The 117,391-nt window shown below is 54.8% G+C and overlaps 4 protein-coding genes across 27 annotated transcripts; 3 read left to right on the top strand and 1 right to left on the bottom strand.

Annotated features, from left to right (window-relative positions):
* Nucleotides 1-5,944: 5,944 nt before the first annotated feature.
* Nucleotides 5,945-13,160, top strand: LOC122366783 (E3 ubiquitin-protein ligase RNF113A-like). 3 transcript variants are annotated; one of them, XM_043339376.1, is made up of 9 exons: nucleotides 5,953-5,975; nucleotides 6,136-6,333; nucleotides 6,458-6,565; nucleotides 7,285-7,355; nucleotides 7,634-7,722; nucleotides 8,339-8,462; nucleotides 9,130-9,346; nucleotides 9,726-9,909; nucleotides 11,162-13,160. In XM_043339376.1, exons 3-9 carry the CDS (start codon nucleotides 6,472-6,474, stop codon nucleotides 11,343-11,345), a joined length of 963 nt encoding a protein of 320 aa, XP_043195311.1. In that variant the 5' UTR covers nucleotides 5,953-5,975; nucleotides 6,136-6,333; nucleotides 6,458-6,471; the 3' UTR covers nucleotides 11,346-13,160. The 3 variants fall into 3 exon arrangements, with proteins under 3 accessions (XP_043195309.1, XP_043195311.1, XP_043195310.1); XM_043339374.1 differs by lacking the exon at nucleotides 6,136-6,333 and having other exon boundaries at nucleotides 5,945-5,969; XM_043339375.1 differs by lacking the exon at nucleotides 5,953-5,975 and having other exon boundaries at nucleotides 6,040-6,333.
* Nucleotides 13,161-22,532: 9,372 nt separating this feature from the next.
* On the top strand, nucleotides 22,533-76,255 carry LOC122366778 (bromodomain adjacent to zinc finger domain protein 2B-like). Of its 12 annotated transcripts, none has more exons than XM_043339344.1 (31): nucleotides 22,533-22,670; nucleotides 36,651-36,760; nucleotides 41,118-41,285; nucleotides 48,171-48,296; nucleotides 51,396-51,456; nucleotides 56,997-57,210; nucleotides 57,606-57,731; nucleotides 58,943-59,138; nucleotides 59,416-59,549; nucleotides 59,787-59,948; nucleotides 61,608-61,798; nucleotides 62,535-62,674; nucleotides 62,986-63,167; nucleotides 63,376-63,459; nucleotides 63,725-63,849; nucleotides 64,133-64,246; nucleotides 64,545-64,605; nucleotides 64,951-65,016; nucleotides 65,280-65,321; nucleotides 66,487-66,685; nucleotides 66,942-67,519; nucleotides 69,133-69,426; nucleotides 69,592-70,759; nucleotides 71,160-71,305; nucleotides 72,090-72,476; nucleotides 72,724-73,062; nucleotides 73,512-73,636; nucleotides 73,876-74,014; nucleotides 74,459-74,620; nucleotides 75,220-75,389; nucleotides 75,538-76,255. In XM_043339344.1, the coding sequence occupies exons 2-31, from the start codon at nucleotides 36,670-36,672 to the stop codon at nucleotides 75,686-75,688; spliced, it is 6,141 nt and encodes a 2,046-aa protein (XP_043195279.1). In that variant the 5' UTR covers nucleotides 22,533-22,670; nucleotides 36,651-36,669; the 3' UTR covers nucleotides 75,689-76,255. The 12 variants fall into 12 exon arrangements, with proteins under 12 accessions (XP_043195279.1, XP_043195283.1, XP_043195284.1 ...); XM_043339348.1 differs by having other exon boundaries at nucleotides 73,515-73,636; XM_043339349.1 differs by having other exon boundaries at nucleotides 62,550-62,674.
* A 169-nt stretch (nucleotides 76,256-76,424) lies between these two features.
* On the bottom strand, nucleotides 76,425-83,437 carry LOC122366779 (PRELI domain-containing protein 1, mitochondrial-like). Of its 3 annotated transcripts, none has more exons than XM_043339359.1 (5): nucleotides 83,218-83,437; nucleotides 79,665-79,759; nucleotides 78,868-79,198; nucleotides 78,232-78,374; nucleotides 76,425-77,900 (listed from the first exon to the last, which is right to left on the bottom strand). In XM_043339359.1, exons 1-5 carry the CDS (start codon nucleotides 83,308-83,310, stop codon nucleotides 77,804-77,806), a joined length of 759 nt encoding a protein of 252 aa, XP_043195294.1. In that variant the 5' UTR covers nucleotides 83,311-83,437; the 3' UTR covers nucleotides 76,425-77,803. The 3 variants fall into 3 exon arrangements, with proteins under 3 accessions (XP_043195294.1, XP_043195295.1, XP_043195293.1); XM_043339360.1 differs by lacking the exon at nucleotides 83,218-83,437 and adding an exon at nucleotides 82,551-82,571; XM_043339358.1 differs by lacking the exon at nucleotides 83,218-83,437 and adding an exon at nucleotides 80,521-80,531.
* LOC122366780 (39S ribosomal protein L41, mitochondrial-like) lies at nucleotides 83,322-85,629 on the top strand. Of its 9 annotated transcripts, none has more exons than XM_043339370.1 (4): nucleotides 83,322-83,340; nucleotides 84,214-84,474; nucleotides 84,816-84,922; nucleotides 85,295-85,629. In XM_043339370.1, the coding sequence occupies exons 2-4, from the start codon at nucleotides 84,282-84,284 to the stop codon at nucleotides 85,517-85,519; spliced, it is 525 nt and encodes a 174-aa protein (XP_043195305.1). In that variant the 5' UTR covers nucleotides 83,322-83,340; nucleotides 84,214-84,281; the 3' UTR covers nucleotides 85,520-85,629. The 9 variants fall into 9 exon arrangements, with proteins under 9 accessions (XP_043195305.1, XP_043195302.1, XP_043195304.1 ...); XM_043339367.1 differs by lacking the exon at nucleotides 83,322-83,340 and adding an exon at nucleotides 83,393-83,452; XM_043339369.1 differs by lacking the exon at nucleotides 83,322-83,340 and adding an exon at nucleotides 83,538-83,565.
* Nucleotides 85,630-117,391: the final 31,762 nt, after the last annotated feature.

Below are 117,391 nucleotides of genomic sequence, written 5' to 3' on the forward strand. Positions count from 1 at the left end.
TAGGCGTCTTGCCAGCTATCCATAGTAGGTGTCAACCGCTTCGTTACATGTAACTAGGCACCAAAACTACTTCGTAAATATTCAAATGGGTGCTAAATTTGAAATTAGCTCCAGCTGCCCTGGAGACATCTAAAGCTATAAAAGCCAGCCAAGGTCATCTAAGGTCAATGACCATGACCTGACCTTCACGTGACCTTGACAATCACCATAATGCATGGGACAAATAACATTTCATATGTGGAACGTTGGAACGCTTACAACCACAAGAAGTCTAGAAACGCGCGGAAAATGTGCGATGACATAAGACGAATCGCGATTCAGGTTTGACATGGTCTCGTGAAACAGATCACAACTCAAAGATCATTTGGGTCAGGGTCGCTAAATTTTCAGGGTACCTAGGTGTAAAATTAATCAACTCGAAGGTACTGAAAGTTTCCTCGCGATCAGCTGCTTGAAGCGTTAAGTTATTCGCAAAATACCGAGGCAGGTTCCGTCCCCCCCCCCCTCGGGTGTAAGTTGCGAGGGCTAACGAGGGTTAACCCTCGACTAATGGAGCCCCTCCCCTCCCCGGTTTTTCACGAACAACTCGTGCGAAAAGCAGCCGATCGCAACGAAGCTTTCAGTACTCTCGAGTTGATCAATTTTGCACCTACCCTGAAAATTGCATGACCCTAACCCACATGACCTTTGACCTGTGACCTATTTCTCGAGACCATATTTGGCCGGAATCGCGATTCGGCGTATGTCGCCTAATTATTCGCGCATTTTCCCGTCTTTTATTGTTGTAAACGAACATGTGAAATGATATTGGTCCAATGCATTATGTTGTGTGTCAAAATCACGTGAAGGTCAGGTCAAGGTCATTAACCTTTGATGATCTCGGGTAGTTTAGGAGCTGATTTCGAACTTAACCCGCGCCCGGCTGGGGGTCCTGGATTTCCACGCCCTGCTGGGGGGTGTTTGAACACCCCCCCCCCCCTTGTAACTCGGCTCCTGGGCCACGTAGCGATACGCGGAAGGCGGCGTTCGAAAGAGCGTCAAAAATAATGACGAAATCACTTCGGTCAATTTTTTGGTCAGGTCAAAGGTCAGGTCACCAGAGGTCATTGAAGGCAAAATTTCGCCGATTTCCAGGTCGAATGGCGAAAATTTCCAAGAAGCCAACGCATAACTCGGGAACCAATAGAGCTACAGCGCCGCGGAAAAGCGCATTCGATAGCCCTATTAACGCCCTTTCTGAGTAATTCTCTCAGATTTGACCTAACGTCAACGGTTTTGCCTGCAGGGGGCAAAAACTGCAAAAATAGCCGATTTTTTTTTAAACAGTTTTTCTGCAATAACTTTTGACCCAAGCCCTGTACGAGCTTACTTTTACCGGCATCGTGTTCCTCTCGTCAAGACGCATCGAATGAACTGTAACTTGACCTTGAAAGGTCAACTTGAAAATTTGACCGCAGGTCAAGGTCATGACCTGACCGGAAAGGGTCATGTTGCATATCAGTCGATCCGTATCGTCGAGCTGAACACATCTAAGGCGTTTTCATCGCTCTAGCATGCCTCTATCAAAAGTTATTTGCGAAAAACTGTTAGATACCATTCGTGACCTAAGATGACCTCAGGGCATAAACAAGGGTCACGGACACCATATTCATGTTCAGTGTGTCTAAACCACTTGTAATTCGGTGTTTGGTAGTGTTTATAATGTCTTTCATCCAAAAGAGGCGCATTTCAATTTTCTCCCATTGACTTATAATGGGGAGGTCGCAAAATTGACCTGACCTTACGTCATCGATATCAAAATTCTGAGATAAACATTTTGTACATGCTATTGCTCTTAGCAATCGCTGAAAGTTTCAAAGCGATCGGTCACTCGGTGTAGCTATGACAGACATTGAAACTTTTTATGAGGTGAGGTCACTTCAAGTGACCTGGTGACCTGACCTTGAATGACCTTGGTCTGAAATTTTCACAACATGTGTAGAATTGATGTATGATAAAATGTACCAAAAACGGCGGCGCTCCGCGCCGCCGTTTTTGAGATATTCGCGAAAAACCACAAGGGGGGGGTGTTCAAACACCCCCCCCCCCCCCAGCAGGGCGCGGGTTAAAGGTAGTGTGCCACCTTTGAAAGATTTCCCATTTTATTTTTCCTAGGATAAGAAGCTTCTGTTTTTACCTAATATCGCAAAAAAAAATCAAAAATGGGCCTGGAATAGTGCCTTTTTCGCCTAAAAGTTTTTCGGTTTTTAGATATGTATAACAACTGTAGTGGGCTCACCTGCAAACAGGCGTCGGGCAACAATCGCGAAAGCGGCGCACTTGTGACAATAAGCAAAGGTCATTATAGTGTTACGACCATACAACGTACGGGAATGAGTTATCAGCTGTCTAATCGTAGACAACACAATGTCGAGCCTTAAACTGTAAGCCCGTATTGGTATTGTTTCTTTTATTTGGCTGTCGAACATTATTTATGGTTTGAAATATGATTTTATGTAAAATAATTGATATGAAAAAACCGTCTTATAAGTTATGACCCCATTTCACCACACGCAAGTGGCAGAAATGACAATGATCAGCTGACGCATTTTTCTTGGCCGAAGTCAGAGCGCGCGGCCCGACGCACCACGCGTATTTGGAAATTCCGACCTCGACGAGCATCAGAAGCCACCTAACAGGCGTGTTCGAAACCGCAGGAGATGATGATGAACGGGTTTATCGAAACTTGATTGGATGAGCATATCGGTAATAGCGATTTCAGTGTGTGCATTTATTGTTCATAGTGGTGTGAAATGTGGTTGGGGTACGACCGACAACCCGTCGGGGCGAATTTCGCACTGGGGTACTCAAAATTTGAAGAATTTAAGACGTTTCCATGAGTTTTGAAGGTATGGATAAGTTCTAAAAATCCGGTTCTCCTTATCTGGGCCATTAACTCCATACGGTCCAAGAAAGCTGGCACACTACCTTTAAGGCCGCCCCACACTGGACCTCGCATGCGGGTTGCGGGTTTTTGGGTTTTCGGGTTTCTTCAAAATTAAATAATGCAATCTATGCTGAGTGACCCACACTACCATCCAACAAGCGAATCTGCATGTTTTTAGCTTGCGAGCCACCTTGCATCGCATTCCAAAAGTTGACTTTGAGTCAACTTTCGATTTTCCTCGCTGCGAGATCTGCGAGTTCTGCGAGGGTTGCGGGTTTCTCATTGGAGTCGAATTTTGGTTCGTTGCGCTGGTATTGCGACCATATTTAATTTTCTGAAGGTGTACCGGCTTCACCGCATTCATGAAGTTACCATAAGGGGACGGTCTAATCACTCTATGAATTAGTACTATGCCTGCAAACTCGAAACCCGCAACCCGCATGCGAGTTTCAGTGTGGGGCGGCCTTTAGCCTCCATTTGAACATTTACGAAGAAGCTTCGGTGCCTTCGTAACATGCCACGAAGCTGTCAACTCATTGGTGGTTGGCATCCACTACGGAAAGCCAGCATGACACCTACTGCAGGTTGACCTGACCTGACCTGATCCGACCTGTCCCAAATGCATAAAGACATCATCTTTGATCAAAACTGACATGAAATTCGTGATCAGCATCCCGGAAAAAAACTTCACAGCCTCCTTTCACGAAGTTCCAACAGGTCCCGATTTTCCCGACTTTTGGGTCATTGGCCTGACCTGGAAGGTAAACCAAATACCTTCCAGGTCATTGGCCTGACCTAGAAGGTAAACCAATGACCTAGGGCTTAACAATTAGGTATCATCGGCTTCCTCTCGTCACGGGCAGCACGCTCGTTTTTTCCGCGAAGCTCTAGCTCGATCAGGGGCCGAACGGCAAAACTCCTCCTCCGTCTCCCCCCCCCCCCCCCTCTATTCTTTCGCGGCTGGCAAAACTCCAATACGGACGAGGGTTACAGGCAAGCGATAAAGTTGCAATAAATAAACATTTTCGTCAAAAACTGTTTTGTGTGACATCTGAAATGGTAATTCAAACCTTTCCTGCAGTATCAAACGTGGAGAGCCATAGAATGGTACAAAGGTTCTCATTACGATCTGACCAAACCAAAGACTGTATAGTGTAACAACTACTCCTTAAATGACCCTCCAGCTCACCCATGTCGGAGGTGGGCGGCTCGGGGATGGTGACGCTGATGGCTCCCAGCGGGCGGCCGGTGGGCGCCGGCGGCAGGATGGGCGGCGGCGGCGGCGGCGCTGCCGACCGGGCCGCGCCACCTGCCGCGCCGGCGGCGGCTGCAGCTGCCGAGTGCTGCTCCTCAGACATCCTGCAGGAGAAGACAGCTGTTAGATTGATATGCTGCAAAGGGCATCTTTGAAAATATTATTTAAGTCGACATCAACAGGTCATTTTTGTAATAGTTAAAGTAGACTTATCTTCCCTGGCTTATCAGGGTTAACTAATAGATATGCCACTTCTATATCTTCAACTAGCAAGCCTCCCTCATGATGGATAGTACACACAGCCAATGAACCATGCAAAATGAGCCATGTACTGTCCATTGCACCTTGCACCATGCAGACATGCAGGCATCTACTTCATCAAAATGGAGAGCACATCCTTACTTGAACTATTGTTCATGTTTTCCAAAGTTAGGCTCCTAGTATATTTCTCTACTTATCGCACTCTTTAGCCAGCAAGTTAGCTTTAGCCAGAGAAAAGTTAAAATAGCCTAGCTTCATTATATGAATAATTCCTTATTAACTGCATTTATAAATTTTGGAACTATATCTTAAAACAGCAATGATATATCAGATAGGTACTACCTGATGTTGTAGAACTTGCATGGCAATGTAATGGTATGCATAATTAGTTTACCATGGACAGATCTGCTTACTTGATTCTGACCTCAGTGACACAAAAGCAAAGTCTACCTTAAATTCATTGACTGTCGCAAAGACATCAGGTGCCAGCTGCCTGTTGCAGCCATTCAAGCCAGTGACATCATCATAGTATGCTCACTTTTGGGATGACTGTGAAAACAGGGCGCCTGGGGCGATTTGATCAAGGCTCTTGAAATTCACTTGCACAAACCACGTGACAACCACAGTGTAGAAGGCGTAGAGAGGGGGAGAACTTCTTAATAGCCATGTGACCAAATATGCCCTCCACCACCTCCACCACCTCCAATAGTCCCACTATTGCTTTAACTATTTCCATTTGCTTTATAAGAAAAAAATGGCTGAAATTTTTTGAAAAGATGTAAATGATGCCAAAACCCACGCTAGCTTCCACAATGGAGTTCAAGTTGAGACATGCTGAACAAGATTCAAGCACAGAAATGTGCATTAGCATTTAGCACACTTCCTCATATATTCATTTCATGCCATAGTTCAAGTTGAAGAAGTTTGAGTTGAGCTCAGCCTTCTCATACCAATACAGGATCAGGATCCTTGAAATTCAAGATTACATTACTTGCTAGATTTATACAGGCGATGTCATTATCTTCATTTCCGTTTCTGCACTATGAAGTTGCCATGATTCGCTTGAAATTACGAAAATCCGTCCAACACTGGCATAATTACCACCATAAAATATAAAATAATAAGAACTTCCTACACAATGAATTTTGTCGACAACTACGACGCAGCGTCGTTCACCATTTGTCGATCAATCGATCACTAAACTACTGCTGTAAATGTTTAAGGATACAAATGACGTATTTGAAAACTATGTCATGAAATAATTTGAAATCGAAATCAATTCAAAAGTAAACAGGTAAAAAAATTGCCCTTTTAAGTATTGTCAAATTCCATCACTATACCTATATGTGATAAATTTACCACAAAAAGCATGGTCTTTTTACACTTACCATTATAAATAGTCTGTGTTTTAAGTTTCACTTAATTATGACAATAATTACGCAGTACAGGCAAAAGCTGCGCAAAGGAATTTTGCGAGATGTAAATAAATATCTAATAATTTGCGCATGCTATTATTGATATTCATGGGTTTGGGTTTGTGCATAATGTTGAAATAGTTTAAAAATTGTTTGGATTAGACTTAAATTGATGCCGTTCCATATATCATCATTGTCATTAGATTTATCACGTGTTTTCAATTGGATGTCATTTTTGCCATAAGAGTGCTGACAGATCATATTTTGAACCTCTACAGCATGCCCGCAGTCAAAGGCATATGGCCTTGTCAAAGGCGGCGGAACGGGGAGAGCACCGGGGCACTGTGCCCCCCTTTGATTTTGGCATTTTAACATTAGTCCTATTGGTGTTGCATGGAAAAAATGGGACCAAAAGTCAGCAGTGCCCCTCTTAACTGAAGGTGTTCCGCCGCTACTGCCCGCAGTAACAGATCAAGGTCAGTGGTAGGCATGAGATTAGTTCCTATGCACTGTCTTTTGAAATATACCTTCCTAACTTTTTCTGTAGTGTTCCATCTTATTCAACTTATTTTTAATCATTTTTTACTGTGTTTTTTTCAGAAGACAACATCACGATGGCAGATCCTGTGCCCAAGCCATGCACTTTTTCATTCAAGAAGGGAAAGCAGAAGTTCAAAGCCAGAAAACGGCAAGCATCTGGTAGTGAAAGTGAGTATCTGTATAACATTATCAATGTGAATTGACATGATGTAGTCTTTTATAGTAGCCTAAGGCTTATGATAAAGCTGTGAGAGGTTCATTTAGAAAGCTGCCCTGTGAATCAATATCAAATGTGGTGGTGCTGTGCTTGATTGTGTCACAAGTGCTGCAGAGTTAATGACTCCAATTCTGACTCTGGCCTTCAAAAACCAACTTTGACTCCAGGCAAAACTGATGACTCTGTCTGACTGACTGACAGGCCTGGCAGGGCTGCAGAATCAACAAATTTCCAGTGGTTCTGACTCTGGCTCCAGTTTCCAAAACTGAATCTGACTGAGACTTTGGCTCTGCAGCCCTGGTCACAAGAGTGGCATGTGTATTGTAGTCTGTAGATAGTCATGTTATGTTAGAAAACATTGATCTTTAGTTCAGATCATATTTTGTCTCTGATGTTATCCTATAGGTACTGTTCTGTAGCCCATCACTTTTTTGTTTTTCTTGGTTTGTTGTCAAATGCCAGATTTAATGAATTCATTGATTCAGCATTCAGTTCCATGCCCATTACACAATGCAGATATCTGTACCTATTTCATGTCTTTGTGTCTGTAACATTATTGTACTGGGGCTTGGACTATGATGGTAATGTGGATACTTATATTGACTTTTCTAGTGATGAAATAGGTATGCAATGTAACCTTTTTTGTAACATGCTCTTCATGGATTTTCAGGCAGTGATGATGATACCAGGGTTATCAAGGTTGAGAAGAAAGCTGATGCCAAAAATCCTATGATTCAGACGGTATGTATGATGGAAATCAAAGTAAAATTTAAATATTTTGTGTGAAATCCAGCTTATTGTTAGCTGCCTTTAATTCCCCTTTGGTCTGATACTGCATCTGTCTCTGCCTCTGCTTCACTTTATCGGTGTATGTTAGGTACTAGATGGAACTGTAATCTATAAATCACATGATCAACAGGACTAGCTCCTTGCTCAGTTAAGGCCATTTTGCAGTACCTACTGAATGATTCCAGGTTTGTTTCTCAAAATGCTGAATTACAATTGTTTGTTTTTTTCAGTCCAAGACAGTCAAGTCGGCCAAGGTATCGAAGCGTACGAGTGACAACGAGAGTTCAGACGATGACAGTCATATCGGTGTATCGTATCGGTAAGTGAGCTATCGGTAGGTAGTCTCGGTGTGTGTGCTAGTCAGCTAGTGTCGGATTAGTTTCATTCACTGCAAAAGTTTACATGAAGAAAATGCTACACGATTTTAATCTATGAATGACGACGTTAACTTCTCCATACCTATTTAACGCGCAAATATGTCACTTATCTCTATGAGCTGAGACCGTAAATTAAGGCTAATGGCTCAAGTATATCTTGGAATGACTAATATGTTTTAAGTGACTTAAGTTCATCGCCAGCAAAATATCACAAGAGCTGCTATACGTTCATCCATTCTATGTCGTGTGTTTTGTCGGGCGTTCGTCCGGTCCCAATGCCTCGAACCCCTCCCCTCCTCCTCCCGTTCTCCCTCACCGCCGTTGGACGGCTAGATCGGCAGCACACGGCTGTCCTCGCTGATCACCGTGCTGTCCAGTCCAGCCGCGGCACCATTACCCATGAGAATTTCTCTAAGCAACACCCACGATGCCATTAATTGTGCTCATTGATTGTGTCGTAAGCCGTAACTGTTACGCAGCGCCGTGACTCCCGTCGCTGTGCGTTCTGTATCGCTTTTCGTCCCCCTCGTTCACCCGTCTCTGCCCTTGTCTGCGCAGGTCCAAGCGCACGGCGGCCCGCGAAGGACCCAACGACATGGGCGCCACGGCCACTGTGGAGATCGACACGGAGCGAGACCGGGACGACCAGGCCATCTTCGAGCGCGCCATGGCCGTCAACAAGGTGGGTGTGGTGGCGGCGCTGCCGGGATGAGTCGGGTCGGGGTGGCAGAAGGGGACGGGTGAAGGGGCGGCGCCGCCGGGCTGAGCCGGGCCGGGGTGGCAGAAGGGGACTGGGGGAGGGTCTGGTGTGGCGGCGCTGCCGGGCTGAGCCGGACCGGGGCGGGGCGGCCGCATACAGAGAGGGGCTGACCGGAGGACTGGTGTGGTGGCGGCGCCGCTGCCGAGCTGACTGCGCCGGACTGGGGCGGCCGTGCGCTGAGGGACTGGGGGAGGTTCAGTGTTGTGAGGGAGCCACTGTGCCCTGAGGGACAGGTACCGGTGCGACTGCCGGAGCGAAGGAGTGCTTGCTTCCTGGCAGGGAACGGGCATAGTGGAGGCCTTGGCAGCTAAATATGATTGACTCCGAAATTTCTACGTGAAGCTAGTAGCTTATTGCTGCCGACCTTGAATGTGTCGTTGTGCGATATACTTTGATGTGCTTGTTGAATATCTGATAAATCTATGATAAGTTTGATATGACTATGAAGCAAGAATAGGCCATCCACGTGCTCGTCAAATATATATTCCGTTACATGACAAAATCCGAAGACGCCGGTCGTTGGTAGAGGTGGAATTTATTAGTTGACTGTCCCCCTGCCCCCCTCCCCTCCCCCTCCCGCCCTCTGAAGGAGCTGGAGGGCAAGGCGGACGACAAGGTGTACCGGGGCCAGGCCAACTACGCCCAGTACATCTCCAAGCGGGACACGCCCCAGGGTAACGCGAGTAGCGGCGGCGTGCGTCACGGCCCGATCCGCGCCCCGTCCAACATCCGCTCCACGGTACGCTGGGACTACGCGCCAGACATCTGCAAGGACTTCAAGGAGACCGGCTTCTGCGGCTTCGGAGGTGAGAGCTGAGCGGGCCGGTGTTTGAGTCTGGTAAGGGAGCGCTGGCTACCTAAGCACCTTGACCTACCTTCCTATTCTTTAACATTTTCATTAAAGGGACGATTATCCGTCAGTTTTCCTCTTCTTTTCTTTGCGTAATTGTATAAATCGTTTGCTAAAATTAAACTCCCGACTTCATTTCCGATGAAAATTATATTTGCCGCTATAGATGAAATCATCTGGCCCTGAGAATCCCAAATTCATTTGTCCCAGTGTCCAGGCCATCCACCCACCCAATCCACCGGTGTCTTCCCCCACCCCAACCCTGTCCGCCTGTCTAAAGCCACCCCCGGGCCCACCTGTCTGACCTTTCCACCCATCCTCCTCCCCTCCGTCAGACTCGTGTATCTTCATGCACGACCGGACCGACTACAAGTTCGGCTGGCAGCTGGAGCGAGAGATGGACAACCAGACGTACGGCGCGTGCGACAACGAAAACTACGAGATCAGTGACGACGAGGACCACCTGCCCTTCCGCTGCTTCATCTGCCGAGAGAGCTTCAAGGACCCCATCGTCACCAAGTGAGTGGCAGGTTCCGAGGGAGGGGAGGGGGGATACCTTTGGGGGTGGGTGGGGGTGCAGCCTGAGTGTCGGTAACGCCGCCGCTGCGCGATATGGGGTGCTGTTTCTATCAGATAGGCTGCTAGACCGCCGGCGGTCACTCGTTCCATAGACACTGGTGCCGTTATCATCTATGTTCATCGCGTCTATTGATGATGAGAGCATGGCTTGGCTTCTTTTAGTTCGGTAAATTTAGTGCGGAACCGGCAACGGTAACAGTAATTCATTTTAAGCTCCGCCGGTAATTTTTGTTTTATTTAAATCATGCGCAACTTCCGCCCTCAGCCGAATATGGAAGGATGCCTACCTCACTCTCCAGCGAATCGAGTCAATACGGGTCGTAATTCCACCTTTACTGCCTGTCGTGTCACCGTTATGGGCTTACGTTCGATTGGCTGATATTGATGTTGGGAATTAGTGGACTGACGGGAACAGCGCCGGCACTGTGGAACGGAATTACGATGGCCGCCATAATGTCAACGGATGATGGGATGGATGGCTGCAATATCGTTAGTTGACAGGTTGTTGTGCACCTGATATCGACCGCGTTGCCGCGGGTCAGTTCGGTAGTTAGGGCCATGGCGTGTCCAAATTAACGGGTCCAAAAAAATCGGGAGTTATTCTCTGCCACGATCTGAATGCAATAAGGTCTGGTGACCAGAACCTGTTTCCATGGTTATTGTCCCGAGCCGAGTCGGTCATTTGACCCTGAGTGATGTGCTGGTTTATTGGAAACTAGCGGCGAGCAGTGGTTGCCACTCTACCCTCCCCATCCACCCACCACCTCCTCCCTCTCGGCTGTCTCCAGTCGCGCGAGTCATCTGACCCGGGGTAACTTGATACCCCGGTCCTCCTCTGCGCCCCAGGGAGCGGGCGGCGGGGCTCTGATTTCTTGGAGAAACACGATCCTTTAACTAGTCGTTTAACTAGTTTAACTAGGTAGTTCGCGCTCCCTAAAGCTCCAATAAACAAACAAACAATATCGTTTAATTAGGTTTGCGATAACATAATTCCTGTGATAAAATTTAAATGATATATTTGTTATCAAACTGTTTCTTTTGAAATGCATGGTCAATGGAAATGTTGACTTAATTTGATACTATCTTATCGTTGTTTGCGTGACAAAACCATCGGGCTCTGTTTTCTTTCGTCAATTGATAGGTAATTTATTCCCCTGTCGTCACTCGCTTTGCCTCGTCCTGTCGTTCACAGGTGCAAGCACTATTTCTGCGAGGGGTGCGCGCTGAAGGAGTACAAAAAGTCCAAGCGCTGTTTCGTGTGCGGTGTGCAGACGCACGGCGTGTTCAACGTGGCCAAGGAGCTGCTGGACAAGCTGAAGGGAGCCGGCGGAGGAGGCGTCAAGGACAGCGACGATGACGACGATGATGACACGTGACCTGACCCGGCTTCAACGTTTGTGTGTTGTAACGTTTACTGTGACTGAATATGTTGTTTCACCAAAACGATGACAGTGTCGTGCTATTTCTACGTGTATGGTACATGAACGTTACTGCTGCAGTGTTTTTACGCGCAGAAACTGAGCTCGTGTCATTCTCGCCTGAACCTGCGCCCTGCGATGTGTCGGAAGGATCAATTCCTTCGAATGACTGTGATTTATCGTCACACTGTCTCGTTGAGGCTTGGGGTCATGAGTCGCGAGCCTACATTAGTTCACAGTCACGGAGTTGTGAGCAGCAGACGGCGTAAACGCTCGTGGCGCTTTATGTCATCTTCGCGCACTCGTCGCACCTGTGTTGTCACAGATGTCACAGGTCCGGCGGGAGACTCATTGCGTGGTACCTAGGGGAGAGTGGGGTAATTTGGCCGGTGGTGTAAATTGGCCGCCCCCACCTGTACGAAAGCTCATAAAAGTGAATGAAATAACTTTAGTCTCTATTCATTTGTCATCGGCAGAACTAACTCGAGAACAAATGTCAAAACTTTCCCCCTCTTAGTTTTATTCAAAATTAATAAAAGGTGAATTACGTTAGAAAATGGTAACTTTTACTTTTGTTTAAAAATTTGTATAACATGTAGTAATTGGGCTGTAAACGAATTCGAACATTATAGCGCCATTTTTGAGGGTGTTCAGCGGTTCCAAGAGCAATTTCATCTAGTTCTGTACAGCCATGACGACTTTATAGACAAAAATTTTCAGAATGGCAATGTGGGGTTATTTGGCCGGGACTAGCGGGGCAACTTGCCCGGTGCGCTCAGAGTCACTATGCTGGGTCGGCCGAGTTGTCATGGTCAATTATACCATAAAGGACATAATTCATGACCAGCTTTGACTACCTTGATGCCATATGTCCTATTGGACAGCTGTAAGGGCATGTGACGTCATCAAAGGTTACCTAACGCTTTTTTGCTAATAAATACTTACAGAAAAAAGATACAGCCGCGCAAATGGTCTCATTGTGTTCAGCTCGTCAAGGCGCATCGAATGATATACATGATGACCTTGAACTCACGTAACCTTGAGGTCAAGCGACCTGAGGTAACGTGACCTGAAGCCAACCATGACCTTGACCTTGACCTCTCGAGGTCAACACACACATGTTTCGATGCGGAATGACGAGAGAATTACAATGGTACTTTTAGTTTTGGCCTAACTTGATTGCTTCAAAAGTTATTCGTAAAAAAACTGTCATCGCATCTAGAGCCGCTATTTTGACTATTTTCGACCCCTGTGACGGCTGAGTCAACCTCCAAAATGCTTCAAATGCGTCGTAGGACACGCGTCATTGCTGAATGTGAAGCTGACTCGCCTATAACAAAAATCATGGCCTCAAACTAACACCGGCCAAATTGCCCCACACCCCCGGCCAAATAACCCTGCTAGTGGGGTAATTTGGCCGCTTTGCAGACCTTTGTAATACGCCTCAATTTCAATATAAGTAGTTACTCAATCATTTCAAGTTTACAGTCCAAGAAAGTAAAATGTATGCCACACCTGTCAGCGTTGAGAAAATGCAGAAATGCGTTGTCGATTTTTAGTTACATCGTTTTCTAAAAAAAAGCGGCCAAATTACCCCACTCTCCCCTACTCAATTAATGGTCGTCTCAAACTTGTGAGGACGGGGAGTAAATGCGCACATCGACTTGTAAGGACAGGGTTGTATGACGTTGCTTTTGACAGGTTTTCCCCTCGCTGAATGTTGTGTATGAAACAAGTGCTAAAAGGAAAAGAAATAAAGCTGACATGTTTTTACTTTGGTCGCTTTGGCTAATTGTTTTCTTTCCGGATGTGGTTCAGATTGTCGGAAATATGATGTAATACGTTGAATGGGGCGTAGAGGCGAGTGTAATGAATAGTGTGTCGCAACGCCCGGCGCAAGGATATTGATCGTTTTTAACAGTAACCTGACTGTAGTTTGAACTACACTGACACAGCTACATGAGAACTTTGGGAAGGATAACCGTCGCTACCCGCAGCGCGCCCTCCGCTGAAGGAGTTGCAGCTGGAGGTGTTGGACTCCCTGCTGTTATATGGTACTCCAAGCGACAATGTTATGGAATATCGACGTCATTTGTGAGCTTAGACCGAGATTGACGGCGTTTAGGACGTGCGTCATGTCGCCATGTGGACTGTGGAGCTTATTGAGACATGCCCAAGCGCTGGGCTTTGGTACCTGTTAAGTCGACACGTCTTTGATACTAGAATCAGTGCGCTAACTGGAATTACGATCGTCTCAGTTAAATAAACCTAAATAATGATTACATTTATATCGTGCAAAATGGACATAAATGGAGGTCCAGGGATGCATGGACCTGTCGTATTGCAGAGTGATGGCTTGTTTAATCGATACACTCCCTGCGTTACGGACTGACGATGGGTCTGTCCGTGCCACAAACGCGGCACTTTGTTTCCGAGAGACCCGGCCGTTACGAGCCGTTCGACTTCGGTAGTTCATTATGGCGACATTCTGAGTTCGAGTACGGACCAGTGGTGCAGGGCTGTGATGGTCGCATACCGTCCAGCTCAATGTGTGCCCTCACTATAGGAATACGGCAGTGTGTAAACCAGAGCGTTCACGTCCTACATGACACTTTTCCTTTTGAGGCTCACTTGTCGGCTCGGCTCACGGATCGATCACGATCACGATCGATCGCGAATCGGCTCACGGATCCACAATCGTCCTAAAGTTGTGCGTTTTGTTCGGTGTTCATATGGTTGCAGATATTTGTCGAATGATGCAGCATTCAGCCTCAGAGAATGTAGTGATAGTTTATGTATAACCTTTCCGTAAGATTTGTGTCCTAGTTTTAGTTGCAGCCCTCTGTCCACTTCCGTCGGCTGCTAAGCATCAATCACTACTCTTTTAGTCGGCTGCAGGCTCAGAAAACCGGACTGACGGCGCTGGCCGCGGCAGTTCCGGCTCTCTGTCGCTGCCGTTCCGGCTCTCTGTATGTGCGGCCTAAGCTCCCTGCCCGTCTGTGTGGGTGTCGGACGGACGATCGGGACTGCCAGTTCCGCTGTATACAGCCTCAGCTCCCAGCCAGTCTGTGTGGGTGTCGGACGGACGATCGGGGCTGCCAGTTCCGCCTGTGCACAGCCTCAGCTCCCTGCTCGTTGGTGGTAGTGTCGGACGGTGTCGGGATGCGGCCCGAGCACCGGTTCGCTCCGGCGCGGTCTCGGCAGCCGCGAGGTAACCATGACGACTAAACGTCCGTAGGATATCGACCGAACCTGGCTCGGAGCGGCGCCGGCCCGTCCGTCCGTCCCGGCGCTGGGGGCGGCGGACGGACCTCAGCGGCGGCCGGTTTATCTGTCCAGTGCTCTATCCGGTCCACTATCCAGATCTCGGCCTGGTCCCTGTCCGGTCCCTGCCCGATCTCTGTCCAGACTCTACCTGGTCTGCTCCTACGGTCTACTGCCCGGTCTGTCGGGCCTCTACTTGTTCTGCTGCTCACCTGGCCGGTCCGTGGTCCCCGGTCACGGCTTACCGGAGACCGTACCGTGCAAAAACTAGAGGCAGGCGGCAGCAGATGCATACCGTGAAATAGAATCATTCCAAATAAAGAAATGGGCTAGGCGATACAACACAGCATTCACCTCATTGCGTTAGCACTGTGTTATCGGCAGCCTCATCCGTTGTAGGTAGACACTTATGACTTAGGTATTGTTATTTTGACAAACCGAGAATCACTCGAAAATTGTATACTTAAAGGAAAAGTGCCACCTTCGTGAAATATGAAGATATCGTTGCTTTTCATTTTAACATTATTATTTTTCATGTTCTTTTTAAATCTGGTGCCTGAACTGCATAATTCGCAAAAAAGTATGTCAAACTATTTAACATATTGGTACTATGTTGGTACTCTCTACCGCACCTTCTGTATGATGTCATAGCGATGACATCACACTTAAAGGGACCCTCCCACCTTCAAAAAAGTTAATGAATTGGCATGAAAGTGATGTCGCTCGGTTCAGAAAGAGCAAAAACGAATATCTACCAAATTTCATCGAAAAATATTCACCGGTTTTCAAGATATTAGACTTTTACTTTTGTTTACTTTTTGGGATCTCCGCTGTTCCTAGCGACTTTATGTGACAGTGCGGCATTTGTTGCGCGCAAAGCAGCATATACCACCGCGTGCTACAAAACGTTTTAGTCAAACATTTAACGGACGTTCGAAAGCCTGATGACGTCATCAGATTCCCGTAATGGTTAAGAGATAGGGACCACGCTGGTCCCACCCTGCAAGTTAAGGGAAGAAATTTCTTGAACACCATAAAGCTGCGGGGGTTGCGACCAGGATAAATGGTGGTTTCTGAGCCTGGCCGCAAACTTGGCTATCTCAACTCAAAACTAATGTTAAGGTGGGAGGGTCCCTTTAAGCCAATCAGCCTTCAGAAGACAGTCTCGTCGGCTTGTGTCAGATTAGCTGATTGGTTAAAGCTGAGCTGATTGGAGCTGATTGGTTAAAAAACCAAAGCCTCGCCGCGGGTGGCTGTATTACAGGATAAGAACGCATTCCTGGGATAAGGACGCATTCCTGGCATATTTTCTTTTAAAATTGCCGATACCTACAAATGGAGGCCGAAATCGGCCGTAAGGTGGGACACTCTCGGGGTTTTCGGACACGGGCTACAAGATGGCCATCTCAGTTTCAAACCCCATGTTAAAGGTGACCCTTTTCCTTTAATGGTGTATTATTACAAGCGAGCGCAAGCGAGTCTGCTGAACATAACGGAAATATCAGTAGGTATGACACAAGATTACTTTACTACTCGTATGACCAGTTCGGGCTGGCCAGTTAAGAAAAATTTATGTGTCTGTACCTTAAAGAAACCATTTTACAAATCACCTCTCTCTCTCTCTCTCTCTCTCTCTCTCTCTCTCTCTCTCTCTCTCTCTCTCTCTCTCTCTCTCTCTCTCTCTCTCTCTCTCTCTCTCTCTCTCTTTCTCTTGGATGCCTTCTACCTCAGTTCTCGATATTGGCTTCTACTTTTGATGCATCTATAGTAGTTGACCTTCTCGGCAGGTGCAGTTGTTAAGACTTGTCGTGATTTGCATCATTCCAGTTTAAATTTCTATCGAATCGTGGTACTGGTCTGGAGCATGGCGAGGGGGCTATGTGTTACGCTGTGGTGATAAATTTCGTCCTTTAAAAACCTTCACATATGGAAGCTCAAAATGTGTAAACAAAAGATGGCACAATTTGTAAACGGGCGCGCAAGAAAACGTGCGGAGGCTGCCGTCCGGTTGTCCATTTTTACGATTTATTTGATTTATTTATTAATTTGCTGTGGCTTCCACGTGTTGATGAGGTCATAAACATAAAATTACTTTATTAACGATGATAATAAGCAAAATATCGCTATGCAGAGCTTATTTTAGGCATAGGCGGCGGAACGGGGGGGGCACCGGGGCACCGTGCCCCCCCTTGAATTCTGCAAGGGGGGCACCAATAGCAAGGTGCCCCCCCTTAAATTTGATGTATTAGTACCAGGGGCGGATTCGGGAAAACTCCAAAAGGAAGGTCATGAATCGAAGTGGTGCCCCTACCTATACCCAAAATTAAAACCTCAACGGATTTCGGCCACTCAATTTTGGTGGTGCCCTATTTTCAGTTTTTATATTTTCTTTATTTTTGGTTAGTCATGTGATGACTGGTGCCCCTGCTAGGCCGCTGGTGCCCCTGGAAATACTGTGGAACCTAACTACTCTGCCCCCTGACAAGCCTACGGTGGGCCCTGACATGACTTAGGTGCCCATGGGCCCTGACAGGCCCGTGGTGCCCCTGACAGGCCTGTGGTGTCCTTGCTAGGCCTGTGGTGTCCCTGGGCCGTGGCAGGTCTGTGGTGCCCCTGGCGAGCCTGTGGTGCCCCTGTTAGAACGCAGGTGCCCTTGACAGGTTTGTGGTGCCCCTGGCAATCCTAAAGTGCCAACGACAGGCTTGTGGTGCCCTTGACAGGCCCATGGTGCCCTTGCGAGGCCGGTGGTTCCCCTGCGAAGCCGATAGTGCCCCTGGCAGGCCTCTGGTGTCCCTGGCAGGTCTGTGGTGCCCCTGGAAGACCTGTAGTGCTTTTGCTAGGCCGATGGTGCTCCTGACAGGCCTGTGATGCCACTGACAGGCCCGTGGTGCCCCTGCTAGGCCTGTGGTACCCCTGGCGGGCCTGTGGTGCCCCTGTCGGCTGTCAGGCCTGTGGTGCTCCTGGCAGGCATGTGGTGACCCCAGGCCCTAAGTCATGACCCATGTGACCTCCCCCCTGGGATTCGCCAATGATTAGTACCTACTGCGATGGCTTCTTGGGAATTTGATACATGTAGGATAAATGGAATTTATCAAACGACAATAAGGAAGAGACAAACACATAGGTACTTGAGGATCAGCTAAAAGTTAACCACACATACGGGGGTGAACTGCCATTTTCGTTTAGTAAAAAAAAAATAAAAAAAATCATCGTGTCAGGGCTGTGACGAAAAATAAGTGGCCTTAATTCGATGAGAAAACAGGATTTGGGGGTACCCTAGGTTAGGCTCCTCGAGCTGGTGCCCCCCCTTGTCTCAAATCGTTCCGCCGCCTATGATTTTAGGTACCCTAGCGTCCCTAGCGCAGCCAACTGCAAACGCTTCCTGTTGAGGACTGCGAGACGTGCGAGACTCAACTTGAGCTTGAACTGTAACTGAGTTCAAGGTAGGTTTCTTATAGGCACAGTGTATATAAATACGTCTTATAGGTATCTTGGGTGAGAATGCATGGGACTGGGATTGCGCGGATTGCGCATAACTGAGGTGAGGTAGGTACAGTCCACAGCAGAAGTAATGTGTGGTTTCAGTCCTGGGTACGTTCTGCTTCTGAAGCCTAGGAACGATTAGCAAGACTGCAACGAGACTTTAAATGTAGCTTACATGTATATTGTATCTTCACCCTTGCAGCTACAACTTTAATCTATTGACGTCTTCTTTTCAATCAGTCCGCATTTAAAAATCGTCGGTCAAAGCCATCCGTTGAGATTGGTAAAACCAAAAAACCACACATTACTTTAGCGGTGGGCTGTACCTGATATCAATATGACCCTGGTTACTGGTTTCAGGATTGGACCAAAGGAACTCGAAACACTACCTAGCATAGCATTCATCAGCTGAACCAATGTTACTTTACTACTAAGCTCATAAGCTGGACGCTCATCTGTTTTTTTCTTCTCCTTTTTCAATGTTTGTTTTTGTTCGTTCTTGTTCTGACCGGGATTTAAAGTTAGAACATTCGGTTACAACTGGTTACAGCCAATGAGCCATGTTATCATCTTGTTTCTTATCGTAGGTATTTTGATTTGAATGCATAGGCGGATCCAGAAAGGCGATCTCGAACACTGACACTTGGGAGTCATACTCAATAGGTACTCCCAAAACAGTTTCCACTTTCCACATATTAACCCTCGTACGACCAGGCCTTTTCTCATAACACGAACGACCAGGGGGGGGGGGGGGTTGTTACGACCCCCCCTGGCGTTTCGAAACGGAAGGTCGTAGAGCTTAGCGGAAAAAACCAACGGATTGCTCTCAACGAGATCTCGCGATTGGTGGTATATTTTTTGGTCCTAGGTCAACATTTGACCTACTTATGACCGGTCAAAGGTCAAATTTTCCGAAAAAAATCAAACTTTTTCAACTTTCCGCGGCGATTGCGGCAAAACGGTGGGAGATATCGACTTGAAACCTTCACTATCGTGTTCCTTGATCAATTCTCTATCGTTTGGTATGTATTTCGTTTCCCTAGCTCTAAAAATGGCGCGTTGGGAGCGCCGGAAGTCGGCAAGGTCACAGTCGGCGGCAGAAATTCGAAAAATAAAAATTTAAATTTTTGAAATCTGATTGTATTTTTGGATTTGGGAGGTCCATTTGCTCCCTATAGAAGCTAATATTGCTGCATATTCCCATTGAGGTGACAAGAATTAGCAAAATAGTGGTTCGGGCGCTTTTCAAAAATAGTACCGGACGCTGTTCCTCTTGTGACGTCATAGCTCCGTGACCTGACCTGACCCGGTCAATTTTCTTGCACCACACGATAGCCAATGCTTGCCCCAACATGCATGGGAAGTTTCATCATGATCCATCAAACAATGTGGGTATCACCGGCAGAAAACCTAGGGATTCGGCGCACACGTTTGGTAACTGTCGGCCGGAGGCTGTACCTCTTATGACGTCATAACTCCGTGACCTGACATGACCCGACCAATTTTTTTTCGGCAAAAGATGCGCAAAGGTTACCCCAGAGGGTATTGAAAATTTCAGCCCGCTACGACAAGCCGTTTAGCGTGCACTTCGAAAAAACCTCAGGGGGGGGGGGGTTGATACAACCCCCCCCCCTAGGCGTTCTAGGGTTAAAAAAACTCTGATTTCGATTATTCACTCACTGCCGTTCAGTTTAAATCAAGATTTTCCTACCAAAAGCTGCTCAGTTGTCTATCTATTCCATAAAAACGAAAGGTTTCATCAATTCCGAGTGTTGCGATTATACCCTGGCTGCGATTTGGGCGTTTGCCCAGGCTAAGGTTTTTCATCATTCCTGTATTTGCAATGACCCTCACCTCACCAAAAACGCTTTTGAATATCTGAACGACCCAAGTCATCCTACACTGAGACTTCAAGAAATTCCGATGACTTGATGAGGCTTATTTCAGTTCCCTTAGTCCCTTCGCTTCAATTTCGAGAGAGCTAAGCTAAGCAAACTCCAATTTGTCATTGTGTCATCTCTCCCTGTATATTTGACATGTCTTGCGTGGACTATATGTAGATATCTAAGCATAATGAATATGAATTTCTTGCTATGAGCTACTGCGCTCTGCAACCAATTGTCATCACCAAGGAGCGTTGTCGACGGACGGTTTCGAGTTGTTTTCAATGGCTGGGGAACATAAAAGCATCGAATGTCTTTTGAAGCAGTTTTCAACCTTAAATATACCTACCAATATGTAGAGCTAGATTGGGCCCGGGGGATTCAGATGTGGACCCTGAAAAAGTCCATCGTAAGTCTCTTATTTTATATTACCCCTCTGGCATGCGCTAATGCTGGTTGTAGTTCACGCATGGAATCGGATTCTAATTGCGTTATCGCTCTGTCTCTCGATTAAATAAACGTCCAATCAGAAATATCTACGTATGATTCACTACAGTTCTAGGTAGTAGGTACCTACTGATTATGCTGTATTTCGTCTCCTATTTATACTAACGGCGAAGATGTCGAAATATTGGCGCTGCTGGTAGGTAAATAAAATCCAAGCGCTGCGCGCTGTTGCAAATGCATAGCCTGACATAATGGTAACAGAGACATCCGGTTGATTGGAAACGATAGCTACTTTGAATACGCCTGTTCCTATGAGCGGAACTGATGCAGTTTTATGATGGCATGGATATACGATGGCATACGATGGCATGTTGTAGAGCCCACAATCGTTCGGGCTTGACCACGGTGATTCAGCGCTTACAATTGGCTTTTTACATGACACGTTTTAGTTTTTACAGAACACCTTGGGATAGGTATTGCTTGGTGTTAAACTTAACTGTTACGAATGTGATTGTGCACATAAATCACATGTCAAAGTTAAATCCTCCTAGTAAGTATTTACTTCACTGGCATCATCATGTGCTAATCCTTTTATTCAAACAGTGTTTCTTTGCTTGTGAAATTCCCGGCATTCTTTTCCGAGCGCTCTTTTACAGCGTGCACGGAACTCGAGTAGCCGAACGGTTACAAAGACCGCTATTTTCCCGAGTCACACAATTTCTTGTATGTCCTGATTCTGCTGACTAGGGTTGTGCTTTGATGTTGTGTACGTAATTGTACGTGCATGCTGCTGCAAAAGTATACCGTTAAGGTTTTAATTCTGTGTTGAATGAACCTTGGCAGTGTCAGTGGTAGTATTCGTGTTATTAATTATTTATCTTTTTTTCGCGCGAGGCGTTGTCGTATCCGATTTCCGTTGGCTTACATTATCAGCTGTCATCATGCCAGCGAATCATGTGGTGAACTAGTCTCCCTAATCGGGCCGTTCTCTGCGATTTCCCTGCATCGCCCGGCCATACGTTCCGCGAACCCGTTTCGTCCGTTCTCGGAAGTCGCGTATTTTCGTATAACTGCCTCGGATTGGGCCGTTCCCTGGAACTCGGGGTGCTGAGTGGCTCATCCTGGCCCAGCTGCGGTTGTAGTGACGGTCTCAGCAGACCGGCCGCCGGGTCAGCGTGTGCTCCGTGCCCCCTTGTGCTGCGCGTTCAGCTCTGTGTCCCGTGTGCTGTGACCTGTGCGCCTTGTGCTTTGCCCTGTGTTTCTGTGTGATGTGCCGTATGCTATGCCCTCTCTCTCTCTCTCTCTCTATGTGCTGCGTCGCTGAACTTTGTGTGTTGTTACGCTGTGCGCTGTGTCGTTACACCGATGTGCCCTGTGTCCCCCTGTGCTGTGCCGCCGTCCAATGTGTGATGTGCCGTGTAGCTCTCCGGTTTGTTCCTCTGAATTTTCTGCCTCTGAGCGCTATGCCCTGTGTCTCTGTGCAGGGACACCGCGTCATCGGCGGGGTGTTGTCTCGCCGTCCGGCGCCGAGTCAGTCGATACAGCCGCGCCGCTGTTTGGAGGTGGCCGCCTGCGGCCGGCCGGCCGGCGTTTCCACGCCGCACCTGAGCACCGTATTGATTGACCCCGTGCCGTGCCGGCGGTGTCGGTCCGACCGGCACCCTGTGACCGGCCGCTCCGCCCAGCCGTGCTGCCTCCGCCGGCCGGCCGCACACACCATCGATTTTGTGCGTACGTTTGTGCCGGTGGCGGCGACAAGCGTCGCCCGGCGCTGGATCCGTGTCCCCCGGCCGCCGCCCCCGCCCGTCCCCGGCCGCTGCAACGATCGCCGGGGCGCCGCGCCCGTTCGGAGCGGCCCGGTGGCCAAGTGGTGGTCGGCACCGTCCCCGGTCCGCCACCATCGGTCGGCGCTCACCGAGACCAGTCTAACCATACCAAACACCGCCGGGACCCGGCCGGCGCGCCCGCTCCCCGGCAAATTATCCCCGGCCGGCCGGCCGGCGGCCGATTCCAGTTGTGGCGCGCTGACGTCACCGGCCGCGCGCTGTCGGCGAGCGACTTGTGCTGGATCCATTTCGTTTCCCCCGTTATCGGCGCGCTGGGGCCGCGGCCGGCGGGCGGACGGCGTCACACGGCAGAGCCAGCGCGGCCCGCGGCGCGCAGCAGTCGCCTGCCAGACGCGCCCCGCTCCGGCTGCACGACACCGGTGAGTACCGACGCCGCTCCGCACCGGCCTCACGGTCGACGGCGACGCCTTCTGTGCGCTCTCGGTGGGTCATTGCTTCGTCCGCGACCGGCCTTTGTCTGACTCGTCCGCCGCGGCCACAGAAGGTAGAGATTTTCGCTCGTGACGCGCGTAAATCGTGCCGAAATTGCCTGAAAGTTGTTTCATGACACGCGAGGCACTGTGCCGAGTGTTATGATACCATTATTATGCGTGTTGCAATGCCCGGGGGCGTTGTTTTCGCAGTTTGCGTGGCGTGGTCCGGGGCGGTGGGGCCGGCGCCGCCGCTCACGGCAGACATCTTGTGTCGGCGGCGGCGCCGGGCCGCCGGCCAGGGTCGCGCACACCAGCCGCCGCGGCCCGCCACACCCGCACACGACTAAGTTCGTGAATACAATTAAGTGCACGTGGGCGGGTGACCTTGACATTGTGCCGTGATATGCCTGTTTTAGACTGTTTTTATTTGGCCGTTGAGTTCATAGGGGACGGACTTAACTCCTTCTAGATCATCCATTTTTCGTCCGATCGTTGTGATTTATACCTCATTGGAAAGCTCAGCTCACGACGGATCGACTGGTGTGCCCACCTTTGTGGATATGCTGCGCGGTTGCGGATATTTTGGCCCGGGGGAGGTGAGCCGTCCCCCTGGCGGCGGCGGCGGTGAGCGGCGGACGCCGCCGGAGCCGGCCGGGCGGCGTGAATCAGCCGGGGAGTGGGACCGGGGCCGGGATGGGATCGATGGCAGCGCGGAGACACGGCGCCCGACCGGCGCCCGCTTCACGGCGCGCCCGGCCCGCCGCCGCCGCTGCTCTCTCTCCCTCCCTCTGCGCGGCCCGGCGGCCCGCGCCAGCCGCTACGGACGCCAGGGCGGCCGCTTTTTCGGGTGCGGGGCGGGGGGCAGGTCAGCGGTGGCGGCGGGCCGGTCGGCGGCGGCGGCCGTCACGGCGCAGGCAGCTGGCAGGTGTCGCCGCCCGGCCCCGTACCCGGCGCCGTCCGTCTTTGTTCGCCGCGCGGCTCTCGGCGGGCGCTGGGCTCGTTCCGCGGACGGGGCCGGCCGCGCTGCCGGGGCAGAGCAGCCGCACCGATCAGCGCTGGGCAGCGCCGAGCACCGCTGGCCTGGGCTGCGCCCAGAGACGGCTGGCGGGCTGAGCTGGGAGGCCACTGCCGGGCTGGAATGAGAGGCAAATGCTGGGCTTGGCTGAGACGCGTAGTGTGCTGGGCTGAGCGAAGAATAATGAACTCTCTTACCGTATGCCGAGGACACAGGCAGCTGCTGGACTGTCGGACTGGGCTGAGCTGCAGGGTCCTGCGTTTGACTGGTGAGACAGTCATTCCGTACTGGTTATCAGCTGCAGTTGATCGCCGGCCCTCGCTGGGGCCGTGGCCGGGCAGTGCCGGGCTCTGGGTCGCTATCGGCGCGGTGACTCGGACTGTGGCCGGCCCCGGCCCCGGGGTGCCGGTGTGACTCGGTCCGGTGTGACCGCCGCGCGGAGCCCGTCCTTATCCGGCCCAGATACCCGGCTGGCCGGTGCGTGTTTATGTATCTGTGGACCGGCCGGCCGTGCGGCCATCGCGCGTCCCGTGCCGCTCCCATTGGGTGCCTGCCGGTGTCTCAGACAGCTCATCAGAGCCCGTACGACCAGCCAGTCAGCTCGTGCTCTGGGCCGCGCTGCTGGCTCACCCAGCACCCAACCAGTACTGGGCAGCAGTCCAATGGTACTCTACAAGTACCGTACCGTCGCTCGGCTCTTCCCAGTGCCATACTGTCAGTTTATGCCCATTCAGTCTATGCGTTATCTTCTGTTCGGTACTCCTTCAGGGCTTTGGTCCGCTCTGGATAATCAAGCACCCTAACCTTTCAGCAGTTTATTGGAGCCGTGGTCTGAACTGGTTCTCTCAGATCAATCCAATACTGAATACAGTGACAATACTCTGCCGATTCCCTGGTCCAACTTGTCCGTTCGATACCCTCCCATTTCGGGGACGCTTCCAGGTTGCTCCGATCTCGAATTCAGAGTAAACGGACGTTAGTCCGCGCTGTCCCGCTCCAAACAATGCAATGGTTGACCTTGTGCCGTTCCTTCGTTGAGGTAGGACGCGGAATGTGATCCACACGAGAGTGGATCAAAGCCTTTTTGCCAGATTAATCGGCATGCATGCCACATAATGCTTCCATGGTTCAGACTTCGTGGAGACAGCACGGAAAATTGGTGCTCAAGATATGGCCCGCAAACTTTTACGATGTTTTCTAGATGAATGATACATGGATGCATGGAGGCTTGATGGATGATTTGTGAAAACGCCATGTTTATGGGATCAAAATATCATGTGGTTTTTTCTTTCAGATCCAGTTTTACATTTTAAATGCCACGCTGTACAACATATCCATGCTGCTGCGATTGAAGACTTCTTTTGCGAAATCCATTTATACCCCTATTTGCGGGATCTTGCTTACTTCTCATGCAATGTTGAAAGCAGGGTTCTTGCGAATTCATAAATGTTGCATTACATCAGCTGAGTATGAGCACGCATTCGTACAACAATCCGGGGCGTGCTCCTTCTAAGAACAAGTGTTGTTTTATCTCACTGATGACATGAATAGCGAATGTTTTGCCTCCGAATTGTGTTGTATTCCTCCAGCCGTGTCGCTGGAGACTCATCTCGGTGTTTCAGTCGCCTGGAATCCTCCCGACAAGTGTGATGAAGTCGATTGGTTCATCCAACACACCGAGTGTCATGAAGTGAACTGGTTTCCCCAGCTCGATGGTCCGAACTTTGGATCTCTCGGCGACAACTGCTAGAAGGCCGTGTTCGCTCCTGGTCCACATTGGTGACGTGCTACTCGGAGCTGGTATCCGCGCTGGGTTCAATTGCATTATTTCCCTGCCGTCCGCGCTGGGTGGGATCGGCTCGGGGCAGGCGTGCTCTGACAACGTCCGCTCCGGGCGACCGTTCGCCGGTACGAGCCGGTTATGAAGCCGTTTTACAGTCGTCATCGAGCCGAACCCGACTGACGGAGCGGCGCAGGTGACGGAAATAGAAAATGGTGCCCTGCATACTTGTTGAGTGTTCCTAATCTTTTGCAACGTTGATGCAACTAATTAAACGTTAACAGCTTTATTTTGATGAAGGAAGTCTTATGCATGTCATTAAGCGTTTCACGTCGGGATGGTTGGCGTGTTGGATATGTAGGATGAATGGAAATATCAGTTTCGCTTCCAGTTCTTATGTAGCCGAGCTGCGTGCTCCTATGCAGGTGCGTGCTTTTAGATCTGACTGAGTAGTGAGGCATTTTTTTTTTCGTGAAAGCACTTCCTACCTATACCGAGGCTCACAAATCGAGTTTTGCTTTCCCGGTCAGTGCATCGTTCTTCGTCTTGTTCAACATGTTATTTATTTTCAATAGACTTTAAACGGCTCGTTTACCATACGCATTTCCCCAACAGCAAATCAGTTTAGTTTAGTTCATTTAATTATAGTGTCCTAGTGAAGACTTACTTGCTTCATATGACGGCACTATAAGATTGCCAAAATGGTAGGGACGTTTTAGAATTACAAGGAGGTGGGTGCTCAAAGATCAAGGTATGCGTCATCGACGATTCTCGACAAGGGAAATGTGATTCTGGTTAAATAATGTCACGCATGTATATATTCAATGTTCTTCAAAAGGGATAACTGCAAGGCAAACATGTAAGGGTATTTTAACAAAGTCATTTATTAGAATTCTTCCACGGGGTGGGTATTAAGAATCCGGTCAGGAATGTGACATGCTGACATAGGAGCTAAATGAGACCCAATTAAAAATATATGATACTGATACAATGACAAAAGCTACGTTAAAACACATCGACGATTACATTAAAACACTCGCGAACGCGAGTGTTTTAACGTTTGTCGTTTTTAACGTAACGTTTTTAACTTAACGTTTGTCGTATGCGGGTCAAACTTTTGACCTCAGTGCAAACCTGATGGCAATCTATGATGAAGGGGTTCTAAGACAGCCGCCAGCCATCGAATGTTAACCCGCGCCCGGTTGGGGTCTGCCGAGCAACGCTGGGGGGGGGGGGGCATTTTGGCCCCCTAAGACCTCGAGAACCACGCAACATAGCGACAAGCAGCAAACGGTGTTGGATAGCCCCAACGGGGAACTACGTTGTGACCCAATTTAATTGACCTCGGTCAAACCGATGACGTCACAGGTCAGGTCAAATGTCGAATTTTCACCGTTTACCTACAGGTGTTTCAAGAAATGTGTTGTAAAATCGAGTAAAATGCATGTCATTGAAAACCATCGATGGGGAATTGTTCGTCAAACACATATATTGCTATTTGAGGTCACTGATACCAGGTCAGGTCACAGAGGTCAGGTCACTGAGGGTCACAATATGAAAATATCATGTGATGCATGTTTTATGGTCCATTTTACATGACAAATGCGATTTTTTAGGTCAGGTAGCCTGTGGGGCCAGTTAAGGTTATGTTCTGGTGAAGGTCAGGTCAAATTAGGTCAAATTTCAAAGTTGATATTTTTGCATAAAATGGGTATCGATTCGATGCAGTTCGTCACGGGGAGTCAAATGGCGGCCTTTGTTTTGCGCTACGGGGTCTAGAATTGATAAAGAAGAGTTAACATATTTGACGTCACCAGATTTGAACAGTTTTTTTTTTTCGCTACCTGTAACTTGGCCAAAAAAGGAGGTATCGATCTAAAATTTGATATGTAGGTACACGCAGATAGAAGGGCACAGGGACTGTCATATATGTATATTCCGTTTTTTTTTTCGAAAGTCGAAAAACTTTTGGGATTTTTTTGCGTTTTTCTAAAAAGAATTATTTTGGGGGGTCAAATTCACAAAATTGTGAAAATCCGAGATAACAGTTTTGTAGCGCCGTCTTTTTTATACACGACCACCTAAAGACCTTTGAAATTGCTTGTTAACTGAGGCTTTTGTGAGTGTTTCAAGATTTCATGTTTTTTTTTTTGCTCATTTTTGCTCGAACATGACCTCAGCTTGGCCTCAATAACTCCTGACCTAAGGTGACCTAAGACTTGAAAGTTTGTGTGAAGGTGTCTAATTGATGCCCGGGAAGGCACTGAAAATTTGGCGGCGCACACGCCGCTGTTTTCTTGCTATTCAAAAAAAAAAAAATCACAGGGGGCCATATTGGCCCCCCCCCCCCCCCCCCCCCAACGGGGCGAGGGTTAAATGCAGTGTTCTAAAATTGGATATTGGTTGGGTGTGCCGATGAAGAAAAAAATCCTAGGATGAGAAAAAAAGAAAGTAAATAACTGCAGTATTTTTGCAAAATGGTGTAATGCCAATTTTTATGCTAACTGATAAACCAGGATTTCATGTCAGGATCTTGACAGGGTGTGGAACAAAAGGATGTGGGTGCATCAACTGTCAAGTGACAAGTGAACTGGCTGTTGGGAATACATGAAACTGTTTTCAGAGATGAAGTAAAGTCGGTCATTCATATTTTAGGGATGAAACTATTTTCCCCATTAGGTGTGATTTGCCACCAAAAAGGCTGAAAAATGAAACATTGGTTAAATGAGTTCATGCGGCGTGAACCAAGCAGACCATCAACCTATCACTGGTACCTTGTAGTCTTCTGGTTTCATCCATTTTGTTTCCGTCTGATCAATATTTTTACTGCATCTTTCAACTTTTGAGCTCACATTGAAATCGTGCTCGCTGATGCTGCTTCTAACAATGCGTTGGCTTTCTCCCAAGTTGTGACGGAAAGTGAAACGTCAAGTCGAACGACCGCAGACAGTGTTTACGTCCTTCTCCGACATCAGAGATGGATGGACGCGCTCCGACCCGACCCGTGGCTCTGCCGGAGAGCTGCGGGCTGTGTGGGTACAGCATTCGTCACAGGTTTTCGGGGAGGGGGGAATCCTCAGGCGACAGGGTGGTCGCTTTGCTGGCAGTCCTCTTCTGTTTAATGTTATGATTAGTCCGTAGTCGCCTTGCACAGAATCTGATTAAAACAGCCGCCTGCTTGTAAAACATGCAGCCAAACTTTGCTTGTTTCGCTATTTATCCAGCATTCCTGTCATAGGCACCTATCATAGTTTCGGGGCCCCGATCATATCGATTTTCAATAAGGACTGTAGCTACACGCTGTGGGTAAGGTCCATTCGCAAAACAAACAGCGATTCGGCTGCACCGCAACGATTGACAATGCAGCCGGCCACGGCCGTCTCTGCTATCGCTCACTTTTGATTGTATATTTTAAACAAGAGCAGTTTTTAGGTACTTTTCCTCAACAGTTTTCTCATGCTTTATCAAAAATTCAAATGGCTTCTTTATCGAGTCTTAGCGAACTCGTGTTGTTTCATCACGTATTTGCCTGCTGTTGCCGGGTATTTAAACACAGTAGGTAGAAATATAAGCTTTGCAACGGCAATAAAATATTACCTAACGTCGAATTAGTTAATGTAGTAGTTACATGTTTATGGTGTGGTTATGGTGTAATACAGTATCTTGAATTCTTTGTTGCACTGCATTTTTAGCTGGGACATCTCCTTATTACATCGGGCTACATTACATCAGGCTCCTAGTCCTTATCCTGCGGGCTAAGCTTGCTTCAGCACCTACCTACTTCTCTACCCCAATTGGTGGTAGCTCTGGACGAGCGGCGTTTCGATCCCACTGTAGCCCGCCTTCCCCACTACCTGCGCTCACGTCGATTTATGAGGTTCGAGATCCGGCTGATATAATAAAATCTACTACTTTTTTGTTCACGTCGCTAAGCTGATGTAGGCTTCGTTTTATGCTCGTAGGCTTTGGCAACCATACGTTTGCTAATTGCTACGGTGGTGTTTTGTTCTATGGTTTGTTGACTTTTCTGCTTCTTTGAAGGGCAAATGGAGTTGGACAGGACAATGGTTTATCTGGCGCACTGGCACTTATCGATGGTGATCTTCGTGAGTCGATTGAATAATACGACTTTTTCGCCGTCGTGTTTATGGGCAGATATCATGTAGGTATGTTTGTGTACTAACCCAGTATGAACACGTGACCACTTGCATGCCGACCTACTCTCCCGTTGAGGATCATGAGGTCCGTACCTGCCACTGACCGAACCACAGGGCCCCGGCCCAGGGACCTGTTCGAGCTGACTGGCGGCCCGACGTTAGTCCGTCCACCAGACTCCTCTGGTTGCTGGCGCGGTCGTCACGAAATTCTGACCGTCCTGACCGAGTTTGTCGTACACTGGAACCGGCGGGTTATAAACTTTGGGCTTTGCTCCTGATCGCCGTGGTCTAGGAACGGTTTGGGCACCGGAGTCCGGGATCGGTCCCGTATGCTCGGTTCTGGTCCTCACTCCGTCCTCAGGCCGTGTGTGGTGGTCCAGGCTTGGCTCGGGAGCCGACTAGTGTTCTGTGAACCGTTCTGTGAACGGTCTTGGTCATGAATCTGTCTGTAGGTCCATGTGCCGTGGTTCAGATGCTGCGTGCAGGCTCTTTTACCGTGGCCTCAACTCTGTCGTGATGTCCTTCGTGGCCCCGGCTCGCTGCCGGAGCCGTCTGTTGCCCTCTGTGCTCTGTTTTGGTTCTGCGTCCCCTGTGCCCTGTCCCGGCTCTGACTGTGTCCCGGCTCTGGCTGCCGCTCCGGTCACCGGCGCAGCAGTGGGACCGGCCGGGCCCTGGGCCGGGCCGCTCTGCTGGCTCGGCGAGATGGCGCCGCTCGCCGGCCCCGCCGCGCCGGACGCGTCTCCATTTTGTCAGCTCGCTGGCTGGCCGGCCGGCCGGGCCGCTGCCGTTTGGCACCGGCCGCCGCCGCCGCGTGAGCGCCCGGCCGGTAACGATTTTCCGTGTGCAGGCGGGCGGGCAGCCTCCGGGCGGGCGGCGCGGCCGGCCCGCCGCCGCCGCCGCCGCCACTCGCCCTCTCCCCGCCGTTCCACCAGCCAGGTCGACACGCGAGCGGGCCGCTGCTGAGCTCCATCCGATGGCTGACGCTGTTTGCTATTGACACGGCTCTGCACAAAGCATGCCGCCGCTGCATGCCAGCCACCTGCCAGTTTTTACGCACGGCGCCACGGTCCAAAGTTACGCTGTCAGCCCTGCCGCGCCCGTCCCAGTCGGCCGTGCGCGGCCCCTCCGGCTGTCGTCTCTCCGCCGCCTCGCTCGTGTCCGCGGGTGTCTGTCCGCGCTGTCCTGACGCGCGTGTCCCCTGCTCCGATTGCCCCCCTCGCGCGACGCGCCCGGGCTCCGCCTGGTGGCCGGTCGGCCCAACTCGCCGCGGCCGCGTCCCCTCGCGGTCGGCGGCGCGGCGCCGGGCCCGCTCGCTCCCCGCAGTCGGCGTGAGACGGCGGCGAGGGTGGAGTGTGTGTCGTCCGTGGCGTCGCCCGGTGACTGGCGACTGTATTCGTGCGTGTGAGTGGCTCCCTGACGGTGACGCCGACTCGGCAGGACGGTGAGCGGCGTAATCCCGCCCGTTCCGACCCGTTCGCGGCCTCGGCGCACATCGACCATCAGCCGAGCGGTTCCAGCAAAAACCGTCCGGCTGGCCGGCCGCCCGGCCGCCGCGCGCTCTCTCGGCCGCTCTCTCTCCCACACACATACAGTTGGCGCGCGGGCCGCGGCCCGCTTCGCCCGTGATCAATATGGTCGGCGCTGGAGGGTCGCCCGCCGCCGCCGACCAGTGAGTCGCTCGGCCGGCCCCCGCAGAGTGCAGGCCAGCGTCGGCCGATAGCCGGCGCCGGTATCTGTCGCTCGCTGTCCTTCGCCGGCGCAGCGCAGACCGCAGGCGGACGAACCCGTGCACGGACGCAGTAGACTGCTCGCCAGGGCAGCTCAGAGACGTGTGATCGCGGACACGCAGTTCGGAGGACGTGTGAGGGACGTGCGTGACGCGTTGGTGATCTGCAGCGGTACCCGTGACGTCCAGAGGAGCGGCCGTCTCCGGCAGACGCCAGGTTCGTACAGCGGGGAGCTTCGTTAGGGTGGTGGGGTCTGATGGCGCCGCGGACCCGTCCTGTCCTGTCCCGTCCCGTCCTGTCGGTCGGTCCGAGTGGCACGCAGCGCGGCCGGCGGCGTGACGTCAGCGTGTCGTCAGCGCTCGCTGCCGCGGACGGGTCGCCGCCGTGTCGGGACGGGACGCCTCGCCACGGAGCGGCGGCGTCGGACCGAAATAGCGCCGCCGTCACGCTGCTCTATCGCCCCGGCCGGCCTCGGCCCGGCCCTGGGCGCCGCAGCGGCCGCTCCTCCGCCGCCCCGGCCCGCTGACACTGCTCCCCGACCCTGTTCGGTGCCCTCTGTTACTCGTGTTCGCTTGTTTACCTGGTGTTGTTGTGTCGTGTGATTTGTGTATCTCCGTGGCGCTCTCTGCGCCGCCGCGGTTTACCTGCCGCCGATCTCCTCTGCGCGTGTCTGCGCTCGTGACCGCCGTGAAAGCGGCGCTCTGTCCTCGTTCCCGTTTCGCCGGGCGCCGCCGCCTTGTATGCGGGTCCGCTCCGTCCGGAGCGGGAGCCCCCGTCCGTAGCGCCGCGGATATCCCCGCCGTTCACCCAAGAGGCCCCGCTACTTGGCTACCAGCCCCAGCCAGCGCCGCCATGGACCTGTATCACGGTCTGACTAGTCGCGAAAGCTTGCGATCGAGCCCGGACAACTGTCGGCCGATCCCGGACCTGTCTGTGAGCTCCGTGTGCGTCGCCGTTCTCCAGCCGCGGCCGCCCGCCCGCGCTGCGCCGCTGGTCTCGGCCCGCGCCAGCTGCGTCGCTCCTCCCCCGTCACCGCGGCCGCTTTCTAGTGCGCTGGCCGCGCTCGGTCGGCGGACGGTGGGAGCTTTCCCCCTGACGCGGCGCGGCGTGGGGCGTCCCTCCCAGCTGCAGCGGCCCCGGACGGCAGGCGGGCGGCGCGCAGCTGTGGCCGGCCGGCTGTCGGCGCCGCGCCCGGCCCGGCCCGGGCCTGGCGCTGGCCGCTGTCACGTCCGCCGGCCGGCGGCGCGGTGTGCCGCGCGGCTCCGTCCCTCCCCGCTGGGCTGGTGTTGCGCCACGTCCCGGCCCGCCGGCCGCCGGCGCCTGCTCCCGTTCCCAGAACGCCGACCGGCACCCCGGCCGGCCCCGTTGTCGTCGCCGCCGCCGCTCCTGACCCGTCCGAGCAGGCCCAGAGAGCCCTGGCGCGGCGGACGGGCAGAGTGGCCAGTCGGCGGCTCACAGAGCCCAGCCCGCGCGCTTCCGGTGGGCCCAGGACTTCCATCAGCCTGCATAGCCCCATAAAGTCCGCTTCTATGCTCGTTAGTTCTCGTTATGCTCCAAACGGCCGTCGGCAATGCGCCTCTCTCCTCTTTTGGCCAATTCTAGTACATTTTCGGACGTTCGCCGTCGTCTGTGGAGCTCGCAGCGACACCGCCGTCGCCGTTTGTGGCTCTCAAACTGCGCACCTCCCGTCCTCGGTGCCCTCCGAGCCGCGGCCGACGCCGGCTGCGTTAGCGGCGCTCTGTCCATACGGCTGCCGCTCCCAGATCCGGCGGCGAAGTTGCGCCGCCGCCGTCCCGGAGCTGGGCCGTCTATTCTGGGGCGGGCGGTGGCAGAACTGTGCCGGCCGTGTCCGCTGAGGTACCGCTGCGCAGCCGACAGCGCGGACAGACGGACGGCCGAGCCGAGCCGGGGCGCCCGCCTCTCTGTCCTCGGTAAAACGTGCCCACTCCGCGACTCTGCCCGGTTTTGTGGCGCTTTCGCTGCGCCATTGGACGGGGCCTGTCATTCTGACGGTGCGCGGCGGCGCCGGGCGGCCCTGACGCCAGCCAGCGCGCCGCGTCGGCTCTCTGGCCGCTCCCGGCCAGTCTGGCCTGGCTGTCAGGGCACACTCTGCCCCGAGACCTTGCAGTCCCCCTGTGCCTCTGAGCTGTCGACGGACCAGCAGGATGATATCCCCTGCCCTCTGCCCGGGTGGCGGACGGACTCTGTGCCCGGCTGGTCGGGTTTCATCACTCGCTGGTCGCGGTCACCTTCCCACCTGGTCGGCGCTGCGTCACGGCGGAGCCTGGGACCGTCTGCACGGCGGTCGCCCCCGCCCGCTGCCTCCGCTCACCGATAGGCTGTCGGCCGGCCGGGCCGGGAAACATGGCGACGCTCCCCGGCGGCGGAGCACGTGACGCACCCGTGTCGTGTGCAGCGGACGGCCGGCCGACCGGCCAGGGTCCGGCCGACGGGCGATGGAGGCCGGCGCGGCGGGGGCGACCCGGCCGACCGGCGGCTTTGTGCGCCACCTCGGCCGCCGCCGCGCGGCTCCGCCGGCTGCGTGACAGCGGTCGGTGCCGCCGGCCGGCCGGCCGACGCTGACCCGCCGCGCCGCGCCGGCCGGGGCCAGGTGGTCCGGCCGTTCTGCATGCCTGGCTGCCCGTCGGCCCGGGTGAACGACTCGCCTGGGTGCGCGTCCGGCCGAGGAGCTGGCGGCTCGGCGCTCTGCACGGCGTCAGGCGGGCCGCGCCGGCCCGGTATGCCGCGCTGCACCTCGGCCGGACCGGCTCGACCCCCGCCCGCCCGCCGCTGCACGGCCGCGCTACCGACCGGCGCTCCTCCCTCGCCGCGCCTGGCCGCTTTCGCCGATCCGCCGCGGGCGCCGGTGAGCCGCGCGCGTCCCGGCGTCCCTTCCCTCCCTCCCCTCCCCTCCCCGACCGGCGCACCCCGTCCTCGGTCCGCCGCGCCGGCCGCGGCACCCGACTGCACTATCGTGCCCTATCTCCCGGCGAGGAGCGCGGTCACCCTCCGTCTGAGCCGGCCCGCAGCTCTATAGGGCGGCGGCAGCGCCAGCGCCCCGCCGTGTCAGCCCGCCGTCCTGTCCGGCCCGCCGTGCCCCGTACTTCCCGCGGCACTGCAGGCTGCACGTTTCCAGCTGATGTCACCCCGCCCGACAGCCTTGTGGGGTCCGAGTTGTTTGTCGTGCTCCGAAGCCCGGTTTTTGGCGGTCTGCCAGGTGTACGGATGTCAGACAGAATCGTACCCGACTCAGCGTCCGCACAAATAGGAGTGGCCTCTGTGGATCGTGTTGTGTGTTCTCGAAAGCTCGGCCCACTCCCAGCTGGTGCTGTATTTTGTCTGTCATTCCACCGCTTTGCGACTGGTGCTGCGTGTTCCTGACCCTCTGTAACTGCAGTGGGCAGTGACCCCTCCCCCCGCCCTGTCATGCACGCGTCATCCTCCCTGTGATAGCCCTTGTGTCCTGTCGCCGCGTCCGCCACCTGGCGTCCGCGTGGGCCGCACGCCGCTGCGAGTGGCCGCTGTGGTCGATTTCACCGCGCCCGTGGCACGGCCCGGTCCGGTCCTCCCACTGCACTGGCCGCCGCTCCTGTCCGGGCGCCGCCACTGCCACTGGCCCTGGCGTCTCTCCCCAGCCGGGAGGCGGTCTGGAATCAGCCGACTTTGTCTCACTTCATTCGGCCCATCGTGGCTCAATCGTCTCGGTAACTCCCGCATTGAGAGCTGCCCGAGGGCCTGTCGGCAGTGACGGCGGTGAATGGTGACGCAGTCAGTGATGCCGTGACGGCAGTGACGCGGTGTCACGCGGCTGACGGAGCGGCGCCCCAACCTCCCAGGCCCAGCTGACCGGCCAGCGTCACCGTCAATACAGCCGTGTCAGTGTGCAGGTCCGGGACGCGCTATCGGCCGGCCAGCTCCGAGTCGATAGCCGCTGCGCTGCACTGTCGCTCGGGTGGAGGATCTATTCCGACAGGCCGGCGCGCAGTACCGGCCGGCTCGGAGGCCGCCCCGACCCCGGGTTCCGGGTAGTGTGGTGCCGAGGACGGCGGCCTGTGACTGTGCTGTGCTGTGCCGTGTGCTGTTCTGTGCCGTGTCGCTCCACTGAGGTGTGAGAGTAACACGGCCTGCTCACCGCTCACCGTGTCATGTGTGCTATCAGCTCGAACCGGTGTGTGCCCGGCGTGTGTTTGCATTCCGTCAACCGGAAGCAGATTCATATGGACACACGTGTCACCCAGCGGCGCACCCCCTCCCCGCCCCGCTCGCCGTTTGTATCAGCTGTTCCACACTCAGAGTTCCACCATTCGCCGCCTAATCTGACTGCTAACCAATGTTGAATAGCTGGACTCTCGCGATTCGGTGGCGTTTGCCCGTCCGGCTGTGGCTGCCCGCTCCTCGGCGAGTGTGTCCTGTTCTGTCCGGCGGCCGACTGTCCTGTCCTGTGGCGGCCAGCACCGATCGAACCAGCGCCGCTCGACGGTTATGTGCAGCTGGTGCGTCACCCGGGCTCCACTCGATAGGAGCTGGCTGACTCAGTAGCTCACCCCCACTGCGCCGCTACCAGTCCGCCCCGTATGTATGGCCCACTCTGTCCATCGGAGCTGCCGCTCTGCTTTATTAGTCGGACGTGACGTCACTGGGTCACATGACGTCATCATTGCACGTGGATAGGATGTGGTGCGTCACGGACTGGCCGTGAGAGATGACGACAGCGCTCCCGTGAGCTCGAGATCGTTCCCTCCCGAGCGCCGGACCCTTCCCCAGCTGTCCCGATCTCAGACCGCTTTCTGTGCCCGGCGGGACGGTGTTGTTGTTGCACGGTAACGACCGCGTCCGGCCGGCCCGTGGCCGCGTGATCGGCCGAATTTACGGCGCCCACGGCCGACAGAGGTGTAATTGGTGTGTTGACGTGACCTTGCTCCAGTCTCGGCCGACCGGGCCAGCCTCTCACGCCGTTCCGGCCCGTCCGAGAGGGTCCCTGTGGCGCTGCTGCCGACCTCGTTCGGTGAGCGCCGCGCCACCTCAGACCCCGGGTCCACCCCTGGCATTCCCCAATCAACTACAGTCGGAGCCGTGTCCAATCATGTCAGATGGTCAGAGTCCGCATCTAGCGGGCGAGCGTCGCAACAAAATAAATAAACCACCGTCGTTATCACCGTAATCGGTCCATGCATGTCCGCAGTGTGTTGTGAATGCCATTACATCGTGTCCGGCAACCGATAATGACCGTCAGTTCTCTTGTTTCAGGAGAAGAGATTAGCTAATCATGGAGAAAGATTCCAAGGGCGGTTCTGACAAGAAGCGCTCGTCCAAGGACCATGGGTCGAATCCGACCCCGCTGGACCCGAGCCTGTTCGGTAAGTGGGCGCCATCCCCGGCTGCCAGTCCCCACACAATACACACTCCGGTCTCCCAGTGAGCTCCCCGCGGCCCGACCGGACGCGTAGCTCTCTGGCCGTCGCTTGGCGTAGCAGCGCTGTGCTGCAGTAGCTGTCTGCAGTGGCGCCGTCCGTCCTGTGGCGTAGCTGTGCTGCGGTGGCTGCCTGCAATGGCGCCGTCCCGGCCGAGTGTGGGAGGTGCGCCGGGCGCGCCCGCCGCCCTCCCCCGCCGGGTTTTCCAGTCGTACCGCGCCGGCAGCGGTCAGCCGGGCCGTGCCAGCCCATAGAGGAGGCGGCCGGAGAGCTGCTGCCGCTCGCAGCTCGGCAGCAGGGAGGGGCAGACGGGCAGCAGAGGGGTCGAGTGGGAACTCGGGACGCCCTGAGCTCACAACTCCCCGCGGCCCCTCGGTCCCCGAGGTGCTGCAGGTGCTGTAGGTGCTCATATAACTATTTTATATATGTAGTTAAACCCGTCTGTGTCATTTGATGCTGTCGCTTCTCAGATATTCTTGCCATTGTACGACACTTTCTGTGGGATGTAAGTTACGTATTCCGCTGGCACTGGTGGATCCAGAAAGGTGGTCTTGGATTAAATGAAGGTAATTAGCATGCTGAATCGAGAAGCCGTCTCTAAATGTCTGCGTGCCCAGTGCACACACGTTTTGTCTTCCCGCAATGAACGACGCCTAATGATGAGCGATTTTCTCTGAAACCTGCAACAAACCGGCACTGCAGTTCCAAAAATGAAATGCCGGTCGGTACGTGGAATTACTCATTGTTTGTTTGACATTTTTATCTTTCAAACGACGACGCTGCTCACCACAACACACGAGCTCTGTGATGATGCAAGTCACGGCCAGGGACACCGCTAAACATTGGAACAAGCGATGTAAATTGTGTCGACACATCCCAGCTAGCAGCTGAGTGATCCGTTCCGCGAAATATTTCCGTTTTACGACGAAGGAGCTCTTCGGGGAGTACGGGGGGAGAGGTATAGCCATCACTTATCGAACTAAAAATAATCAGCGGGCCTGCTGACCCGGCATTCCCTCGCGCCGACCCGGCGTAAAAAAAGGCCGTGTTCAGAATTGACTCGCATAAGAGACGCCCGTCAACCTCTCACCGATACTACATGCCACCTGACTGCATTTGGTAGGCAGTTGCATATGCAAGTTACACCACATTATCCGGAGATTATCCATTCGGTGCGTCATCATAGAATGGTAACGATCTGCTCGGTGAGCTTGAATAATGTGCATACATTACTGTCCCATATCACTATTGGGTCATGATCTGAGTTGTAAGGGCTGCATTAGGGACTGTCTTACCGTGTTATGACTCTGGAATGCATGTTCAAATAGAACCTCAAATAGAGATAGTCATTCGCAACAATCGACCTGAACAGGCGTATTATGAATAACTCAGAATTTATCGGTTCTCAAGCAATATTTTCCGATGAGAATTGAGTGCTGTGGTCCTGCGTTTTCATTGAACATTTGGTGATGTTCCGTACGACTGTTTTCAAGGAAGGACACTGTCTTTGAAGCCAGCCTTTCCCTGATTAGCGCCGCTCCTGTCATGCCATCTGCACGCCCGCCTGTGTCTGTGCGCCTGTGTGCCGTGTGAGCGGGTCTGTGGCGCGCGGCGCCGCTCGCCGGGCCCGGCTGTCTGGGAGCCGTGCGGCGCAGGTGTCGGTCGGCCGGCCGGCCGCCCCCGGTCCCTCCGACCGCGCCGAGCCCGCTTTGTTCGCCGGTCGACCGCCGCCGGTCATGGCGGCCGGCGCGCACCGTGTCCGCTCGACCGCCGCCGTCAGCTCCCCTCAGAGTGGATCGGCCGGAGAGAGCCGCGCCGCCTCTCCGGCCGGCCACAGGTCGTGACGGACGGCTCTGTCGGACGAGCCCGGCGGCCGCGCTGTCCCCAAACTGCCCCGGTCCATCAGCGCAGCGCCGACAGCACCGCGGTGGGACTCGGCGGCGTCCCTACCCCCTCCGCCCGCGGTCCTCCGAGCGTTCGGGATGCGCCCGGGATCCGTCCCGCTCGTGCCGGAGTGCGGCGATCGGCGCGACCCCTGGAGCGTCGCCGGCGCCCCCTCTCCGCTCGGATCTCCGTCCGACCGAGCTCGCCACAGCCGGCTGTCGCGACGGTGAGCTTCTCCGGCCGTTTGATGGAGAGCTGCACGCAGAATCACGCAGCGTACGAAGACGCTATTAGTCACGCTACAGCTTTTCACTGGACTGTACCGGAGGTCTAAAACTAACCGGTCCAGCGCGGCAGACGCGTCTCTCGGGCGCAATCAGTGCCTTGCTCTCGATCCCCGCAGCCAGCGGCTAGTATCAATCTCAATCTCTGCTGCTGGTGCACTGCTCTCAATATCCGCCCCGTGCCTGGCTTTCAATCCCTGGTCTCTGCAGCCGGCGCTGCCGCACCGGTCGCAGATCCTGTTTCGCGCGCCGCTCGTCCGTTGGCGCTGCGCTCAAGTGCTGGGCGTTTTTACCGCGGCGGTCGTTTACCTCGGCCGCCATGAAAAACGTCGCGTTGGAGCGGTGCCGATGGTGCTGCAGCGACCTGGCGGCTCCCTGGCCGCTGCTGCTCGGCCTATGTTCTGACGCCGAGCCGCCGCCGTGGCCGCGGCACGTCCGGTCGACCCGGCCGGGCCCGGCGGCCGCCGGTCACCCGTCCGGTGCTCCCACCGCGGCACACACCCCGTGTCCGCCGTCAGCCCTCCGGGGTCGACGGCGTCGGCTGTGTGCGTGACACACCCGTCCGTGTGCGTATCGCCGCTCCCCGCCGCCCGGTCCGTGAAGCCTCACTACTCCCTGGGGCCGCGGCGTCCTGGCCCTTTCCCTTCCCGCGCCGCTGCCTGGCTGGGGAGCGGGAGGCGCGCCTGTCCCGTCGCCGGCGCTGCTGCATGACTTTCTCGGGCGGCTGTGGCTCGGGCCGTCCCGTCCCGGCGCGGCGGCGCGGCGGCGGCTCGCACAAGGTGACCCTGCGCGCCGGGCGCGTCCCGCTCGGCCGTCCCGGTATGGCGGCCGGCCGCCGCTCCGTCGAGTGTCGGCGGCTGGGCAGCTGGCCGGCGGCCGACCCCTCCCTCCCTGCTCGCCGACCGGCCTGGCCTTGGTCGGCGGCCGCCTGCTCGGCCCTGCCGCGCCCGGGCCTGCTCTGGCCGTGTGGGCGCCGCGGCGTCACAGCCCGTGCCGTGACGCTGTGCACCGACACGTCACCGTGACGCCCTGGGCGTGATAGCGCGGCAGACGGTGGAGTGGTGCCGCACCCTGCAGCCGCCGCGGCCGAGCGCTCCGTATCCCCAACCCACCACCAGTCGTCACGAGACTGGGCTGTCGCGATTCCTTTTTAGCCCGTCCTCTCCTGTCACCCCTTGCCTCCTCAGTCGCACTGAACACGATCACGGAGGCTCTGTTCCGTCGGTGATCGATCTGCGTCGTATGCTCTTCCGTCCGATGTTTTATTAGGTCACCGCCGGCGCCGGCAGAGGTTCGCAGCGATCACTGAACACGTTCGTGGGCGGTAATTTGTCCCATAATTACCGATGCACGGAAATGGGAGGAGGAGGAGGAGGGGGGGGGGTCGTTAATTGATGCTGCTCCTGGACGATGACTGGGTGGATAGCAATCGATGCTCAAATGAGGAGTGTGGGTGGACAGCGACAGATTAGATAAAATATCGCCGTCTGAGACGCATCGTGGTGTGTTGAGATACTAGCCTGCAAATTGTTCATGCATCAACTCTGTCCTGATTTCTAACGGTGTCAGATTGGTGCATTTGAATTTATCTACTTCACGTCTTCCCCGAAAGATGGTTGCAATGAGTCAAATCAACGTAGCGTGCAGCGCCGTTTGTTACCCCGATACCGGGCTCAGTGTCACCATAGCGGGCTCGCGGACGGCCGACCGTCCGCTCTCCCATATATGGCCCGCGTCGCCACCGGAACGGAAGTGCATACCGTATCGACCATAGCCATGCAAGGGATGATAGGCGCATCAGCTGTGCCCTCCGAGGATGCCCGTCGACTGTGTGACAGAACAAGTGGACCGGTGCTGTTTTGGCTCCCCGCTGTTGGCTTCATGATGACCGTAAAACGAGCATGCGAAGCGCCATAAAACCAAATGACTCACATTGTGACGTGACACATTATTCTGCTGGGTTATAACAATCACACGTCTGCGACAAATGATTATCATCACTCTATGAAAATCACACCCTGCCTATTTGTCAGTGCGTTAGCTAGCTCTGACGACCAGCGTTTGTATTTCATGATGTCCCGTCAGCCTGATCCCGGCCCGTGCCCAGCGCCTCTGACCTTGTCTGTCTGTTTCAGCGCACTCGCTGTTTGGCGGCGCGGCGGCCGGCTTCAACCCGATGATGATGCCCGGCTTCCCGATGATGCCGCCCGTCTCGTCTTCGGCGGCCACATCGGCGGCGACGTCTGCGGCGGCGGCGCACGCTGCGCTGGCGTCTATGGCCAGCAACCCGGCACTCGGCGCCAGTGAGTACCCACCCGGCGCGGCGCACGCTGCGCTGGCGTCCATGGCCAGCAACCCGGCACTCGGCGCCAGTGAGTACCTACCTACCCGGCGGCCAGCCGCGGCGCCCCGACTGTTCGGGCCTCCTCTATGTAGATGTACTGTCCAGTGTACTCTGACGTCTGCGGCGGCGGCGCACGCTGCGCTGGCGTCCATGGCCAGCAACCCGGCACTCGGCGCCAGTGAGTACCTACCCGGCGGCCAGCCGCGCCCCGACAGTTCGGACCTCCTCTAGATGTACTGTCTAGTGTACTCTGTCATCGATAACGGCGCCGTCTGCGATAGAACCCTCTCCTCTCAGCCAGTGTTTCCGCTCTGTGTGTCCATCCGTTTTCTCAATCTAATCGTGTGTTCTCTGCAGCGAACCATTTTTCAGCCGGACGTGTTAAATCGAGTTCTCGATACATTCCGTCGGAGCCCGTTTGTCCTTTGATCTTCCGCGAGTGATGAGCTGCTCGGGATGTTTCTGTTCTCTATATTGGCGCCGCTGAGTGCATTTCCAATCACCCGTTTACGGAAGGATCAGCTCGTCTCTCTCTGGTGTGTATTTCTCGCTCCGGAGCCGCCGGGAGATTTGTTTACCGTCGCCCAGCTCCTCCGCGCGCCCCCGATCGGGTCGATTCTGTTCAGCAGCCGTGTCACGTCTTCTGACGAGAGATCCCTTAATGAATTGCACGTTCCACTTGTCGTCGACAACGGTTCACTCTCGATATGCAAACTAAGCCGAGAACGTCCGATGAAGATTCGATTCGGAGCCGCCTTTTCTATACACTCAGAAGTCGTTTTAGGTAAATTTTACGTCGTGTCCCACAGCGGCGCTGGCGGCTGTAAAATTACAACTTTTACTGCTACTCGGCGTGGTCCGGCGCGGCATTGTTACTACCCTGGCGATCATTCAGTCGCCATCATTCATCACCGTCGTAAGATCAACAGGTGCTGACATCTCCAAAGTGGCGCGGTATTCATCAATTCGGGTCTCAGCCACTGTCTGTGTTCCCCGGGCCGGGTGGCCGCTCCCGGGACGACACGGGGCCGCCCGAGGCGCCGGCTGACTGCCGCGTTTCACCTGTCCCCGGCAGACAGACACACAGACGGCGGACAGACATAAAGACGGCCGACAGACACACAAACGACTGGCAGACACACAGGCGGCAGACAGACACACACACGGCCGGCCGATTAGGGCAGACAGACACACAGACAGACACACAGACGGCCGATCGGAGCCGGCAGACAGACACGCGGCCGACCAGAGGAGGAGAGCCCACAGACAGACGGCGGACCGACCGGCCAGCGCCCACAGACAGACACACAGACACTCGGACGGCTGGCAGCGCCGAGCCCACGCCCTGTCAAGGACACGGCGCCACGGCCGGCCACGTCGGCAGCTGCTCGGCCGGGCCCGAGCTGCGCCACGGTCGGACGGCTCACCAACCCATCTGTGCAGCGGCACAGCTGCCCAGCATCACGCACTCTCATAGATGACCACTGCACTGGTCAGACGACCCGAAATCTGGTGGGCGATGTAGGCTATCTGGTGGTTGATGTATGATATCTGGTGATCGATGTATGATATCGCTGCCCACTGCCCGGCGTCCTTTCCACCTACCCGTTGTCCGTCCGTCGTCCGCTGGCGCGTGTCCGCTGCCCGTGTCCGCATGTCCGGACGGCCGGCGACACTCGGTCACCACGGACGGTATCTCGGTGATAGACACAGGTGTCCATTTGTGTTTGGCCTGATACCGATCGTGACTCTTCCCAGTGTGTCAAACGGCGCTATCCGAGCGGCCGGTCGCGTCACCGGGCGCCCGTAGAACGGCGCTGCATGGCCCGTAATGTTGCACATGAAGTGCTGCATGAGGAGACGAGACTGCCGACGTGTTGCTATGTTCCTCGGGCGGGACGCGCGGGGTCCGAGACGGCGAATGAATGAGAGATAAACGATTGAATTATGTAACGATGAATAAGCCGTTCTCGGCACACAAACACGCCACATCACACCGTTTAGATGTTATGGTGCGATGTTGACGTGTCCAGGTGACTGTTCCAAGGCTGTGACAAGGCTAATCGTCTACCAGTGAGCGAATGGTAACAGCGATCCGTGCCAACACGTCACAGAGACGGGGTTGCATTGTTCCGCGGCACCCCGCCGGGTTTTTGTTTATTTTCGTCCTGCTTCTACAGAGGTAGACGCGTGTTGCGGCCTCGTTAGTCGGCTATCACCCCTCCCCCTCCCCGTATCGCCCTGGGAAGACGGCATAGGTCTGACATCGGACGGATCTCGGTGACTCGACATCGGGCGGATCTCGGCGGCTCTGTGCACCGTTCCGGCAGCGGCGGTCGGTACCGGTAGGGGTGGTTGGATCAGCAGCACAGCACCGTTATTCTCTGACGGTGTCAGCGCGACCTTCAGAGCTCGACTGCGCTGGATCCTTCGCGGCGGGTTCGGCTCGCAATGCTCGTGGGTGGTGCGGCGGCCGGTGTTCTCTCGGAGCCAGAGTGTCACCTTGGAGGGGCTGCTGTGCGCACTGGCCCGTGAACAGTGGTTGCGTGCTGAGGGGAGGGGTGCAAGGAAGGACGCACTACCTCACCGGCTGCCCTTGTCTAGTCGCTTTTCTCCTTGGCCACATTGACATTTTACAACCCAAGCGTAACAAATTTGTTTCAATTTGCGGTTGGCCGCAGTTGTTGCATTTTGTTCCTTGGCTCATCTCATAAGTTTTTTATTTGCTAATACTCACTCAAACGTTGAATTCGTTGAAACATATTCCAGGGTAGTTACCTTGCTGAATTAAATAATTAATTATTTGTTGGAAGAATAACAGCGGGTCATTAACTCTTCCAAGTGATGATTCTATGCTACATTAAGTTTTATGTTTCGATTGTCACAGGAACAGTATCTCAAGTAGCTCCAGTGCATTTCAGGTAGCTGCCGACGATTAGGTGCCATCGTCGCGCCCATTCTTTCGGAACGAATTGCCCTCACTTCCTTATGTTTGCAACTTGAATGGTTCAATTGAGCACGGGCATGCGGCTGGCGGCAGTATGACGTTTATTTACTGATAAATGTGAATCCTCTGCCTCTGTTCTTCCGAGTAACCCTAACGCGGAAGGTCACAACTTCCTGAAGCGGCTTTCTGAAGAACACACCAACTTTTCTTGTTCTTAAGTTTCGTTACTTGTCAGCATTGTTGCCATTGTATTTGTGTCATATCCATGTCTCGGATTATAGGTTTATTAGCCCTGATCCGCCTACGTCGACTGGCGCCGTCGTCGTCGGCTGCGGCGGACTCCGTCGTCACCTGGGCCGTCGGTGACGGTGGACCGTCTCCCGCGCCTGCTGTGACGCAGGTGGTGATGACGGAAGCCGCTGGCGTTCTCCGTCTCTCATCGCATCCTCAACAGACTGATCGGACCCGTTCAGTTTTCAGCTGGGTTAGACCGGAAGCTGGCTGTGCAGCGTACAGTTTCCAACCCGTCCGGACCGTGAGGTTTCAACCGGAACTGCTGAGCTCAGACTCCGAGACAACATTGCCAGCTGGTTACGCCCTGATGACGTGGCAATGTCGGATGTCGTCATATCCTGGCTACCCGTTCGCCCGGCAGCGGTCTAGAACAGACGTGCGGGCGGACGTGGACCCGTGATCTCTGTGCCTGAGTGCGGAGTCTGTCCGGCTATGCAGCTCCCGTCTGGACTGTCCGTCGGTCGGCCCATCTGTCGCCGTCTGCTCGGCCCCGGTCCGCAGCTCTGGCCGCCTGCTCGGTGTCGCTGGGTTCGGACCAGCGCGGCGCCACCGGCCGCCAGGGGCGGATCCAAGGGGGGGGGTCACATGGGTCATGGCCCCCCCCCCTTGAGGCCCGGGGGCCCAAAGACCTGCCAGGGGCACCACCGGCCTATCAGGGGTATCACAGTCCTGACAGGGGCACCACAGGACCGCCAGGGGCACCACCGGCCTAGAAGGGACACCACGGGCCTGGTGCCCCTGGGCCCTGACAGGACTGTAACGCCCCTGACAAGCCTGAAGTGTCCCCGGCAGGCACGTGGTGCCCCTGACAGGCCTGAGGCGCCCCTGGAAGGCCGGTGGTGCCCCTGGCAGGCCTGTGGTGTCCATGGCAGGCCTGTGGTGCCCTTGCTAGGCCTCTGGTGCCCCTGACAGGCTTGTAATGCCCCTGGAAGGACTGTGGTGCCCCTGGGCCCTGACAAGCCTGAGGTGCCCCTGACAGGCCCGTGGTGCCCTTGTTAGGCCTGTGGTGCCCCTGGCAGGCCTCTGGTGCCCTTGCTAGGCCGCTGGTGCCCCTGGCAGGCCTCTGGTGCCCTTGCTAGGCCGCTGGTACCCCAGCGCCCGGAAAGGACTGGTGCCCCTGAAAAGTCTGAAGTGCCCCTCGGCAGGCCCGTGGTGTCCCTGACAGGCCCAAGGTGCCTCTGCGAGGCCGGTGGTGTCCCTGGCAGACCTCTGGTGCCCCTGGCAGGTCTGTGGTGCCCCTGGCAGGTCTGTGGCGCCCCTGGCAGACCTGTGTTGACTGGTGCCCCTGCTAGGTCGCTGGTGCCCCTCACAGACCTGTGGTGCCCCTGGGCCTTGACAAGCCTGAGATGCCTGGCTATGACAGGCTCGTGGTGCCCCTGATAGACCAGTGGTGCCCTTGCTAGGCCTGCAGTGCCCCTGGCAGGCCTCTGGTGCCCCTGCTACCCCTGCGCCCGGAGAGGACTATGGTGCCCCTGAAAACCCTGAAGTGCCTCTCGACAGGCCCGTGGTGCCCCTGGACCCTGACAGGCCCAAGTTACCCCTTCGAGGTCGGTGGTGCTCCTGGCAGGCCTCTGGTGCCCCTGGCAGGTCTGTGGTGCTCCTGGCAGGCCTGTGTTGACTGGTGCCCCTGCTAGGCCGCTGGTGCCCCTCACAGGCCTGCGGTACCCCTGGAAGGACTGTGGTGCCCCTGCCCCTAGGGGTGCTCATGGGGTCAACAGGCCCGTTGTGCCCCTGACAAGCCTGTCGTGTATACATGCTAGACCTGTGGTGCCCCTGCTTCCTGGCAGGCCTGTGGTGCCCCTGGCGGGCCTGTGGCGCCCCTACAAGGCCGTAGGTGCCCCTGACAGGTTTGTGGTGTCCCTGGAAGGACTTTGGTGCCCCTGACAAGCCTGAAGTGTCAAGGACAGACCCTTTAGACGCCAGGGTCAAGTTCGTCGGACTGACGATTTGCTTACCTGATAACGTTCCTGGTAAGTACTCACTACTCAGCGTCCACAACATATATACACATAGCACATTCATATATACAGGGCGTTGCAGGTAAATCCGACACTTGGAAAAAAACGTGTTTATTCGAGTGCTATGCTCACGATGAAAAGTTTGGGCAGTATGCTACATCTCTATGATCAATTGCCTTCCCCAAAACACAAACACAGGATCGCCAACGGACGCCCCTACGTCTTCCAGCAAGACTCCGCCCCGGCGCACAAGGCCAGGACGACGCAGGCGTGGATGCTCAACAACGTCCCTCACCACTGCACTGGTCGCCGGACTTGTGGCCGCCCTCCTCACCTGACTGCAACCCCCTCGATTATTTCTTCTGGGGCGTGATCGAGGCCAAGACCAGCAAGCACGCACACAATACCGTCAACTCTCTCAAGGCCGCCATCGTGGCAGAGTTCGCCGCCGTAGACAAGGACACGGTCGCCAAGGCGTGCGAATCATTTCGCCCTCGGCTTGAGATGGTCGTCGCCGCCGACGGCGGTTACATCGAGTAGAAGTGCAGCATATGACTCGAACTGGTGCTGAATAAAATGCCAGGCCTGTGTGTGCAATATTGATGCTTTCATTGCCGATTTCGTATTTTGCCTCTAAAGTGTCGGATTTATCTGCAACACCCTGTACTTGCTTACAATTGGTAAATGTGGTTGTGGCTTAGAGTTAAGATACTGACTAAAAATAAAAAATAAAAAGAAAAAAACTGAAAATGGGGGCACCACCAAAATAAAGTGGACGAAATCCGTTGAGTTTTTAATTTTGGGTATAGGTAGGGGCACCACTTCGATTCATGACCCTCCCCTTGGAGTTTTCCTGGATCCGCCCCTGCCGGCCGCCGGCAGTCCCCGCCAGATGTGGCCTGCAGTGGGCCGGGCGGTTTGCACGGCGCCATGGGGACAGTCCTGGCCGCCGGATGTTGTGAGGTCTGTGAGGCCCAAACTCCTGGTCAAGGCAGACCGAGCACTGGAGCAGGGGGAGGGGGACGACGGATCGAGTGGCGCGTGGTATGGATGAAGGGGAGGCGGACTGGATGACGGATGGATGTGACTGCGGTCATCCGCCGTCAGTCTGCGGCGGTCGGCCGATCGATAGAGGTACTCCGCCGACGGCTGGATGATACGGTCCCCGCGGGTCATCACTCAGTAAAAGCCGAGTTGAGCACATACAACTGTCAGATTAGCGAATATGTTGTCATTGCAGCCTCATGAGCAGAACAAATGTCTCTATTGCATTGCTGGGAAGCTGTTCACAAGTGGCTGCTCATAGGGTAGTTATAATGAGAGGCGTTTGTTTCTTCGACACCGGACTGCACCAGGTGGTTACTGGTTGACGCTATTGTTCTCTCGCATTGGTATTAGCCCGCTCAGCATCCCGTTCCTTCCTGTCATTCCCATTTAGTTATCGACAGTGTTTCAGTTGTTCATTTGTCGGGTTGACCGCTTACATGTGAACAATGTCTGACCATGTGTGCATGTTCATGAAGTGTGTCCCATTTACTTTTTTCGCGCCTTCTTCCGTCAAGTAACGATTTCTCTTTCTATCTCCCTCTCTCCCTCCCTCTGCCGACCCACCTGACCTGACCGCTGTCCCTCCGTCTCTCTACAGACGCGGCGTGGCTGAGTCTGATGCACCAGATGGCCGCCCAGGACTACCTGAGCCGGCTGCAGTCGGGCGCCGCCGCCGCCGGCCTGCACTCGCTGGCCGGCCTGCCGCAGTACGAGGCGCTCACAGGTGAGTAGAGACGCTCACAGCTGAGTACGAGGCGCTCACAGGTGAGTCGGGACGGGACGGGACGGGTGACACTCGCCTCTATTTAGTGGGGACGGGGTACACTCGCCTGCACTCGCTGGCCGGCCTGCCGCAGTACGAGGCGCTCACAGGTCAGTAGAGACGGCGGGGCTACACACAGTCAGCACGGTCAACTGACGACACGGTCTGTAGGTGAAATAGATATATCTGCGATTGAAAAGGAGGAGACAGCAGCGCAAAGGAACTGACGAAGGGCCGAAACAAAAACACTGGTTAGTGAATGCTACACTGTTAGTGTAGATCAGTGGACACTAAGGCAAATGATGCACCCAGTGACCCAAGCTGCATAGCGATGAGGGCAGGCGCATTGCTGATATGGTGTGATTAATTGAACCTCATGGTCTGATTGTTCATCTCACACACCAGCAATGACACAAAGCAGCACAACACAGCAGCGCAACATAGAGCAGCAGCGGGTGGACTGTCCCCTGTGGGGAATACCACTTTGGCTCACCGGAGCTACACGGTCCCCACGGACGGCCAGTTGGTCGTCCGATCCCGGTGACCCGGCCCGACCCGTCTGACCCGACTCTGGTGCCCGGGGAGCGCCGCCGCGCAGTCGACTCTCGTTCTGAACTAGCTCACTGGCCGGCGGAACAGACGGGCCGCGTCGAAACGAGAATGGATTAGGAGCGAGTTTCGACGACGGACTGCCGAACTTCAAACGGTGGACAGCTGGTGCACGGCAGTTGTGGAGAGTCCTGTGTAGGAGGGCAGGAGGACGGACGGATGCGGCGGTGACTCGGCTGATGATACCGTCGCGCCGGTCGGATGGTGTCCGCTCCCCGCACTCTCCCCGGGCCTCTCCGCTCTCCCCGGGCCTCTCCGCTCTCTCCGCTGCTCTCTACTCTCCCCGGCTGTCCGCGGTGGTGACGTGGCCTCCCGCCGGAGATCGGCGAGCTGGCCGGTGGACCGACCCGCCCGCCACCGACCGGGACCGGCGGTCGATGTGGTGCAGAACAGACCGGCTGCCGCGCCGGGTCAGACGGGATAAGTTCCACAGACTGGCCGGGCCAGATGTCAGTCGTGCATGGCGACCCGCTCCCGATGTCGGCTCCCGTACCGGGCCTCGCATTCCGTGGCGCTCACGGATCTGACTGGGAGCTGCTGGGATCTGACCGGCGCGGTACCCTCTGACGGGTCCGACCTGGCCCGGCTAGAGGCCGGTGTGATGCTATAATAGTTACAGCGGTGTCGGTCGCTGGTCGCCACAGTGCGGGTCGCCATTCGCCAATGTTGTGCTATGGTTGTGTCCCGCGCGGCGCGGCACCGACCACCAATGGATTATTGGTGTCGGCGGGCAGGTCTGTAGCCTAATGTGTCCGCCGTGTTATGCATACGTGTGTTCTATTTTGGCGTCATGTAACGCCGCGGCCGCACACCGCGCTCACCGGGTTCGATTGTAGGGCGGCTTTGCCGTTCTAAAAGCATTGCAGCTGATTTGGAATTCCGGCCGGAAGATCGACGGAAGTCGATCACCGTATCAGACCAGAGAGGAGATTATTTGTATTCACATCAGACGTATAGTTCGGTATGGAGATTTACTGATGGAACTTATATAACGATATCCGGGTATCCGGAAGTTCAGCCACTCAGGAAGTGGCCGGGTCTCAGCTTCTCTCAGTACCGATGGCGGCGCAGCACTTTGCACCGCGAACAGGATGTAATTACCTGTCCAGACAGCCTGCCCGTCGACAGCACAGGACCGGGGACGTGGGTGGCCATTCCCGGGCTGTTCGAACTGTCTCTGTGAGGGCTTCGTACCGCTGTCGGTGGGGTGAGGCCGGAGCTGCCTCCTGGAAGGGGTTCGCTCTCCCCACGGAGGGACTGGGCTCGGACGCTGTTCCCACTGGAGCTCGAGCTCGGTGGCTCTCCCCGCTGAGCCACCGTGTCTGTCGGCTGTGGCTCTGGCTCTGGTCGGCTGGCGACGCTCCGCCGCTGTCCGTGCCGGCGCCGGTCCGGTCCGGTCCGGGGCGGCTGGTGCCGATCGATCTGGGGCCGGGACGGGGCGGCGGTGCACCGTCAGCGCGCCGCGGCGCCGGTCCGGACTCGTCCCACGGCCCCCGCCGCCACCGGTGCCGCCGCGCCGCGAGCCAGTCGATATGCCTGCCCGGCCAGATGGCCCGCCCGTCCGTCCGGAGGCCGGCGCCATCGCTGCTCGGCCGCGGCCGCCGCTGCCAGCCCGCGAGATGCCGCCTGGCGTCAGACACACGGACAGCGCTGAGCCGAGTCACAGACCTGAGACCGCCGTCACCGGCCCGCGAGATGTCGTCCGGCGTCAGAGCCACGGTGGGGAGTCACAGCCGGTCACAGCCCACACGTACATACTGCCGGCCCGAGTCACAGACGGGAGTAACAGGGACAGCGCCGGCCGGGCTGAGCCTGTCACAGTCACCGGCACCGAGCTCAGCCGAGTCACAGACCGCAGTAACCATCACTGCAGTGTGCCCCGTCACCGGCCGCAGTTACGGCAGTGTGCCGAGCTCGGTCACCGCTGGTGCCCAAGTCGCTGCCGTTATAATCGTCACGGGACACGGGCTGCTGCCGATACGGTGCTACATGCGACCGGCCCGCCATTGTATCTCATAGGGCACGAGGGACAAACGGTGCTCCCTTTTAGCGGTACACACATCCTCATAGGGCATCTCTCATAGGGCGTGAGGGACGTGCGTTACACTTTGTCGCTGACGAGACTTCGCTATTGTTATGCCAATTTCGTGAACGACCGTGCTAGTGCCCCAATCATCATTAGCAACTACCTTATCTAGATCCCCAGCACCCTGCTGTCTGCATCTGACTCGTCGGGGGCGCTGATTGTGTCTCGCCAGTGCACTAGTTCTGACAGGCCGGTGGCGCCGATTCTGGCTCCGGGCCGCTGTCGGCGGCACAAAAAGCTGCTTTGTGCCCGGCCACGGCGCGCAGCACTGACGTGCGTGTGGGCTGCGCCGCTAAGTCGACCGTTTCCACGCCGGCGCCGCCACCTTGTGACCAAACCGGTCCGTCTGTCTGTGTGTGTTGCAGGAATGAAGGCGCCGAGCACCAGCAGCGGCGGATCGGGGTCCGGATCCTCCTCCTCCAAATCGTAAGTACCGCGCGGGGGAGGAGGAGATGATAGGGGAGGGGTGGGACGTGGGAGCGGGTCAAGGTCGCCGCCGCGGGCGCTGACGGATGGCCAGACACGACAGAGGCACTCGCTCGCCTTGTCAGGCGGCGACAAAAACTGTTCGCCCACCTGCCGTCGCGCTGAGCGGTGGCGCCGGTGACGGCCGCTCCATTTTCGGCCGCCGGACCGCGCGGCCGAGTGTGGCGCGGTACAGTAGGTCTATTAAAAAAGTCCCCAGCACCAGTGGGCGCTGCCTTCGCTGAGCCGAACCCCCGTCTGCCCGTCCCATATCGCGCCGGGCTCAGGTCAGGTAGGGTCAGCGGGACCGCTCGGTCCGGCCCGCGGGCGGTGGACGGGCGGCCGGTAACGCTTTCCGCCAGCCAGCTGTAGAATCCAACAAACGGGACGGCCACCGCTCAGCGCAGCGAAACCGGTGTTAAAGAATGGCAGTAGATGTTCATGGCCACAATGATTATGAGATAGTCATTGTTAGCCCGTGCCCCACAGGCCACAGGAATGCCTAGACTCTCACGCCCTGTTGGAGGGGAAATGGGGATTGAGCATCATTCTTATAACTCAGCTTTGGGCATTTAAGTGGTATTCCAAGTAGCGTCAAAAGTAGCAAAAAGAAGAAAAAAAATACTTCAGACAATTTTAGATCGGGTCGGAGCAAAAGATCATGTCACCAGAGGTCATCGATGGTAAAATTTTGCTTGGACAGGGTGCGTTGCGCGCACCGGTGCATTGGGTTTCCAATTTCCATGGAAACATCAACAGACTCGGAAGCTCGTAACGCTAGCGTCGGGAGCCGAATTCATATCAACCGCCGCTACAATGCATGTGGCAGCGCAGCGCAGCGTGCTGCAGCGCGGGGCCGTGAAACACCGCCCAGGGCTATCCATGTGTCAGGGCAACCCAACCCACGTGATGGGCTCGGCCCCAGCGAAGCATGAGGCCCAGGACTCCCGCCCAGGCCCCCTGCCTCCCCCTAATTCCTGTCATCCTTCCCACTATGAAATCGACCGAAAGAGCCTAACCTAACACAACAAGCAGCTCGTTTACCGCTATGTCTGAATAATATTGTCAGATTTAATTAATCAACGGCTTAGCACGTAAATAACAGCAACTGCCACCATCAGTATTATGAGAAAACCAACTGCTTTTCCACAAACACTAAAAGTTTTCACCCTCGCCGGACCTATTGGTTTTCTACATACGCGCCGGCCGAGGGGGGGTGGCGGGTACGACCCCCCCTCGCCGTTTCGCCCCTGGTGGAGCTAGCGCGTCGCGGAAAAAACGCACGTGTGCGCCGTTACGAGACACAGAGATTTGTACCCGATTTTAAGGTCCTAGGTCAACCGGTGACCTCTGAGGTCAGGTCAAGTGCCCCAAGGTACGGTTCAGTTTTTAGTGAATAACTTCGCAAAAACGGCCGCAGAGCGCCGATTTTGGCAGCATCGTGTTCGCCTCGCTCAGGCGCGTCGAATGATATACTTTTTGTCCGGGTCAGGTCAACTTGGGGTGTTGACCTCAGGTCAAGTCAGGTCAGCACCCCCAGGTCACGAAGTTGGTCGAAAGAGGTCATGTCGCATATCATTCGATTCGGCAGGCCTTCCTGAGTCCATCGGTGGCTTTCCCGACTCGCTAGCTCAATTTGATCAAGAGTTATTGACGAAAAACTAATATGACCTTGATGACGTCATAAATGACGTCACGCAAGGTCAACATTGCAAAAGTGACGCATCTAACCTTGCAAGGAGTGCATCAAATCACGATTTTGTGTGCTTGAGATAGTTGGAGATCGTTCCCGGCGCCAGAATAGCAGTTTTCATTTTTCCCCATTGACTTATAATGGTGAGGTCACGAAAATGACCTGGCCTCATATGACCTTTAGGAAAAATCCGAGATATAAAAGTTGTGGGACTCATAATGGATACTAGATCCTGCAAGTTTCATTTCCCTGTGACATCTCCTCTGGCAATGAGGGCGTTGCGAAGTTGCGACATCTGAAGACCGTGCAGACGTTCACTTATGACGTCATAGGTCAGTGACCTGACCCGACCCAAAAATGCGGTTGGTGTCAAAAGATCCGACTTGAATCAAAGGTCAGGTATGCCAAGTTTCAGCTCTCTATCGCCAGCGTGTTCGGAGTTATCGCGAAAAAAAACCTATGGGGGGCGGCACCCCCCCTCGGCCGGCGAGGGTTAAGCTAAACTTGCATGAAATTCATTTTACCAGCCTCGTGTTCCTCTTATCAAAACGCTTCGTATGAATCAAAAGTTGATCTTTAAAGGTCATTTGAAGAATTTGGCCTATATTCAAAGACATGACCTGACCAGCAATGGTCATGATGCATAGCAGGATATTAGATCCGTGTCGTGGAACTTTACAAACACTTAAGATGATTTCATAACTTAAGCATGTCTATCAAAAATATTTATTATATGGCTCATGTGTAAGCTGGGTGTGTGATCATGCTAACAGAGTATGTTGAACGCAACTGATAATGTTCTGTTGGCCACAATTTCTATGTTTAATTTATCCTCCCGGATTTCCTATTCTTATAAATGACACCTTGACGATGTCGAGAAAAAACGCTTAGGAGATTTAACAGCCTGAGATACATTCAGTATAAGGAAGGGTCAAGGGTGCTAGATTCCTTCCGTCCTCGCTATCCTCAGGAAAAACCAATCCGCATCGCCCCTAGTCTTCATGCTTCCCTCTCTGGACTGGAGTTCACCCCACCAGCCAACCTGTAGTTGATGTCGGTTCCATTTCAGGACACATAATCCTCTTCGGGTGACCGTTTGGGAGACGGCTGGACCGTCCCGACAGGGAAATCGTCCCACGGGAACAATCACGCTTCCGCAGATCACTGTCGCTGGCTCGCACAACCAAATTACTAACCAGAGCATAGTTATGTCATAGCTCTGCAAGGGCCTCCTCAGACCGAAAAAGATGGCTCCCAACAAAACAAACAATTTTCTCATTCAGTATTGTATCTCATCAGGCACCACATGTTTTCAGAGTGTTTATTATGCGTTCCGTCCGAAAAAGCGCAGTTCAACTTTCTCCCATTGACTTTAGCGATCTCAAAATTGACCCGACCTGTCTGTCAGCAATGTAAAACTTGCAAAGTAAACGTTTCAAATACATGTTCTGTTGCCCATTGAAATCGCTGAAGGTTCTAAAGCGATCGGTTAGTCGATGTATTTAGATATGATGAGCACAGGAATTTTCCTTGAGGTAATGTCACTTGACGTGACCTGGTGTTATGACCTTGAATTGAAAGACTTGGGCGGGAAAAAATGGGTCATTTGAAATCTTAAAATGTTAGATTTTAACAATAATTGCAATTTGCAAACACTATCCCGGCCAAATAATGAGTGAGGAGGGAGCAATTCCCCAACCCCATGTTTAGCTCCTATAATCGAGCTAACTGCTAGAGCCTCGCGGAAAAAACGAGCACTTGCGTCGTTACGTGACGCAGCGACTGTTACCCCATTTTAAAATATCAGTGACCTCCAAGGGTCCCAAGGCATTGGATTGGTTTGTGGTGAATAACTTCGCAAAAAATGGTCGCATTATCGTAATTTCGATACAATCGTGTTTCCTGTTCTCAGACGACGCGTCGATTTATATGATTTTTGCTTAGGTGAAGCAATTTAGGATGTTTAGGTCAATGTCATGTTAGGGCAACACAGGTCACGAAGCTGTTAAAAGGAGGACATGTTGCATAACATTTGATTCGGCATGTCTTGCAGAGTCCATTGATGGCTGTCCCGACTGGCTAGCTCATTTTGATCGGGAGTTATTGACGAAGCACTCCTATTGACGAGCATGCCGTCACGCAAGGTGAAGAATGCAAAAGTGAAACATTAAACCTTGCCAAGAATGTATGAAGTCACGATTTCATGAGCTTGAGGTATATTTTTAGGTCATTTCCGACGCCAAATTAACAGTTTCCATATTTTCCCATTATGCTTATATGACACTAAGTGCATTACGGATTTGCATTATTTTATAACCGACAACCGTGCAGTCAGCAGTCTGCAGAGGTTTACTTAAGACGTCATAGGTAAGTGACCTGACATGAAAACGTGGTTAATTTGAAATGATCCGGCTTGAATCAAATGTAAGGCATATGAAATGTCAGCCTTCTATCATCAGTGTTTTTTGAGCTACCACAAAAAAATACATGGTGGCGGCATCCACCCCTTCTTCTCGGCCGGCGAGGGTTAAACCTCGCTTCGAATTATTGCAGGTAATGATGCGACCGAAAACAAAGCATTTATCTGTGTCTAGAACGGCTGCTGACTTGTTGGACAAGATCCCCAATCTTAATTTGCTAGATGGGAATAAAATACTCAGCATAATGATATGATACATAGGTATATACCCCTCGAGTTGCCCTCGCGCTAAGTCAATTCTAATCATCACTGTCGCTTTTTTATCCGAGATGATGCCGCCGCTAAACGGGTTGTTTTGTTTGCTTGCTTGCGTTGAATGGTCATTACGGATTATTGAAGGATTATGATATAATAGGAATGGGGCAAGGGAGGATATGCACTGCAGTGCAGGTGCTTAATTTAGATCACAAAGGCATCATTTCCGGCATCGTGCAGAGTCACTATCTTCCCCTCCTCTGCACTGCGGCATCTCTGCGCCCCACACACGGCGTCCTCACTCCACGGCCGGCCGCCGCCAACTGACCCACTCGCCGGGCGCCGCGACCTGACCCGTGTCACTGCCGCGGCCTGCGCAGTAGAGTCGGGGCTGGAATCCGGGGGTTCGGCCGGCCGGCCGCCTCTGGAGCGGGGGACTTTTTTAGTAGACCTACTGTACGTGCAGTTGAATAACCCGGCGATCTCACAGATAGCCGGTAACGGACCCGCGGAAATCCTCGGAGCCGACTGTGATCGGGGTGATTAGCCCTTACGCCATCCAGAGCGGAAAATAAGGCAGCCACTGAGTGCCGTGTCTATGTTTAGCTTTTCGTGATTCAATATGCTAATAATAATGGGAAAGTGATGTGTTGATTTTTCATATTTAGTACCTCACGTTTGAGCTGGTTGTATATTCGTAATGTTTCGTGTACCTGTTGAGGCAGGCGTAACAGGTTTGATGGCCGCTCTGAAATGTGTCCACTTCATTAGGTATGCTAAGCTGCGGCTCCCAATCAGGGGGAGGGCGGGGAGGGAGGGGCAGGCCACGATGGCTGCAGCCGAGCCGAGGCGGGGCCGCTGGGGATTGTCGAGTGCCGTCTCTATGGTTATTGCTCCTCGCTATTGTGTCCTTTGCCAGCCATTGCGCCACGTGTCTGTAATGAGATATGTTAGCCCTTATAGTCCGAAATTTTGCGCTTTGCTCAGTCTCTCAGACTCCGTCCCGTCTTTCAATGTCCCCGCTCCATTAAATCCCATCCCACCCCACCCCTTGCTTCTCCTCCCACGCATCCCCTGGCCTCGGGCCGGTCGGGCGCGCAGCGGCTCTGTAGGTGCCGGCGGGCCGTGTTTCAGCCGTACCGGCGGCCCTCTGCTGCCCGACGGTACCGAGATAATCAAGCACACCTCGTCCATCAGCGGCCCCAAGGTGCCCGGCACCACCAACCGCGGACGAAAGAAGACCATCTCGCTGGACCCGCCGTACGCCGCCGCCGCCGCCGCTGCCGCCGCCGGGGGCTCGCTGACGCACGGAGTCTCCAGCATCCTGGGCAGATCGCCGGCCACGGAGGTGGGTCACTAGCGCTACTTGCTGCAGAACAGGGATAATGTGCGAGAAAGTGTGAAAATCAGTCGTAAATGTCATATTTGCTTCCGTATGCCGCTGAGAAATGTTAGTGACGTGCCACCGACTGTCATTAGCGTTTTGTCACTTGTCGACCGAGGCGAACCCCGCCACCTTTTGGTTTTTCGTTTCCGTGTGCTGTCCCTTCCGTCATTTCTGTCTCCCCTGTGCTGACTGCTCGTCCCGTCCGTCCGTGTGTACCCGGCAGACGCGGCTGACGGACAGTGGTATGTTACCCTGTGTTACCTCTCCCCTATACTGACTCTCCTCCCGTCCGTCTGTTATTTGCCCCGGCAGACGCGGCTGACAGTGGCACCCCTCCCTCTCTGTGTGTCTTGCAGACGCGGCTGACGGACAGCGTCACCATCACGCCCACGTCGTCCAAGTCGACCAGCGACCGGCTCCGACAGCTGGAGATGCTCGGAACCAAGGTGGAGATTAAGCCAGTTGCTAAGGACTCTGGCGCGGTTAGTGGGCGGGTGGTCAGTCCCAGTTGGTCCGTCCCGGTCAGACTAACCGGCGCACCGCTTAGCGCGCGCCGCTAACGAATAGTCATGGCACAGCGGCGCACCGCTTAGCGCGCTAACGGATAGTCATGGCACAGCGGCGCCTAGCTTAGCGCTAATGAGCTAGTCATGGCACAGCGGCGCTTAGCTTAGCGCTAGCGGCCAGTCAAGGCACTGGGGCGCCTAGCTTAGCGCTAACGAGCTAGTCAAGGCACTAGGGCGCCTAGCTTAGCGTTAACAAGCTAGTCCAAGCACTGGGGGCGCCTAGCTTAGTGCTAACGGCTAGTCCAAGCACTGGGGGCGCCTTGCTTAGTGCTAACGGCTAGTCAAGCTGGTACCGGGGTGTCTAGCTTGGTGCTACTGCTAACTGCTAGTTACTGCCGGGTATTTTCGCTAGACTGCTGAGCGGTGAGCAATGCGGGCTTGTTGCCACTAATGGAGGCTGTGGAGCGGGTAGCGGGGTATGGTGGCGCCCGGGTTTGGCGGGGCTGGATTCGATCTCGGGGAGGATGGATACTGTACCGCCCGTCCGCACTGCTTGGCACCGCACCGCGCAACCAAGGGAGGAGGGGAGGGGGGATGGAGGAGTCGGACGGAAGGGTAGGGACTGCATGAGCTAACCGAATGGCCAGAAAGAGCTTACGGAATCCTTTGTGAACGGGGCAATGGCAGGGAGTTCCGGGGAGCATAGCATACTGAATATGGGTCTAACGGACTTAACAGGGTAGATATAGAGGGTGGATCACTTAACGCCGTAAAATAGTTTCACTTAGGCTTGCTCGTCTAGTCGCTTGTAAAGGAAAAAAGCTAGGCATCAGTTTAGCATGTCGGCGAATGTATTTGACAACAAAACTGCATGTTTTGCATTGGAATTTAACACTTACCCCACCTTTGAAAACCCTGATCAGTTGACATTTTTGTTACATCATCAAATAACTTTTTTGCAGATCTACCACCTCGATTCCAGGCTCATGTGATGTTGCAAACTTTGAAAGTAAAATATTTTTAGTCAAAGTAGTGGCTAGTAAGCAAGGCCTTGGCCCTCAATTCGTCTTTGACGACTCTCGTTATTTTTGTCCCCGCCAGTTCAGCCCCTCTGGCCCGCTCCCCCCCCCCCCGCGCCGCGCGGCGCGGCGACCCATCTGACCCCGTCCCCCGGCCGTGCCCCGCAGGTGGGGCAGCTGCCGTCCACCTCGGGCAGTGCCCAGGTGACCATCACCCCGGTGGCCGCCAAGGGCACCACCATGCTCACCAGCTCAGTGTCGCTGACGCCCGTGGAGCGCGCTGGAGGCTCGCGCTCACCACCGGCCGCCGCCGACGGGCCGCTCAACCTCTCCAAAAAGCCGCCGCCGCCAGCCGCCTCCAAAAGTGAGTGGATCATGGGAGGAATTGGGCTTGTTCAGGAGTGTTAAGCCTCCCCATGCCTTACGTAAAAGACTCACCAGCTTCCTGATCGATAGCATAAAAGCTCTTGCCGCAATCTACGATCCACTATTGTATATGTGTGCCTGTGCACTACAAATGCCACTGGCTCTGTCCAATTTCCACCTTGGCCCTGTGTTTTTCGAGCGGAGCAGCCTACCAGACGTGTCGGTGTTCCCGGACTGTCTGTGTCTGTTCTGACTGTCTGTTTGTCCCCGTGCAGAGCGGAGCAGCCTGCCGGACGTGTCTGCGTTCCCGGGCGGCGCGGCGGCCGCCGCAGCGCTCGGTGTGCCGCTCACTCCCGAGATGCAGATGGAGCAGCTGCGCTTCCACACTGCCATGGCCTCGGCTCAGAAGGTGAGTACTCGCTGTGCGCGCGCCGACACCTCCCCGTCCGCTGCGCTCCGGCTGTCTAGTTTGGCACGAGCCTGACTGCGGGCGCGGCTCGGGGGCGGGCGGGCGCGGCGCCCGGCCGCTGGCTGTGGGCGGCAGCGTGTGTATAGCCGGGCCGGCCGCCCGGGCCGGGCTGGGCCGTCTGGCGCTGCATGCTCGGGACTGCTGTGGGCGCGGCTGACGGGCGGCGGCGGCCGGCAGGCGATGGCGGCGTTCGGAGCCGGCGGCAGCGGCAGCGGGAGCAGCGGCAGCGGACAGCGGCGCTCGCGCGCCAAGAAGCTGGGTGTGGGCGTGTCGCGGCCGAAGAAGAACACGGTGGCCTCCCTGCTGGCCAACAGTCGCGGCACGGACGACGGCAGCCAGGTAGGCAGTCGGGCCGGGCGGGCGCCGCCGCGGCACGGACGACGGCAGCCAGGTAGGCAGTCGGGCCGGGCGGGCGCCGCCGCGCCGACCGCCCTGAAACCAGGCTGCAGCTGTATCCGCAATACCCGCTTACCATACCGCACTGGCTGTGTAGCTGACCGTTTTAACTGTATAGCTCACTGCGATGGCTGTGCCGTGTTCCTGTACAGCGCACAGCGATTGATGCATAGCATAATGCGATGACTGCATAACACACAGCTGTGCTGACTGCATAACTCACGCTGGCCTCTAATTAATGACTGCATGTCGGAGGGGGGATGTGTCTTAAATTTAGTGGCTGTGCTGGTCTATGCTGAAGACCTTTTATGTCTTATGGTATGGTCTTGATTTAAGGTAGTTTTGCGGTACGTATTATGCATACGGATGTGTTCTTTTGATATGCTATTTTTACGCCCAGATAATGACGCACTTTTCGTACCAGCATGCCGAACATTGCATCTCAACCTTAAGAATGCATAATGAGTATAAAGTTACATGCCTGAGGGGCAATATAAAGCCGAAAATAAATGAAATTTAGCGAAGAACTAACCAAGTACAAATACGGAACTATTCTCGTTTTGAATCCGTCCCGTATTAAAATATGTTAATCCTTCTGGAGCACTAGTTCGGTGATTTGAATGAGATGAGCTGTCTCACATGCTGATAATCACGATGTTGACCGTAAGGTAGGCTTTAGTCAAGAACATTTGAATACATTTTCATTGTAAGAAATCCCAGAGGCTGCAAAGTATCGGACAAAAGTTGGTTTGTGCTCGGAGAACGGCAGCGAACTGTGCCTACTGACCCTGAACCTGCAGCTATTTGGATCGGTGCCCATTTCCATATTATTCTCATAAGCGGGAAGTGACGACTGGCCGTTTACATATTGAGGCGCTGGCTATAGCCTGGCTTGCGTCACCGGCCACCGGACCGCGATAGGCCGTTCGTGGAGCCGATAAAACGTGTAATGCACCCATCGGAGAGGTGCCATGTTTGTGGTCTAGAGATTATCAGGACCAAACTCCCGCCGAGTGGAACTGAGCTCAGCTGTTGTCGCCATCTCAGTTTCCCCCCTCCCTCCCTACTCCGCGCCGTCCTTCCTGTCCACCCGGCCGCCCCCGCCCGTCCCCTCGCCCACCCGTCGTCCCCGCCTGTCCCCACGCCCCCCCCCCCCCACCCGTCGTCCCCGCCGGTCCCCTCGCCCACCGGCCGTCCTGAGGACACCAGCTGAGACCGTGAGCGCTGCTGTAGTGGCGCTATCAGTCGGTAGGCCCGAGCGCTGAGTCATTCCGCGGAGTGGGCTGAGTCAGCCCGGCCGGCCGACCGCGGTGACTGGCGGGCTGCGTCCGGGGGTGGCTGGAGTCGGAGGTGTGCCTCTCACACAGTGACGAGCGGCAGACCATTTAACGCCGCCCCGGCTGAGTCAGCCCGCCTGACGGAGCGTGACGGGTGGTGCTTTAAAACCTTCGTTATGCCAGCCGTTTCGATTTGTTTCTTTGCCTAGGATAAAAATTAAAGGGACCCACCCCTCCTCTCCCTCCCCCTCTGACTGACCTGGACCCGCCGTGTGACCCAGCCCCCCCCCCTCTGACTGACCTGTATCCGCCGTGTCTCGCGCAGCCGGGCGGCAGCGGCGCCATGCACATGTCCACCGACGAGCTGACGATCGAGGTGCGGCCGCGCTCCTCCACGGCACCGGCCGCCGCCGCCGGCGCCGGCGAGGACGACGACGCTCTGTCAGTGAAGTCTGCCGGCTCCTCTGACCAGCGCAAACACAAGGTCACCTCGAGCACGGACGAGCAGTTGAGCAGGTGAGCGTGCGCGCAGGGTGTGCCGCGCGCCGCCGGAGGAGCCGCGCCCCGCCCGTCCGCGGCCCGGCTCCTCCGGCACCGCGCGGCGCCGGGCAGCGCGGCGGTCTTCCGGCTCTGTCATTAACTGGGCGATCGAGGTACCTTCCTGAAATATGTACTAAATACACACCCGCGGGTCTCCTGGTGGGGGCTTCCGACAGCTCGTAATGGATTGATCTAACCCATTGTCATGCCTGACTGGGCGATTTATGGCTCCCTTTTTGAAGTCGGGGATATTACGTGGCCGTTGTTGAAATCAGCTGAGGTTACGTGCCGGCTAAATGAACGATTATTTATTTATGACGACTGGCCGTGGATGGGCTGTAACTGTTGCGTTTCTTGCTTCGTTTGAATCTGATGGGGTTTAATCCATATCACTAACAGTTGTGTGAACGCACTTCCCATGATCAAAGTATTTCGAAGTAATTCATTATCAAATACCTATTCATATAACCATCAAGTAACAGTGCCACTCCTTCTGCGTCTATCCAAACACATAACAACTGCTCCGGCCAACATAACAACTTGCCTGTTCGGCCACCTCCCAGAGCCCACAGGACGCCCCGGTGACGGCCTAACCCACACGAACACCGCACACGTCTTGCGCCGCTGTCTGTCCGCTGCACTGGGCCGGTGGGGCCGCGCGCGCTTACTAACGGTCCCCGTGCCGGCGCCGCTGCCGCCCGTGCACTGGCAGTTTCCCCTATTCCAGCTACCTGGCGCGTCTGAAGCGCGAGTACGAGGACAGTAGCGGCATGGACAGCGAGGAGCTGTCGGACCGCGAGTCCGAGTGCGAGGTCTCCTCCAGCCGCGGCGCGCCCGGCTCCGACGCCGCAGGTACGGTCGACATGGGCGGCGGGAACGGCGGGGAGGGATGGAGGGATTGGGTATCGGGAGGGGACGGATGGTCTGTATCCTGGATGCAGCTGTCAGCGATTACGTCATATGTTTTATATATTCAAAAGAAAACGTCAGAGAAACGGGACTCGATAACCTACCTTGGCCTTCGATTTGAGTGCCAATTTACCGCTGGCTCGGCTAGCCCTCAGTGAGTTTCACTTTTCTCACTACGCTGCCGCTGACTCCTCTTACTGTGAGCTACACCCGCATGTGTCTCACTAACTTACCGCGTCATCCGCCCCGCGCAGGTCTGACGCCGTCCAAACGCCGCCGGGTGGTGACTGACGAGCGCAAGCTGCGCGTGCCGCTGGACCGCGGCTGGCGGCGGGAGACCACCATCCGCAAAATCACCCAGGCGGGACCGCGCGGCGACGTCGTCTACTACGCGCCCTGCGGAAAGGCCTTCAGACAGTTCCCCGACATACTGCGGGTGAGAGAACGTACCGGCTGATGAAATAGTGGTAGAATGTTGATGGAGTAAAGAGAACAGGGATGTCGGGTCATCTTCAGTTGATGCCTTAGAAGCGTTTGCAGCTCGGCGATGGCTGTCCTTGTTCCTCGTTCGGGTGTTGCCCAGTTCCGCTGTTCGTTACCTGTGTCGGTCATTTGTGACGTGTTCCCTCTGATGATGCCTTCAGTACCTGGAGCGGAACAACATCACAGACGTGACGAGGGACCACTTTACCTTCAGCAGCAAGGTCGTCATCGGCGACTACCTCAAGGTCAGCAGCCTGAGACGTCGGGCGATTAGACCGGCCTCGACCGGCTTCAAGTCGGAAAAGTAGCGCGTTTTTTTTTTTAACGTAAACATTTTCCCGGTGGCTATGTCATTGTTAAGCCCATCAGGCAGTTTCAACACCACCAATGTTGAAACTGACAGTTTTAACACCACCAATGCGCTAAGTCCCGTGTCGTGTCGTGTCCCGGACCGACTGCCGCCTTCCCATTTCGCCGCTCCTCTGACCTCCCTCTGTTCCCCTCTATCAGATCTCCGAGGACGGCGAGGAGTGCATCCCCATGTCGGAGGCCGAGGTCAAACGCCAGGTGGACGTGCTCAGCGGCGGCAAGAGCAAGCGACAGTTCAAGAAACCGTACGTCATCAACATCAAAAGGTGACGGGGCTGGACAGGCTGTGATTTTATAGGATTCCGTTATGCAATATTTCTTGGAAGGTTGACTAATGACTTTTTCATTGATTGAATGCTACATGTTGAGTGCTAAAATACATACTCTATCCTGTCATTACTCAGGGCATGTGTGTCTACCCAATGGCTCAGTCCTGATCGGGTGTCCTTTATTTGGCTGGTGATGTCTGTGCGATCACTGACAAAGGCGGCGCGGCTATGTGTCTGTCTGTGTGTTCCCTGTCTGACTGGTATCGGTCTGTGCTCACAGTGAGGAGGGCGGCGGCGGCGCGTCTGGCTCCGGCTCGGGCGCCGGTCCGTCCGCCTCCAGCTACCACCAGGCCATGGAGCTCATGAGACAGCTGGAGGAGGATAGACGCGCTAGGTGCGTATCCCTGCCGAGCACTCACACCCTGTCCTGAACCGATGGCGATAGGAGGGGGGGGGGGTATCCGCTCGACCGGAAGGACGTGGTGTGCGTAAATCTGTTCTGCTTATCTATGGGACTCGAGCTGTTGATTGCTATCGTGGCAGGAGTCGCTTAGTTGACGTTCGGAGGGTTTATAGCGGTAGGATGTTGAGGACAGTATGCGGTTTTGGTTGGTGTTAGGGGCAGTGTGTGATATTCGTGCATGTGTGGTCACAAACGTGGGAAACATATCAATATGAGCGTTTCTTTACAGACAACTCAAAGAGGAGCAGAAGAAGAAGGAACGGGAGCTCAAAAACCTTCAAATGCTCGAGGTACTGAATTCGTATTCCCCGCAATGGCGCTATATTGCGCAATGTGCATACAGTTTTGTGTCCAAAGCGCACTATCAGATCATTTCGCTAATCACCTGTCTGCTTCATTTGTGTAATTTGTGTAGTTCAGATAATCATCAGTTCTCCGCAGTTCAGTGCTCCTTGATGATGCAGTAATTGTAGTTGATGCTCTTCTCACCTTCGCCAGACTGTCATACCCGCCCCTCTGTTCCGTCACTTTTCTCTCCTCTTGTCCACCCTACAACTTCCACACCGACCCCCCTGCCCACGCAGCTTCCCCGCCCGCCTCCCCGTCCCGTCTAACGGTTGCCCGCTGCGTCCCAGGAGCGGCGCCGCAAACAGGAAGAGCTGGAGAAGCAGAAGGCGGCCGAAAACCTGCGCAAGGCACAGGTAAGTCCCCGTCCGTCCCCCCTCCCCGGTCGGCGGCAGCGCGTTCCCTGTGGCGCCCACCGTGTGTAGCGTGTGCCGTGTGCCGCGGTCCGGTCCGGTCCGGTCCGGTCAGCCGGCCGCCGCGGACTGAGGGTCAGTAGGGGCGTAGTGGCGCTCCGTAGTGCTGGGGCGGCGCGCCCACCGCCGGCCGCCGCCCGCCTAGCTGTGCAGGTGCCCCGGGGGCACCGGGCCCGAACTAACGACGTTGTCTGTCTGTTTTCTAGGAGCTGAACAAACAGAGAGAGATGCTATATAGGCTAGAAGTGGTACGTTGACTATCCGGGTCGGTGGGGCGCTGGGCGGTGACTAACGCTGTGGCCATGGCTTCCGCTGTCGCATGCCCCCGGGGCGGACGGCCGGTCGGTCTCGGGGCCGCCGCCGGCGCGCTAGACGGGCTCCGTGCCTGCCCGGGGTCCCCAGGTCCTGCACCCGGTGACGTGCCTCCAGCCTCCTGTAGATCGCCTTCATGACCTCGACTCTCGCCACCAGGGTGGAGCGGCTCACCTTTCCGGGAAACCAGCTGCCTTGTTCGAAATAGTTGATCTTCTTTTATTTGAACTCATACTTACATATTGCTCCAATCAGTTCAACGATCATCCTGTCCTATCGCAGTAGTGTGGGTATTTAAGGGATTCATAAAAAAGTATCATCAATCAAGTACCGACATAGTTTTCTTCTTTTTTTGAAGACTGTCAAATTCAAAGCCTATAATACCTATTGTCTGCGTTGAAGTCTGGTTCCCAGTCCTGTCTCCGCCTCTGTATTTACTCTCCTGTTACTCCTGTTAGACTGTCCCCATCAGTCAGCTGCCACGTTGGTGGCCTTTCCATTATGAAATTCCTAACCGGTTCATAGTAATTGAATCCTGCCGCCGCAGCAGCCGAGACATCCTCAGTTGCGTCCTCCTAGAAGCGCATGCCACCTCCGCTGGGTGATGCGGCCGGCCGCTCTGTCCTCTGTGTCCTGTCCCCGGTCCGTCAGTCTGTCAGTATGTCTGTCTGCCCGCCAATCTGTCTGTGCCGCCTGTTCGCTTACCGGTGGGTGCCGCCAGGGTAACGTGCTGTCCGACCTGCTGCCGCCGGGGTCGCCTCGCATGCGCTCGGAACGCTCGGTCGCGCTGAATGGTCAGCCTAGCTATGAAACTGTACAGCTGTAGAATACATTACGGCCGTCCCCTGTTTTGTTTTTACTTTGAAAAGTAAATATCTGCTTTGTTGCGAAGTCCAAGCCTTGTCGCATTTTATTTCACAATCTCTTTTAAAGCGCTGGCTTTCTCGTAGAATTAGAACCAACGTAAATATTGTAAAAAGCAACGAATTGACATCCCCCTAAAGCATATTGCCGCTTCATAAGTTGCTTTTCCCTCGGCCGATCTGCTTCCCTCCGTCGTGTGCCTGGTCCGTGACGCGGCGCTTGCGCGGCGGCCGGCAGGAGCGCGAGCGGCGGCGCCACCACATGCTGCTGGTGAAGGCGCTGGACGCCCGCCGGCGCCAGGAGGAGCGCGACCGGCGCCGAGAGGACATGAAGGTGGAGCGCGCCGCGCTCAAGGAGCGCCGCCGAGAGAAGCGGCTGCAGGACGCCGAGGTCATCCGGCAGCTGAAGAAGCCGCGCGAGGACATGGCGCTCACTGGTGAGGAGCGGGGAAACGAGATTCAGGGCGGGAGGGCCGAATGGGGGATGAGACTGGGAGTTGCAGTCTATGGATCATTATGGTATGAAAACAAAGTGATAAATGCGTCCATTTGAGAGTAACCGAAATTTCATATTTTACCTGGCACAATGGTTTACATGAGTGTGAAATGGTTAGAACTCATTGAGTTTGATTAGTGTGTTCATGTTTTGTACATGGATTCGCACGCTGACCGCGCCCGGTCCTCGACCTGCAGACCAGAAGCCGCTGCCGGAGCTGGCGCGTATTCCGGGCCTGCGGCTGTCCGGCGAGGCGTTCGCCAACACCCTGATGGTGTTCGAGTTCCTGCACAACTTTGGCGAGACGCTCGGTTTCGACATGGAGTCGCTGCCGTCGCTGGGCGCGCTGCAGCAGGGCCTGCTGAACGAGCCCGACCACGAGGAGGAGCTGCTCTCGGTGCTGACGCACCTGGTGGTGTGCGCCGTGGAGGACCCGGGCATCCCGCACCCGGTCCGACACGTCACCTGCCTCAACCAGACGCTCCGGCAGGCGGACATCACGCACACGGCGCTCTCAGAGGTGCTCCGCATCTACATGTTCGCCTGCGCGTCCGGCGAGGTGAAGACGCTGACCGGCCTGTGTCCGAACCAGCGCGACCCGCACTGCCGCGCCAAGAACGCCGACTTCCAGGACGCTATGGACGCCAACCGCACGTACCAGATGTCGCAGTGGCTGACGGAGAAGCCGTACCTGGCGCTGAACCCCACAGAGAAGACGGAGATCCTGGCGCACCTCTGCAATGACCTGCTGCAGAACAAGGCCGTCCTCCGACAGGTCGGTGGAGTGGGCGGAACGGGTGCAGGGACGGGTGGGGTGGGTGCCGGGAGTGGTGTGGGTGCCGCACCTCTGCAATGACCTGCTGCAGAACAAGGCCGTCCTCCGACAGGTCTGTGGGGTGGGCGGAACGGGTGCCGGGAGTGGTGTGTGTGTGGGGAGGGGGTGCTTGGTAACGGGGAGTCTGGGGACGGTTTATTGTTACAGTCGCCACAGTTTTGTTGCACTTGTGTGCCTTTTTGGTCTGAGCAATTTGCAGGAACATGTTTCCACGCTAGTTACGTCATGCATTATCGAATAGCACTATGATGGTCGTAGTTAAACGGTCGTATTGCATCAATAATTAACCCGCGCCCTGCTGGGGGTCCTGGATTTCCTCGCCCTGCTGGGGGGGGGGGGTGTCTGAACACCCCCCCCCCCCTTCTAACTCGGCTCCTGGGCCACGTAGCGATACGCGGAAGGCGGCGTTCGAAAGAGCGTCAAAAATAATGAGGAAATCACTTCGGTCAATTTTTTGGTCAGGTCAAAGGTCAGGTCACCAGAGGTCATTGAAGGCAAAATTTCGCCGATTTCCAGGTCGAATGTCGACAATTTCCAAGAAGCCAACGCATAACTCGGGAACCAATAGAGCTACAGCGCCGCGGAAAAGCGCATTCGATAGCCCTCTTAACGCCCTTTCTGAGTAATTTTCTCAGATTTGACCTAACGTCAACGGTTTTGCCTGCAGGGGGCAAAAACTGCAAAAATAGCCGATTTTTTCGGAAACAGTTTTTCTGCAATAACTTTTGACCCAAGCCTTGTACGAGCTTACTTTTACCGGCATCGTGTTCCTCTCGTCAAGACGCATCGAATGAACTATAACTTGACCTTGAAAGGTCAACTTGAAAATTTGACCTCAGGTCAAGGTCATGACCTGACCGGAAAGGGTCATGTTGCATATCAGTCGATCCGTATCGTCGAGCTGAACACATCTAAGGCGTTTTCATCGCTCTAGCTTGCCTCTATCAAAAGTTATTTGCGAAAAACTGTTAGATACTATTCGTGACCTAAGATGACCTCAGGGCATAAACAGGGGTCACGGACACCATTTTCATGTTCAGTGTGTCTAAACCACTTGTAATTCAGTGTTTGGGAGTGTTTATAATGTCTTTCATCCAAAAGAGGCGCATTTCAATTTTCTCCCATTGACTTATAATGGGGAGGTCGCAAATTTGACCTGACCTTAGGTCATCGATATCAAAATTCTGAGATATACATTTTGTACATGCTATTGCTCTTAGCAATCGCTGAAAGTTTCAAAGCGATCGGTCACTCGGTGTAGCTATGACAGACATTGAAACTTTTTATGAGGTGAGGTCACTTCAAGTGACCTGGTGACCTGACCTTGAATGACCTTGGTCTGAAATTTTTACAACATGTGTAGAATTGATGTATGATAAGGTGTGCCAAAAACCACAAGGGGGGGGGGGTGTTCAAACACCCCCCCCCCCCAGCAGGGCGCGGGTTAATCATCTTGCTAATGACATAATTCCCTCGGCCTATTTGCGGCAATGATTTTAAATCCTGACCGAGTTATAGCTCAGTTCTGACAGCACACCCTCCCGGTCCGGCAGATTGACAGCACCATCGAGGTGGTGAACACCAAGCGGAAGGAGAAGTGGAACCTGGACGGCCGGCTGCGACGGATGCGGATGCTGCACGCCAAGAAGTTCGCGCAGCGGCACCTGGTCAGCCGGCCGCCGCCGCCCGAGGCCAGTGAGAACTGCGACACGGGCGACACTACGCGACTCAGCGAGCCGGCCTCCAAGAAGGAGGAGGGGGAGGAGCACAAGGAAGAGGACGAGGAGGAGGAGGAGAAGGACGAGAGCGGCAACGAGAGCGAGCCCGCCGACGAGGGAGACGTCAACGTGAGTACAGGCCACAGGGCGTCTGTGGGGAGCGGGATGGATGGGCGGCCAGCTGCTGAGAAACGTCACGGGTGCCACGTAGGGCGCTTCTTGTAATTTGTGAAGTTTGTATACTTTTCTGGTAATACTCTGTCAGGTGTTATAACAAGTTTCTCGTGTTTGCAGGACGAGGTGGACATCAACTCGATGAGCGCCGAGGAGCTGCACAAGCGGATCGAGCAGCTGAGCAACCACAACAACCAGCTGAGCCGCGACATCTACGAGGGCAACCGGACGATTCGTCCGACCAGCCTGGGACAGGACCGGTTCCACCGCGCCTACTGGGTGCTGCCGCGCGCCGGCGGCATCTACGTGGAGAGTCTGGAGAGCGGCGTGGGCGCCGACGAGCGGTACGACCAGCGGCGCGCCTCGCACCAGGAGTGGCTCCGGCGCCGCGAGGCCGAGGAGGCCGGTCAGGTGGGCGAGAAGCGGCCGGCCGACTCACCCGACTCCCGCAACAGCAAGCGGCCGCGCGTGGCGGAGACGGCGGCCGGCGATGGGGCGCCGGTGAAGGCGGAGGTGACGGAGGAGCGGCTGCCGAACGGTGACGCCACCGTGCCGCCGGCCGCTGAGAACGGTCTGTCGGGCGGCGAGTCGCCGCGGGTGAACGGCGGCTCACCGCCGGCCGACGGAGCGCCCGTCAAGATGGAGACGGACGTGAAGCCGGAGGCGCCGGCCGACGCGCCGCTGAAGGTGGAGAAGCAGGAGCCGCCGCCGGTCGGCGCGGAAATCCCGCTGAAGGCGGCCTCCCCGGCGCCGGTGAAGGTCGAGCCGGCAGCGGAGGAGAGCGCTGTGAAGACGGAGCCCCTCTCCGCGGTCAAACCGGACCCGGCGGTACCGGCGGCGACCGAGCCCTCCGTCCAGGACAGTCTGAGCGCCATCAAACAGCTGGCTGAGAACCCGGTGGCCGCCGCCGCGCCGGCCGCCCCCAAACCGTCCACGGCGCCCAGCCACGCCGCACCGCTCAACAGCAAACACCTGGTGAGCTACCTGAACGCCTCGCTGGCCTCGCTGGGCGCGAGCGGCGCGCTGAAGGAGGTGAACGGCGCCATCCAGATCCCGGGCCTGGGCCTGGTGCCGTCCCAGTACCTGCTGCAGGCGCTGCAGGCGCCCGAGAAGCTGTGGTTCAGCGTGCTGCCCAAGGACCCGTGCGACTTCAGCACCATCACAGAGCTGTCCGACGACGAGCAGGAGTCGGTGACGGAGCGGGGCGGCGCGCGCGGGGGCAATGGCGACCAGCACAACACCGAACAGGAGGACAACGGCGAGGACGAGGCGCAGGAGGTGCCGCAGGGTGAGAAGGCAGGGCTGACGGAGGGACAGGAGGGGAGCTGGTGTCACAAGGTTAATTCAGTGGGGTCAATCAGGGGCGGGAAGGAACTGGTGGTGGATGAATGGAGATTTAGCGTATTATTGATAAATCCTCTGGCGCCGTCTCCTGCTCCTGTTCCCCGTCCTCCTCCGACTCGTCCTCTGACTCCTCGGCGGCCGCCGCGGCTCCCGATAAATTCATTTGATGATTTATTTAGTTACATATTATTTTTTTCATTTACTAACTCTCTCGCCATCTGTTCCTTTGTGACGTCTTGTCATTTGATTGTGATTATCCTATGATTGTGGGCTAATTACGTCCGGCCGTGTCCGCTGTACCGAAGCGATACTGACTGACCACCCCCGTCCTTTCCTCCCGTCAGAGTACAAGCGCGGCTGGTGGCGCGTCTCAGACACCGCCCAGATCGACCAGCTGGTGAACGCCATGCACAACCGCGGCATCCGCGAGCGGCCGCTCAAAAACAAAATACTCACCTGCAAGGACACGGTGGTGGAAGCCTGCGAGCTGGTGAGTGCGCCGTCCCTCGCGGGCTGATCGGGGCGCGTTCAGGGAATGTCTTCAATGAAATCGGCGCTGACGGCAGCGACAATCGACACGGATAATCTCCCATTGGCTCGGTGGCATGTCATGTCGTCGTGTTGTTCTGACGTGTCTTGGTCTGACGTGTGCAAGTGACTCGTTTTTACTGGCTATGCCTAGTACGAACACTCGATAACCAATGTTTTCCCGCGGTTGTAGCGAACCGAGAAAAATCGAATCGTAGTAAGTTGACCGACCGAACCGGGAACCAGACCAGCTTCACTGTATGGCTGTTACGAAAGCTATTTTCCTCTTGTTTTTGCGTCTTTGTTTTTGAGCACGAACACGGAAAAGCTCACAATGCCGCATGCATTGCCATCCACGCAATATCGCCGTACATGCTATATTTTCGTTTTCTCAGTCTTCTTAATTAGTTCTTGGTATACTATTCCGCTACCATGGATTCATTTTGCATGATTCAATCAAATATGTCTGAGATGATCTAGCGTTTGACATACGCCCGTAATTTTGTTGGTCATTCCTGTAGTTTTATGCCCATGAATGCCTTGGCATGTTGATTTCGCCAGCAAAAGTTAAAAAAAAAAATGTTTTATGTGTAATATTATATTCTTCCATCAAAATTTACTCCTATCGAGATCTAAACTACAAGGTGCAGACTAAAACGAAGTGTCTGAACAGCGTCCATATACACAGTTATTGGGAACAGACCGCTGGCCAGTGTCCGTCGTTCACCGAGTGTCGCGCTCCACAGGTGAATCCTGCCGAGGTCACGCTGTCCTCGGGAGCGGCGGCGGCCGCCGAGGAGTCAGAGGACGAGTCAGAGGAGGACGCTGAACAGGAGCAGGAGACGGCGCCAGAGGGCAACGGCCAGGCAGAGACGGAACAGAAGGACGGAGACGGAGACGGGGAGGAGAAGGAGGCGGAGAGCAACGGCGAGAAGAAGGAGAAGAAGCCCAAGGAGAAGGCGAAGTCGCCGAAGAAGAAGTCCAAGAAGCGTGTGCGTGCGGAGGAGCCGGTGCCGGAGCCGGACGCGCCGGGCTCGTACCGGCGGGACGTGGCCATCACCATCGAGATGTCGCTGCTCGAACACGTCGAGAACCTCGAGGAGCGCATCGCCCAGGCCAGCATGCAGTTCAAGGTGGGTGGCAGGGCGTGTCGGGCCCCGACTTACATGCAGGATTACAGTAGTACACCGCTCTCGTGAAAGTGTGTTAGCTAGATTGATTTTGAAGATCAGTTACAAACAAAAGATACAATGTTTCGATGTTTCGTTGTTTCCACAGTTTTCACAAGCATATGCCTGATTTTGTGACAATGCTCTGCCAGCTTCATTATGTCCATCTCAGTGTGTATCCTCACTAACCCGCCGTTCTCTCTTACCTCAGTCGTGGCGCCTGCCGCCGCGCACCTCCGGCGACCGGGAGCTGTTCGCGCCGTCCTGCGAGCCGCAGGAGGGCCGCCTGAACGCCGTCACCCTGGCGCGCGACCGGCTCATCGACCTCGAGCAGAACATCGAGCGGCGCTACCTGAAGCCGCCGCTGGGCACCTCCAAGGGCGCCGACCTGAGCCTCTCCAACCTGGGCACCGAGGAGAACAACACCATCCCGCGGCCGCTGCTGGTGTGGCGCGACGCGCTGCCGCGCACATCCACCGCCGCCCAGGTCTCCATGTGTCTGTACGCGCTGGAGATGTCGGTCGCCTGGGACAAGTCCATCATGAAGGCGGTGAGTCGGGGCAGAGAGAGCTAACGCATTGGTCGGTGAGCTGCTGCTCTAACGCTTCCTCACACGATGCCTGCTTATTAAACCGGTGGTGTTGCTGTATATTTTTGGTTCACTGGCTTATCTCGGTGTTAATTTTTGTTTATATTATTTTTCTACCGCACTAATGCAGAGCGATTTTGCTGCGTCACCTAAATTGTTCGCGCTTTTCTCTCGCTCACTACCAGCACCGGTTGCATGCAGCGCCTATAATAGATTTATGTTCTAACTGTTCGGATGTTGTTTCTGTTGCTGCCTTCATTAATCGTTCCTCCCGCTGGTCTCCGCTCTGTTTTATGTTGGGCGCTCGGGGCTCTGCCGCTGCCTGTGTGCCCGGGCGCTCTCCCAGTGTTCAACTGTGTGTGCCTGTGGACGCGTGCGTTGACCGTGGCTCTGACGGGCCGTTCCGTCAGCAGAACTGTCAATTCTGCACGAGCGGCGACCACGAGGAGAAGCTGCTGCTCTGCGACGGCTGTGACAAGGGCTACCACACGTACTGCTTCAAGCCGGCCATGGACACCATCCCAGACGGAGACTGGTCAGTGCCGGCGCCGGGGGTGGGGGAGGGCGCTAGTCAAAATCAGGGGTGCAGTACTACACATGGCGGAAATTATGCTTCAATAAGCCAATAGATCAAACGCTCTGTTTAATTTGTAGCTTGAATTGCATCGTATTCACTTATAGTTATTTCTTATGACAAGTGGAAAATTATGTTGAGTTGCGACATTCCATATCCTATCCGAATACATATACCTGACCTCCCCATCCCACGCGCAGGTACTGTTTCGAGTGCGTCAACAAGGCGACTGGTGAACGGGCGTGCGTGGTCTGTGGCAAGGGCGAGGGCAAGGTGCTGCTGTGTGAGGGCTGCCCGCGCGCCTTCCACCCAGAGTGCGTCACTCCGCCCGTGGCCAAGGTAAGGACGGACAGCTGGCGGGGGTAGGGACACACGGCTGATCTGACCGGGGAGGGATGACGGCTGAACTGGCCTGCTGCCAGTTACTGCCAGCTGACTAGACGGAAGCGGAACACAGTGTGGCAGTCTTGGCACCAGTGTGTGTTTGGGGGTGGGGGAGGGAGGGTCGTGCCGGACACACGCACACGTCAGCTGCAGCACGACTGCGGTCGGTCAATGGTGGACGCGCACTGCACACGCTGGTGAAATAAGCGATGTCTAAAATGTGGCCAAGGGTATAGCTTCTGCCAGGGTCACGATTTGACAGTCACGTTACACCATTTTCCTTTTTACCGGTTAGAAATAATCCAGCATGTCACGCAGCCCGCAGCCTATTCACTAACGGCCCCGGGCCTGCCTTTGCCCTGCCCTCTCGACTGACCCGGTCGCCGCCGCCCTCTTCAGGTCCCGCGCGGCAAGTGGCACTGCCCGGCCTGCGCGCACAAGAGCCCGAAGAAGTCGCGCTCGAAGAAGGCCAAGCCGCCGCCGGAGCCGTCCGAGGCTGGCGGTGACGGCCCGGCTGAGGAGCGCGAGTCGCCGCCAAAGAAGGAGCGGGGCAACAAAAAGGTAACGCTCTCAGCAGCGCTGGTGGTCAGCCATCAGTCGTAGAAGCGTACAGAGCCGTTAGGAAAGGATAGTTCGTCATGGGATGCGGTCAAAATCATGGCATCAACTTACTGTGATACGGGAAGGTCCATGTTCCATGTTCCATGTTCGGAAGTGGTTGAGTGTTTTCTCTAGTATTAGGCATTTAATGTTGACATGAGTCATTTTTACTCCCTCAATATCCTAGTTCATGTGCAGTTATTTTAGCCTAATGTCGCCGATCCAGCTCGGCTTTGAGATAGTCTGATGCAACGCGATCCGAATCACGTAGTTTCCTGATTAGATCGGCCCGGCGCGGCGGTTAGGTGACTGGCGGAATTGATGTAACCCCCGGGTTCCGCGCCCGCCGGACTGCTTCGTGACTGCACTACGGGAAACTGGCGTGGCGGCGGACCGCGCTCGCGATAATGATCTCAACGACCCTATGAGACATTGTTGAGGTTTCTGGTGTCTTGGCTGGCCTTTTGCCGTGTCTGACCACCTCTGACCCTCGGTGTGTGTTCACGCAGTGGCCGTGTGTCTGGCCGCATATTCTGACCCTCACGGTGTGTTTCACACAGTTGGCCAAGGAGATGGCGATGTGCCGGACGGTGCTCGCCGAGCTGGAGGCCCACGACGAGGCGTGGCCCTTCCTTCTGCCAGTCAACACCAAACAGTTTCCCACCTACAAGAAAATCATCAAGAGCCCTATGGATCTCAGCACGATAAAGAAACGAATCAACGAAGGAGTGTGAGTATTATTTTCAAATCATATCGTGATCAGTGGATACAGTGGCTGGATCGTCTAATCTTATCACTGCTGTTGACCTGACGTGACTCTGATCTGACCTCTGTGTAGCTGGCACTGACACTGACCTTTGACCTGTGCGCGTCGGCAGGTACAAGAGCAAGGACGAGTTCACCGCCGATATGCGCATCATCTTCAACAACTGCGAGACGTTCAACGAGGACGACTCGCCGGTCGGAAAGGCCGGCCACAGCATGCGCACGCTGTTCGAGGCGCGCTGGCTCGAGCTCAACCCCCAGTAGAGGCGGCGCCCCGGCCGGCCCCACCCCCCACCCCCGGGCCGGGCCCGGGCCGCCACCGAGCCCATCTAGGTCTTTCGCAGTTTGATCATAGTCGTGTACAAATCCATGCTAGATTAGGCATAATGATGCCGGGTACCGCGGGGTCGGTACGCGCGCGAGAGATCAGGTATTTTGTAGTAGTCGTTTTTACTCGGATTGGTGCGCGGCTGGCGCGCCGCCGCGGCCGCCCGCCCGGCCAGGCCAGACGCCAATGCAGCTACTCGACTTCACAATTCATCGGTTATTTATTTTTCGTAACATTTCACTGCTCTCCTACAAAGAGTCCGTCATGTGTGCGCGCGGCGCGTCCCGCCCGGCGCGTCGGTGTACATAGTTGTTTGTGTAACCAATGTGCCTGGCTGTCCAGAATGTTTGTGGCTCGCGCAGAGCGCGCGCGCGCGTCGCAGGTCCCTAGCCGAGGAGGGGGCCGATCGTGACGCTCCCGTAACTTGTTGTGTGAATATGACTGTGTCCATGTGTATCATGTCGATGGCACTCAATTATCCTGAATATATTTCCCAGTTTCTTGCGGCTGTGTTGGGGCGCGGATGAAAGGCACGCGGGGTTGTGCGACAGTCGTCGGGAACGACAAATAGGGTGGAATAGATGTCTGATGAGGCACAGAAATTGGTAGTGACGCAGCACGTCACTACCAATTTCTGGTCAGGTCAGGGCAGTTGAAAAAAAGACAAGACCACTCAGTGTCTTGGTATGTATTTTGTTACGTATTCTCACATCTACATGTCATTTCTCGCTACGTCAGGTTGCACATGCCGAGGGGCAATGGATATTTGATATACCGGCGACTTCACATCGTATGGACCTCATTTTGGGGTCTACAGTCTCAAATGAAAAAGCCACGCGCTTTGATACAAAGAAGTATAAACTAATCGACTTCAAGCAGGCAACAAATCAACAAATCTGCATTGATTAAGATCTGAGACGTAGGTACGCGTCTGTCATTGGTGTCACGGCGGCCGTTGGACCGCGCGGGTCACCGCTGACCGACCCTCGGGTCAACGCGGACCCCGCCGTCTGTCTCCAGCCGGCGCCTGACCTAGAGGCGGCAGTGCAGCCGGGCCAACCGGCCCATTTGGTCCCGCTGCCCGATGCCCGTTTTAAACTCAGTGTCCTTAGACGGACCGGACCACGCGACACTTGCTGTAACCGCTAACTCAACTCAGCAACACAAACAAACTCATGGCACTCCGTCTACCGCGGCTGGGGCGCGGACTAACCCACACACCTGTAGAAAATACCTACGCCACATGTACAGCGACTCTCCTTTGTCCACTCCACAGCTGTCCACGGCCACAGTTGTCCACCGCCACTGCTGATGTGAAACTAACAAGGGCCAGCTCGAAGAAGGGCGCGTCACAGACTTCTGACGCAAGAGCCACTATACATATATGACCCTGTGTGAAGGTTTCACATTGCGCGCTCAGTCAGTAACTAACAAAGAAATTCATCGCTCGAAGTCGAGACCTATAGTATAGGGGCCGGGTCATTTACGCTGCACTCATTCAAAACACCGCCCAATCACCCGGTAGAATCGACAAACGGCGGGACCAGGCAATCAGGGATAATTGAGCCACTACACCTGACCGCATCGCGGTCCCACGGCCTTCCAGGAATTGAGCCGAAGACGACCCGCGTCTCCGCGCCCGCACCGATCTCCGGTATCCGTCTGTTTGTCCTGCAAGTATACACGGTAGGACCGGCCCGATCGGCCGCTGCGGGATCTCGCGGTCAGTATGAATTACAAATCGTCGGCCCGGGACCGGTCGGCGGCTGCCCAGACTGCTATACCGAGCTGACATTTTCAGAGGCGAGACTGCGGAGTGGGCCGGCCGAGACGGCAGAGCTCTGGTCGCGCACGAGACAGCGAGGGGTAAAACGGACGCCCTGCGCGGCCGAGCAGTTACCGGCCATCTTCAGCTCACCGGGTGTGCAAAGATCTCCCGGTAGTAGCGCAGGATAGCAGCTCCGATCTGCGGTGTCCAGTCTGCTGTTTGCGTCCGTTCCCCGCCCGGTCCCGACTCGTACCGGTGGCTCTGACGGCGGTGGCGGAGGCAGCTATCGGCTCTCGCGCTCGGCACAGGCCGCCTGCGGGACCATGGCGCCCGCCTTGGACTTGGCCAGCTCGGTGGCCTTCTTGGCAGTCTCCCGCAGCCTGCGGAGGGAGGGACAGCGTCAGATCGGGGCGACCGTCAGTCGTCAAAGGTTATAGCGATACGCGAGACTGGGTGTCTTTTTCGTTTATTTTGCTTATTGCGAAAGGCATCAACCAGGCAGCAAACCCAATAATGGCACAGTCATGCAGTTGGAACGATCATTAATATTGTCATTATATCGTCATTATTGAGCGTCATTACAAGAACAATATGAAATTGCATATTCAGACAGGAGATACTGACTAGCAACAGCGCGCCTGGAGACAAATGCATCTGAAATAAGTAACGCACTCCCAAGAAAAATGCAGCCACCAATAAAAGGCCACGTACCTCTCTTTCCGCGCGTCCATGGCGGAGACGGCCTCTGTGACGGGCACCCCAGCGTTCTGCTGGGGGAACATCTTGGCAAGGACGTGGTTGAACCCGAGCACCGTGTTGTTCAGGTTCTTCTTGAACCGCTCCACGCCGAATGCCTGAAAAACAATGAGCCCAGTAGGCTAGTAGGCACTACACAAGCACGACGAACACGTATTAGGTGCTGTCTGCTGAGCTTGTAATCAAGTTGGAAACAATAATTGCGACTTTCGTTGTGGTTCGGGGTTCGGGTGTAAGAACATCGCTCAGGCTTCCTATTACTGAACACCACAATGAAGCCACATGACCAGTGTTGAGCGAGCGAATTCCATTTGATTGATCGCCCGGGTGCAGCGCAGCTCGGGCGGGCAGCCACCGAACTGACGGGGTTGCTGCATCCGAGCTGTCTGGCGCTCCAGCATTGATGCAAGAGCGGGTGGCCGGTGACAGCGGACATTCACGGTACACGCCCGACCAGGACATTACCGGAGACAAAGGGCTGATGATACTTCCACTAGCGGCGTCACCCCGACCTCACAGCGTGAGCCCCCTCTTCTCACCCTGAATCATCCCTAAGCTCTCTCTCATGTCTTTCCCCGCCGCTCTCCTCACCTGGATGGCGTACCCGAAGCCGAAGACGCGCGATCCGACCCAGGCGCAGCGCCGCACCAGCGTCTTGTGCTGCGGGTCGTCCGGGTGCGGCATGTACTCGACCCGCTCGGTGACCTCCATCAGGTGGGTGTGCGCCAGGTTCCGGGTCAGCGTGACCATGGAGTGGCGCGCCGGCTCGCAGGCCGACTCCTCCAGCACAGCCACCGTGCGCGCAGAGAGGAACCGCTCACCCCACTTGGGCATCCGGTTCGTCTTTGTGACGATACGCTTGGAGCGCAGGCAGCCGCCCTCGAGCCGGCGAGCCACAGTGTCCTCGGTGAGCACGTGAGAGCTGGGGGGGGGGGGCAGAGGGGAGGGGAGGGAGTGAGGAAGGACCAGCGGGAGCGCAGCGGCGGGTATATTTACCCAGCTGCTCAAACTGTACACCGAGACGGGGTGCAAGGGCAGAACACCGGGCAAGCGGCCAAGTCGGAAACTGCAAGATTTGTTGAGCCTTGGTACGCATTGCTGAGTCAGTACTTCTCCCCACCACGAGGGACGATGCAAAGTTAACACAGGAGCAACTTATTCACGTTTCTACGATTCCCAAAAGAAATATGACTTTGGTATTCATCTTGCTGAAGGCCTTTGTACACATGAAACCAAAAATTGTATATACCAAACAGTGTACCATCCAAGCGCACAGTTGACAGTGTATATTCAGTCTGGACCACTCTACCATACGGGTAACCTCGCTCGATATGAGCAGGATGCGAGTCACACCGCCCAGTGCTACAGTCTCCCCCGTCCATACGCACCTGTGCGGGTTGGGGTAGCGCTCCCAGAACGCCTGCACCACCTGATGCCACGGGTGGTTGAAGGTGGCAGACTGTTCACAGTAGCGCACCATGATCTGAGGAGCGGAGGCGCCAGTTACACACACTGCGTACTGCAGCGATACATACAACGATACAGCCATACATTAACTCTGGGATGAGGTGGAGCGTCGGTTACAGACTGCGTAATAGATCGATACATTGCTCAACTCTGAGCTGAACTGAAGCGTTTGTCAGTTACATTAAATGCATCTTAATAAAACCATAAATGCGGTATCGAAGAGAACACTTCCGGGAAGAAACCACCTAGACGTTCATTAAAGCATGACAAATGGTCGCAATAATGGAGAGAATCGTTAAAAGCTCGAAGATACGATAACATGTTGGTGAGACATTCCGTGCTAGCTGCCAGAAGCGGTGAAATGACTGAAGACTTGGACCACAGCGCAACCAATAAACCTGATATCCTGCGGATAAACCTTACACAAAGGCTGCTTCAGTCTATTGCATTCATAAAAGTCAGCATGTAAAGAGCCGGTAAAGTGAGACACAACATTACAGAATCGACGTCTTTAACAGATCGACCGCTGACATGCGTTTGCATTTTGCATCGACAGGGCGCTGCAGATACACAAAGTCTTAGCTGACGTTGATTAATTCAGAAAGCCCATCTGATCAGCCAGCCTGATTCACCACTTCAATGTCTTATGTCGCCACGGCCAATCGCTGCCCTATATGACAGGCTGAGAGAACTGAACACATTCGCCGCCCCCGTCTCTAGCGCTGACGGGCTGCAGCGTTCCCCAATCACACCCAGCCGCCGCGCCGCCACCCAAACCATAACGCCACGTCCGGGTGGGACCCGACGCGGGTGACGCAATCGCTCTGAGCAACGGTGCAGAGCAGCCCCCCCCCCTCGCCGGTCCCTGGCGCAATCTGCAGCCGCCGGTACGGGGGTCGGAGGCCGACCGCTCAGCTGATAGCACGGCCAGGAGTGGAGGCGGCGGATCGGCGGGACGGGAGGGGGGGGGGGATGGCTACGGTGGGTTGCCAATGATGGACCTACGACACCGGACTGGGTGACGGGTACGCCATTCTTCATTATCAATAATCATCCAACCGGGCCCGACGATCGACGAAGCCAACATATGGTGGGAGGGGATATCCATTTTCGCCGGTGAACGACAGCGCCATGAAGTAATGGGCCGCAGCTGGTCATGAACATGTCTATAGTTTAACGACTTTTTCGTTGATTTTTTTTTTTAAGCCACTATCAATATCGCCCGAAGTCAGTGGGTTCAAATTTACGTATCTTTCACACTTGATTACCAGTTTCTTGCCCAGACTGATGAAAACAAAACAACAGAAAGACAAAGTACATCGGCTACGCCAATCGTATAGGTCAGCTTACAAAGTGGTCAGGGTTGGCAAGGGGTGGCAAAAACTGGTTTTTGCCAGTGGTTTTAACCGGTTTAAACCGGCTGGCAGAAACCCCGGTGGCAAAAACTGGCAAAACTGGATAAAACTCAGGTGGCCCAAACCACAACTTTTCTAGTTAGGAATGGATCTGAAATGTACAAATGCATTTCTGGATGTTATAGAGATGCACCAAACATTCTGAAGTTTGCCTCATTACTTATTCCTGCTTAAAATGTCTATGCATGTCGGTAGACATCCCCCACAGAATGCATTTCCATGTAGGGGAGAGTGGGGCGAAGCTGCCACGGTAGGGTGCCGTGCGCATCTCAGTGGCAGATACCCCTTCGCACCTCTGATTGCGCAGGACTCACCCAGTCACCCTTGCACTGGCTCATTTGTCACCTCCAAAAGGCATCTTACTGGTTCCTTATGGAAAGCCCATGAAAGTGTTTTTGAGTTATAGAACACTTCAACGGTCAATGTCACTTCTGTTTGAAAGCATAAAACTTTCACCGAATTCTCCTTAAAATGTTTCATATTCAAATCCATGTCTAGGCATATCATTGTGATGGTTTTTAGTTTTTGCCAGTTTTTGCCACTTTTTGCCGGTTAAAGCCGGTTTAAACCGGCAAATGGCATAAACTAGTTTTTGCCGGCAAAAATGCCAACCCTGAAAGTGGTATATTGCAAGCAGTTATCGCCATACTGACACTGGAGTGATGCCGTGCAAGGTCTCAGCGTCCCTGACAAATGGAAAGATGATTCATATCACTGATCATGTTAGCACTTGCAGCTGGCAAAGTGGGTTACTCAAAGGCTGATCTAGCACTACACAGCTGCTTTGTTAAAACTCCAACCTGCACAACACCTTCAGTTATATATGTCCCTTGTCAAAGATCAAACTGGAAGGTCAGGATTTCACTTGCATGTCATGGCCTTGGTCAAGCCTATCTTGACTGGAAAAAGGAAATACGTGGTTCTAAAGGAGAACGTTCACTATTCAGACACATAATTAATGTACCCTGTTAGACAAAACCATGGTTCCAGTGTTCTGCATCCTCAAAATACCAGCAACCATCTGGTCTTCTACAGTCAATACTCAAAAGTGCCCCTCCAAAATCAAAAGGCATATGACCAAAAGTTGGTTGGGAGAGTTAAAAAAGAGAAACATGGTGAACCAACCTTCAAAGGACTAGTAAGAAACCATGCAATAGGAGCATAGGTATGTTATGCAAGCAATTTTGCTAGCTGTAATGTAACTTTTAAGTTCTATATCTTAAGTTCTGGTACAGAAGAGGAAGGTAAAGGAAAAAATCACTTCTTGATTGATGATTGATTTCAAACAAATGAATTTCAGAAATATACAAATGAATTTCAAGAACAAACAAATGAATTTCAGGAGCATATGTGGGGATTACTAGTGCAAACATCACACAAAGGTTTTCCAACCAAGGAAAGGTGTTGTAGGCTTGTAGGTTGTAGGTTAGATCAGGTGAGGTTGGGTTAGGTTTGTTTTCATTTGGTTTGTTTGGAAAGAAGCATCTCTGGGTAAAGTGCCTCTCCTTGATTGGAAAACCGTTGTGTGCTGTCTCCAACACAGACTGAGCTATGCTTGACCTCAGGAGCTCGCCAAGATTGGGTTCCACAGGCCTCACAGCCTAAAAAAACCTGTTATCGTAAGGTGAGGTAAGGTAATTGTGACACCCGAGCCCATATGTGCCTAACTGGCTAAAATTGTAAAAATAAAAATAATATCTCTCATGAAAACATTTTGGTATTAGTAAGCCTGGCGTCCCATGAAGATGCCAGATCAACGGTTGAGAAATTCCCTAGATACGTTGCAATCAGGTAAGTTCATGGAGGTCACAGACAGTAACACAAGAATTGTATATGCTAGTTGCTAACTACAACTTCACCAGCTGTACGATTCCTGAACATAAAGCATCAAGCATGTTTTTCATAGGAAAGGCTTGAAGAGGCAAGCAACATTCAACAAAACCAAAACAACGCAGAGGAAAAATGGGCGCTTTCCGTGACATGACATTCAATTCACATTTCCAGCTAAAACATTCATTCTTATGCAAACGCAATATTTGTAGTCAGTATAGGTACTTACATTTGAGGCTGGACAAAGCCGGAAAATGAAAAATAACCGCAGAGAGCTCCGCACGACCCACCGACGTCCGCCGAAAGAAATCGAAAATATCATGCGGTGTTCTACTCTCTCACGCCACGCGCAGTATGTTCTGGAGCTGATGCGTATGACTACCAAGAGCTGCTTATGCAGAATTGCTCGAATGAAACGACGCCGATTCAATAATCCCTATTTTGATTCGCAAAATATTATCTTTGTAGGCCTATGAAACGAATATTGAACATATTTCTCTTTTTGATTCATATCCTGCGCTTTTGTTACAATGCCTCACGATTTTTTTCAGTAATAAATATTTATAATTTAAACTCGGTGACCAAGTTCAAGTTTTAGTCAAGTAGGGGCATACGGCCCATTATTTTTATTTTGTAGGCGTACGACAATCCTATCATTATTTGGGATGGTTGGGTGTGGTGCTGTTTTGATATTCAGATTGATTCATTTGATATCAATGTTCAACGTATACTGACAAGACGACAAGTGACATGTTAGGCATTTACACCAGCCCTGAGCCCACCATATTGTATTGAATGTTGATGTGCTGTGCTGGAGCACTGAAAGTGCATTTATCGGGCCTTAACAACTGGATGCAATCGGCTGGCTCAGTCAGCTGGCGACGTACGATAGCCAGTAATATATAGGTGTTAATACTGTTGTATATGGACATAAACATGTAAAATGGCACTAATAGAAAAGTTAATAAGTAGATATTTCATTTATTATTGATTATTATTATTGATTATTGATTTGGCCTTGAGCCTTTTATATCCAGCATTGATATTTTACGATTTCTGCTCCGTCTGCTAGCGCCACCATATGGCGCTAGCTGGCAACTAATCAAGTTAATAGTACGGGCCCACTTGCACTGCACTCTATAATGACTGCCCCATTTATCTCTGTTCGACGGTGTATATAATCCTGCTTATTTATTTATTCTGATGTCATTTTGCCATGTTTCAGGTTGTTTGGAAGTGAAAAACTCATTTTGCAGCAGAGCTGGTGCCAGACAGCTCACAGCTTTAAGATAAATGTTGTTGCCCATTCCCACCTCACTTGTCAGCTATGCCCAGTGCAGGGCACTGCATACCAGTGCTAGCCTGCTTGGAAAGAGGAATTTCAGGAAGTTTCTGCTTGGACCCAAGGCAGGAACTCTTGCCTTTAAGAATGAGAGAGCAAAAGAAGTTTCATTTAGGAAAAAGTTTCCTGATATTGACATACCAGGTAGGTAAATCTTAGGCTGTGAATTTTAGCAATTTATGTGTCCAACTTTATCAAGTTGATAACTGATGAAAATAAGGAATATAGATTTGTTGTCACCTTTCTTGTGCTGACTTCAGCATTCATAGTAGAGTTGGTATGACTCTTATCTGCAGTCTCTTGCTTCTGCAGGATGTCAGTTTCTTTTTGCGACAGGGTTCCTATAAATCAAAGTCATGTTTTAGTGCCTTTTATCCTAATTGTGCCTTAGTAATATTACACACATCTACTCGCCTTCTCGCTTTGACCCGCCCTTGGCAGAGGTTTCCGTGACCTATTCGTGACCCATTTGTTGTGACCCCCAGACTACGGCACCCGTCCGACGGGCGCCCACCGACTCGGGGACAGCACCTTTATCACCGTGCCCGAGATGATCCCCGAACTGGTGGTGCCCGACCTCACCGACTTCAACGTAAGCAGACGCGCCTACGAGCGAGCGGGTCGGTGGAACGCTCAGCTGGGCATGGGAGGCATGTGCAACTAGTTTTAGTTATGTCATCTGGTGACAGTCTGGAGATCCAGATGCCTTTTCAGCTTACCAATTTGATAATTGCCTAGTGTCGATTTTACGAAAAACGGTAATGGCCACGGCCGTTGCTCATTGCATTGTAGTTGCCTTTGGTATCCCGTAATATCAATTATCATCCAGTACGAAGGACTATCAGCTCAATAACGCTCTGGTCCCGCCCCGTGACCGTGTTACCGTCCCGGTAGGTCTCTGTGGTGTCTGATGCCGCCCTCCGCTCGCCTGTCCCCCGTCTGACCGGTGCCCGCCGGCCCGCAGCTGAAGCCCTACGTCTCCTACCGCTGTCCCGAGGTGGTCCAGGAAGAGTTCACCGCGCGAGACCTCTTCAACGCCGTCTACAGCGACAAGATCACGGCCGACTTCGAGCGCGGTGCGCTGACCGAGGGCGGCCAGCCGCGCGAGCCCAGCGCCGAGGAGGCTCTGACCCCCGAGAGCGCGCGGCAGCGGGCGCGCGGCGTCCACACCGACATCTGGGAGAAGTGAGACGCGCCGCGCCCAGGGACGGCGGGGGAGGGGGTCTGACGGCGGTCAGTCATGGTGAGAGCGTTTTATAGCGATTAGTGTGTTTTGATTTTGCAATAATATGTCTATTGTAAAATCAAGTTGTTTTGTTCTGCAGATGATAGGAGCTCGGAGAATGTGAAGTATTACCATCAAATTTAGTATGAAGTGTTCAATAGGCTTAGAATTTAAAATGTTTATGATATTCAACAGCTCCTAGCTGGATAAGATATCCCAAAATATGAATGTTTTAGAAAAGTAACGGGAATCTGCGCTCACCGCTATTAACAATTCACGTCACAAAAACAAGGCTATAATTGTATCGCCATTCGCCATCGCTGGATACTGGATAGTCAAAAGCCCAAAGGAGCGGGCATTATGCAGTTTCGAAAGGGTCATTTTCTCCTTTTTCTCCCTTTTCACATCGCTGTTGCTTGTCCTGCTCATTTCTAGAGAAATTAAGGTCGTCTTCTACATCGATTTCTTTCGTAAATGACTACATTGATGGTATGTTGACATCGATTCTGAAATGCCGATGCGCATATAGCGCAAGAATGGCAGTCACCAGCTGCACTCCAGTGCGCCTCCGTCGGTAGTTCCTCCTCCCCACAATAGATGTCGCTCCGTGCGTCCGTCTGCGTGCCGCCGCTGGTATATCGCGCTATCAGTCGGCTGTGGGAATTATGATGGCCGCCGTGCAGGCGCTGTGGGTCGGGTGTAAGGAGCTGACCGACCCTTTGTCAGACGCTGACGTGTCGCCTCGGCCGGGACATGACCGCCGCGCCGCGGTATTCAGGAGGAAAGGGCATGCTGCGGGCGTCAGGCCGACCGGTGTTCGGTCGACAGGACCTTATTAGAGTAATAAATAATCCGTACAACCGTACAGGACAAGAAGGCCTGGGAGCTGTACGTCAGTGTACTACAAGTGCTGATTAGAACCATCGGAGCGTCCTGATCTGCGTTTAAACGTTTTTATGGTTTATTTCGGGTGAGTGCTGCCAGCAGTGACATTACCAGAGTGTTACAGATTTGATAGAGGTCTGGCCATTGTGTCTGTCCAGCCCATTCACTTTGGTCAGCGCTACTTTGCCCAGCGCTGAACATTGTAGGTGTTATCAGATGTGGGCTACCTCCCGTTTGACAAAGTAGGTATGCGGAAAACTGTTGGCCAGGTCACTGCACCGGCCCGTTAGTTTGGAAACTTTCGTGAACTCTTATCTTGGTCGTGTCATGTGGTTCAAGTCTCTCTGTACTTTCGGCCACCCATTCCAGGCTATCACAGGGAAATGCCCAGTGAGAGGTAATTGAGCGCATCACGCATAGCCAGTCGATATTTCCGATAGTGTCAGCTCGGCGGGCGCTTCTCAGAGAGGTGGCTGGGGTGCTGACCCACCGGCCCTGACCTGACCCGGCCCGATCTCAGGCTCTCCTGTCATGGCGAATTGGCAGCTTGTCGGGCTCCACCGCGGCCGGTTCGGCGTCTCTCCCTTCACCAGCGGGGATCGGTGTCAGCGCCGCACGGACTGACCGCTGGACTCCTCAGGGCGGGGGGGGGGCTGCCTTCGACCGCTGAGACCTCAACAGGCTATCCACAGGCGAGTGACGTCACGGGAGAGATGTCACCGCTGCCAAACAGCGCAAACAAGATAACGATACCAACAGCGAACGGGGATAAGCCAGCTGAGCAGGCTGGACAGCTAACACACGAGAAACACGGACGGACGATAATGTTCAGCATCAGCGACAGCATGGCTTGTGTCGTATTATGGGACGCGCGCTTTGTGGGTTCATGGTGACCGCCTGTTACCGACCAACACATCGGTTAACATTTTTTTTCTTTTTGAAATATTGCTGGGTTTTTGTTGACAGGAGGATTACGTGACGGGAGGATTGCAAATTGTCACCAATGTCTAGTTGATTTTTCGAAACTAAGACTGGGTAGACACTGGACTCAGCATGGCAAGTGAGTTGATAGTGCCCAGTCAAACCTCGGTTCAATCCTTCGCTGGACGCTCGTCAAAGCTGTTCAAAGCCGTCCTTTCGCAATGTTTTCAGGGCTGCGGCGTTGGGGCGCCGGGCCGGTGTTAGTTTTATGTTCGCCGCCAGTCAGCTGTGTCGCAGCTCGACTCCACGATAGATGAGCTCTGACTGCGGCAGCGCACCGGCAGCCGGAGCCCGCCGGAGCCCGCCGGCGATGGCGGGGTGGCCGCGTGCGTCAGCCGATGATCTGCCGCTACCCTGCCGTCCCCGTGCGCCGTGCCGTGTCATACAGGGCCGGTGGACGGACGGCGGCGCTGGGCCGGTGCCAGCGGCGGCGCGATACGCGTGCAGCGACCGGGGGGCGGTGAGCCGCTGCCCGTCCCGTCCCGGTGCCGGCCGCAGCTGTTTGCACAGTCGGTGCCGGGGCCGGCCCGCGCCCGGGGCGGTGCGCCGCGCCGCGGACGGGCCGCGCTGCACCACCGGCGGGCGGCCGGAGGTCACGGCTGGGCTGCGACTCGCAGCCGCCGCCGAGGTCAGCCTGCTCGCCGGCGCGGCGGACCGGTCCCGGTCACGTGACCACCGGACCGGCCGACCCCGGGCCCGAGGTCAGCCGCCGCCCGCGGCCCGCCGACGACCCATCCCTCCGGCGGGAGGGGGGGGGGGAGACGCCCCGAGAACCATCTCCGAGGTCAGACCGACCGGCCGGCGCCAACCGGTCCCGTCACGTGACCGACCCCGGCGGCCGGACACGGGCGGGCGGGCGCGGTCACGTGACTGACCGGCAGGCTGACAGTGAGCGGCCCCTGGGGGCCCCCGCCGTGTCGGCCACCCGGGGAGGCACCCGACGACCGCCTGCTAGATAACCCCGGGGATTAACCTAGAGATCGCTCCCCGGCGACTATCGCACAGTCGTCACTGAGAATGTCGAATGAGTCATAAATGGCCCATTGGCCCACCTTTGTGCGGTTGTGTTTTGATTTGAAGGCCCAGTTCAGTGTGCGGCTCGTATTCCATTCATTTCGGGCGGCTTGGAGGCTGGAGCGCCGGTTCCCAGCGGCCGGCGGCCCTGTTTCCGCCGCGGTCCGGCCTGGATTCGGTCTCCGCGGCGCGGCCACCGTCTGTCCATTGTGCCACTCTGTGTACGCTGCTGTGTGTACGGATCGGTCGGCGGTAGCCGCAGCACCTGTCTGCCGTCCGGCGCCGCTCCCACGCCCCCACCCGGGCGCGTCCACTCTCCCGTCCCGTCCCGCCACCTGACCGGGCACCCGCCGCCGAGCCGAGAGCCGCTGACCGCTCCGGCGGCGCCCCTCTGCGCCCCGCCGGCGACCCGCGCGCCATGTTTTCCGCGCTTCGGTATTTTCGGTCGGACCACAGAACACAAGTATTTAGGCCAGCCGAGGGTCGGGGCGTGGGAGCGCCGGGCTGACCCGGTTCCTGGCCGAGCTGTTTGTCGGAGGTGAAGGGCGCGGGTGGCGTCCTGACCGGTCAGCAAACACTGGCCGCCCGCCGCGCCCGGCCCGGCGTCGGTAGGTTCAGGTGTACCGGCGGGCCGGGCCGGACCGGGCCGGCGGCCACTTTCGGTTTCAGGCGGCCGGCCGTCGAAAGGGAGCTCGGCCGGCCGGGCTCGGTTCTGCGCGGTCGGGCGGGCGCCGCCGCTGTGACCTCTGCAGCGGACACGGCCGCCGCCGCCGGCGCCCGCGGCCGGTCGATACCGCGGCGGTCGCTGCGCAGCGCCGCTGCTGCCCTCTGGACCGGTCAGGGCCGGCCGACGGGGCGACCGGCCGCACCCGCCGGCCTTGTTCCGCCGGCCGGAGACGGGTCGGCCTCATCAGTGACACGGCCCCTCCGGCCTCGGCAGATAACTCGACGACTTTATAGCGCTGCTTATACATAGTATCTAAAGAACTGGCACTGAATAAGTTCGCACAAAGATTCTACGGTCTATAAGCTCCTAGCTCCATTGACTCACTTATGCAGCCGTATTTGTTTCCAGACTTACGCCATGTATAACTAGTAGCTAGCTCGAGCACCATAATCAGCACTCACACGTTTACCTATCTGATTATTTTTTTTTTCAAATGGAGGGGGTTTGACAAATCACAAACTCGCAAGTTGTACATATGCTCGTAAGTTACTTCAAGACCGTGATCTGTTCACCAGCCGCACCGTTCCCGCTGCGCTACAGAAGATCCCCCCCCCCCCCCTGTCAGCAGTGCCGTCCCACCACCTATTACCTGCATGTCGTGCCAGACAACCCAGTGGAGACCTGTCGTCCTGACCTCGCCAGTCACCTCTCCGGTCTCCCCGTCTCTACCCATCGGTGACCGCCCCTAGGGCGTCGCTGTGTCACTGACACAGGTCGTGAGCGTGACCCAGCTGTCGGTGTATAAACCCAGTTTAGTGACTCGGTGTTGGCTGACCCGCGGCTGTAGGTGTAGGCATGTGTGTCACGGCCCGTAGTGTTTGAGCGTGGTTGATGATAGAGTCTGTCTCTGTATGCTAGGGTAATTGCCCGCTATCGTCGGTGTCTGTCTATCTGCATATATTTGCACGGAATCGATAGTAGTCTGTGTGGTATGCTGCGCCCTCTTCACCTGTGCCGAGCTATTTGTGACTGTGAGCAATGAGCTTCTTCGTGAGTCGGTACTGTGCCTAACGACCGAGTTGTGCTGGCCCTCAAATGGCCACTATGTGCTGTGCTGGTCCTCAAATGGCCACTATGTGCTGTGCTGGTCCTCCAATGGCCACTGTGTGGTGTGCTGGACCTCCAATGACCATTGTGTGCTGTGCTAGTCCTCCATTGGTCACTGTGTGCTGTGCTGATCCTGTAATGGCCCCGATGGGCCTGGCACGCCAGGTGGCCGGCCGTTCCGTCCGTCGGCCGTGTGACCGTGTCACGGATCAGTGACTGGCCGGACGGCTCGGATCGGCCGACGCCGCCAGCACAGACGCTGGCCGACGGGACGCACGCCGGCCGGAGGGCCCGTGATCGGCCGCCGATGGATCAGTGACCGGCCGGAGGGTCTCAGGCTGGCTGCTGGTGGGACACTCACCGGCCGGAGGGCCCGTGATCGGCTACCATCGGGACAGAGACCGGCCGTCGCTTCCGGCGGGACGGGCGCGGGTAACACCGTGTATCCCGTCCTACCTCAATCCTCAGGAGTGGACCCGTTCGTGGGTCATACCCTAGCCAGTCCTGGGGCTGACCGATGACCAATGCATTGTGTCCTTCAGTTACCGGTTGTTACCGGTTGTTGACCGTGAGTCCTGTCGTTGCTTAGTGGCCGCCCTGTTCCCGTGAGTTCGATCTTTCAGGGCCCGGCCGTCAGGAGGCTACTGTCTGCAGGCTGTCCGCTGACCGCCACTCCTCAATCCCGGCCCGTCCTGGAGCCTCTTCAGCCGTCTGACAGGGGATATCTTCACTGGCTGCGACGGTATGTTTTACATACGGAAGTGTGGGGTGTGCCGATTTCCAGGCAGGTTACATTGATGTTTTACCTGATGTTGTTGATGAAGATCACGCCTAGGTATATAAGGACTGCTGTCGAATGACGATCGTCCGATCACCGGTATCCTGTGTGGGTGGGGGATGCCCATAACCAGCCACCGGCACTCACAGCTCGTCTGCTCTGTGTATCATGCCGCGCCGGGCGCAACCGACACCATTTGATATAGGCAGCGACCTCACCAATCAGCGCCTTTCCTGCTCAATGCATTCAAGTGAATGCTATTATCCTAGCACCTTTCACTTACACTTGATCATACCAATTGATGCATACCAATTCGGCCTGCATGCATTTTACTCCTCCGCTTATGAGGCTCCCCGTTCATGACTATTTATGTCTGACATTCCGAGCCTTGCGTTCGTTTCCTTCCGTTTCGTTTCCAGCTGATCCAGAGCGGACCTGAGCTGAGCGCCGGTAGTGGTGGGACGGTCGCCGGTCGCCGCCGCCCCTGCAGGGCTGCCGTCGCCGGGGTCGGCACACCGCTGCCCGCGCCGCCACGCGCTCGGCCACCCTCGGCGTCGCTTCCCCCGCCGCCGGCGCCGACGGGTCGGTCACGTGACGGCCGGCACGGCGGCGGGGCGCGGTCACGTGGCCCGCCGCCGGAAGGGGAGACGAAGGTCGCCGACGGAGGGGAGCGCCGGTCGGGTCGCCGGCGCCGGCCGACAGCCTTTGTGGCCGCCCCGGCGCGGCCGACGGCTGTCTTTGTGGCGCGGCTCGCCGTGGCCTCGGCCGGGGACCGGCGCGGACCGCCCCGTCGGCCGAGGGCGCGGGACCCGGCGGTGACACACTATATTTATCGCCGCCCCTCTGCACGGCCTCAATAACCCTTAGATTTTTTCTCGCCATAAAGCAGATTCCGCGGAAAACGGGGCCGCGCCGGCCGCCGAGTGTAGGGCAGTGCCCCGCAGTGGCCTTTGTCGCCAGCGGGACGGCGCGGGGCCGGCCGGCCCTTTTGTGGGCCGGGGGCGGCCCAGGTCCCAGGTCCCGGCCGCGCCGCCGGCGGCGCCCGGACGGAATGTGCGCGCCGCGGTCTCAGACAAAAACAGGAGAGCGCGGTGCGGCCGAGCTGCGCGGTCGGCGCGGGGGCCGCCGGCGGCCAGCTGCCGCGCCCTGGAGCGGCACCTGCGGCGCGGTCACCGGCCAGCGCCGCCATCACTGGGCCACGGGGCGAGGCGCGCCGCCGCGCCCGTCCGCCGTCCACCCGTCCGGCCGATTTTCCCCGATGCGGTCACCGTGACCTTGGCTGGCCGGAGCGCGGCGCGTCTCGCGGTTCGGACGGCGCGGCTGACCGGCCGGCCCGGCGACACCGGGCGGCCGGCGCACCGCGGTTCGGCAGGGCGGGGCCGCGCCTGTTTGTTGGCGAGGTGGCCGCGGCGAGGGGAGCTGTTTGCGGACCGGTGTGCGCCGCGGTGCGTCTCACCGTCCGATCGCAGCGGCTACCGAGGTCAGCCGGCGGAAACGGCCCGGCCTCCGAGGAGTGGCCCGCGGCCGGCTGCCGAGGTCACCGGGCCTGCGGACCGGGACGGACGGACGGCCTGGAACTCTGACCAGACCGCGGCGAGAGTCCGTCCTGCCGACGCGACGGTCCTTCCCCGCCGGCAGTCCTACCGAGTGCGGCGGGGCGACGGAACGCCAACCTGTCTCGGGCAGCGGGCCCGGGCGACATCAGCCCGACGCCGGCGGTGGCGGAGATGAGCGGCAGACTCCCACGGAAGCTGGGACTCCGTGTCGGGATAGCGGGACGGTGGCGAGACGTCAGCCGGCGCTGAGGGCGTCTCGGAGTCCGTCAATCAGTGGTAATAAGCACGGCATCTGTGCCGGGCCCCATTAAGTGGCAATGGTCCGCTCTTTGGAACGACGCCACATGCAGTAACATTCCTATTTGTTTACAGATACCTGCCTGAGAGTGCCTGCAGATGAAAAATGTATGCAATCCAGCATCGGCTGGTATAGGCGCTGCTCAGCATGGGACCTGATGACTATCGTTCCTCTCCCGTGCAGGTCCCGGGCCCGCCCTCTCTGTCTCTCCTCTCCCGTGCAGGGCCCCGGACCGACCTGTCTCTCCCGTCCCGACCCGCTGACCCTGAGAGAACCCCAGGCGCCGCCCGGATTACACGCAAACTGGTTCTCTGCCGGCCGCGGCGGATTTTTTGACCGACCGCCGCGCCGTGGAGAGACGCTCCGACTTCAGGGCGAGCTCCTCCATCGCGACTGGCCCGCGGGCCACGCCATGGGGCCTCGTCGGCGCGGCAGCCTCCGGTGCAGATATAGAGGTGGTATGGGCGTGCAGGGTGATGAAAGGGTGCTTAGTCTCACCCCTGAGGCCCCGAGAAGTGGCTTTTGAGTTTTGACAATGGTGGAGATGTTATTCGATTACGTAATACGTATTGTTTCATATGCCATTATAAGTGTTGATGTGGTACCAATACTAAATCGGCGTTTCGCTGGTGTTCTGTCATGTTATGTCAGCATTTCAGTGCCTATTACTTTATATATGTATATGCATCGTGCCTGTTACCATCCCACCAATGCAAAGGAACTGTAATTTCTCTTCTCATGAGCTCCGTGTCGCTGCAGAATCTCCAGGTCCGGTCGGCATTAGCCAATGTGTCGAAGTTCGGGAGTTGCCGTGCAGAATTCACCAGCTGACCCCAGTCCGGGTCGGGCCGTGACATTTCCTCCGGCAAAGGTCAGCGTTAGCTGGAACACCGCCGACGCCCGGAGCCGGCACGTAGGCAGACCGTGTACCATTGGCGTATGAACAAGCAGCAACCTTCTCAAAGGCAAAGGTTTGTCGGACGTTTCGTCAGTCGGTGGGCAGTGCTGTGCCGTCGGAGCCGTGTATAGCAGGTGCCGGTGACGGTGACGCTCCCTTTGACGTTGCACCGGTTCTGATTCAACGCATCACTGACAGTGCGCCCAAAGTTACATTGTGCATCGCCTTATGCTAGTGAAATCCACCGCAGCTAATAAATTCATGAATCATTTACCTGGTATTTGACGAAGCATGGGTCATTTCTATTAGTCAACCTGCGCTCTCTGCCACCTGAGGTCTCAGTGCTCGGTTCCGTCGCCGTCTTCCTGTCCACATTCTGATGTTCCCCTATCCTCTGTCCACAGGAAGAGCGGGGGATGTGTCGGATTCCACGCACCGTTCCCAGTACGCCTGCCCCGTACCAGAGTATGTAGCCCGGCCGTACCTGTGTCCTCGACCACACTCCAAGGTCAGGCGGCCACCGGGCATTGTCTTAGCAGTGCACACTCCTCTTGTCTCCCTCCCTCTCTCTCTCTCTCTCTCTCTCTCTCTCTCTCTCTCTCTCTCTCTCTCTCTCTCTCTCTCTCTCTCTCTCTCTCTCTCTCTCTCTCTCTCTCTCTCTCTCTCTCTCTCTTTCTTACGTACTCACTTTCTTTGGAAAAAAATCGCCTTTGAACCGTTCACTTGCATTCATAAGGGTAGTCCTTGAATAATTACGCCGAACCTCCTTTTCCTAACGTGCGTGAAGTTAGCGTCGTATTCCGCGACGGATTCAGCGTCGAGTCCGAATTTCAACTAAATTCAACCTATCCGATGCAGTTTGGGACGCTGATTCCGAATATCGTATTCATTTCAAATTTCAAGGTCATCTTCAAGGTCAAATCACGGATTGAAATTGAGTCCCCAATTTTTCCTACACCGATCGTCCGATCCGATTTCTGAAGGTCGCATTCGAAAGCTAGGGTCAGAATCTCGAATTCTCTAATATATACCTTATTAAAAATATTTGACCTTAAAGGTCAAATCACGGATTGAAATTTTGAGTCCCCCAATTTTTTCTACACCGATCGCCCGATCCGAATTCTGATGGTCGCATTCGATAGCTAGGGTCAGAATCTCGAGTTCCCTATTATATACCTTATTAAAAATATTTGACCTTAAAGGTCAAATCACGGATTGAAATATTGAGTCCCCCTATTTTTTCTACACCGATCGTCCGATCCAATTTCTGATGGTCGCATTTGATAGCTAGGGTCAGAATCTCGAGTTCCCTAATATATACCTTATTAAAAATATTTGACCTTAAAGGTCAAATCACGGATTGAAATTTTGAGTCCCCCTATTTTTTCTACACCGATCGTCCGATCCAATTTCTGATGGTCGCATTCGATAGCTAGGGTCAAAATCTCGAGTTCCCTAATATATACCTTATTAAAAATATTTGACCTTAAAGGTCAAATAACGGATTGAAATTTTGAGTCCCCCTATTTTTTCTACACCGATCGTCCGATCCAATTTCTGATGGTCGCATTCGATAGCTAGGGTCAGAATCTCGAGTTCCCTAATATATACCTTATTAAAAATATTTGACCTCAAAGGTCAAATCACGGATTGAAATTTTGAGTCCCCCTATTTTTTCTACACCGATCGTCCGATCCAATTTCTGATGGTCGCATTCGATAGCCAGGGTCAGAATCTCGAGTTCCCTAATACATACCTTATTAAAAATATTTGACCTTAAAGGTTAAAAGACTCAAAATTCAAATCCGTGATTTGACCTTTAAGGTCAAATATTTTTAATAAGGTATATATTAGGGAATTCGAGATTCTGACCCTAGCTATCGAATGCGACCTTCAGAAATCGGATCGGACGATCGGTGTAGAAAAAATCGGGGGACTCAAAATTTCAATCCGTGATGTGACCTTTAAGGTCGAATATCCGTGATTTGACCTTTAAGGTCAAATATTTTTAATAAGGTATATATTAGGGAACTCGAAATTCTGACCCTAGCTATCGAATGCGACCATCAGAAATTGGATCGGACGATCGTTGTAGAAAAAATAGGGGGACTCAAAATTTCAATCCGTGATTTGACCTTTAAGGTCAAATATTTTTAATAAGGTATATATAAGGGAACTCGAGATTCTGAACCTAGCTATCGAATGCGATCATCAGAAATTGGATCAGACGATCGGTGTAGAAAAAATAGGGGACTCAAAATTTCAATCCGTGATTTGACCCTTAAGGTCAAATATTTTTAATAAGGTATATATTAGGGAATTCGAGATTCTGACCCTAGCTTTCGAATGCGACCTTCAGAAATCGGATCGGACGATCGGTGTAGAAAAAATCGGGGGACTCAAAATTTCAATCCGTGATGTGACCTTTAAGGTCAAATATCCGTGATTTGATCTTTAAGGTCAAATATTTTTAATAAGGTATATATTAGGGAATTCGAGATTCTGACCCTAGCTATCGAATGCGACCTTCAGTACTCTGATCAGACGATCGGTGTAGAAAAAATCGGGGGACTCAAAATTTCAATCCGTGATGTGACCTTTAAGGTCGAATATCCGTGATTGGACCATTAAGGTCAAATATTTTTAATAAGGTATATATTAGGGAACTCGAGATTCCGACCCTAGCTATCGAATGCGACCATCAGAAATCGGATCGGACGATCGGTGTAGAAAAAATTGGGGGACTCAAAATTTCAATCCGTGATTTGACCTTTAAGGTCAAATATTTTTAATAAGGTATATATTAGGGAACTCGAGATTCTGACCCTAGCTATCGAATGCGATCATCAGAAATTGGATCCGACGATCGGTGTAGAAAAAATAGGGGGACTCAAAATTTCAATCCGTGATTTGACCTTTAAGGTCAAATATTTTTAATAGGGTATATATTAGGGAACTCGGGATTCTGACCCTAGCTATCGAATGCGACCATCAGAAATTAATTGGATCGGACGATCGGTGTAGAAAAAATAGGGGACTCAAAATTTCAATCCGTGATTTGACCTTTAAGGTCAAATATTTTTAATAAGGTATATATTAGGGAACTCGAGATTCTGACCCTAGCTATCGAATGCGACCATCAGAAATCGGATCGGACGATCGGTGTAGAAAAAATAGGGGGACTCAAAATTTCAATCCGTGATTTGACCTTTAAGGTCAAATATTTTTAATAAGGTATATATTAGGAAACTCGAGATTCTGACCCTAGCTATCGAATGCGACCATCAGAAATCGGATCGGACGATCGGTGTAGAAAAAATAGGGGGACTCAAAATTTCAATCCGTGATTTGACCTTTAAGGTCAAATATTTTTAATAAGGTATATATTAGGGAACTCGAGATTCTGACCCTAGCTATCGAATGCGACCATCAGAAATTGGATCGGACGATCGGTGTAGAAAAAATAGGGGGACTCAAAATTTCAATCCGTGATTTGACCTACGACCTTTAAGGTCAAATATTTTTAATAAGGTATATATTAGGGAACTCGAGATTCTGACCCTAGCTATCGACTGCGACCATCAGAAATTGGATCGGACGATCGGTGTAGAAAAAATAGGGGACTCAAAATTTCAATCCGTGATTTGACCTTTAAGGTCAAATATTTTTAATAAGGTATATATTAGGGAACTCGAGATTCTGACCCTAGCTATCGAATGCGACCATCAGAAATTGGATCGGATGATCGGTGTAGAAAAAATAGGGGGACTCAAAATTTCAATCCGTGATTTGACCTTTAAGGTCAAATATTTTTAATAAGGTATATATTAGGGAATTCGAGATTCTAACCCTAGCTATCGAATGCGACCTTCAGAAATCGGATCGGACGATCGGTGTAGAAAAAAAATCGGGGGACTCAAAATTTCAATCCGTGATGTGACCTTTAGGGTCGAATATCCGTGATTTGACCTTTAACGTCAAATATTTTTAATAAGGTATATATTAGGGAACTCGAGATTCTGACCCTAGCTATCGAATGCGACCATCAGAAATCGGATCGGACGATCGGTGTAGAAAAAATAGGGGGACTCAAAATTTCAATCCGTGATTTGACCTTTAAGGTCAAATATTTTTAATAAGGTATATATTAGGGAATTCGAGATTCTGACCCTAGCTATCGAATGCGACCATCAGAAATTGGATCGGACGATCGGTGTAGAAAAAATAGGGGACTCAAAATTTCAATCCGTGATTTGACCTTTAAGGTCAAATATTTTTAATAAGGTATATATTAGGGAACTCGAGATTCTGACCCTATCTATCGAATGCGACCATCAGAAATCGGATCGGACGATCGGTGTAGAAAAAATAGGGGACTCAAAATTTCAATCCGTGATTTGACCTTTAAGGTCAAATATTTTTAATAAGGTATGTATTAAGGAACTCGAGATTCTGACCCTAGCTATCGACTGCGACCATCAGAAATTGGATCGGACGATCGGTGTAGAAAAAATAGGGGGACTCAAAATTTCAATCCGTGATTTGACCTTTAAGGTCAAATATTTTTAATAAGGTATATATTAGGGAACTCGAGATTCTGACCCTAGCTATCGAATGCGACCATCAGAAATTGGATCGGACGATCGGTGTAGAAAAAATAGGGGGACTCAAAATTTCAATCCGTGATTTGACCTTTAAGGTCAAATATTTTTAATGAGGTATATATTAGGGAATTCGAGATTCTGACCCTAGCTATCGAATGCGATCTTCAGAAATCGGATCGGACGATCGGTGTAGAAAAAATCGGGGGGACTCAAAATTTCAATCCGTGATGTGACCTTTAAGGTCGAATATCCGTGATTTGACCTTTAAGGTCAAATATTTTTAATAAGGTATATATTAGGGAACTCGAGATTCTGACCCTAGCTATCGAATGCGACCATCAGAAATCGGATCGGACGATCGGTGTAGAAAAAATAGGGGGACTCAAAATTTCAATCCGTGATTTGACCTTTAAGGTCAAATATTTTTAATAAGGTATATATTAGGGAACTCGAGATTCTGACCCTAGCTATCGAATGCGACCATCAGAAATTGGATCGGACGATCGGTGTAGAAAAAATAGGGGGACTCAAAATTTCAATCCGTGATTTGACATACGACCTTTAAGGTCAAATATTTTTAATAAGGTATATATTAGGGAACTCGAGATTCTGACCCTAGCTATCGACTGCGACCATCAGAAATTGGATCGGACGATCAGTGTAGAAAAAAAGGGGCCTCAAAATTTCAATCCGTGATTTGACCTTTAAGGTCAAATATTTTTAATAAGGTATATATTAGGGAACTCGAGATTCTGACCCTAGCTATCGAATGCGACCATCAGAAATTGGATCGGACGATCGGTGTAGAAAAAATAGGGGGACTCAAAATTTCAATCCGTGATTTGACCTTTAACCCTCGCCGGCCGAGGGGGGGGGGGCGGGTGCCGCCCCCCCATAGGGTTTTTTCGCGATAGCTCCGAACACGCTGGCGATAGAGAGCTGAAACTTGGCATACCTGACCTTTGATCCAAGCCGCATCTTTTGACACCAACCGCATTTTTGGGTCAGGTCAGGTCACTGACCTATGACGTCATAAGTGAACCTCTGCACGGTCTTCAGATGTCGCAACTTCGCAACGCCCTCACTGCCAGAGGAGATGTCACAGGGAAATGAAACTTGCAGGATCTAGTATCCATTATGAGTCTCACAATTTGTTTATCTCGGATTTTTCCTAAAGGTCACATGAGGTCAGGTCATTTTCGTGACCTCACCATTATAAGTCAATGGGGAAAAATGAAAACTGCTATTCTGGCGCCGGGAACGATCTCCAACTATCTCAAGCACACAGAATCGTGATTTTATGCACTCCTTGCAAGGTTAGATGCGCCACTTTTGCAATGTTGACCTTGCGTGACGTCATTTATGACGTCATCAAGGTCATATTAGTTTTTCATCAATAACTCTTGAACAAATTGAGCTAGCGAGTCGGGAAAGCCACCAATGGACTCAGGGAGACCTGCCGAATCGAATGATATGCGACATGACCTCTTTCGACCAACTTCGTGACCTGGGGGTGCTGACCTGACCTTGACCTGAGGTCAACACCCCAAGTTGACCTGACCCGGACAAAAAGTATATCATTCGACGCGCCTGAGCGAGACGAACACGATGCTGCCAAAATCGGCGCTCTGCGGCCGTTTTTTGCGAAGTTATTCACCAAAAACTGAACCGTACCTTGAGGCACTTGACCTGACCTCAGAGGTCACCGGTTGACCTAGGACCTTAAAATCGGGTACCAATCTCTGCGTCTCGTAACGGCGCACACGCTCGTTTTTTCCGCGACGCGCTAGCTCCACCAGGGGCGAAACGGCGAGGGGGGGGTCGTACCCGCCCCCCCCCCCTCGGCCGGCGCGTATGTAGAAAACCAATAGGTCCGGCGAGGGTTAAGGTCAAATATTTTTAATAAGGTATATATTAGGGAATTCGAGATTCTGACCCTAGCTATCGAATGCGACCTTCAGAAATCGGATCGGACGATCGGTGTAGAAAAAAATCGGGGGACTCAAAATTTCAATCCGTGATGTGACCTTTAGGGTCGAATATCCGTGATTTGACCTTTAACGTCAAATATTTTTAATAAGGTATATATTAGGGAACTCGAGATTCTGACCCTAGCTATCGAATGCGACCATCAGAAATCGGATCGGACGATCGGTGTAGAAAAAATTGGGGGACTCAAAATTTCAATCCGTGATTTGACCTTTAAGGTCAAATATTTTTGATAAGGTATATAATAGGGAACTCGAGATTCTGACCCTAGCTATCGAATGCGACCATCAGAAATTGGATCGGACGATCGGTGTAGAAAAGATAGGGGGACTCAAAATTTCAATCCGTGATTTGACCTTTAAGGTCAAATATTTTTAATAAGGTATATAATAGGGAACTCGAGATTCTGACCCTAGCTATCGAATGCGACCATCAGAAATTGGATCGGACGATCGGTGTAGAAAAAATAGGGGGACTCAAAATTTCAATCCGTGATTTGACCTTTAAGGTCAAATATTTTTAATAAGGTATGTATTAGGGAACTCGAGATTCTGAACCTAGCTATCGAATGCGACCATCAGAAATTGGATCGGACGATCGGTGTAGAAAAAATAGGGGACTCAAAATTTCAATCCGTGATTTGACCTTTTAGGTCAAATATTTTTAATAAGGTACATATTAGGGAACTCGAGATTCTGACCCTAGCTATCGAATGCGACCATCAGAAATTGGATCGGACGATCGGTGTAGAAAAAATAGGGGACTCAAAATTTCAATCCGTGATTTGACCTTTAAGGTCAAATATTTTTAATAAGGTATATATTAGGGAATTCGAGATTCTGACCCTAGCTTTCGAATGCGACCTTCAGAAATCGGATCGGACGATCGGTGTAGGAAAAATCGGGGACTCAATTTCAATCCGTGATTTGACCTTGAAGATGACCTTGAAATTTGAAATGAATACGATATTCGGAATCAGCGTCCCAAACTGCATCGGATAGGTTGGGTTTAGTTGAAATTCGGACTCGACGCTGAATCCGTCGCGGAATACGACGCTAACTTCACGGACGTCTTTTCCTAACCAAGCGAATTCTTCCAGTCCATGGGCATGGCACGGTTGCATTGATTACCACTGTGCATTTGAATTGTCGGCGGTCATTAGTAAATTATAGCCGGGAGAAGACCCGTCAGTGATGTGTCGACGCCCACTGATATTGAGCTCTCGTATAGCGGTTTGCGTTATTCCGATAGGGGCCAGGGCAGTAATAGATTGTGTTGCTGAAAGCTGAAGTCCATTCCCCGTGTGTGCCACATGCGTCTCATTAGGTTATCTATCCGACATACTCTGCCCACACAGTGCTTTTTTTTCCATACATTTTATTAACACAATTCACATAAAACACAAACAAAAATAAGCATAAACCATTTTTGTGCTCCCATCGGCGACCCGCCTGGCCAGGCCGGGACGGTGTCAATCCGTGACATATGCCGTCCCGGCCCCGGGGAGAGCTGTGGGATACCTCCCCAGCCGGGGAGATCTGATGGCTACCTCCCCGGCGCTCCAGGCGGGCCGCCAGCCCCCGCCCGCACCGCCCGGCAAGCAGCCCCGGGCGGTGCCCCCTAACCACCGACCGGGCGAGCGAAGCGTCGACCCGTCTAGGTCGGCGTTCCGCACGCCCGGCCGGCCGACCGGCCCCTCACAGGAGGGGCCTGTCCCGGGTTGGCCCGGATGGGTCATGGGGGCGGGGGCTTGTAGCGCGCACATCGTTTTCCACTAACACTTTATATAACAAACACCATATGCATACATACAAAGGACAGTCATTTTAACATTGTGTATCATCGACACCTGACATTTGCCCCTTCCCCCTTCCCATCGTAGAAAAAAAACTGTACACATCATGTTGCACTACGCAAACATCGTGACACACAACAATAATTAGTCACAAAGTGCTTGTTTCATATTCTAAGGCGGTTGCCTTTCTACACGCTCCGCTAAAGCGCAAAACAACGAGCCCCAGGTATCGTTGAATTTCGTTTCTCGATCATTTATTTTATAAGCATACCTTTCTACTTTAAGATAGTTATACAGGTAAGTGACGAATGTGGGCTCAGATAAGTGACTATTGCATTCCCTCTTATACCATATAAACTGTTTTCCCAATGAAAGAATAGTATTGATGCGCTTGCAGACCGCGGAATCGTTGTGCTCAAAACCGGTGACTACGACTTTGTATGTAATATTGCGCCCGTTAAATAACTCACCAATACTGCTCCAAAAAGCCCTTACTCGGTGGCAATGCCAGAATAAATGTCCAATTGTTTCCACCTGGTGACAGTACGTACATCGATCCGTATCTTTGATGTTACAAGTAAGAAGAAGTTTGTTTGTTGGTAAAATTCTTTTTATGCATCTGTAATTCAACCATTTTAGATTAACATCTTCAACAGCGTAATGCAATCGTGCGTAAATAGCAGGCCAATTCAGCCGCCTTCCACCTTCAAGCTCTGCTTCCCACTTTGTGTGCGATTTTTCACCCCGAGTAGTATCTAATACTTGTTCTAATAACTTGGAGTATGCCCATCTTGCTGGTTTAGATGAATTTTGCAACTGTTCTATAGATGTTGCATTGACACTTCTCTGAAGGTTTCGTATTTTATTGCTCCAAGCGGTTGGCACTGCTGTAGTGTCCACCGCCGTCTCCGGGTTCCGATGTATTCTCACAAACTCGCGGTGCAAAACACTAAGGCACTGTCGTGCTGCGCGGCCGGGCGGAGCCTCTCGACTGCTGGCTCTGACTGGAGCCGAGCAGGGTGCGGCCGCCTCACACTCGTATTACCGGGGGCCCGATGCCGAGCCTCGGACACCCGATGCACTAGGTACTCGATACACTACACATTCCCCCCTCTCGCAAAAAAAGGAACAGCATCACTGCGACACGTAGTAGTCCGGTCGTCTACAGACACGGTCGCTTCGCCTGGGACGCTGCACGCTCACATCGGCGGCGTCCGGCGACGGCTCGCAAGCTGTCTCGGTCGACGGGCGAGAAGCAGCGGCGAGCGAGGTCAGCGGGCCAGCGGCGTCGGCCTCGGAAGTCGTGGCGGTCGACGTGGTCTCGCCGGGCCCAGCGGGGGGAGATGCGGAGGGAGACGCCGGCGCGTATGGGAGACGGGCCAGATGGGCGGCGTTCCAGGTCCGGCCGTCAGCCAGACGGTACGTTGCGGGACCGACGCGCCCAGTGACTCGCACCGGAGACGTGAACCGACAGGACGTCTTCGAGCGGTGTCCCTGCCGTCTCACGCAGACGTAGTCGCCCTCAGTGATGCGCGGCGTCGTCACGCCACGGCGGCGGTCGTAGGACCTCTTGTTGGACTGCTGTCGGCGTCGAACTCGAGACGCCACACTGTCGGCTCCTGGTGTTGACGGCTGAATGACAGGCAGGTTCAACCTCATCTGTCGTCCATGCAGGAGCTCTGACGGTGACTTCCCAGTTGTCGTGTGTGGGGTGGCTCGATACACCGCCAGGCTCTTGCGTACCTCGTCAATGAACGCTGCTGGTGGACAGTCTGTGATCCACGACTTGAACGTTTTGTTGAAGCGCTCTACGGCGGAGTTGCCTCTAGGCCAGTAGACGGACGATTTGGTGTGCTTCACCCCTCGGGCGGCCAGATACGCAGTGAACTCCCTGCTCGTGAACTGAGGCCCATTGTCCGTCACGATCTCGTCGGGATAGCCCTCTTTGGCCCACACAGTTGACAAGAACTTGATGACGTCTTCAGTCTCAGTCGATGACGTCAGGCAGACTTCCGCCCATTTGCTTCTGTAGTCAATCAGAGTGATGGCGTAACGGGCAGTCGCTGGTGCTCCGTTGATTGGACCAACGATATCCATTCCCAGTTTCGACCAGGCGCGGTCCGGCAGGTCGACTGGCTGCATGGGCGCAGGGCGTGCGCGCTGGGAGAGGACTGCGTCGCTGTGCTGGCAGCGCTCGCAACTTCGGCACAGCTCCTCCACCTCACGGTTGATGCCGGGCCACCACGCCAGATTCCGCAGCGCCTGTTTCATGCGGACGATTCCGTCGTGCGCGCTGTGCGCCAGCTCCAGGTATCTGCGGCGGAGCTGAACGGGCACAACAACTTGTTGGGCTCCTCTCAGGATGACGTCGTCGTTGCGCACCCACAACTCGTGTCTCATCTTGAAGTACGGCTGGACTTCAACCGGGCAGGCCTTGGCGCTGCTCGGCCAGCCGCGCTTGATCTGATGACGCAGCTGCTGCAGCTCAGGATCAGCAGCTGATGCGGTGCGGACGTCTTGCTCGGTCAGCACGCTCTCTTCATCTGTCAGAAGAGCGATCACCTCTTCTTCAGCGGAGCTGTCTTCATGCAGGTCCGCTTCTTCGGGGTGGCCTTGGACCATTGTCAGTGAGCATATCTCGCCAGGGTCGGGCTGAGACGGTGGCGGTTCCGGGACTTCTGCGCTCCCAGTGACCGCCAGCTGATCGATTGCCCCACTCGCGGGGTGCAGGTTTACGTCCAACTGCTTCAGCAGGTCCAGTCCCATGACGGCTTCTTCACCGTCGGAATCTATGATGAAGAACTCTGTGTTGGCTCGCCGTCCACGGTAGGTCACCAGCGCTGGCAGCGTGCCAAGCACTTGAAGCTGGTGTCGACCAAAACCGAACAGACGAGCAGACGTTCTATTGAGACGACTGCCTTTGAAGAGACGTCTGGCGATGCCGAGTCCTAAAGCGGACACCGTGGCACCCGTGTCAACTTGCAGATTCACGGTCTGCGTGATACCTGGTACCTCCATCTGTACTTCGCACATCATCTTATCGGTATTTGGTACGGCGCAGCAGAGAACAGTCAGCTCGTGACACCTTCTGTCGTCGTTCCGTTCACCAGACCAGCAGACCACGGCAAAGTGACCCGTCCGCCCACACTGCCTGCACGTGGCCCCGGTAGCGGGACACCGACCGCGCTCATTGTGCTGGCGCCGACCGCAGCTGGGGCACGTGTCCGGTTGCAGCTGGGCAGGTCCGGGGCGACGGTCGGCTTGCAACTGGGCAGGGGCGGGGCGGCGGTCGTCTTGCCGCCGGGCGGGTCGCCAGGGCCGGCGCCCGCGGCGCTGACGAGCGTCAGATATCTGATGCAGTGACTGCGCTCCGTCGGCGGCGGGCCGCGCCGGCCCGGCCATGGCGGTCGCCTCGCGTCGGGATCGCTCGAATGCCTCGGCGATCTCCAGAACGCGGTCCAGGGTCAGGCCCTTATCCTGCAGAAAACGCTCGCGGAGAATCGGATGCACTGTTGCTTCCACGACTTGGTCACGTATCATCGCGTCTGTCATTTGTCCAAACGAGCAGTTTACTGCCAGGCGGCGCAGCGCCGCCACGTAGTCGGCCGTCGGCTCGTGCGACTCTTGCCGTCGCTGCCGGAAGAAGAACCGCTCCGCGATCACGTTGACCTGAGGTTCATAAAACTCGGCGAGCTGCCGCTCAGCCGCATGGAACTCGTCTTCGTCTTCTCTCCTCGGCTGGACCGGTAGGGTACGGTACACCCGTTGCGCCTCGGCGCCGACACAGTGCAGAAGGAGAGCCGTCTTCCTCTCCGTGCTGTAGGCCTCACCTCCCAGGGCAGTCAGGTAGTTGTGGAAACTGAAAATCCAGTCACTCCAGGGCAGTGCTGGTTTTCCTGGTCTCGCCAGGAACGGAGTTGGCGGCGACACCCCCTCGACGTTCATCGTCGGTAGTATTCAGGATCTCATCCTCGTCGCCAGATGTAGTGTCCACCGCCGTCTCCGGGTTCCGATGTATTCTCACAAACTCGCGGTGCAAAACACTAAGGCACTGTCGTGCTGCGCGGCCGGGCGGAGCCTCTCGACTGCTGGCTCTGACTGGAGCCGAGCAGGGTGCGGCCGCCTCACACTCGTATTACCGGGGGCCCGATGCCGAGCCTCGGACACCCGATGCACTAGGTACTCGATACACTACAACTGCGTTTTTATTGCCGCTGAAACCATTGGGTGCACACCAAATTTTGTGAAATTTCATTGACTGTCATTAATTCTTTCTTTCGTAAGTTACATATATCTGCTAGTCTAATAATACCTTTTTCTATTAGATGTTTCCTGTTGATATTGGCATTGCTTTCTATGTTCAAATCTTTGTTCGCCCATAATATGCTATTTGTAATTGATCTGTGGCACTAAGATTAGCTCCGTTAATGTTATTCCATGCAATGCACGTTTCCTCCCAAAAGTATTCTTTACCGTGTTTTTTATGTACTTTGCATTTGTATTGCAGTGAAACAGCGTTATGTCGTCATTTAGAAAAAGCATTGGGGTCACCAGGCCCTTCCACTTAGCATCGTGGCTTTTATCTAGGAGTCTTTTTATCCAGGTAACCTTTAAACTCTGTGCCTGAAGTGCTAAGTCTGGCACCTTTAGGCCGCCACCTTTATATTTACTTTTTAATGTCATACGTTTGACTTTATCTTTCTTTCCGCCCCATATGAATTTGAACATGAGCTTTTCTACTTCTTTTATAAATGGTTTTGGAGGAGCTGGAAGCACTGTCATAACATACACCAGCTGAGATATCAATTCGGTTTTCAAAAGGTGAACGCGCCCGTATGGAGTAAGACCGCGACCTATCCATGGCGCTAGTTTATCCTTCATTATGACAAATTTCTCATTATAATTTATTTCTGAAATGTTAATATTCGGGTTGTTAGATACCTTCACGCCCAATACATTAATGGGTGTCGTTGGCCACTGGATATTAAATTGCGTGCAAATCGGCTTTCTTAAATGCCCGTTCCTACCCACCATAGAGCTTGTGACTTATGCCGGTTCAATTTCAGCCCAGATGCTGTTTCGAAGTCCTCAAAGGTATCCATACATTTATTTAGAGATAGCTCAGATCCATCCATGATAATCGTTAAGTCGTCAGCGTAGCTAGATACTTTAACATTGCTCCGTTAATTGTCAGTCCTTTAATTGCATTTCTTTACGAATTCTCTCTAGAAGTGGTTCAAGCATATGATAAATAAGAGACAACTCAAAGGGCATCCCTGTCTAAGGCCTCGCTCAATTTTACGGGCTTGACAATTTACCGTTTATTTGCACATTTGCCTGACATGATGTATCCTGCCCACCATTGTAAATAATATCAATCCACTACAAAAGTCTCTCCAAACCCAAATCGTTTCAATGTCTTTTTCATGTAAGACCAATCAACGCTATCGTAAGCCTTTTCTTGGTCACATGCTAGTAGGATTGCAGGAATATTTTTGTTTTTACATGCCTGCATGACGTCAAGTATAATCGAATGTTTTCACCTATGTATCTCCCTTTCAGGAATCCAGTCTGATCTACATTTATTATGTTCGGTGCAGCATTCGCTAGTCTTGTGGCTAGCAACTTTGTTATGATTTTGTAAAATGTATTCAGGAGACTAATAGGCCTTAAGTTTTCGATTCTTCTTGGATCTTTGTTCTTTTTGGGTATCAAAACTGTGACACTCTTCTTACTGCCCACACAGTGCTGCTGTTCCGGTAGGCCTTTCTCGGTGACATTTGACACGGATCTTCATTACCGGCGAGCTGCTGGGGTAAAGTCCGGTCGTCTATGACGGTGTTTGGCTATTATTCACAGTGCTGCTGTTATTGGCTCAACTACGAGACGTGCAGGGTGGAAAATAGCTTACAACTGAAGCGGTGTGTGTGATTGCAGGAACGGCTACGAGTCCAATATCGGCCCGGGTTTCCCGTGACCGTGTCAGTGAGCCTCGCCTCGTCTGGCCTGTGCCGCGGAGCAGCCCGGCCTGCCGCTCCTCCCGGCTCCCCGGCCTCAGCCGTCACGTGGCCCATCCAGACCCGCGTCCCGATATTTCCGTGACCGACCTGACATTCGCCAATAACGTAACGGCGGCGCGGTCGCCAACGCCGGTACGGTGGCCGCGTGACACGGCCGGCGGCGGTACGGAGGCCATCTGGCGGGCGCCGGCGGGCGCCGGGCGGCTGACACGCGGGCCGCGGCCGGCCGCCGGGCGGCGGCAGTGCGCGCGGCGGACCGGCGGCGGGCGGTGGTGTGTCGCTCTGTTCCAGTGGTGGTCGGGCCGCGCCCGCCGGAGTATGACCCGAATGGCGGCCGCCGCGCCGGAGGTGTCGGTGAAGAGCGAGCCGCTGGAGGAGGCCGTGCTGGTGCAGAACGGAGACTCGGACGGAGAGGGAAGCGGTGAGTACGCCGCCCCCGGCGGCAGCGTGACGTCATCCGCCGCCGGTCCTATCGATTTTAATTTGTTGTGTCGACTCCGGCGCGCGAACGGGCAAAAACAGCCGCGCCGCGAGAGGGGAGCCGACGGCCCAGATGCTATTGATTTTCGGCGGGTGTGTTGGGCGAGGTTAGTGCCGCCGGTCGCCGGCCGTGCCCCCTGGAGCCAGCGCCGCGCCGCGGCAGAGCCGAGCCGGGCGGTCGGCCAGCGCGCACCCGAGCCCTGCCTCCCAGAGGGACTCTGCTGTCCTGGGACGGAGGCGTTTTGTACCTAGCTCTGATTTGCTAAAGGAGGTGTGAGTCAGAGGCTTCCCACGCTGGCGTCTAGGTTGTTATCTGATTAAAAATTGATGAGTCATTTGTTTGATTGTTTAGTCGTGTAGGGCTGATGTAGCACGTGCTCAGTGAATGGGAAGCGCTCGTTCCATGGCGGATTCAAGGGCACTGCTGATTGACTGACGAAAGCCACAACAAACGTCTGAACTCTGAGCACCACGGGATGAGCGGATCTTTTAGGCATCACGCAGGCCGTGTGACCTTGCACGCTCCTGTGTCTACCTCTGATAGGCCTCCAGCGAACCCCAGCGGTTGAATGATTGCTGGTGGGACTGATCCTACCAGCGGATATGAACCTGAACAGTGTGGTGTGGACAGAAGTTCTGCCTGTGCAGTATCCATCCCGAAGCACCCCTAGTCGCCATCGTCCGTCGTTCCGCCGCGCCGCCCACGTGAGCGTCCCGTCGGGTCCCGCCGGTGGGAGGGTCGGTGCGCCGCTGGCCGACCGGCGGGTACCGGCCACCTGGCGCCGGCGGCGCCCTCCGAGCCAGGTGCGCCGGCCGAGCTGGTTGGACGCGGTGCGCTATACGGCACGCTCCACTTCCCCCGACCCATGGCGCCCCTGGGACCCCCCCCCCTCCCCTCCCCCGGCCGCCCCGGACCCGCACCCTGCCGAGCTTGGTGGAGCTGGTCCCGTGCTAATTCGTGCCGCTGGACTGAACCGACCCGTACCTACCGCTCGAGTCTGTCCCTTTCCTGTCCCAACCAGTGCCAGTCTGTTTCGCTAGGTGCCATCTTGACCCGTACCCCTCTGTCCCCTGGCCTCTATTCCCTCAGCATGCTGACCTAGCTCGACCTGACCTGGCTCCGTCAGACCGAGCTCTCATCTGTCTAACCCAACTGCTGTCATTTCCGTTTCGTCACGGCACCGGCTTGACCTATCTGACCTGACTCGTCAGACCCTGACTTGACCTGACCCATCGGACCTGCCCTGACCTCTGCTCGGCCCGAGTCGAACCGTGTCACGGTGGTGTGCCTGGCACCCGGGCGGACTGCGGGACCGTGCCGGTTTGGTTTACATCAGTCGCCGGTGTGGCACTGTCGCCGACACCGACCAGTGGCCTGCGCAGGACGCCGGTCAGCCTGAGAGGCATGGGGGCATGGGGCCTGGTACTGCAGGCTCACACTGACGGGTCAGGGGACGAGTCATACCTACTGGTCTACCTGGAGACGGTTCAGGTGAAGCGGTGACGGGTCACGCAGGGCAGGTCACACAATGGTCCATGGAGAGGTCGGACGGTCCGGAAATCTGCCGGAGGATGGGTCTGGGACAGGTCAACGGGTCATGCGACAGCTACCCGAGCTCATGGATACGTTGGATCGACCAGCTAGCTCAACACTCCGTCCTTTGTCAGTCGTAACTACACTGACCAATATAGCTCGATCTTGTTGTGATCGTATGTCAACAGTTTGAATAGCCGATCCCAAGTCTTCCTCTCGTCTCATTCAACCGACGCCTCTCTCCGGTGGCGGTGGTGTGCAGACATCGCAGGTATGCCCAAATGGCTCCGCCGCGGCGAAGGTTATGGTCGGTGCGCGGCTTGTTGAAATGCCGCGCCCTGTCGCTCGACGGCCAATTTTCCCGTGCCGGTCCGTGTGGATCCTTGGGTCCGTGCCTAGTTCGTGCCGTATCGGGGGGGGGGGGGGGGCGCCCCGGGGCGCGCGCCGGGCCGGTACCGAGGTCCAGGGCTGGCTGACGCGGCCCTGACTCCCGACTTCCTGCTGCGCCCCCGCGGCGCCAGCTGATGGAGATGTACTAATTACCTATCTGTTGGCTTTTTACGGTCGGCAAGGGTAGCAGACGATATCGTTCAAACCTGAACAGGCTGCGGGATGACGCGCCCATGAACCACGTGCCCGCTACCGGCCGCTGTCGGCTGAGCTCACTGAGCTGCAGTTGACCGGTCGCCGTGGCGCCCCGCGCGGCGGGCTGGCGGCCGTCCGCGCTGCTCGCTCCCTCCGCGGCGTTCCGGGAGCCTGCCCCCGCCCGGCGGCCGCCATGCTGGTCGGCGGTGACCCGCGGCGCTGCGCCGCCATTGGTCGGCCGCCGCCGCCGGTCGGCTGACCCGGCGCCGCGCGGCCTTGGAACGCCGGCCGCCGGCGGCGCAGCCTGACCTCGCTGTGACCGGCCGCGCCGGTCGGCCGGCCGTATTGATCGAGACCAACTCCGCTCCGGCTCCGGCCGCGGCTCGAGTGCGCTCCGCCTCTCCTACGCGCCGCGTAAAAATAGGCCGCTTTTTCCCGTCCCCCGTTGCAGGTCTGGTCTTTGTGGGAGGTCGGGTCGCGTTGCGCGCTGGGGCGGTCGGCCGGTCGGTCGGCGGGTCGGGCCGCCGCCACCGACGTCCGGCGGGGAGGGCGGGCGGGCGGCCGACGGACGGAGACGGACCACGTGTCGGACGGTTCCGGCGGCTCACCCGCCCCGGGCGCGGTCAGGCCCGGCCGCCGAGCGCCGCCGAATTACCTCCGGTGGTGACGTCACACCGCCGGGGGACAGGACGCCGCGCCGGTCCGGTGACCTGGCCGGCCGACCGGCTCCTGACGGCCCGGCCATCCGCCGCCACCCGGGGCCGGCCATCCGCCGCCACCCGGGGCCGGCCATAGCCGCCGCCTTTGTCACCGCCCGAGTCACCGCGGAGTTCGGCAAATTATGACGCCGGTAAGCTCCTTACAGGTGACGAAGTCCAACTTTCACAGCTCGCCCTTTTCCTTCCCCTGACATTTTTACGCCGGTCTGGACTTAGTCGCGCGGGGGCCGCCTCATGCTCACTCGACCGCTATACCCTCGCATCCCGCCCATCCACTCGCCCCTCCCGTCTGTGACGTCGTCAGCGCTTTGGCCGACATCCCGCTTCTGCCATCCGGAGATCAATATCTCTGGCCAATTTATTCATTCATCACCGTCTGACGGAGGAGGGGAGCTGGCCGAAAGGTTGCGCCGCTCGCCGCTCGCTGACCGCCGGCGCTGACCCAAAGGTCACCGCTGCTCGGGTCGGCGCGCCGGCCGGCCGGCCGCGTGGGCGACCCTCCGGTCGATCGAGGCGTGTCACCTGAGCGCCGCGTGCTCGGGTCACGGCCCGGCCCGGTCGGCCAGTCGGTCGGTCGGTCGGTATACATCAGTCATTGATTCCGCTCGGTACCGAGTACGTACCGAAGGCCGGGCGGTCGCCGAGCCGCCGGACCCCGGCCGAGCACCTAGCAGGCTCGATGACGGAGTTCGGTGCTTGGTGCTGACCCCGACGCCTCGGGTCAGGGTGTGCTGTGAATTGGCGAAACTACTTCTACGAGACCTGGCTTTCGGCGAGGTATTCATGTCTCGCCAGTGAAATGCAATCTGTCCCGCACCGGTGACAGACTGTGCTGTTTCTGAGCTGTACCGGTGTCCTGCTTCTCTGATCTCTCTGCAGGGTCACCCTGTGACCTCTCAGTGGGTTCCCTCTGACCTCTCATTAGGGTCACCCTTAACCTCTCGTTAGGGTCGCCCTCTGACCTCTCGGTGAGGTCGCCCTTTGACCTATCTGTGGGCCCTCCCTGACCTCTCTGTGGGGTCACCCTCTGACCTCCCGTCGGGCCGGTCTGCCGTGCCGGGGTGGCGCCGGCGCTGTTTGGCTGGCCCAATTGCGGTTGGTGGCCGACCGATAGCCGGCGGACGGCCGTGCACCGATAGCGACTATCGGCTGACACGGGGGTCCGGCCGGTCACCCGTCACTGGGACTGACACGGGGACCGGTCACCGTTCATTGGGACTGTCACTGGGGCTGATACCGGGGGCCGGCCGGTTACCGGTCGCTGGGGCTGACACAGGGACCGGTCACCGGTCACCGGGGCTGACACGGGGACCCGGCGGGTCACCGGTCACTGGGGCTGACACAGGGACCGGTCACCGGTCACCGGTCACTGGGGATGACACGGACCGGTCACTTGTCACCGGTCCCTGGAGATGACACAGGGACCGGTCACCGGTCACTGACACGGGGCAGGTCGGTTGATCGGACTGACACAGGAGCCGGACTCTGGCGGCTGACCCGCCTGACCCTTGTCCCCGCCGGCTGTTTTCGCCACCGCCGCGCCGGACGGCGGGACGTCTCCGGACAGCGGCCTGCCCCCGCCGCCGGCGATTGGCTCCAGAAATAGCACCAACCCGTACGAGGGACCGGCGATGGTCCTCTTCGGCCGGTACAACCTCCGCCCTTCGGCCCGGGGGCATGGACTGACCCCAATGTGTCGTCCCGAGCAGGTCCCTCCTACCGATCAGGGACGGCTCCTGACCTTTCCCCAGGGACGGCGAGCACAACAGCAAACGGCGCAAATATTTCACACATACCTCGGCCCGGCGCTATCCGAAAAGGGAACATGCCCTCCGAGTGAGTAACCGTGTGGGTCGAAGACAAACAGACGGACGGACTGCGACGGGCGATACTGACCACTGGACACGCCCGACCCATGGAGGTTATAGCTCATCGTCCCTGACTACAACTAGGCGTGCCGGTCAGTGGTCGCTCCCGGAGTTTCTGAATTCGCCTGGCGACAATCCGACTGTCGATATGTTTTCATCCATGGCTGTCGGATTACTCCCTCTCGCCGCTTAGACCGTTTATTCCGGGCAGGCTGTGGCCAGACTGGCCCGTTCAGCTGCCCCCGGGGTGTTCTAGACTCTCCCGGGGCAAAATCTCCCAGACCCTGACTGACCCTCCACAGACCCCTCATCCAGGTCCAGCACTGCCCTCCAATGACCTCTCCGTGTCTACATCTGCCTGCAGCAGACCCCCGTTCCGGGCTGTGGCGCTGCCCTCTGCTGAGTGCCCTCCACCGTCCCGCGCCGGCCGGCCGGCGGTGCACCGGTGGCCGCCGCGGGCCGGGCGGCTGGTGACCCGGCCGTCTCGGTGTTTACTCGGGGTGACCAGCCGTGGCGCCGGCCGGCAGGGTCAGCCGGTGACCCCGTTTGGAGGCGGCCAGCTGTGGCGGCCCGTGACAGGCCGGCCCGGCCGTGCCCGCTGGCGGCCGCGCCGGTCAGCAGACGGAGCCCTGCTGCGCCGCCCGCCGCTACGGCGCCCCGGCTCTGGCCGCTACGGCCTCTACTCAACTTGGATGAAATGGAGGAATGTAGTGCTTAACTTTGTTCAATGCTGTTGGGAACTGTTTTTAACCAAATTTTGTTTCTCCTGAACATTTCCGTCTCAAAGGGCCGCGCAAGAAACGATGCAAAAAGTAACAAAGACGGAGGCCGCATTATTGCCGTGTGACCGATGCGAGAGCGCCGCGTCGCTCTCCCAGACCGGGACAAGGGAGCGCTTTGTCGTGTCACACGGCCCATCACGCGCTGTCCCAGTTCCGCAGCACATTGCACATTTTCCTCTTCCTCGCTTGTTATGGATCATTGTCCGACGCTCGTGTCATGTTCGGCTGATGTGCACCTGGTTTATGAGTTGGAGCACGCTATGCAATGAAATCTTGACTCGATTCTGGAGACATGCCTGTTGGTGTCCAGCCGATGCTCTTGATCAGCTGGTCATCAGCTGATGTCTCGGGTTGACTGACGTCAGGGCGGCCCCTAACGTTGCATCAGAGGGGGTACCACGCGCAGGTCATCGCCCCTGCCCCGCCGTCGTCAGTGCCACCTTTCCCGGCGAGGCGCGGGGCGGTGCGGCTCGCGTGCCCCGAGCCCCTGGGTCGGCCATCTTTCCCGAGCGGCGGGCGCGCGGCGCCGGGCCTCGCGGGCGGCCGCAGCCGGCGGCGGGCCGGCCGGTGCCCCAGCCGCGACCGACCAAGGTCACAGCAGCTGACACGCGACCGACCGGGCCCGCTGACCGACCGGCCCGGACCCGGAGAGCCGCGCCGGTCCGGTCCGGACGGACGGACGCCCCGGACTTTGGGCGTGCCCGGCGCGGGTGCGTTTCCTGGTCGGTCCGATGGCGGCCCCGTCGGCGAGGTCGGACCAGGCGGAACGACGGTCACCACGCCCCCCCCCCCCCCCGCCCCACCGGCCGTGAGACCTCGGCACAGCCCGCTGAACGGATCCGGCCTCTGTCGAATCCAGAGGTATCTGTTTTTTTTTTGTCGGTCGCAGATAAGAGATTCAAATTCAGTTTAATATGCACAATCAGGTGTTTGTTACAACATAAAGATTTAGGTACCTAGGTACAGTCGCAAATAAGCGATTCAAATTCCGTCTGATATGCACAACCAAGTGTGTCACAGCTTATTTACTTACGTGACCCCGCGCCGTGCCCCCAGGCGATGGAGCGGCGTCGGCGATGGACGACTCGATGAACGATAGCGTCAACGGCAACTCGATCCTGGGCACCTCCCTGGCCATGACGTCGATGACGTCATCACCCTTCAGGTAATCCGGCTGTCGACGGACGCCAATGTCGGGGGACTGCAGGAAGGCGGCGGAACCTGCCTTATAGGTACAACGCACTGTAACGGTCTGGAGACACCTACATCACCTACGGTTTTCAGAGAGAGCATTCTGGAAATGGTAAATAAGGATTATCTAAAATCTAGCTGTTAGGCTAGTTCCCTGGGCTGCAGACATTACGAGCTGCTGGCGCCCGCCTTTGTGGGCGTATAAATAGGTAGGTATGTAGGCAAGGTATATAGGCACACCGGTGGGGGTGCCGGGTGCACAGGGCGTGTCGGTATTGCTGTGGACTGTGGAGGTTACCGTACTCCGTACCGTCAACTGACAGTGCGGCGGGCCGACCCGGACCGGCTACAGCTGCGGACCGGCCGGGTCAGCCGCCGCCGGCCGGGCGGCGAGGTCACCGGTCGGCGGCGAGCGCGGCGCGGCGCTGACATTTACGGCGGCCGGGTCACGGGTCAAAGGTGACTGCTGCGGGCGTCCGGCCAGGGCCGCCAGGGCGAGGTCAAGTGGGCTCAGCTGGCAGCAGCCGGCGCGCTCCCGGGCACCGCACAAACTGCAGCTGCTGCTGCAGCCGCTGAGACGGAACAGCTGTCAGAGACAGAACAGAGGGAACCAGCCGAGTGTCTGGTGTGAAAAGGAAGGTTCCGTCGGAGCCCGACAGTGGAAACTGGCAACTGTGCAGTCACGAGGAGTCGCAAATTTTGCTCGTATTGGCGCCTGTATGTTCACACTTCACTGCATGCTCATGCTGTGGCTCTAGCCGACCTACACTGTTGAGAACTCTCGACTGTTTGATCATATAGTCTTTTGTTGTCCAACCACGAAACTGTGATCGCTATTCCCTTTTATTTTCTATTTCAATGCTCTATGTGCGAATATACAGTAAAGAAATATTATGAAGTTTTCTCCGTTGTCATATGGTAGTACTACTGAGCATTTAATATGACGCAGATAATTCGATTTGGCGCAGTCTTGCGCGTGCTGGGCCGTTGACCTTTGACCTGCGGGACCTGCGTATCGGGCTCGTGTGTATCGCAATGGGTCGAAATTTGTCAGTCTTTTCCAGTTTGTTACGGAGAATATGTATTGAGCTATCTGCTTACAATCTTGGGCCCTGATCTTGGGCATTTATTTGCGATGGATCAAGCTTCAGAGATGGCCGAGAAGATTACCAAGCCGGGAGCCGTCATGGAAATCTGTGCCATGGATCCCAAGCCCTTCCCAATCAGCATAAAACCGAAGCCGCTCTGTGATTTTACTGGGGTTTATTGTGGTGCGTATTCAATTCATTCTGAATTTATCGCCTTAGGAGTAATGAGGAGTTCAAGGCCATAGAGGAGTTCATAATGCAAGGTTTAATTAAAGGGACCCTCCCACCTTCAAAAAAGTTTATGAATTGGCATGAAAGTGATGTCGCTCGGTTCAGAAAGAGCGAAAACGAATATCTACCAAATTTCACTGAAAAATATCACCGGTTTTCAAGATATTAGACTTTTACTTTTGTTTACTTTTTTTGGATCTCCGGTTTCTAGCGACTTTATTTTAGAAGTGCGGCGTTTGCGGCAGATATTGCGCGCAAATAGCATATACCACCGCGTGCTACAAAACGTTTTAGTCAAACATTTAAAAATCGTTAGATATCTGCGCTGACGTCACACATTCAGAGGGTATTCCTAAGCATTAGCCCTCTGAATCAAATGCTGCAATTTTGAAATTCAATATTTTGATTTAAGGCATTTCTCGATGTTGTGAGTGCCGAAACCGGTAATTGTGAGCCAGGGAACCCATTTTGACTATCTCAACTCAAATCTAATGTTAAGGTGGGAGGGTCCTTAAGTGAAAAAGGCTAAGTCAATCTTTAGCGGTTTGGTTTGGTGGATTGTCAGAAGTTCAAGTTTCAACTTTCAGAAATCAAGAAATCAAGAAATGCCTTCGCTTTGAATAGCGCCTAGCGGTAGGCTGATTCGGAATATCCTGTTGTACGATTCTCAGTTATCTTGTCTGCAGTACCCATAATATTGGCTGACTTGGACATGCTCTCTTCAGTGTTCACCAAAATAGGTGTGCGCCTTTTGGCATACAAGGGC

Source organism: Amphibalanus amphitrite, unplaced genomic scaffold (assembly GCF_019059575.1).
Source record: "Amphibalanus amphitrite isolate SeventyFive unplaced genomic scaffold, NRLGWU_Aamphi_draft 000830F_arrow, whole genome shotgun sequence".
NCBI lineage: Eukaryota > Metazoa > Arthropoda > Thecostraca > Balanomorpha > Balanidae > Amphibalanus > Amphibalanus amphitrite.

Bases quoted from the DNA above. Each gene is read 5' to 3' on its own strand.
- LOC122366783 (XM_043339374.1), top strand. From the start codon at position 5,948: ATGCTATTATTGATATTCATGG. The intron at 7,723-8,338 runs GTAAGTGAGCTA...TTGTCTGCGCAG, and splicing joins CATATCGGTGTATCGTATCG to GTCCAAGCGCACGGCGGCCC. The intron at 9,347-9,725 runs GTGAGAGCTGAG...CCCCTCCGTCAG, and splicing joins CGGCTTCTGCGGCTTCGGAG to ACTCGTGTATCTTCATGCAC.
- LOC122366778 (XM_043339344.1), top strand. From the start codon at position 36,670: ATGGAGAAAGATTCCAAGGGCGGTTCTGACAAGAAGCGCTCGTCCAAG. The intron at 59,949-61,607 runs GTAGGCAGTCGG...TGTCTCGCGCAG, and splicing joins GCACGGACGACGGCAGCCAG to CCGGGCGGCAGCGGCGCCAT. The intron at 62,675-62,985 runs GTACGGTCGACA...CGCCCCGCGCAG, and splicing joins GCCCGGCTCCGACGCCGCAG to GTCTGACGCCGTCCAAACGC.
- LOC122366779 (XM_043339359.1), bottom strand. From the start codon at position 83,310: ATGATATTTTCGATTTCTTTCGGCGGACGTCGGTGGGTCGTGCGGAGC. The intron at 79,199-79,664 runs GTGCGTATGGAC...CCCCCCCCCCAG, and splicing joins CGCTACCCCAACCCGCACAG to CTCTCACGTGCTCACCGAGG. The intron at 77,901-78,231 runs GTACGTGGCCTT...CTCCCTCCGCAG, and splicing joins ATGGACGCGCGGAAAGAGAG to GCTGCGGGAGACTGCCAAGA.
- LOC122366780 (XM_043339370.1), top strand. From the start codon at position 84,282: ATGTTGTTGCCCATTCCCACCTCACTTGTCAGCTATGCCCAGTGCAGG. The intron at 84,475-84,815 runs GTAGGTAAATCT...TGTGACCCCCAG, and splicing joins TCCTGATATTGACATACCAG to ACTACGGCACCCGTCCGACG. The intron at 84,923-85,294 runs GTAAGCAGACGC...GCCGGCCCGCAG, and splicing joins CCGACCTCACCGACTTCAAC to CTGAAGCCCTACGTCTCCTA.